This window comes from Eptatretus burgeri, chromosome 3 (genome assembly GCF_056783735.1).
Source record: "Eptatretus burgeri isolate ZD-2024b chromosome 3, Ebu_testis_v1, whole genome shotgun sequence".
Classification (NCBI taxonomy): Eukaryota; Metazoa; Chordata; class Myxini; order Myxiniformes; family Myxinidae; genus Eptatretus; species Eptatretus burgeri.
Genome location: NC_140963.1, coordinates 65,703,718 through 65,847,896, shown reverse-complemented (window position 1 = coordinate 65,847,896; position 144,179 = coordinate 65,703,718). Strand labels below are relative to the sequence as shown.

General features: G+C 44.5%; 2 protein-coding genes and 1 long non-coding RNA gene across 10 annotated transcripts in view; 2 read left to right on the top strand and 1 right to left on the bottom strand.

The window, feature by feature from the left end:
- Positions 1-50,013, top strand: part of LOC147030095 (uncharacterized) — a 62,696-nt gene extending 12,683 nt beyond the window's left edge. For all 4 annotated transcript variants that reach the window (XM_085873802.1, XM_085873804.1, XM_085873801.1 and 1 more), the window contains exons 3-4: positions 26,486-26,601; positions 42,185-50,013. In XM_085873802.1, coding sequence (XP_085729928.1) covers positions 46,948-48,795 — 1,848 coding nt within the window. In that variant the 5' untranslated portion in view covers positions 26,486-26,601; positions 42,185-46,947 and the 3' untranslated portion in view covers positions 48,796-50,013. The remainder of the gene's footprint in view (positions 1-26,485; positions 26,602-42,184) is intronic.
- Positions 50,014-83,063: 33,050 nt separating this feature from the next.
- Positions 83,064-135,167, top strand: LOC147030093 (uncharacterized). The gene is made up of 3 exons (XR_015056224.1): positions 83,064-83,339; positions 120,703-120,824; positions 134,499-135,167. It is a non-coding gene; the product is annotated as an uncharacterized LOC147030093 (long non-coding RNA).
- On the bottom strand, positions 96,891-124,622 carry LOC147030094 (nuclear receptor subfamily 4 group A member 2-like). 5 transcript variants are annotated; one of them, XM_085873797.1, is made up of 9 exons: positions 124,515-124,622; positions 118,453-118,668; positions 116,001-117,022; positions 113,483-113,612; positions 112,526-112,689; positions 106,682-106,884; positions 104,801-104,979; positions 99,524-99,803; positions 96,891-99,431 (listed from the first exon to the last, which is right to left on the bottom strand). In XM_085873797.1, exons 3-8 carry the CDS (start codon positions 117,018-117,020, stop codon positions 99,547-99,549), a joined length of 1,953 nt encoding a protein of 650 aa, XP_085729923.1. In that variant the 5' UTR covers positions 117,021-117,022; positions 118,453-118,668; positions 124,515-124,622; the 3' UTR covers positions 96,891-99,431; positions 99,524-99,546. The 5 variants fall into 5 exon arrangements, with proteins under 5 accessions (XP_085729923.1, XP_085729922.1, XP_085729924.1 ...); XM_085873796.1 differs by having other exon boundaries at positions 96,891-99,803; XM_085873798.1 differs by lacking the exon at positions 124,515-124,622 and adding an exon at positions 122,466-123,168 and having other exon boundaries at positions 96,891-99,803.
- Positions 135,168-144,179: the final 9,012 nt, after the last annotated feature.

Here is a 144,179-nt window from a genome sequence, read left to right as displayed (position 1 = left end):
TATATAAAACATGAGAATGCAAAGACCGTCCACATCTGCTTTTGGAATATGTCAAATTTGGTGGTGTGAGGAGCGAAGAGGGGGAGATTGTTAATGTGATGTTCATCACAGGCTTTTTAGATGCTGAATACTGAATAATATACAACAACACATGAAGGGGAAGATCAAAATAAAAATGCAAAAATCCTTTCAAGGTTGGTAAAATGAGTGCCAGCTTGCTGATCTCCTGTGTCGGAGTGGCGACCCATCCAGGATCGTGTCATATAGCCAAGGAGACTGCTTAGGCAGCACCAATGTTCTGCACAGAGTATGGTCCCCATGGATGGATGGATGGATGGATTGATGGAACTCCCTGCCAGAGACATGCACCAACCAAGCACCGCACCACATTTGACAATGCGTTCTGAACAGTTTTCCACCAGTCAACAGAGCGGTGAGGCGTGTGGCACCCCAGACACGTGAGACTCAGCCGGTTTCTCGTGCGCCACGTCAGACTTTTGTTTCCATCCTGTTTCCCTTGGTCCCGGGACAATCAAACGCTCTCTCGCCAGTCCTTTGCAATGGGCGCGGCCTGGTCCCCCCAATGTGCTATGCACACATGGTGTGAGGGGAGAGTACTCGTCACAGGTCCCGCCATGGCACCTGGACAAATCGCCAAGCTCTCTGTCGAAAACCCAGGTGCTCCTGGCCGCCTCCGAAACTGGTTGCAGCACACCACATGTGGAGGAAGTTCACTGGGTGGTGACCACGTTTAACATGGGGCGAGGCCTGCCCAAACATTGACTGGGATCGTCGAAGTGCTCCCACTCCATGACATTGTCAGGGTATGGGTGATGCGACTGCATCCGTGCATGGGGCGGTTACCGCGGTCAACACCACGGCTGACTCCTCCGGGTGGACTGCAGAGGTTTGTACATAGTGTACAAATTCAACTTTGTGTGGGTTGCAAAGGGGTGGGGGGGGGAGGCAGTCGTGAATTCTCTATGTACATGTGCACTGTGTAGCGCCACCTGGTAATGGTCACATATGATATTGCAATTTCCTTTCTAACCTGGGCTACACTGAGGTTAAAGCAGTCTCTGCACAGACAAATTTGTCTTCCCTTCCTTCCACTTCTTGCCCAAATATTTGATCAAACAGGATGACCAATCGGTCCTTCAGCGAAGCGTCGGGGGTGGGAGGGGGGGGGCAGGAAACCTTTCATTGGGTGATGGGGATCATACTGCTCCAGGCCAAACAGGTTTCCAACCCACAGCACAGACAGACCCATGAGCAACACAGACTAGCTCACAGCCACGTCATCCAGCAGAGAGATGTAAAGCATCCAGTGGGGTGAGGAGAGCATAGGGCAGAGAGCAGAGAGCAGAGAGGCAAGAGCTTGTAGAATGGCCAGAGACTCCAGCCCAGCAAGAGAGAACTCAAAGGGCGATAAGATATATTTGGAAGGGCCACCAGACACAAGGGAGCGAACAGCACATGTACAGGCCCTTTTATTCCCTCCCCTGAATCTATGCCCCAGGCTCCTCAATGTTATTTTCTCACCTCAGTGAGATGGCGTCACCACCTCCGTGGTGATTCCAAACGGAGATCTCACCAGCAGTGCTCAAACCAACGACCCGATGCCTTGCAGTGCACTAATCACAGTGTTCCCTCAGGGGTCCTTGTAATGGCCGGCACCACACTGGACACCTACCCAGAGGGTAGGCTGTGTGGGGGTTTCTTGGCTCAAACACAAATTACCGACATCGCAAAATTCACCTCTCTCCTTACATTGTCTGGGTTCACATGCCTAGCTCACATAGGGGACACTTACGAATAACACCTTCCTGTCTCATACCAATGTTAATGAAACCAACCCTCATGGCAAACATAACAACAGAACAACTTCTTCTTTAAGGCGCTGTCACACCTTGACGTTTTAGCCAGCAATTCAACGTATAAAAATGTTTGTAAAACTTTGGCGTACGCTGAAGTTTTGAGGTTTTTTTTAAAGTTTTGGTCGTATTCATAACGTGTGATCGTATGCATAACGTGTGGGTCATATGCATAACGTATTAGTAACGGGCACAGAACGTTTCGTTGTGTTATAGATAACCTATACCAACAAATGCTTAGCCTGTTGTCGGCATTCACTACCTATGCCCGACGATAGTTTAACTTAGGCATAGCGCGCTGCACGTATCGCCGACGAACTCGTGGCGTAGCCTGTTAAAAGGCTGCCGCACTCCGATTTAAATCATAACCGCCTGAAAATTGGAAGTGTCAACATCGCAGTTACACCTTGACGATTTAGCCAGCGTATGCCGACCTATGAAAAATGTGTCTAAAACGCTGGCACACGTCGAATACGGTATGGGTAAGTTGTGTATACGTTAGGAGCACGCTGAAAAACGATGAAGTATGCTGTCATATTCCGTGGTACATCTAGTACGTCGTGAAATTTCAAGCATGCTGAAAATTTTACGACGTACTCGACATATGGCTCATAAGTTCCGCATACGCTGGCATAAGTTCTCTCCACGCTCCGCGATCGTTGACACACGTCGGACACACGTTACTTGTAAGTTGAAACACGTCGAGGTAATGTTGAGCATACCCAAAACATAATTTTTAACCTATGAGTAACGTGCTTTGAACCTATGAGTAGCGTGCTTTGAACCTATGAGTAGCGTGCTTTGAACCTATGAGTAGCGTGCTTTGAACCTATGAGTAGCGTGCTTTGAACCTATGAGTAGCGTGCGTGTAGCATGCTTTGAACCTATGTGTAACGTATCTCAAATGCACATTGTCGTATGGAGACGAATTTGATTGACGTCTTCCGGATGACCACAGAACTTACTGAACGTGTTTCTAACTTACATCTACCATATAATGGCGTATGGCAGCGTTTAGGGGAATTTGTATATACAAATGGGCTTCACAAGAGGAACCCATCAGTGTTCCAGACTCCATGTTGAGTAGATGATAATGTCAGTAGTAGTAGTAGTAGTAGTAGTAGTAGTAGTAGTAGTAGTAGTAGTAGTAGTAGTAGTAGTATTGGTGGTAGTAGTAATATGTCCATGTCAGTCGTAGTAGGTGAGCGTGATGGGGAGGGTCTGGGTGATGATGGATCCTCGTTGCGTCCACGAATAGGAGACTACTTTGCACCATTGTTCGATGTTCTTTTCGGCTAATTTTTTTTTTCTCATTCCCACGATGAACTATTTTTTTGTTTCAATTTTAAAAGTATTCAAAACGACTTGGACAAATGCATAATGTACTAGTAATGAACACAGAACGCTTCGATAACTTATGAATAAGTTATACCAACGATTGATTAGCATGTTTTAGGCGTCTACAACCTATGCCCAACGATAGTCTAACGTATGCATAGTGTGGCAGCGTATCGTCGACGATTACGTGAGGTTTTCTATTCATAGGTTGCAACTTCACTTTTAATAAATGGCTGTCACTCGCCTCTTGTTTTTGGACGCTGGTGCTCGGCAATTGAAATCGTTTTCATTGAACGAGTAAAATTGCTTCCACTGGACTATTGAAATGATTTAATAATAATGCTTGGTTATCGTTGGACCCATTCTGGTTAGCAGCTCGTCGAACATCGCTGGGGGCATTCGCAGGAAGTTGATGAAGGATGCATGGTCCTCGTTCCGGAGTTCCACCATGAGCTGGTCATATATGCCGTAATGGCGTCGCCTCCCGATCCATGGTCTCACCCAGTTCCTCCTCTGTTCACGTCTTCTTCTCCCGGCTCTATTGGCACGCAACTGGTGCAGTGTCAACTCGATGAGGTCATGTTGATGTTCGAGGACAGGCAGGTATTGTCGTCTCAGCGTTGCCGTATCCTCCATCTCTCGGAATGACATGGACATGTACTCACCACGAAGTCTAAAAAAAAAGACGGGTTCCTCCTGCGAAGCCCCTTTTTATATACCAATTCCCCGAATCGTTGCCAATACGCCATTATACGGTATCTGTAAGTTAGAAACGCGTTCAGTAAGTTCTGTTGTTGTCCTGAAGACGTCAAATATGTCTACCTCTTTTTCAAGTAATGTGTTGCGTAGTGTGAACAACGTGCGTGTAGCATGCTTACAAAACGTTACTCATAGGTTAGAAATAAGTTTCGGGTACGCAAAACATTACCTCAATGTGTTTCGACTTATGAGTAACTTACAAGTAACGTGTGTCGACGTGTGTCAACGATTGCATAACGTGCCAACAACTTATGGCCAGAGTAGCGGAACGTGTGAGTCATACGCCAGCATACGTCGTAAAATTTCAAGCATGCAAACATTTGAGGACAACCCAAAAGTACAACGTTTAAAGCCAGCGTACTACGACTTATGGCAGTGTTTTTCAGCATGGTCTTAACATATACAAAACGTACCCGTAACATATTCGACGTGTGCCAGCGTTTTAGACAAATTTTTCATAATTCGGCATATGCTGGCTAAATCGTCAAGGTGTGACAGCGGCTTTAAGGGGCCCGTGGTTACAAAAAAACAACCTTCTTACCGATGCAAACTCACAGATCACCCTAACTGCCTAACATAACATACTACCTCATTTGTACCACCTCCAATTTATCAGAAAAAAATAAAATACATGCCAACTTGTATTTTTATCACTGGGTTATCCTGTAGCAATGCAAGTTAACACGAATATAGATAGCTGTTCCTCATTACTAAAAATTCAAATCAGCGTGGGAGTGAAATGTTCAGTTTCATGTGTAGTGTGATAAAATGACCAGTCTGTCTTTATCTCATGACCATAGTGCAGGCAAATGTCCCTCTTGTAGGCAACACTTCGACCTGGAATTTGTGTGCCAGAGTTTTATCAAAACATTATGATATGTCAATGACAAGATCTTTCTATGCCATGTGTAATTGTATTATTTCACCTTGACTGCTATTAATCTTTGAAATCTATCATCCCTCTTTATTGCCTGTTTATTATTTACTCATGACATTATATAATAAGCACATAATATCATTAATAGTGAATGTGGAATAATATAATGAATATTATGGAATTTATTAATATTGAATGCTGTTGCACTCATCCTGCATTAACACTGAAGTTTGAGTTCCAATAATTGTTTTTCTTTTTACTGCTTCTTGTTGTCATAAAGGCTTTCTAGATACTCTCTCAAGGCTGTGTATTTGTTCAGTCTTTCACAGCCATTCAATGAGTTTGAGTAGGTACTTAGAGCCCAGCCTGTCTTTTTCAGATTGTTTTGTAGGATTTTAGCATTTGTGCTTGTAATGCAAATAATCTCTTGACTGAAGATATCAATAATTCCAAATACAAGAATAATACAAAGGAAAAGGGAAGAATCCTTGACAATCGTGAATAGTAGTTTTGTTCGTTCATGCATATGCATCACGTGGCTGCGGGTCTGCATTCGTTCTTGTTGGGGTGCGGTGGTGCTGCAAATACAGTGCTTCTGTAGGTCAGAGCAGGAATTTATAGCTTATTCAGGGTGCCGGTGATGCTTCACCTACTCTTCGCGAAGGACACCGTAGAATCTTTAATGTCAACCAACGAATGCCGGTGGACGGGACGCCCAGTTTAACGTCCATTTGAGGGATGGCACACACAAGATGCCTCACCCTGCTTGTGAAAAAACACGATGACAGTTGGTTGTAGGGTTGAAATGTGAACCCATGATAGACAGCTCAGATATGAGTGTGCATACCATGATAGACAGCTTGGCTATCCCACCAGCCTGTGATTAGTTGGTAAAATACACTCTCAGCCGCCAACCTTGAACACCCTCTTCCCACCTGTGAATAATTCCCAGCATTTCCATGACTTATACCATGTATAATAACAACAAAAATAAATAAAAACACTTTCAATATATTGTGATTAACATTTTAAATAAGAAAAAGAGCAATCGGAGATTGCAGACCCTCACGTAGATTTGTTTTGTATGGTGTTTGTGTAGTTTTGTGTGGTGTATTTTATGTGGTGTTTGTACTGGTGTATTACATAATTAATAATAGAAATAACGAGAAATGCCACTTTATAACTGCTGGCAGTGATGACCGGGTACGAAGACATCCTGCTTTGATGCAACCCCACTTTGAATGGACACTTGACCATGACCCATGATGTTTTTTTTATTGTTAAATTGAATTCACAATGGGAATAAAAAATTAAATTCAAATCAAATGGAAAAACCAAACACTGTCAGAACAGTCCTGCATCGGAGTCATCGCAGAAGGAACCCAAACAAGCAAAAAGCAAAGATGAAGTCATCAGGAGGAACCTGGATAGGATTCACATTTCAGCTGCTACTCCTCTACCCTCAAAACTATCCAGGCACAGCCAAGTGAGCCTCATTAAAAAAAAAAATTAGATTAAAAAAATTAGATTAGATTAGATTAGAAAGAACCTAGATCAAAAAAAATTAATAATTCTGGCTGCCAGACCATGCATTTCAAGTTGAAATTAAAAACATATATTCCCAATCACTCCGAGATTATAACTTTGAAGTTTCACATCGATCAGTGAAGCGGTTCAAGAGAAAGAATTTTTTTTAAGATTTTCGCTTAATCCAATATGGCTGCTAGACCAAGTGACATCAATTATTCGTGAATACCCTGGTATCCCCAAGGCTTGGGAAATATTTACGTGAAGTTTTCCATCGATCCGTCAAGCCGTTCTGGAAAAGAATATTTTGAAGGTTTTAAAATAAATACAAAAAAACAGCAATATGGCTGCAGAATCAAGTGACCGATGATGTCGTGAATGTTTTTTTTTTTTCTGTGGACCAATTTATCCCAAGAAGACCATCAAAATTTTTCATACTGATCAAATGTCGTGTTCTACATATGCAATTATGTCATTAACAAAACAAAAAAAAAACCACTTATTCCCCATGAGGAGTACTTGCAATCTGCCAAGTTTCAATTTTTTCCTTTGTGTTGTTTCAGTGGTCCAAAGTTTTTCGGGTTTTCCAACATGGCTGCCACACCACGTGACCTATGATGTCATAATTATAATAAAAACATTCTGCATGAGTAGTCGCTCGAACGGCGAAAATTGCGTCTCAATCCGACAAGCGATTGCAGAGAAAAACACTTAAGTTCTGTGAGGACAAACAAACAGACAAACAAATACACATGCAATACCCTCAGCTCTGGCGAGCCTTATTTCCAAAATGACAAACAAGATCAAGATGAAGCAGCAACGACGAACTTTGTTTCATTATTCTTGTGTGTGATAACTTTTCAATGACAAACAAGAGCAACACTACATTGACACGTCATAAAGGCTGAAATTATTCGCATAAAAATGAATGAAAAGGATAGATCTATTCTTACTCAATCAAACCAGCACTATTTTGTGTCGAGCTTTCGTATAAATCAACACAGGATGGCATGTTAGTCCCTCGTAGCATTCATTCAGCATATCAGCTGTCTCTGATTTATTAAAGCCTTGTCACCATGTTTGCGTGCACATTATTAATAATCCAAACCCGCCTTTTAGTTCATAGTTGGAGGACTTGTAGGAATAACAGTATTAAAATTGCAGTTTGGAAGAGATTCATCTATAAATCGAGCAATTCCTTTTAATGCTGAAAATGCAATTTGATAAAAAGGTAATTGCATGCAATGGTTGCAAATGCTACTAGAATCGTGTTACATCCGTGTCAGTGTGATATCCACATTAGGCTTATGTGATGTTTCGAAGCACAGTGTGAATCGCGTTAGACACGCCATGGATTGTGAATTGTGCTTTCTCCCTTCTTACCTCTGCGATTTTCATCGCAGTGATTCGCAGCGACCTGGTGTGTTCATTTGAAAGCCACAGACATTTTGAGACTGTTTGGTAAAATGTATACCGACGATATTTACTCGTGGTTCTTTAATACCTGCTCACAAGGGGCAATGTATGGGCAATTTTGTGAGATATTAGAAGTGATGGTGTCGGAGGACCTGCAACAAGTGCTGTGATGATACTTCCCTTTCTGAGCAATGTAATTAGACCACACTTCCGGCATATTGAGTATTTCTCCCCCAGTTGAGAAAATCACATCAAGACGTAGAACTGAGAAATAGAGGGGAGAACAATATTCTCAATGCTGCCTTTCTGATCAATTTGTGCAGGAAAGATGAGCCCATGGAAATAGCAGCAGCACATCCCTCTTGGACGTGCCCCATTCGTACGCGAACAGGACTCTCCAAAAAAGAGCCGTTACTCTACTCTGTATATCTTTTTTTATTATTATTATTTCGCACCTCACTTTTGCACTTTGCTTTAGATGGATGTGAAATGGAGGAAAATCTTTATAAATCCTGCACCAATGCCATGCGTTTGCCTACTCTCTGCAATCTGATGCTTTCTCAGTATCTTTTTCTGCACATTCTGAGCTGTGCTTCGAAAGGTGCAAATGGTTAGAGGTGCTGAAGAGGATAAAAAGAAACAAACTTCTGTCTACCACAGCTTAACGGCCAAGTGCTTTCATTTGCAATGCGCCAGCCTTTTAATTAGGCTGTGCAGAAAATCGCTCGTCACTTGCTATGAACAGCAAATTATCTGCTCTTTTTGACGGAAAGGCAATCAAAGTGTCAAAGATTGAAACAATCCTCCATTAGATATATAAATATTTTGTATTTGCTCTAATAGGTTGAAAGGTCCACAGAATCAAAAAATCATGTTTGGTTTAATGAATGGATATGGCTTCACCAAACACTTAATCGTTCTTTTCTTGAATAAATATCTTGAAATGACGATTTTAATGTTTTCCGGTGTCCTTTTATGCTCGATTGGTCCCGACCTCAAAGAAACGGCGATAATATATCACGTGACCTGATATGTCATCTCGACCTCGGGTTCATACATGAACGGTCTGACAGCACCTCCTACATAATAATTTTGACGATGATCGTAATCTGAGGATTCTTGATCAGAAAATTATTCATCAAATTCACTTTCTGACGAGTCGGAAGTGAGTTGTGCGGCCATTATCCGTTGCGTGCTGAGAATTTTGCCCTTGATTACGTTATGGCAGTTTTCTAGAAATTTTTTAGGGGCAGTACCTGCTGGGTTTGCTTTTTAATTGCAACACCTCAAAAAATTATTAAATCATTAGAATTTAAAGGTCCAGCACATTCAGTTCTTTGTTTATTACTTAGTTAAATTAAAAAATAAAATAATTTATTTTTTTCTGATCCTGTGGACCGTTAAGCATGTGTGTGTGCATGCGTGCGCGCATATATATGTGTGCACGCACGCACGCACACCACACACACACACACGCACACCACACACACACACACACACACACACACACACACACACACACACACACACACACTGCCCAAAGAAAGCCTATGCCCCTTTCAAAATTTTCACCTATTGTTGCCTTAGAGCCAGGAATTAAATTGCATTAAATCAGACTTTTTCAACTTTATTTATGTGCCGTAACCCACAACTTCCAAGTGAAAAACCAATTATACAAATTTCAGAAAATTAATCAAAAATACAAAACTATAATTGGATAAGTTGGCGTGGTTGGTTAAATGTCCACCCCCTTATAATAGCAATTTTAATTAGCTCAGGTGTAACCAATCATACACTAAGTTAATTGGCCTCCACCTGTGTTAAATTGTAGTGATTCTGATTATTTCAGAATAAAATCAGCTGTTCCTGTAGGTTTCCTCCACTGGGTAGTGCATTTCACAACAAAGACTCAACCATGAGCACCAAGGAGCTTTCGAAAGACTTTCAGGATAAAGTTGTGGAAAGGCACAGATCAGGGGATGGGTATAAAAATATTTCAAAGGCCTTGAATATCCCTTGGAGTACAGTCAACACACCATCATCATCATCATCATCATCATCATCATCATCATCATCATCATCATCATCATCATCATCATCATCGTTTTGCAGCCATTTCCATGCTTGCATGTGAAAGCCGAGGTTCATCTAATGGCTGCTTTCCAGGCTGCATGATCCCTTGCTAGCCCTCTTGTTAGGCCTTTATCTCAAAATTCATCTCTCAGCAACACATCCCATGTTTTCCTCGGATGGCCTCTAGCTCTCCTTCTATTCACATTCATATTTATTTTACACCTCTTCACACAACTACCTGATCACATCCTTTCCAAATGTCCAAACCATCTCAACCTACCCCTATGCATAACCTAACTCTAACCTATTTCTTAATTCCACATTTGGTTTCCTCTCCTGCAGTGTCACATCACACGTCCACCTCACCATTCTCATTTCATTCACACCTCCGTTCATCCTCCTTTTTGATCACCCACGTTTCGCTGCCACACAACATCACGCTTCGAACACAAGCTGCATAAAATTTTCCCTTTAATCGGAGAGAGGTCCCTTATGATGTCATTAGGGGTAACAACTCCATAAACTTCCTCCAGCCACTTCTAATTCTTGCATTCACTGCTGCCTCCACACTATCACCTGCACTAATCATATCACCAAGGTAACAGAATTTGTTGACACATTCCAGGGATATATCCCCATAAAGTAACCTTTCCACTCAAACTGAAGTCACTTGTTTACCTGCGTAAACAGCACATTTGAAATCAGGGACCACCTGCAGTCTACCCCTGATGCCACTAAGACCTCTTGTGCACCCAGCAGTTGCAGGATTTACACAATATTGAATTGCGACCAACACCTTTTGTGCACAGAGCACAAGGCCACCTCCCTCTTTTTTCCACACTTCCTTCTCCCACACCACTAATCAGTACTTTAGTTTTCCCTGTATTTACTTTCAATCCTCCGGCCTCCATACTCTCCTTCCTGATGGCATATTTACCCATTACCTCTTCCACACTGTCGGTTACCAGCACCAGGTCATCAGCATACAATAGTTCCCAAGGTGAGCCTCCTCTAAATTCCTGTGATGTAGCCTCAAGAACCATGATGAACAGGATTGGGCTCAAGACTGAACCCTGAGAAACAACCCCTTTCATTTCAAATTCCTCACTCTGCACTCCATTTACCCTCACAGAGGTTTTTTAGCCATCATACATTGCCATGATTACCCTAACTAACCAATCCTCCACACATAACTTTCTCATGGACCATTGCACCACTCCCTGAGGTACCCTATTGAACACCTTCTCCAAATCCACAAATAAAAAGTACAGTTGTTTATTCTTCCCCAGATATTTTTCCTGTAATTGCCAAACTCTAAAAATTGCCTCCATCGTGCCCCTTCCTGGCATGAAACCAAATTGTATTTCATGCGTATTAACAATGTCATCAATTTATCCATGACTCTCTCTACTACTTTCATTCCATGGTCCAGCAACTTCAGACCCCTAGAGTTGCTCCAAACTAAGACATCACCCTTCCCTTTATAAATATTCATCATTACACTCTTCAACCAATCATCTGGGACAGAATCTCCCTTATAATTCCATTTATCAATTTAGGAATTAAATTCACTCCAATATCACCAGATGCCTTCAGCATCTCTGTGACAATACCAGTGCTGCTCACCGCTTTGCCATTCTTCATTTCATCGATGGCTTTCTTCACCCATTCAATCTTTATCTCAGGTGGTGGGCCCTGCACCGGCTCTACCGGCTCCAAAATATCCCTATTCCAAGGGAACTCCTCATTTAGCAGGTGCTCATAATAACTCCTCCAAGCATTTCTAATCTCCCTATGGTCAACCAGTACATTTCCAAACATTTCCAATATCATCCTTCATATATTGTTCCCCCTCTACTCCCCTCTACTCTGCAAATATCTCCCCTCTACTCTCTGCATTATTTATCACATCTGAAAGTGAATCGTGTACTCATTTTTTGGCCTTGTAAACTTCCCTTTTTGCCCTACGTTTAGCCACTAAGTATTCCTCCTTATCCCCTCTCTTTTTCCAAATCCTCAACTGTTTTCTTTTTTCTTGAATCACCATATCCACCTCATTATTCCACCACCATGTGGCCTCATGTCGAGCTGGGCTCTTCGACCAGCCACATGTCTTTTCAGTAGCACGCAACAGCCCATCTTTTAAAGAGTTCCAACAACTCTCTATATCCTCTCCTACCATCGGGGTTCCAAGATGCATTTCCAGAAGTTCCCTATAGAAATGTTCCTTTAACTTCTGATCTCTTAGGTTCCATACTCTTCTCCTTGGAACGTAAGGTTTCCTCTTTTTCCTGCTACAACTTAACTTTAAATCACACACTAGCAGCCAATGTTGTAAGGCACATTCTTCTCCACCTATTGTTTTCACATTCTTAACCAACTTCCTCCCTAATCTCCTAACCCAAAATTCGTCTATCTGGCTCTTTCTACCTCCTGACTCATAAGTGATCAGTCTGCTCGGCCTCTTCTTAAACATTGTGTTGCAGACGACCATATCTAAAGCATCCCCAAACTCAAATATTCTTACACCTTCAATATACTGTGTATTCGTCATTTTCATCCCAAAACATAAATATTCTTCATCCCCAAACTCAAATATTCTTAATTCCAGGCTAGAAGTGTATTTTACCCCAAAACCTGACCCACCATGCACACCCTTATATCCTTCTGCCAATGCTCCAACATGTTTATTCAAATCCCCTCTGATCACAACTTCTCTCTCACTAATCCCTGAAACAACATGCACAAGTGCCTCCCAAAACTCATCCTTGTCCTCCTCACTTCATCCTATCTGTGGGGCATATGTTGGTCCTACTGTTAATATACACTTATCAAACAGCAGGTTTAGGACTATAACACTTGCATTTACCCTCATAACCTCCAACACCTTCTCCACCCACTTCTCAGTCACCATAATCTCAACACCACCAGTTCCAGAGTTACAACCTATCCAAAATAATTTATACCTATCATTTCTCCCTGCGACCATTCTCGCAGCACCTCCCATCCACCTTCTTTCTTGCACACAGCATACATACACTCTTCTTCAGCTCAAAGTTTCCACTATCTCACCAGCTTTACCATGCATAGACAGGCAACACGAACACCTATCTTGTCATGCTGAGTGGGTGCTTTATGCATGACAGGTTTGCTCCCATTTGTAATTTCTACAGCCATATATTTCAAAGAAGAAGAAAGTGAGGGAACCTGAGTATAAAAGCCACCTGCCCTAGTTGGGCTGGTGAGTGCAAAAGCATACCCTCACATCTGAGAACCATCCACACTGCACCCCTCAGGTACCAACTTACTCCGAGATCCTCCAGACATTGAGCTAGTGACCTCAGGGGCACTGTTACTGTGGTGTACCACAAGGAGGTAGTCTGGTAGTCTTGGAGAGGGTGGAGGCTATGTACTAGAAGGAAGGACTTACACACTCGGCCTTCTTTTCACTCACAGAGCTATCAGGAAGCCGTAGCGAAAAGCAAGGAATGGTAAACACTACAACACTAGACGTATACATCTGCCCTGTGGAAAACCACCACACCACAAAGATGTATACACCTGCCCTGTGGGAAAACCACATCAAGAGAATCATAAAGAAGTGAAAGGCATATAGTATTTGTACCCACAAGACTGCCAAGATAAGGTTGTCCCTCCAAACTAGATGACCAAGCAAGGAGGAGACTGATCACAGAGGCCACCAAGAGGCCACTGCCAACTTTCCATGTCTTTATTTGTCAGGTCAGGCCAGATTAGATCTGTGACTTGCTTCAGGTATCATGTAAAGCTGTACGAACCTGTTCCATTGTCGGGTTGTCGGTGACTAAACCGTCTCCCCCACCAGGTTTTCTGGTGAGGAGGGTGTTTGGATATGGACACCCAGCAGGATTAAAAACAAAACCTGTCAAAGGGTGGAGGTCATCCATATCTCGTGCCCAACTGTGTCTGCGGACGTCCTCATGCAGTTGTGTTACTTCTTATTAGGAGGTTGGTGGCAGGATTTGTACTCCGGCCACCGTAAAACCTTTCATTCCGCAAAACACAAAAACGCAAAGAAATCTGAAAACCCACTTTGTGGGAGTACCTCCTGTGCAGCTTCCCTTCGCAGGGCAGCTCACCGGATGACGGGATTGGAGCAAAGCTTTTGGGACCCTCGATCTTTGATGATAGGCGGGAAACCACGGGGTAACATTCCCGGGTCAGATTGCGGGAGAGTGTGTCGGAGTGGTGCTGAGGTGTCGTCCACCAGACGGCGGTCTCCTTGGGTTAACCTGAGGCGGTCCCTTCGAGGGGGGTGCCTGGAATGTCCTATCCCTAGGAGAGCATGATAACTTGTCTCTGTTATCATCTGAGTTCAAGCGTTTGGACATCGGGATTGCAGCACTCTCTGAGGTTTGGAGACCGGATTGCGGCGAGATCATGGCAGGTGGTTACACCTACGATTGGTCTGGTTGCTCTATTGGTTAGCATGCCCAAGGAGTTGCAGAAGCTGTATCCAATAAGCTGCCTCCAATGATAATTGAGGTAACACCAATCAACAAGCGAATTATGAGATGAAGGATTCGTCACTCTTTGGGTGTCATTTCCCTGGTCTCTGTTTATGCTCCGACTGAGGCGAGTGATCTCACCGTGAAGGATGCATTCTACGCCACGCTCGAGTCTGTGGTTGATCAGTGCCCCAGACGAGATACACTTCTAGTCTTGGGGAATTTCAATGCATCGACTGGAACTGAGAGGGATGGTTATGAGATGTGTGTTGGCCCCCATGGGTCTGGAACTGTGAACCTGAATAGCACTAAGTTCATTGACTTTGCAAGAAGTCATGGACTTAGGGTGGCCTGTTCATGGTTTCAGCGCCCACAAGCTCATCGCTGGACTTGGTATTCCAACGCTGGCGGTGTGGAAAGGAGATTGACCATGTCCTCGTTGATGGTCACTGGAGGATGATCCAGAACTGCACGGATAACCGGAGTGCTCAGTTCCTCAATACTGATCACCAGCTTATTGCAGCAACTCTTAAGTTGTACCTTAAATCCAGGAGAATGGTACTGTCCCAGCCGAGGCTGGATGTTGGCAAGCTCAAGAACAAGAGGTTAGCTGAGGAGTTTGCAAACAGGCTGAGTGGAGATTTGGGGGGTGTGGGTGCTTTGGAAGATCCCAAAGAGTTGTGGAGTGCCTTCAAGACCAACGTCATTGATGTTGCCGGTGGATGTCTTGGAACTCACCATAGGGTGAAGAAGAATTTTGTCTCTCAAGGGACACTGGATATCATTTACCAGAGTCACAGTGCCAGATTGGATGGCAGAGCTGAGCTGTTCAGGGAGCTGAGGCGTAAAACTCTACGTGTGCTAATGGTGGACAAGGAGGCCTATGTGTGAGGAATCTGTGAGGGGGTAGAGCAGCACCTGTGGTCAAGTGATTCTCGTCCCGCTTACAGGGGAATTCGCGCATTGCGTTCATCCAAGCCCATCCCTCGGTGTACTGCAGTTAGAGCAGAGGGTGGTAGGCTCTTGAGAGAGGAGTCTGAAGTGAAGGCCCGATGGGCTGATTAGTTTTAGTGGTTGTACCAGGCTGATCCACCAGCTGTCGAGTTGGACATCAGGGGTGTTACAATAACTGTTGCTGACCCTCGAATCAACTGTGGTCCACCTTTCTTTGTGAAAACACGGGCTGCGGTGAACCCTTTGAAATGGGGTAAAGCTCCAGGGATCTGTGGCATCCATGCTGAACTTCTCAAGGCTGGTGGAAATGCTGCACTCGTGTCGTTGCATGCAGTTTTGTGCTCTGCCTGGAACACAGGCATCATCCAAACTGATTGGAAGAGAGGCCTTGTTGTCCCTCTCTGGAAAGGGAAGGGTGATCGCCAAGACTGCAACAACTACCGAGGGGTGACGCTGCTCTCAGTGCCGGGGAAGGTCTTTGTTCGGATAATTATTGATGGGGTTCGCCACCATCTGCTTGAGCACCAGCATCCAGAGCAGTCAGGCTTCACACCAAAAAGGTCAACGATTGACCGTATCCTTGCTCTTCGGGTCCTCACCAAACGCAGATGGGAGTTTTGGCAGGGGCTGCTTGCAGCCTATGTTGATCTCTGTAAAGCGTTTGATTTGGTGAATCACGATGCCCTCTGGAGGATTCTTGGTCTTCGTAGAGTGTCATCAAAACTGATCGATCTGATGTCTGAACTGTTCTCTGGTACTGAGAGTGCTGTGAGATGTGGTGGTACCATATCTGACTTATTCCAGTTGTTCCTGGAGTTCGTCAGGGGTGTGTACTGGCCCCCACACTTTTCAGCACTTGTATGGACTGTATTCTAGGGAGGATGTCAGAGAGATCAAGATGCGGTGCATCATTTTTGAATGTCAAGATCTCTGACCTTGATTTCGTGGATGATGCAGTCATCTTTGTGGAGACTTTAGATATCCTTTAGGGGGCCCTCGAAGTGCTGAATGAGGAGTCAGAGCCACTGGGATTACGGGTTTCTTGGGTCAAAACTAAGATCCAGGCTTTCAATGACATCTTGGATGCTGCTGTCCTGTCTGTGCCTGTTTGTGGTGAGGATGTTGAGGTCGTGGAGAGATTCACTTACCTTGGCAGTGATATTCATGTCTCTGCTGGCTGCGAGTCAGAGGTCAATAGACATCTGGGTCAGGCCTGGGGAGTCATGGATTCACTGGATCATGGGGTGTGGCGCTGCCGGTACCTGTGCAGGAGGACGAAAGTCCGAGTCTTCAGGTCATTGGTGCTTCCAGTCTTGCACTATGACTGTGAAACTTAGACTCTGACCAGGGATCTGAGACTTAATTCCTTTGGTACCAGGTCTCTTTGGCGAATCCTTGGCTATCGTTGGTCGGACTTTGTGTCCAACGAGTGGTTGCTGGGATGCTGATAGAGACTCAAATGAGATTTGTAACCTGCATAGTCCATGAGCATCAGCTGGAGCTGTATGGACATGTGGCTCGTTTTCCTGATGCTGATCCTGCTCACCAGATTCTCCCAGCGAGGAAGTCTCGTGCATGGAGGAGGCTAATGGGCCAACCACATGCCTCGTGGTTGCAGCAGGTTGATCAGCATCTCGAGGAGATTGGGATGGGCCAGGAATCTGCCTGGGGGATGGCCAGACGGAGGCCCCTGGAGTACCGGCAGAAAGTGGATGCAGTGACGTGCTGCTCTGAGGCATGGTCCCATACCTGACCTAACGTGTCTTTATGGTTTATCAAAGACTGGTCACTGTGTGCATGTGACAATATCCCAAGCACACCATAAGTCTGGCCTGTATGTTAGGGTGGCAAGAAGGAAGCCATTACTCAAAAGAGCCCACCTTGATTACCATTTGAGGTATGTAAAAAGCCACTTCGGAGATTTTGAAGCCATGTGACAAAACGATTTGCAGTCTGCGAAACTAAGATGGATCTTTTGGCCTAAATGCAAAATGTTGCATTTGTTTCAAACCCAACACAGCACATCACCCAAAGAACACCATCCCTACTGTGAAGCATGGTTGTGGCAGCATCATGTTATGGGGATGTTTCTCATCAGCATAGACTGGTGCACTTGTCAGGATAGAAGAGAAAATGGATGGAGCAAAATACAAAAAAATCCTTGATGAAAACCTGCTGCCCTCTGCAAGAAAGCTGAAATTGGGACAGAAGTTCACCTTTCACCATGACAATGACCTGAAGCACACAGCCAAAGCTACACTGGAGTGGCGAAGGAATAAAAAAGATAAATGTCCTTGCGTAGCCCGGTCAGAGCCCCAAACCAAATCTAATCGAAAATCTGTCGCATAACTTGAACATTGCTGTTCGTCAACGCTCCCCACGCAACATGACTGAGCTTGAACAGTTTTGTGCAGAAGAATGAGCAAATATTGCTCAATCAAGATGTGCAAAGTTGGTAGAGACCAATCCAAACAGTCACAGCTGTAATTGCTGTCAAAGGTTCTTCCACAAAGTATTAACTCAGGTGTGTGGACACTTATCAAAGCAAGATATTCTTTTTTGTATTTTTAATTAATTTTCTGAAATTAAAGCATTTGTTTTTCACTTGGAAGTTGTGGATTACGATGTGTAAATACAGGTAGAAAAAGTCTGATTTAATGCAATTTAATTCCAGGCTATAAGGCAACAAAAGGAGAAAATTTTGAAAGGGGGTGTAGACTTTCTGTTGTTACTGCAGCAATGCCAACCCTCCCGATTTCATCGGGAGGCTTCCGAAAATTCACACAAACTCCCGCCCTTACGATCACTATCCTTATCCTCCCGAAATTTTGATATTTTTGCACTGTTCACTAATCAGAATGTACTAGTATGAGAATTGAATGAAAAGCATCGTCTGCTACGTATAGCATGTGGTAACTCCATAACGTTCGCTGCTACCAAATTGTACGTAAAAAAATGCAAATTCAAATGAGGAGCAGCGAAACATTGGGTCTGGATCTCGCTTAGGCGATCATGCACTGAGATTTAGTGCATGCGGTATGTGTGCAATACAGTGCATGCGGTATGTATGCACAGTGTATATGCATGCGATACGCTCACTGCATGCAGCTGGGCCCCGTACCAGCCCGGCGGTCGCGACCACCGTGCGGTGTTTAACAGCCGCTAGAGTTCTACGAGTCGCGCTGCAGCTGTGGAACATCGACTTCGAAGTTACCGATGCTTCAAGCCCTCGATGTTGATTACGAAATGGCAGAAAAGAAGCTTACGAAGACCAAGAAATGGTCTCAGAAGTACAAGACCGAATACAGTCTCCAATACCCGTGTATTCGAAAGTCTGAAAGAGGAATTCATCATGCGTATTGTACAGTATGCAGCGTTGATATTTCAGTTGAGCACGGAGGTCGCGATGATATTCGGAAGCACTTGGAAGCAAACGGCACACAGACATTGCAAAGGAGAGATCTTCGAGCACGAGTACCGGTACACTTCTGAATTATTTCACCAAACAAGGGACAAGCGAGGAAGAGGATGTTACTCGAGCGGAACTTCTCTTTAGTGGATTTATTGTGGAACATAACTTGCCCATATCAGTCTCAGATCATGCTGGACCTCTATTTCAAAAGATGTTTCCAGATTCAAAAGTTGCTTCAAAGTATGGATGTGCAAGATGTGCAAGATGTGCAAGAACAAAAAAAAAAAAAAAAAAAAAAACAAGAACAAAAAGCAAGAAAAAAAAAGAAAAAAAAAGAACAAAAAAAAAGAACAAGAACAAAGAAGAAAAAAAGAACACTGGTCAACAATTTTTTTACTTTCTGGAATGTTGTCTAGATTTCTACAAGTGAATTAGGGTATTCTGGCACTGCTGAATCAGGAAATGGCATCCGTTTCTCTCCATCAGGTCAGGTTTTGTGCTAAGTTGATTTGAAAAAATCAGATCTTGTGACAAAATCAATTACATTTTTGTGGCATTATCAGCTGATTTTTGTCAACACATATCATCCTAAACATGTTTTTAAGAAAAAAAAATGTTTTGCCAACAACATTTATTGATTACATGATAGAAACATCGATTACTGTCATCTGAATGGTGGGCATTGATAAAGGTAAGTACAAGTAAATTGCATGTTGCGTCACCACTGTTCAAACTTCAGGGCTTGAACTTCCGTTTCTTCGAACTCCTGGAATGTTCAGCGGCAGGGAGGTCTCTCTTCAGATTCCAACAGTAGTCAGCCATCATGACTGCGTCCCAGCGCCCCTGATACCTGGTCTCCATCTCCTTCATGTCCTGATGGAATCTCTCCCCCTGCTCGTCACTCATTGAACCCAGGTTCTCAGGAAACCGGTTCATATGTGAAAATAGGTAGTGCATCTTGATGCTCATGTTGCAGTCCAGGTTTCTGAAAGCAGTCAGCATGTTGTTGACAAGTTCTGCGTAGTTTCTGGCCTTATTGTTGCCAAGAAAGTTCTTCACTACCAAAACAAATGTATTCCACGCTTCCAGTTCCACTTCGTTCATTGAGTTTTTGAACTCTGGATCTCTGATGAGCTGACGGATCTGAGAACCATCAAAGATGCCAGCTTTCAACTTCTCCATGGTCAATCCTGGAAAAGCCTGGCACAAGTAAGTGAAGCAGTCACCATCTTTGTCCAGAGCCTTGGTGAACTGCTTGATTAAGCCGAGCTTGATGTGCAGCGGTGGGAAGAGTATTCTGTCTCTGTCCACCAGAGGGTCGTTGATGACGTTTCTTTCTTTGCATGGCACCAATTCCTCCCGCACAGGCCAGTCCTTCTTCGTGTAATGCTGAGCACGGTCCCTACTATCCCACATGCACAGAAAACATGGGTACTTGGTGAAGCCAGACTGTTGTCCCAACAAAAAGTTCACCATCTTCAGGTCAACACAAATAAACCACTTATGCTGATCATAACCAATTTTCTCCAGCACGTACTTCACCGCTTCATACTTCTCCTTCAGTGTAGTCAGTGAGCAATGGGTACAGAGGCAAACTGGTTGCCGTTGTGTAGCAGAACACATTTCAGTGATCGCTTGCTGCTGTCAATGAACAGTCTCCAATCTTTGGGTTCGTACTGTGGCACTCCAAGCTTGAGCAGAAGCGCATGTCATAAATTGGCGCATGTAGGTATTGTACATTCTTCAGAGTTCGTTATTTCAAGAAATACAACTTTTTTTGTATCACATTATTACAAAATCTGCCCCATTAACTTTAGTTTTGATCCACGAACTTTATGCTTTGCCTCACCAATTTTTGGAAGATTTTGAGGTTTTATGACTTCAAACTGATCCCTTTTCGACATAATCACCTAGAACTATCGTACCTGAATACTTCTTGTCATTAAAATAATTATTTCCAATCAAAACAATTATTTGACATGACATTTTACCCCACCAACTTCTTCTAAAATGCTCCACACATGCGTACATGTGAACAAATATGTAAAAAACGACATGTGGCCATATCTCAAAAACTTGACCTGATTGAACAAAACTAATGTGAGTTTTGGATTCAGCGCATCAGATTCGTCCTAAATCAGCTTAAAAAATGCAGACAACAAATTTGTTGTTGACCAGTGTAATTGGTGAGTTGTCAAATGTTACTGCTTCATCTATTGCCGATATTGCTAGACTAGCTCCATTTAGCCTAGCTACAGACGGTAGCAATGACAGTGGTGAGGCCCAGCTATATCCTGTCCTGATTTCGTACTATGACAACAGTGCTGGGATTGTGAAGCAAGGTTTGCTAAGTTTGCCTGCGTGCAAACAAGATTCCACTGGAGAAAACATTTTCAAACTGCTTGATCATGAGTTCAGTGACAGGGAAAATTCCGTGGGGAAATTGTGTTTCCTTTTGTGCTGATAATGCCTCTGTCATGGTGGGCAAGCACAAAGGAGTCGCTGCTTATATCCACAAACAAAATCCAGAGTGCTACATCATGGGATGCCCTTGCCATATGATGCACAATACGGCCAAGAAGGCGGCTCAGGCCTTCCCCATTGAATTAGATGACTTTCTCATCGATATTTACAACTACTTGGACAAAAGTAGTAAACGCGTCAAAGGAGTGAAAGCACTGCAAGAACTCTGTGATGCCCCGACACACAAGATTCTGAAGCATGTCGCAACAAGGTGGCTGTCCCTTGGTCAGTGCCTAGACAGGCTGATTGAACAGTGGGAGCCACTTCGCCTCTTCTTCAAGAAGAAGTACGAAGAAAAATGCAACCAACTGTAGCCAAGACTCTAACAACGAGCAAGAAGGACGGCACTGTATCTACTGCCAGTACTGGCACTGCAGGATCAAGCACTAGTGGAGCAGCATTCACCACTACCACTGCAGTATCTGCTGCGAAGAAGACAGCAGGGACAGCACCAAAACCAATGCTGAGAGCAGGTAGCATCACCGGCCCTTCATCACGTTCATCTACAAAGCAGATCCCTTCAGAGTCGAGAAAGACTGTGATAGTCCCATCTACAGGCAAAGAAGGACCCAAGTTAAGTTCTGCTTTTGCCAAATCACTTGATAGAAGCTCAGCAAAACCTTCGAATCAGAGGTCTTCTTCCTTGGCTGCACCTACCTCAAGCTCTCTCCTCAAACGTAAAATTGGATCTGGTACTACGAGTCTGACCTCTTCTGCTGGCAGTAAACGCAAGTGTGATCTCCCTGCGGCTAAGTGTACTACGAGTTCTACAACTCCACGCGCATCTTCCTCACACACTGTGCACACATCTAGAGAAAAACGTGTCAACAGGATGTTCTTGTCTCCACAAACAAAACTCTATTGTTTCTTCCTTCGATATGCTAACAAGCTTTTTGAGAAGGGGAATCTTCTGCTCCAAAGAGACGAATCCTGTATTCATCTCCTGATCTTGGTCTTCTGGTCTTCTGAATTGAATGGTCTTCTGAAAGATATCTTCGTACGGTTTTTGAAACCATCGGTGTCATCGGTTGCTCTGGTAAATATACCCTTCTCTGACAGAAATCATCAGAAGAATGATGAGGACCTCATGATTGGGAACGATGCCAAACTGTATATAAGGGAACAAAGGAGTCTCAAGAAATCCACCTTCACTCTGAGTGAGTCAGACATCCAAGGTTTCTTCAGTGCAGTTCGCTCATATTATGTGAAAGCCTGCAATTACATCTTCAAAACCTGGCCGCTAGGTGATGAATTAGCCAAGCATGCTCAGGTGCTGGATGTTAAGCTACACCAAGAAGTGTGGTTTGACTGTGTGGAGTTTTTCATCAAGAAATTCCCCTGTCTGTTCAGTGGCGGTGATAGTGACATAGACAGTCTTGAGAGTGAATTCGCTCACTACCAGGCAGACGCCTCCATAGCTACAATTGCTACTGAGACAGTGAGAGTGGATGAGCAGTGGCATCGGATTTCACAGCTCACAGATCCCTGCACTGGTGCCAAGAAGTATCCTAATTTGAGCAAAGTGATGAAGGGAATCTTGGTCATTCCTCATTCGAACGCATCATGTGAGCGGGCACTCAGTCTTGTACGGAAGAATCATACTGAATTTCGTCCCAATTTGAGTGTCAAAACCCTGGAAGCTCTCTTAATTGAAAAACTAGCTCATAGCACCCCTTGCTACCAGAGAGAATACAGCAAGACATAATCAGAAGGGCTAAAGAGCCACACAGCTGTCACTCAGCAAAGCTGCCATGGAAAAAGCAAGCAGCAGTAGTACCAGCCAGTAAGGTAAGAAAAATATTGCTTCTTTTGTGCTTTTTGTTAATCTTTGATTGTCCCCTAACTTACTAATATTAACATACATGTAACATTAAAAAGTGCACAATTTTCCCCTTTTTTTGTTCAAAAAGTGGGAATTCTTAACATGTTAAATGCTCCAAAATAGGGCTCAGAGGGCACTAGAGAGCGTCTAGAACCCCAGAGCTTCCAGGGCCCTAAGGCGGGCCATGGACCCCGGTGCAAGGGTCGAGCGCTCCGCGCTCGAGATGTGCGCTTGGCGCACATAATTTTGTGTCGGTTGAAAATCCTCCCTAATTCTGATTTCCAAAAGTTGGCATCTCTGTTACTGTATACTCACGGTGGTACTCAGCGTTGCCAAAGGAATTTCTATACATACTTACTCGAGGCTTGAACACGGAGGTGTTATAATAAACCTGTGTAAAGCAATCTTGTTAATAACAGGCGCATGTGTAAACATTATAGTAATTAATTTTGTTGTTGTTGTTGACAACAAATCACGATATACAACTTTCAATATATGACCTCAACAAAACACATTACTCGATTTCACCCAGGGATAAAAACGCAGGCAGTGAATTGGCACAAGACCCGATCGAGGCCTGAAGGCCAAATATATGATTTTAATGTATTTTTTTTTAATATTTCCATTTTTTTTTAATCCAAATAAAGCCCTTGCACTTCCTCTGGATAAAAGAGGAGACCATGCAAAGTTTGGTTGCACTGTTCCCTGCAGGGGCCGAATGCATAAATGAAAACAAACTTTCTTCTTTAGATATTACATACGAGGAAATACAACCCATCGCTTTGCTAATGGGGGAATTAATGGGGGGGGGGATAAAAAGAATGAGAGGAGGGTGGGGATAGAGGAGGGAGGAAGGAGGCATGGAAGGGAGGGAGAAATGACAGTTTATAGCTGGGTCATGATTCAAACCCAAGAGAGACAGCTTACAGTGAGCTTGCATACCTCTTAGCTGCCGTGATCTGTCTGAGCAGTAGTTCAAACTACTATTAAAAGAAAAAACCTTTCATTTGTCCAATTTCTCCAAATGGTACAAAAAGGGGAAATTACACATTTTCAGCAAGCCAGCCATCGCCCGATACACCGCAGAATAACACGGGGCCAACACAGGTGAGTGGCTCCTGAATATTCTTCAAATCGATCGACATCATACAGTATTCATTGACAGTGCAAATATTGTACAGAACTCACTCACCAAGTGGCATAACCACTCCAACGAAACGGTTGATAAGGAACGGCTCTCTTGGCAAGCAATTAACAATCTCCGAACCGTCATATTAAACACACACCTCCTGGAGATTCTTGAAATATCAAATATGTCCGAATTTGACAAATAAACGCTTTTTTTTTAGCAGTCAGAAATGCTGCTAAGTTCAATTCTGGAGCTTAAAATTTGTAATTCAGCTTCGTTTAAGTTTAAGAGATTATACAGGTTATGGCATGTGCAGAAATGAAATAAAGCCACAAATGCTGGTGTCTGGGTGTTTATAAGCATTGCAATGTACCCAGTGATTCATAGCTATGATGAACAGGCATTCGATAATATGAGTGAGGAAAATGAAAAAAAAAACTTTATTGGAAAGAAATTGTTGCAGCCTGTTTCAAGTCAGGGCTTGGTGAGCAGGCCAAAAATCATGGTGGCTTCACACCGCAGCGAGGTTACCCAGGATGCACCTTCAGATCCCATCGAGAGCAAAGTGGCTGAGGATGCGCCTGATAAAGGATATAATTAAATAAGGCCGTTAATTATCTCCAAAGGGGGTGTTTAAATTCACCCAAACACCCAATTTTCACTCATGCACTTCTTTGGAGTAACTTTCGTATACATGCAAAGTTTTTAAGGCTGCTCAGTTTCATGGTTTTGGAGTTTTGGAGGAAACACACACACACACTGGCATTTATTATTATAGATACAGTTTTTATCGAGAGAGATTTATGACAAGAATACAAATTCTAAAGTGAAGCTTTATATCTGATCCTCAGGAATCAGCATTCAGATTCCGCTTCTCAGCCCACAGCGTGACCTGCCGGTTGTTGTATATCTGTTCAATCGACGCTGCTGAGATTGTATTTTGGCAGTAACGCCAATAACACTTGTGCTGTCGCCGAAGATCACTGTCTGCTTCCTCGTGATACCAAACGGTGAAAGAAACAGGCGCTGTCAGTTCCAAAAGGTTCGTGCAGGACGTGAGAAAATTCCGTCTGACATAGCATGTACCGAGAGCTGCACGGGACTGGGGTCTGGGGACTGGGGAGGACGACAGGTGTCCAAGGTGCAGTCAGTATTACAGCCCCATCGAATGAGATAATTAGAGCGAGTTCAAAAATCTGAAGTCTCAATGCCATTGGTGATGGGCAAGACAGAGCGCATGAGGGCACTCCAGAAATGCCTATTGTTTGTACCAAGCTACAACAAACCGAGCTCCGTCTCGCTTGATGTCTTTGGCCATGAAAGTGCGACCGCTTGGTGCGCTCGGAAATTTCTCCACAATGAACACTACATAACAACTTTTTCCAAACATTAAGAACCTCTTCCATTGCGGAACATTTCATTGTTTAATAAACTGGAATAAATGGCTTGATTTACTTGTTCGTTCATTCTTTTATGAGTCCATGAAATCCGATAACAACCGCCAGGGAGGACCCTTTTAGCAAGGTGGTAATTGGCTTCTCACTAGTGAATTTGGACTCTGTTCATGTGTCACAAGTTCAGGTTAAGGTCATTCCTGCACCCCGGCAACGTTGCACCGGGTTATAAGGTGGTTGTTGAACTGGAACGGTGATAAGTTTCACCTGGTGCTGAAGCCACCACGACCTATAATGATGGAGCAGCCGTTACCCTTCCTATCCCCATTGACGTTCCAGGGCTGATGGCCATGGGGTTAACGTGCACGATCACCCCTGAGCCGACACAATAGCGCTCATGCACCGGCAGAGTGCCACTCGTGTCCAGTTAAAAGTCACCGTCTAGCCACGATTTCACAACCAAGCCATGCCATGGCACTTTGGCCTGCGGTAAAGCATATTGTACCTTCCGTGGCAGCACATCCCGAAGCAACCCTTCAGTTTTCGAAATATGGGATTTTACCATGGTAATATGATTGTGTAGAAGGCGAATCCATTGATTCAGTGGATGGTTTTTAGAAAGGCTCCACTTTTGATGACCAACAATGGACAAACACAAAAGGTGGTAAAATGCCGGTAGCCATTGCAAACAGGTGAGTTTCAATTCAAGTAACAACAGCCAGTGAGTGATCGCATCGTATTGTGCAAAGCTTGAATGCAAAAGGACATTTCTTAAGACACACACACACACACACACCTCTGTTATTATATTTTAGAATGAACAATCACCTTTTGTTCTCTCATATGTCCATCCACTGACTCCGTATACTGGTGACATGAATGCTGCTTTATCACGTGCAGGTTATTTGGAGGTTGTGTGCACTTCAGTACCTGTGCCAAGCGTGACAAGACGAGAGGTAGAATCACAATGTGACACAGATCGTTGTGAACGCCATTGTGATCTCTTATGCGTCAAGGTAAGCACCCAGCAATGGCATAGATCATGGAAACGCACAACAAGTTCGTCCATGTTAAATTGTTTAAACAGTATGCGTAGAATTGCATGATGTTTTTTTTCGTGGGTATGGACCTCGATTTAAGGTGGTTAGGTTGTACTAAAATGAGAACATGAATATTTATATAATTAAAATCAGGGGTGACAAGAGGGAGAATGGTTGGTGAGGAGAGAGTATAGTAAGAGGGATGTGTAATTGCGAGGAGATTACAGCAAGAGTACGGGAGTAAAGGGGCAGATATGTGGCGGACGGGGGACGGGACGCAAGGGGAGAGATACGTAATGTTACACAGAAATTAAGTAACAATAAGTTCTTCATCACGTGACCTGTATTCCATCGTGCACGTCCAACTGGAGATTGAGTCTGCGAGTAGCAAACACTTTCCTCTTTCTACTGAGCCCCTCCCTTCCCAATGTGCAGTCTTCAGTTCTAGAATACGAGATAAAGAATGCAATGCACCCTTTTGTTGAGCACCAGGAATCATACGATTTGCACTTGGAAATACAAATACAAAACACTCGTCCATTCATCCCCCGCCCAGATTGGTCTGCTGCCAACCAGCCTCACACATAATTCCCACGCTTGAGATGCACGCTTGCAAAAAAAAAACAATTCGGATTCCTTTTTAAAGCTCCTATACATGTTTAAAAAAAAAAAATAGTTAGATCCATGTGGTGTTCCTAAGGTTTTCGTTTTACCTGTTATACTCCATTTATCCGACAAGGTAGTGCAGAGGGAGCATTTGGAGGCAGGGTGTTGCATCCCAAAGTGCACAGTCCTTCTGGTGGACGATAAGCTGAAATTGGGTCTTGTTAAACATACCTCGGCGTCTTTCGAAGAGCAGCAGGTCAGTTATCTCAGCAACCTGAAGAAATTAAAAAAATTCTTTCAAAATCAACTTTCGGTGAATACCATGCCCGTGCACCGTCGAAGATCCCTTCCATGGGGTGGTAAGCTCTTCATGAAAAGAGTACAAATTCTAAAGCGAAGCCACAAGTGGCTGAACACAGGATGTCTCTTGCTGACGAAAAACCCAGCCAGTTAATGTAGGACTTGGGCCAAAACATCCCACTTGGCCGACCCCACAAGGTTGGAATCATATGGGATTTTTGAAATGACATCATCTGCCCCAGAATGCTTGGTGCGCATGCGCAGAAACCCCAGGAAACTGCCGTGTTTGGGGCAATATAAAGTATACTGTGTGTGTGACACAGGACTCTCACCTGAAATGGCTCACAAAGCCTCGAAAAGAAGCCGAAAATATTTGAAAACATTCCTGTGAGAAAAGGATGCGCCTCTGCACAACAAAAGAGTTGGAGAACTTTCTCATCTTTCACCAACACCTGCAAGTTTGCAGCCCCCCCCCATACTGGAAACTGTCGAGGACGTGGACCGGTGCAAGGTCTGTGGATGGGTTATGGACGGCGCGTTCCACCCGACCTCCCTGAACATCCCCAGCAGTGAGGGAAGGTCATATCTGGGGCTTGTCAATGCACAGGCTAAGTTTAGAATGATGATATTTACCATGAATCATGTTTGGGAGGAAGGGGAGGTGGGTGGGAGTGGGAGGTGTATGGGATGTGAGAGCTGTTAGTAGAGGATAAATGGGGTTTCTGGGGCACCTATTCAAATGAATGGAGAAAAAAGGAAAAACTTTCTGACACAAGCCCCAAAATTCCAAAATAGGAGACTCATTTTCTCCCCACCTACCCCCTTCCCTCCCATACAAGCAAATGTAAAATTGAAACTCATTTCCTCCCCCTCCCAAACAAGCAAATGTAAAATTCAGAGTTACTGATTAAAGCACTTCTTCCCTTTCATATTTTCATTACACTCAAAGAGCGAACCAACAAATATTTGTCCATGTTCTACTTCAGGGAATAACTTAATTTTCCTATTACATTCATTTCCATCGAGTATACTCACAAAGATTACTTTGGAACTTGGTTCTTGGTTTAAGTGTCTTTGTTGAGCAGAGATGAAATGATAAACTTTTCTTAATGCTCTTGTTTGACCACCTCCTGAGCCACATATCATTTTGAGATTGTAGTAAATTGTTTTTCCATTGTTCAATTGACAACCAAAGTTTTCAGTCCATTCAAGGATATTAATTTTTTTCTTTACATCCTCCAACTTATTTGTTATTAAATTTATCTGCTTATTTGTTTTATTTACTTTTACCCCAGTAATTTCCTTAATAAGACTTATTTGGTATTTCTCACATTCTTTATGTTTTCCGACCGGTGTGTACCCCGGTCAGAATAGGTACACCGTATCCCTGCGTGTCGTAAAAGGTGACAAAAAGGGTTGGCGTCAGGAAGGGCATCCGGCCATAAAAACATCGCCTCAAAAGGAAACCATGATGAGTACAACTGATGGGCAGGGTACAGCCCGAAGTACCCCTTGGGGGTCCTCACCCCCTCTCGTTAAAACTCAAGGTGGGGAACCCAATCGAAGCAAGGGAGGAAATTTTTCCATCTATGATGACCAATCGTCTGATGCCCCACGTGGAGATCGGTTTCTGAGGTTTGGTACATGGAATGTAGGGACAATGACAGGGATATCTGGAGAAGTGGTTGAAACATTGGTCAGAAGAAGAGTGGACATATGTTGTGTGCAGGAGACACGGTGGAAGGGAAGTGGTGTGAGAATGGTGAAGGGAAGGCAGGGGCAGAAGTACAAGTTTATGTGGCAAGGGTGCCCGGAAGGCGTGCATGGTGTTGGTGTCATGTTTTCTGAGGAGTTTGTAGACAGTGTAGTGAGTGTGACTAGAGTGAGTGAAAGGTTGATGATGGTGAGAATTGTGATAGGAAATCTCTTGGTGAACGTCATCTCGGGATATTCCCCGCAGGTCGGTCGAAGCGATGAAGAGAAGAACATGTTCTGGTGTGCGATGGAGAAGTTGATGGAAAATGTGAAAGATGAGGAAGTTGTTGTGGTTGGAGGAGACTTGAATGGACATGTGGGAAGGAGTCCAGACGGTTTTGAGGGAGTCCATGGGGGTTATGGATATGGTGTGAGAAATGGAGAAGATGAAAGGATCTTGGAGTTTGCTGATGGAGCTGATTTGTTGCTCTGTAATACTCAATTCCAGAAAGCGAATAATAATCTTATTACATACACGTCAGGTGGGTTGATGACAACCATTGACTACCTGATGGTGCATCAGCGAGATAGGGGAAACCTCCGGGACACAAAGGTGATCCCAGGGGAGGAGACTGTTTCGCAGCACCACCTGGTTGTCTGCGATATAAGGGTGAAAGGTGCGCGGAGAATTCGGCGGGTGAAGTACCAACCGAGGATGAAGGTGTGGAGGTTGAAAGAGGCGACAGTGAAGGAAGCATTAAGAGAGAGGCTGAGTATGGTTGAAGACGATGTGGTTGAGCTTGAAAGTGGTTGGATGTCAATGAAAGATAGTCAATTGGGAGCCGTTGGTGAGGTATGTGGATGGACAAAAGGACCACCGAGGCACTCCGAAACATGGTGGTGGGATGATGAAGTTGGAAAGACGATTGAAGAGAAGAGGAAGAAGTTCAAGGAATGGCAAAAGGCAAAGGATACGGTGGAAGAAGAGGCTGCACATGAAGGTTATAAGGAAGCCAAGAAGGCTGCAAAGAAAGAGGTTGCAAAGGCGCAGGAGGCCCATAGGAAAATGTTTGGAGAACGCTTGGATTCGGAGGAGGGTAAGAGAGCGGTATTCAGGATTGCAAAGCAGATAGCGAGAGAGAGATTTGATGTGACGGGGGTGAGTTGCTTGAAGGATGAAGTGGGACAAATTGTTGTGGATTCAGATGGAATTAAAGGAAGATGGAAGAGATATATGGAAAGGCTGTTGAATGTAGAAAATGAATGGGATAGAAACATCGAGAGTAACCCAGTTTTAGGACCAGCAGAGAAGATAACTGAGAAGGAAGTTGAGGAAGCTATAAGAGCAATGAAGAGTAGAAAAGCAGGAGGGCTGAAGGGAGTTGTGGGAGATATGTTGAAGGCAGCGGGAAGTTGGGGTGTGAAGAGAATGACAGAGATCTGTAATCTGGTGGTGAAAGAAGGCGCATTCCAGTGGATTGGGAACTGAGTACCCTCGTCCCTCTGTACAAGGGGAAAGGTGACCCTCTGGACTGTGGCTCCTATAGAGCAATAAAGTTATTGGAGCATGGAATGAAGGTATTGGAAAGGGTGTTGGAGAAGAGGATAAGGAAGAAGGTAAAGATTGACGAAATGCAGTTTGGATTTATGCCAGGAAGAGGAACGACAGATGCAATTTTTATTGAAAGGCAGTTGCAGGAGAAGTACATGGAGAAGAGGAAGAAGTTGTTTTTTGGGTTTGTTGATCTGGAGAAAGCATTTGATAGGGTCCCACGTGAAGTTATGACATGGGCATTGAGGAAGTTAGCAGTGGAGGAATGGTTGATCAGAGTAGTGATGGCAATGTACGAGAGAGCGCGCACAGCTGTAAGGACGAAGGACGGGAACAGTGGTGAGTTTGAGGTGAGGGTAGGAGTGCACCAGGGGTCGGTACTAAGTCCACTTCTATTTGTAGTTGTGATGGAGGTGCTGGCTCGGAGGGTAAAGGAGGGTTTACCGTGGGAGCTGCTGTATGCAGATGATCTGGTGTTGATTGCAGAGAGTATGGATGGACTGAAGGAGAAGATGAACAAGTGGAAGGAATGTATGGAGGCAAAAGGTTTGAAGGTGAATATCGGAAAGACGAAGGTGATGGCAAGTGGTAAAGCATGTGGTGAGGTGGAAAGGATTGGGAAGTGGCCATGTGCTGTGTGCAGGAAGGGTGTCGGAGTGAACTCCATTCAGTGTACAATGTGTGCTGAATGGGTTCATCGAAAATGTAGTGGGGTGAGAGGGTCATTAACCAGTGTGGCAGCTACATTCAAGTGTAAGGTGTGCATCGAGGGAGCAGCAGATGAAGGAATTGTTGAGTTGGATCTTGGAGATGGTGTGAAGCTGGAAGGGGTGAAAACATTTTGCTATCTCGGAGACATGCTGAATGGAGAAGGTGGATCAGACTCTTCGACGGTTGCTGGAGTGAGATGTGCATGGAAGAAGTTTCGGGAACTGAGTGGCATGCTGACAAAGAGGGGAGTGTCGTTGAAGCTGAAGGGAAAGGTGTATGCTACATGTGTGAGGAGTACGATGATTTATGGGAGTGAGACATGGGTACTGAACATGGAGCAGCAACAAAGGCTGGAAAGGGTGGAAATGCGAATGGTTCAGTGGATGTGTGGAGTATCGTTGAGAGAGAGGAAGACAAATGATGACTTGCGGAAGATGATGGGAATAGAGTCTGTGATGTAGGTTGTGAAGAGAAACAGGTTGAGATGGTTGGGTCATGTGTTGAGGAAGGATGAAAGTGACTGGGTGAGAGGAGTGTTGGAAATGAGTGTAGTCGGAAGTAGAGGACGGGGAAGACCGAGAAAAACTTGGCTAAATGTGGTGGAAGAGGAAATGTGGGCAAGGGGATTAAGAAGGGGAGATGCAGAAAACAGGGTAAAGTGGAGAAGATTGTCATGGGGCCCGCAAGGCTAACCCCCGCTTTAGCGGGGAAAATGGCCTTTAAATGTGTGTGTGTGTGTGTGTGTGTGTGTGTGTGTGTGTGTGTGTGTGTGTGTGTGTGTGTGTGTGTGTGTGTGTGTGTGTGTGTGTGTGTGTGTGTGTGTGTGTGTGTGTTTATGTTTCCCATTTAAACACCAAGGCTGGTTACATCTCCAGTCTGTGGTTTGGTTATTGCTTGGTTATATCATTTATAAATCAATAAAAAGATGACGGTAGCCTGTTAAAATTCCCAACCCAATATCTTAACACTTATACTTACAACCATAAAGGAGACTATTGATTCCATTCTCCAAAATGTATCTTTTATCATCAATAACTCCTCATGCTTTCTTATTTATATCTTCTGTATATAATTGATGTTAAAAACTTCTTATTGTATTCATTTTTCTGTACTCTTCCTTCTTTAAGATTAAATAGTTGTAATAATGTTTAAAGTTTATTGTTTCCTTGATTATATTTTTCTTTTTTCCCTTGAGCTTCTTATCACACCTTTCAATGTTATTATTATCAATATATGTAAAAGCATAAGACTTTGATCTCAATCCTATAAATTCACTCATGACCTTCCCACCCAATTCATCTTTAAACTTACCAATAACCTTTTTATTCTTTGATGAAAACAACACATCACCTGACTTATAATTACTTGCATCATATACATATATAATATAATATATAATAAATATATATATATATATATATATATATATATATATATATATATATATATATATATATATATATATATATGAGCCTGGTGTTGGCGCAGTGGTCAGGGCAGCGGCTTGGGATCCAAAAGGTCCTGAGTTCAAGCCCCATTGAGCCACTGAATTAATACACCAGGGGGTTGACTCAGCCTGTCATCCTTCCGAGGTCGGCGATATGAGTACCAGTGTACTGGGCCGGTGTATACCCCGGTTAAAATAGGTGTACCATATCCCTGTGTCGTAAGGGGCGACCAGGGTTGCGTCAGGAAGGGCATCCGGCGTAAAACATGTGCCAAATTACTATGCGGATCATACGGATGATCCGCTGTGGCGACCCCTAATGGGAGCAGCCGAAAGAAGAAGATATATATATATATATATATATATATATATATATATATATATATATATATATATATATATATATATATATATATATATATATATATATATATATATATTATCAATGATATCCTCATATACATCACTTGTCTTAATTTCTAATATATAACTATCTGTATCCATATATAACAATGACACATTATCCTTATACTTTGATTTTAAATTATTACAATTCTGGAGACGGCGATGGATCACGAGCAACGTACACGGTTCGCCTTTTTTATTTTTTGACCTTCGAGGGACGCCACAGGCAAACTGGTGGGAATCGGGAAAAACGTAAATGATGAAAGTTGTTGTAATCGAAGAGCACTACAAATCGACCACGAATTGCGAGATCCTAAACGTAGTTCGCCTTTTTTATTTTTTTGCGGCGGGAATCGGGAAAAACTTAAATGATGAAAGTTGTAGTACTCAAAGAGCACTACTTGCATACCAACTTTCATTCGAAACAGTTGAAAACCCTCGGAGCTCGATGGCCAATTTATTGATTTTTTTTTGGACATTTTCTAAGTTCGTGACCTTGGGACGAAAATGAAAAAAAATCGAGCTCCATGGGGCTATGCAGGTGCCATTGGGCTAACCAAATACCGAAACCCTGCCAGATTCAACAAACCGCTTTGGAGAAGATGTAACTTGAAACCGGCTACCCCTAAAAACACATGTTTTTTGGGCGTGGCTCCGCCCATAATGGGCACAGCACACCCATTCTCAGGAAAACACCACTAGATCATGATATAAACCTCCCACCCAAATTTTATCAGGATCGGATCAAAACCCACGGAGCTATGCTCGGGACAGATAGACAGACAGACACACACCCATAACAAATATAGTGGTCACTTACTGACTCGTGAACCAATAGTAATAGTAATAGTCATACATTAACGACTTTGACAAGTCAAGAATTGATGTTCCTATATAAATAGGTTTATCCATTTCAATACTCTCTTTTTTTCAAATGAATAGCACAAAAGTTCTCTGAAAACACCTCCGCTCGTTCAAAACTTGGTCTATTAATTAACTTTGAAGCCTGTTTCCAAGATGTAGAAAGTCTTATGTTTTGTCGATTCCTAACATTTTCCATCGTCTTTCCAAATACAGCATTATTCATTAATTTATAAAAGTCCTTCTCAAAATCTGTTTTTGCTTCTGTTCTCCTTTTTGTATTAAAATCAATATACTCCTTTAACCAATTACTTTGTTTAAATTTCAAAATTCGATGAATTTTCCTCACTCTCAACCCAGCAGATAAATATTGTCTCAAGTTCCTTTGATGTAAAACATAACTTTCTTTATCATTTAATGTTGTCAGTAGTTTTTCTGGAGATTTACCTTTTATATTAAATGACTGTTGGTAATCACTTAACCATTCTTTTCTTGGACTTTCTTTATCAGGGGCATAAGGTAGGTCTTTATGTTTGTGATGAAGTTCTTCTGGATATTTTAAATCAACCTCAAAATAATATCCAACTTCAGCTTCATCCAATTCTTTTTGACAGGAGACAATAACGTCTTGCAAAACTTTTTCATAATGTTTTTCTTTAACCCATTTAAGTTTTCCATAAGGTAAAGATTGAGACAGAGCCCACACATACAAATTGTTAGCATCATAATACATCAGGTAAGAGTTGGCCTCATTCTTATTATAATCAGGAAGATATTTGTTATTTGCTTTAGCATATCTCTTGGAACATACTTGGGTTATTCCTCCTCTTTTAGCCTTCTCTATCATTAAAAGCATATCTATATCACTGATTAATTCCAAATTCTGTTTTGTCATTTTCAACATATCATTCCAAGCCAAACCAGGGGCCGTGTAATAGTGAGCGGGGTCTAATCCATAAGAATTTTTTATTTTGACAGACTGTTCTAAAAGTTTCAAACACATCAGTCAATAACAATACGTCAGTTTTAAGATACAAATCATGATATTCTCCAAGATTCTTTATATTAAACTTCTCCCAAACCTTCTTAGCTTGTGTATAATCTCTATTGGAAATATGAGTTTTATTCAACTTGCCATAGGAGCTTTCCCTTGAAGGAAGTTGTATTTCTTTAAACTTCTCAAATGAATCCATATAGTCATATGGATATATTCCCTCTTGTGATAAGAGATCAATCTCTTCTTGATTTGAGAAATGTGATTTAAGATTCGGTAAGTTTTTAATATTTGATGCTAAGTTAATGGACTTGCCATAAAATTGTATGTGTCACGAAATCTGATATGGGTTATGGGGGATGTATGAATTGTTTTTGTGAATGAGATGTATTTTTCATCTGTGTTAGGAATGGCAGAAATATCTCCAGATGTCTTTGAAAGTTCATTTATAAATAGATGTGTGTAATAGTGAGCATTGTGAAGAAAGACAGGAATAAAGTTTGGGGGCTTGTAATTAAGATTACAATGAGAATGAGCTGGACCTCAATATATTCCAGTAAGATGACAATGATCCCTAACTTCGACCTCTCCCTCAATTTTCTCCTCACAAATATGACAGATACTGTTCTTTCAAAATTCCTTTTTCTCTCCCTTTGTTAACAAATCACCTGTCCTCTGAGCTGGAGCTCGTTATTAAAGGCCTCTGCCACCATTTCTTGGGTGTGTGTGTGTGTGTGTGTGCGTACGTGTGTCCGTGGGCCCGTCTAATAAGTAGGAACCACTGTTAAGTGCAAGTGACTGTACATAATAAGTAGACGGTTGTAGTTCTTTTGTCGTGCTTTTGTTGCTTGTATAATGGCATACGTGTTTGCCTTGTTTAATTGCATGTGTACTTTATTATAATAAATGTCCTTGTGTGAATGTAAACCTGTTCGTTGAGTCCATTCCCTCATTGAACTGCCCCATCTTGCACTCGGAATATAGTTGGTTTTTAAATAGCCGGTAAAGTGATCGGGTCCAACGGGACTGCGCGATAATACCCCGCTCAGTTATCCCAAAAAGAAGCGAGCTGCTTTAGCGGCTCGTTTCCAAGTGGTCCAATTGAGGTACAATCTCTCGGTAACCTACTCGCGCAAATAATTAAGTAAATCTAAGATTTGGCGATCGGACCCTGTAGCGCGGGTAGAGTGTGGACCAGGTTGTGGTGTGGTTAAAAACACACCCGTGGCTGGTTTCCGGTGTTGATCCGGAAAGCCACGACTGGATTGTCCGTTCGGTGGGCGAAGCGACTGCTATTGGTTAGACGCGGTTGTTCGCACACCGATGGGCGGGAAATCTACAACACTAGTGTCAGGAGTGGGATTCGTACAAACGCCTCCAGAGGAGACTGCGAGTGGTAAAAATTATTTCCGAGAAGCAAGATGGCGGTTCAAGGCGAACGGGAGCAGGGGGGTAATGGATGTAGAAATAGTAGAATCCATGGCCCAGGATGAGATCCCCGAGCAGGAAATGCTCATTGTGCAGGAGCAATTCCCCCCACAATCGAACCCAGAACCCGAAATGGGCGCAGCGGCAGAGGCCGTGGTGGATGACACCCCCCCTCCCTTCCTCCATCAACCCCCCCCCCGATCCTTGCCGAATCGGCTCAGCAGAGTACATTTGACATGGCCCAGTTATTCGCAATGCTGGCGGAAATGAATAACGGAATAAACAGCAAGATGGATACAAATACGCAACAAATGAGCGAAATGAATAAAAAATGGATAAGAATGCGCAACAAATGGATAAGAATGTGCAAGAAATGGATAAGAATGCACAACAAATGGATGAGAATGTGCAAACACTGCGGGGTGAGATGCAGAGCATGGGTCGATGTCTTTAGGCGGGCAGAATGCCAATTGAGAGGAGCGAAACGCGGGCAGTGGAGCTCAAAATGGCGGCGCCAAGTGCTGGAGTGAGCGAGCGGAGGGGGAGTGTGGACTGTGTCGGCCCCGCGGGTGAGGACAAATTAATTCGGGAGACGCGTTGGGCGAGACTCATGCAGGTGACGGAAAATGTGACGGTGACACAGAGGGAAAAATTAAGTGGGGTGACTGAGACGTGTATGGCAAGACACGTGGAGATGACAGAGATAATAAAGGAAGTGAAAGAAATAACAGAGGTGCAGGAGATGGAAATAGTAGAGGAGAGACTACACGATAAAGACAGGGCGAAAGACGAACAAACACACACACACACACACACACACACACACACACACACACACACACACACACACACACACACACACACACACACACACACACACACACACAGTTAGTGGAGGACGATGAGGGGGAGCTCGGGGAATGTATCATGACCCGGTGCAAGCAGCCGGATAGCCTCCTTATGGAACGAGGGGAGGGAATATTCCCCCTTGAAGCTGATCTCGACCTGGTGGGTCCGGTCGTGCCGAGCGAGTTAGGAGGGGCGAGTGCTGTGGATGGGTGCACGCGAGGCTTGGGGGGTGTGAAGGCCCCAGGAACCCTTGTGGTGGAGCGAATCTCCAGTCTGGTTGTTCCGGTGTGTGTGGTTCCAGTATGTGTGTTCACGAGTGTGGCGGAATGTGTGCTGAGAAGCGTGCATGGCGTGGGTGATGGGCATTGTGTGAAACGGACCGTGTGTGTGAGTAATATGGTGCGCCTGGTACCGAGTGTGCCAAAATGCGGGCCTTCCAGCACGCCGTGTGTAAAGGAAACACCGAGTGTGGAAGGAACAGTGTGTGCGAGGGAAACAGCATGCGAGGGAAACAGCGTGTGTGGTTTCAAAATGTGTGAGTGAAACGGCGTGCTTAAGTGAAAATGTGTGTGTGAGAGAAACACCGAGGGTGGAAGGAACAGCGTGTGTGAGAGAGACCGCGTGTGTGAGAGTGCTGTATGTGAGGGAGATGGCAGTTGGCATGCGGGAACATGCAACCGCATGTCCGAGTGAGAGTGTCATGTCGAGGTGTGTGAGCGTCATGGCACGTGGAAGTTTGTGCGCGAGGGTGCGACGAAGACGGTGCCTGATGGTGGACAAAGGCTGAGTAGCGGCCGTAGCTGGTTTGAGAACTGTGCCGGGTTTGCACGGCAGCGTGCGCGGGGTCCGTGCCGTGCAATGCACAAGGCCGCCACGTGCGCACCTGCGGGAGTGAAGCCGGGTCCGTAAACGCACGCGGTGGATTAGCCGATCCCGCGGACGGACAGAAGGTAGGCTGGATAATGGATTTGGACCGGATGGGTTCTCCAGGCGGGCATATGTGTAAAGCTCCGACGAGCAGAGCACATGTGTTCGCATGGGGAACCCCTTGAAACGCGAGGCTTGTTTTTGATGCGCAGGGTGTCGTCGTGGCTGCAGGGTTGGAATCGGACAGAAGGGAAATCCCTGCCGGATGGTACCATCCAAGGAGGGACGAGATGCGCGAACAGCTTCCATGACGTCACGGGGAAAGGAGCGCAGGTTGCGAGTTGCCGCGCTGGTGCACGCATGAAAAAAAGAAAAAAGCAAGCCTCGCTTCAGGTGAACAGGATTCCATGGGAAAGGGGTGGAAGACCCCCCTGTCTGGGGGCACAGGAACTACGAGTTAGGGGGATGGGTTAGCGATAATTAGACCGGCTTCATGGGGACATGGGTTGGTTGTTCCTCATGGAGCCCGTGGAATGGATTAGTTAGAGGGATTTCAGTTTAGATTTAGGAAATGGGAATTTTTGGAGACATCGACAGACTGGAAATGTGTAGTGGAGACATAGCTTAGCTACGTGGAGTAAATGGAACGTGCATGAGAATAAGGGATGACGAGGGAGCACGAGTTAGTCAGGGGATTTAGTTAGAAGGATGGCAGTGTGGAGTGTTGGTGTGAGTTGCGAAATGGAAAGTGTGTGAAGAATGAGTGTGGGACAGTGTGCCCAAGTGTGCGAGTGGAGCGAATGTGGTATGCATGGTGCGAATGACTGGTTGGGCGGAGGAGTGATTCCCACCCAAGTGTCCCCAGGGTCAGTTTAATGTTAGCTAGTGGGTAGTTAAATTGACTAAAAGGAGGTCGTTTTGTTGTTGGTGTCGAGAGAAGGCACGAAACCCGTTTGGAGGGGTGCAGGAGTTCAGGGACCGGCTGAGAGCATGGCTGTGGAAAGGTGAGTTTTGTTCAGTGGGCACCCCGGGAACCGGACTAGTCGGCCAGAGTAGGCCAAGGGCCTAAGAGGGGCCGGGATGGTGTCGTGGGCACGGGCGACCCGTCGGAAACGGGACCCGTCGTGCCAGAATGCCACGGGGGCAGTGTAGTGGGCACGGGCGACCCTCGGAAAGGGACCCGGGGCATCAACACGTCACGTGGGCATTGGAAGGGGGGCAATGCCAGAGAGGGCAACCCCCCGCGTTGTAGGGAGCAGCTAGGCTCGGAGGCAGCCTGCGGGCCTCGGGTGCCATGGTTAGAGTTCGGCAGAGGGGGAGTTCCTGCCAGTTGAGCCACGCTCGCACAACAGCCAGGAAATTGTGCGAGGGCACAAATGAAAATTTGAGGGCAAGGCCCAAATTTATAATGGACACCAACACAGGCGACGGGAATCATGGTTTTTGGAAGCGATAGTTTTAAAATGTGAGGCATTTTTGGAAAGCCCCAGGGTAGTTTTAGGTAAATGAATGCTAGGATAATTAGGAGATGTACCCCTTCGCACCATACATCCCTTCGGTCATTGTAGGCCGCTGGACCTACTTTGGGGTACATCGCTGAACTCTGAGGATGCCATTTTGAGGCTTCGTTGGTCCTCCAGACAGGACGCGAGTCTCTCCCTATTCCCCTCCAGAGAGGGAACGTAGGGGTTGGGAGTAGGCTAGGTGGACATGATAGGCTAGCCGGACAATGACGATAAAGGGGGTTAGGGAGACAATTATAAAAGGGAAATAAAAATAATAAAAAGAAAGAGGGGCAAAATTTTGTTGTGTTTTGTGGCAAAGGGAGTAGGTATGTACAGAGACAGGCAAAGGCGATAGAGTGGGGGGAGACAGTAGGCTAGGTCCGAGCCCGCCTTCAGAGCGGCCAGCACCACCGCACTCCCTCCAGACCTGATGGAACCGCACCAGAGGCCGGCCAGCTTCATTGCCGGCCTGTTGTGCTGCAGCCGCCTGTTCTGCATGGACTTGCCTTGCCATGCCTCGTTTGCCTGCCTCTGCCATGACCCCATGCCTGCTAGCCCTTGTTTGCGTTTGCCCCTATGTCCATCCATCACCACGTGTGCCAGGACCATCCAGTTTTGCAAGGACTGCCCTGCAGGCAGCCCGTGCATCCATCATGCTCATTTGTGTTTTGCAACCATCTCCATCCATTCCCCTGCATGATTGAACTTTGAAATGACTTTTCCCTTCTCCCCTTTCACATATCACAAGTCCTGGGCCATGGTTAAGTAATGTATAAGTTGAGTGGAAATTGTAAATACGTGGAACCCCACCTGCATGTTTGTTTTAGCTGTTAGGATCGGTGCCTCGTCTCACCAGCACGTGTTGAGAAGCGTGGGACGTGGTTCCTCGTGGAAGCGACGCATCGACGGGAAGGATCGGCACCTCGTCTCACCAGCACGTACGTGTTGGGAAGCGCGGGAGGATTCGCGGGAGCTCAGGAAGGATCACGGCTCGGCGATTGGATCCAGCTCGCTCTCGCTGGAGCCCGGGTTCGAACAACTTGAAGACCACACGAGGTGGAGAGGTTCGAGATAGGCTCTGGGTTTCAGATTACCTGTCCTCCGAGCTGGAGATCATTATTAAAGGCCTCTGCCACTATTTCTTGGGTGTGTGTGTGCGTACGTGTGTCCGTGGGCCCGTCTACTAAGTAGGAACCGCTGTTAAGTGCAAGTGACTGTACATAATAAGTAGATGGTTGTAGTTCTTTTGTCGTGCTTTTGTTGCTTGTATAATTGCATACGTGTTTTGCCTTGTTTAATTGCATACGTGCTTTATTGTAATAAATGTCCTTGTGTGAATGTAAACCTGTTCGTTGCATTAATTCCCTCATTGAACTGCCCCATCTTGCACTCGCAATATAGTTGGTTTTTAAATAGCTGGTAAAGTGATCGGGTCCAATGGGACTGCGCGATAATACCCCGCTCGGTTATCCCAAAAGGAAACGAGCTGCTTAAGCGGCTCGTTTCCAAGCGGTCCCATTGAGGTACAATCTCTCGGTAACCTACCCGTGCGAATAATTAGGTAAATCGAAGATTTGGTGCGCGCGCCAACCCTGTAGCGCGGGTAGAGTGCGGACAAGGCTGTGGTGTGGTTAAAAACACACCCGTGGCTGGTTTCCGGCGTTGATCCCGAAAGCCGAGACTGGATTGTCCGTTCGGTGGGCGAAGCTACCGCTATTGAGAAGACGCGGTTGTTCGCACGCCGACGGGCGGGAAATCTACTACAATATAATAACAGAAACCACAAGGAGTATGTTTTTGATATTTATTTGTGTATGATTTATTTGGATTTGGAGAAACAGTATCTATATTTTCAAGGATACTTTCAAAATCAGCATGTATCACAAACAGATGTTTTATAGATTTGTTAAAATCTTTGAATGATATGTTTGGACCTGCTTTTGGGAAATTGATTACGGTTGGTTTATGATGACTACAATATGTCAAATGTTGATTTAATCGTTCTTTTGTATGAAAGGAGTTGAGACATCTCTTACAAGGAGACGTTTTACATTTTCTCTTGTATAGTTGTGATTTGGTTAATCTTGATAAATTTCTGATGAAGGCATAATGTGATTTTTCCTTTGAAGTAAAGTAGAGGTCAATGTGTGTTTCATCATTTTTATAGTTGTTTGAACTTTTTAATATCTGAACTTTGTTTGTATCCATTAATCCATACACATTGACAGATAGATTATTCATTTTCTCAAATTTAGGAATATCTCTCAATGACATTGGAAACTTTAAATCTTTAACATTTAATGTATTCTCGTATTTCTTATAATGTTCAACCCTTTCAGGATTGTGGAGGATCCATTGTGGAGGATGTAAGTCCTGTGGAGGATGTGGAGTACATGTGGAGGATGGAAGGATCCATTCAGGATCCATTGTGGAGGATGTAAGTGAGCAAGAACAGACCATAGAAAACATTTATTATCTTTGTTTTGAATATTAACAACCGCTTTCTTAAGTTTTATCTCTTTTGGTAAATCAATATCAAAAGAAGCTTGTAGAGGATCTGATTTTAAGATGTGTAAATCTAAAAAGATTCTTTTTGTAATAGCAAATCCACTACCGACTACAGTGTCATCAACATCTTGTTCTTGTCTCTGGAGTTCATCGTAAACATCACATCTTACAAAATCTTGAAATTATGAGATAAAGTGAGGGTTTGTCCTCATATAGGGAGTAGTTTCATCACCTTCTCTTACCATATTCAATTTAACTCCCAGATAAAACTTAAAAGTTTTCATTTCACTTGATGTGTTTTTAATTATCATTTCAAAACTTTGTTTAACCACATCAACAGCCTCAATAATTGAAGATTGTCCAGGGTCTTGAAAGTGAAACAATCTTATTTTTATATGTCCTTTAAATGCCCCATCAGTGTTTTTATTGGAGAATTTAGTGGCACCTTCCCTTTCTTCACTGTTCTTGTGTTTGCGTGATTGAAGGTGTTTATTACAAAAAAAAATTAAGAATATCATTATCACATCTATCACAATGTTTTGTTTCTTGGTCAATTGGAGATATTTGTCTGAAAAGATTGAATGTGTGTTTGTTGGTTTGAAGGTGTTTTTTATAACATTTATATTCATGATTACAAACATCGCGGTACGTTGTATTCACCATTTTTATATCACAAAACTTTGCTTAAAATAAAATTTTCTTGATGAAAATTCTGTTTAATTTATAGGTGCATCTGTGCTTAAAACCATTTTATCCTCCAACTTTTTCACTTAATAAATACAATGTATCAATACACAAAAGACAAGTTTCAATCAACCTCTTCATTTGTAAAAGATACTGAGAAATATGTCGAGGATGTAAAATTGAATAACGATAAATATAACAACTATTGGATAAAAACAATTATGGTGAATAATATGAGTTCTTCAATTTCCTTCAGTGGAAGGGCTTTTAGTATAACAGGAAGAACATCAATTAAAGTAGCTCTAACAAAAGTTTCTCATTCTGGCAATATATTCAAAACTAGAAAAAGCAATGAAACAAGAAAAAGTATCAAAAAAGAAAAACCTTATGGATGAAGCTTGAGAAAGAAAAGATAAGACCATCTGTAATTTGCAAGGAGAAATTTGTATTTTTTTTTTTTCAACAACCCTAAAGATGTAAATCCTGATGAAATAAAGGATGGTAATATATCAGGTGAAATGGCATTTCGTTCAATAGTAGTTAAGGATCATTTTAAAATTACCTTTAATATAAAAAATGGAGTAGTTGAATCTGTTAATGAAAAAAAGTATATAGATATAGATGGTAATGTTTTTCAACTAATTTAATATGAGTCATTATTCAACTGAAGATTTTGAAGATTATGAGAGTGATTATAGTATCTCTGTTGGAACAGAAGACAGTTATGATACCGAGAGTTTGTGTTCAAACGATAGTTATGAAAGTAGTTTTATAGATGATTGTGAAAGCACCAATGAAAGTACCGAATATGAATTTTATTTGAAGTAAATTTTACTTTATAAATATGAATAGTTTACGAGATTTTGAGCCTCTTGAATTTCCTGATTCTCCACATGATAAATTTGAGAATTGTCCTGTGTGTGAAAGATGGGGATTAAACACAGAGTCAAAAGTCTATAAACAATGTATGTTCTGTGATTATCTTCAAATTAATGATAATAAAAAATATAAAAGGAATATAATTCTTTTAGATTTACACCAAAAATGAATTACTTTACAAGATTAATTAGACAAATGAATGTAAAGTATGAGGGTGAGAACACACCTTTCCTTACAATGGAATAAACTGAATGTATTAGAGAAATGTTCAAAGATTGTTGTTATATATTATTCACGATTGCCATTTTCAGGGAAATATCAACACAATATATTGTATAAATAAAAGAATGGATTATCTTGAAATTAAACCCAAACTTAGGATAAAATATAGGGTTTCTAAAAAAGCCAATAATAAATTAAATAACCTGTTTTCCAAATATATAAATTCATGATTTTTTTCCCCATTTGGGAAAATAAGATAAAATTTAACAACCATAAAAATGTACCAAATTCATAAAGATGTCTCATAGTTGGTTCAAGCGGGTGTGGAAAAACCTGCTTACTTTTAAAGATGCTCCTTACTCCCAACTTTTTGGATTATGATAATTTAATAATTTTCACAAAGTCAAGTTTTCAACCTGAGTATCAAGTACTCTCACAAGGTTTTAATGCTGGTCTTCAAAAATAAGATATAACCGGTTTATTTAAACTTCAAAACAAACAAAATTATTACAACATTGAAGATATAATACAACTATTTTGTGATACACAGAGATATAAAAAGAAATCAAAACCGATAACTTGTATTCTTAGTGATGATACGGATGATATATGTTCTCCCCAAGATTTGGATAAATCAAAAAAGAACCTCATTATCTTTGATGATTGTGTTAATGAGAGAAACCAAACGGTAATGGATAGCCACTGCACAAGAGGGAGACATTCTTCTTGTAATTGTATTTATCTTAATCAATCATACTTTCAACTCCCTGGTCGCTCAATAAGAAACAATGCTAATACTTTTGTTTTATTCAAGTTAAATTCAATAGATATAAACAATTTTTGGAGAGAGAATTGTTCTACATTATGTAGTAAAAAGGAATTTGGGGATTATATGAAGCACAGGACTGAAAAATATTGTTGTGGTTACCAGATTCGCAAACCACCATTCAGGTCCCTTAGGTGAGGTATCTCGGTAAGTGCATGTGTAGTTAGGCCCAAACCCGTTGTCTAGTGGGAATACATGTCATTTATACGTGCTGCGACTCTTCAGGATAGCCGTTTTTCTTTTACTATCTTTATTTTGGACCAATCGCCACCATCACAACCACAACAACAACCACCAACCACAACGCCGCTTCACCACAACCGCCATGACCTTTACCGTCACAACTCGCCACCATCGCATCACCGTCATCTCGCGCCACTCATGGGCACCGATGCTGGACTCGTGTAGGGCGCACGTTGAACAGCGTGTACAAAATCACGGATTTTCTGCTTCAAAAACGGATCCAAAACGACACACGCCCACTTTTTGCCGTCCAATCGGTGAGCGAGGGGCGAATTGGCCCCGCCCCCAGGGCGATCGATATATGCAAATTTGTGGATCAAAAAGCCTTCACGCCCACTTTTTCTCGGGCCAATGGGGAGCGAGTTGAAAGGTCAAAGGGAGGGGGTCAAAGGCGAAGTTACGGGGGGATAAAAGGACGGTGTTCGTCAGTCAAAGGAGTAGTAAAAGTCGGAACGAGGAAGGAAGGAGTCGGAACGAGTGGTAAAGGTCGGAACGAGGCGAAGGAGTCGGAACAGAGAGTCAAGACTTCGCGGGCGGTGGAGCTGCTCGTCGTGTGCGTTGAAGTCGGAACGGAGGGGACGAGCTGTGGAGAGGCGGCGAGGGCGGACGAGGGGTGCTCGCGTCGTGCAGGGAGCTGCACCCCTGGGAGGCCGACAGCGCGACCTGGCCGAGGTGGAGACGCTCGTCGCATATAATAAAGATCCTCTATGCCCCGAGCATCAGCAACCCCCCTCCTGTTTCCCCCCGCGCTGAGATAGTGCGACCAAGGGGGCCCCGTTCCCACCCCCTGCCAGGCACTGTCCACGAGGCCCGCGGGTTGCGGGGCCATCGCCGCTCCGCGTCTCATCACCAGACGGGTAGGCCCGACCAGGTCTCGGCCCCAGGCCTACCTCATTCTTGAGGGTATTTCTTTTCCTTGGTTTTGGGTATGTGTTGTCGGCGCCGTCTGTGAAGTAGAATTGTATAAGTGTTGCCGTGTGCTCGGTAGTCGGAATTAGCTCTGCACTGTGTTTTCACTTTTATGTTTGCTTTTTGTGTAAATGGAATTGTGTTTTCTTTTTTGTGTGCATTTGGTGGAATTGTATTTGTGTGCTTTCCGTTCGTCGCGAATAAATGTGCTTTATTGTTGAACTGTCTCCCGCTTCGCTTCGTCTTTTCCCCCATTGAATCCCCATCTTGCTTCACGTAAAGGGTTGGTAGTGGGCTGAATACGCCCGATAATTAATCGAACCGTCGAGGTCGACGATAACACCGCTCGGTTATTCTGATAGTACGGAACGGGTCGCTTAAGTGGCCCGTGTCCGAAGTCGACCTGCGGCGAGGTGCGATCGCCCGGTCTACCCTCCGCGTGGGTACTTAGGTAGTTCGAATTTGGCGAGCAACCCTATCCCACGCGGGGGCTGATTGGCTCGATCGCGGTGAGACCGAAAGGTCCACCCGTGACTGGTTCCCGGCGTTAGTCCGAGAGGGTCACGACTGGATTGTCCGTCCGGTGGGCGACGTGCCGCGATTCGAGTTACGTGGCCGGCCGCACGCCGGCGGGCGCGAAGACCGCAACACTGGTGTCAGGTCGTGCGATACAAATTCATCGCCCTCCTCGCGGCACTGGTATCGGAGAACAGGAAAACGGGCTCTCCTGTCTCCGGCTAAATTTACGGGAATCGGTCCAGGGGTGAGAGAAGCGACCCCCGATTCCCTCCAAATTACGAGCGAGCAAATTAACCCTTCACGAGAAGCAAGATGGCGTCTCAAGGCGAGCGGGAGCCGGGGGTATTAGAAATGTATATGTGTAATAATGTAGAGTCCATGGTCCAGGATGGAATCCCCGAGCAGGAAATGTTGATTGTGCAGGAACACGGACTCGCCCAACTGAACCCAGGGCCCGAGGTGGGTGCGGCAGCGGCCGCGGTGTATGACACCTCCCCCCCCCCTCTCCACCAAGACCCTTCCCCAACCCTTGCCGAAACGGCTCAGCTGAGTGCATCCAACATGGCCCAGCTATGCGCCATGCTGGCGGCAATGAACGAAAAGATGGATGCGAATACACAAAAAATGGATGCAAACACAAATGAAATGAAAAACGAAATGAAAGGCATGAACGAGAAGATGGATACAAATACAAATGAAATGAAAAACGAAATGAACAAGCAAATAAACGGAATGGAAGCAAACATGAAAGAAGAAATGAAAGAGCTACGGGGTGAGACGCAGAACATGGGCCGAAGCCTGCAGGCGGGCATGAAGGCCGTGAGCAGGGAACTTAAAATGGCGACTCCACGTGTCGGAACAAACGAGCTGGAAGGGGGTGCAACGGCTGACAGGCCCGCGGTGGAGGCGGGTGAAAAAATAATTCGTGGAACGTGTTGGGCGAGGGTCGTGACGATGACCGAAAGGGAAAAATTAAATGGGGAGACCAAAACGTGTGAGACGAGACACGAGGTGACGACAACGGAAATAATAGTTGAGACAAGGGAGGTAAAGGGTGAAGAGTTGGCAGAGACACGGGAGACAGAAAAAATAGAGGGAAGACTACACGATGAAGACGGGGTAAGTGACGCGCACGCACACACGGAGGTAGTGGAGGACAATGGGGGTGAGCTCGCGGAGCGTGTTGGGACCCGGTGCGAGCAGCGAGATGGCCTCCTCCAGGAACGAGGGGAGGGAGTATGCCCCCTTAAGGCGAGTCACGACCAGGTGAGTTCGGTCGTGCTTTGCGAGGTTGAGGGGACGAGTGCTGTGGACGGGTGCACGGAGAGCTTGGGGGGTATAGAGGCCCCGGAGACCCTTGTGGGGATACGAATCCCCAGTGTAGTTGTCCCTGTGTGTGTGGTGCAAGGCGTGAGTGCGTCCCCGTGTGTGGAAGCGACCCCGTGTGTGAGTGGTGTGGTGGCGATGGTGCTGGAGTGCGTGCTTCCCAGCACGCCGTGTTTGGATGAGGCACCGTGTGTGGATGAGGAACCGTGTGTGGAAGAGGCCGTGTGTGTGAGTGAAACGGCCAGTATGAGTGAGGAACCGCGGGTGAGTGCCCCCGCGTGTATGAGTGAGGAACCGCGGGTGAGTGCCCCCGCGTGTATGAGTGAGGGACGTTGTGTGGAAGAGACCGCGTGTGTGAGTGCCCCCGCGTCTATGAGTGAGGCACGGTGTGTGGATGAGGCACAGCGGTTGAGTGCCCTCGCGTGTGTGGGTGAGGCACCGCGGGTGAGTGCCCCCGCGCGAGTGAATAGAGCACCACGTGTGAGTAGTATGGTTTGTGTGAGTAGTGAGGCACGCGTGAGTGAACGGCCGTGTGCAAGGTCGCTGTGTGCCAGGGAGACCGTGTGTGTGAGAGAGCGGTATGAGAGGGAGATGTCGGTTGGCATGCGGGAGCACGCAGCCGCGTCTCCCCGTGTGAATGTGATGGTGTGGACTGTGTGCGTCGTGACACGCAGGTATGCGTGTGTGGAATGGCGACGACGAAGGCGACAGAGGAGAGAAAGCCGAGTAGCGGCTGTAGTTGTTTCGAGGACCGTGCCGGGTTCACCCAGCAGTGAGCACGCGGTTCGTGCTGTGCAACGCACGAGACCACCACGTGCTCGCTTGCGAGAGTGAAGTCCCGGTCCGGAAACGCACGCGGTGGATTTGCCGATCCCGCGGACGGACAAAGTTTAGGCAGGTAAATGGATTTGGACCGGACGGGTTCTCCACGCGATCGTGTGTGTTCAGCTCCAACGGGCAAAGCACATGTGTTCGCGTGGGAAACCCCTCGAGACGTGGGGCTTGTGTTTTTTTTTGCGCACGGTGACGTCATGGCTGCACGTGTGGTTGGAATCCGGCAGGAGGGGTATCTCTGCCGGATGGCACCGTCCAAGGAGGGACGAGGAACACGTGCAGCTGCATGACGTCACGGACAGGTGCAAAGTGCGCGAGCTCTGAGTTGCCGCGCAGGTGCTGCGCATGGGAAAAAAAAAAAAAAGAAAGCCAAGCCTCACTTTCGGGTGCAAAGGATTCCTGGGCAAGGGGTGAAAGACCCCCTTACCTGGGCACAGGATGGAAACTAGTTAGGGGGAAGGGTTAGCTTAGTTAGACCGACTTCATGGGGCAGGGGTAAGTCCTCATGGAGTCCGTGGAATGGATTAGTTAGAGGGATTGTAGCCAGATTTAGGTTGGGAAATAAAATGGGACATTTGAGGACAGTGACAGACTTGTGAATGTGTAGAGGGGACGTAGCTTAGCTACGTAGTGTTAAAAGGATCGTGCTGTAGTTTAAGGGACGACGTGGGAGCACGAGTTAGTTAGGGGATGTAGTTAGAAGGATGGCAGAGTTCAGTGGTGTGTGTGTTGAAGAGTTGTTGGTGAGTGAATTGGAAGCATGTGCTTGGTGAATGAGTGAGGCCAGCGGGTCTGTGTGTATGGAGTGAATGGGAATGCATGGTGCGATGAGTGATTGGGGGGAGGAGTGACTCCCGCCCAAGGGACCCCGGGGTCAGTGTAGAGTGAGTTAGCTGGGTTAGTCAAATTGAAAAATGGAGGTCGTTTTGTTGTTGGTGGGAAAGTAGGCTCGAAACCCATTTGGAGGGGTGCAGGAGCCCTGTTGACGGGCTTGGGAGCGTGGCTGCGAAAGGTGAGTATCGCTGAGTGGGTACCCCGGGCACCAGGCTAGTCGGCCGCGGTAGGCCAAGGGCCCATGGGGGGCCGGGATAGAGTAGTGGGCACGGGTGCGCCTGCTTGGTGCGGGGGCCCGGGGCGCCATTAGCCGCGTGGGCAGTGTAGTGGGCACGGGTGACCCTCGGAAAGGGGCCCGGGAGGCCGGCCTGCCACGTGTGCGTTTCAGGGGAGGTGCCATGGGGGCACTCCCGGTGTTAGGGAGCTGGTAGGCTCGGAGGCAGTGTAGTGCCCGGGGGTGCCATAGCGGGAGAATCGGCAGAGGGTCGTGCCTGCCAAAGGGAGCCACGTGTCCCAGCCAGGAGACCGTGTGAGGGCACGGAGAGAAAATTGGGGGGCGAGGCCCGAAATTGTAAGGACACCAACACAGGCGACGGGAATCTGGGTTTATAGAACCAATAGTTTAAGCAAGAGGCGCTTGTTGAAAGCCCCGGGGTAGTTTAACAGTTAAATGGTTAGGGTAGATTAGGAGATGTACCCCTCCGCACCATCCATCCCCTCGCTCTCGTTGTGGGCCGCTGGACCCACTTTGGGTAAGATCGCCGAACTCTGGGGAGGCCATTCTGAGGCTTGAATTGGGCCTCGACACAGGACGTTAGCTCTCCCTTGTTCCCCTCCGGGAAGGGAACGTAGGGGTTGGGAGTAGGCTAGGTGACAGGATAGGTTAGCCGAACAAGGATGATAAAGGGGGTTAGGGGACGATTTATAGTGGGGAAGTAAAAATAAAAACAACAAAAAAAAAATAAGTTGGGGCTAAATTGGGGTTTGACAAATTAAGGGAGTGGGTATGTACAGTGACAGGCAAAGGCGATAGGTTGGGAGGGAGACAGGTAGGTAGGTCCGAGCCCGCCTTCCAAGTGGCCAGCACCACCGCACTCCCTCCACCAACCTCCACTGAACGGCAAAGGCTGGCCAACTTCATCGGCTGGCCGTGTTTTGCTTCAAGGCGGAGGCCGGCCAACTTCATCGGCAGCTGTGTGCTACAAGGCCTGTGCCGGCCAGTTCATCTGCTGGCTGTTTTTCTTCGAGGCCTGTGCCGGCCTGGTTCTGCGGGCTGTGTTTGCCTGCAGCGGCCTTATTCTGCGGGCTGTGTTTGCCTGCCACCTTTGCCATGCCATGCCCACTGCCCACGTTCACCAGCCCCGTTCAATTTTTGCTTTCCCCCCCCCCCCTGTTCATTTCCATGTGCGCCAGGATCCGCAAGGCAACAGTTTGCAAGCTGCGAGAACTGCCCTGTTGGCAGCTACAACACGGGCCTGCAGTGGCGGCCCGTGCACCGTGTTTGTATCCATGCATCCATTCGTTGTGCTCATTGCGTGTGCCACTTGAGCTGGCACGGAGACTGCGTTGTGCAGCCCAAGCACCGTTGTGGTTCACTGAGTTCAGTTCAAAAAGGAAGGCCTTGGACTGCGTGTGAGCAGCCAGCCACGTTCCCTGTCACCTGCATTGTTTGAGTCAGAGACTGCATGTGGGCAGCCTGGCTCCCTGCTAACTGCTTTTCTTTTGCAGAGTTCAATGATCCTGGGCCATGGTTTAGTGTAAAATTTGTAAGTTAAGGTAAGATGTACTGTACATATGAGTGCGCCCCCGGCATGTTTGTCTTAGCGCCGGCAATTTTATTTAAGTCGTCCGTATGAGTGAGTTTGTTTAGATAGTTACGCAGCCCTCAGGTTATTTATTTTGGGGACACGAATACCATGAATGTCGCACTCAGGGATCCGTAGGTAAAATGTACTAGGGGAAAACTACACATGATGGCACACGAAAATTTGATGACTCGGGACGAGTCTGTAAAAAGGGAAGGGGTTAGTGTTGTGGTTACCAGATTCGCAAACCACCATTCAGGTCCCTTAGGTGAGGTATCTCGGTAAGTGCATGTGTAGTTAGGCCCAAACCCGTTGTCTAGTGGGAATACATGTCATTTATACGTGCTGCGACTCTTCAGGATAGCCGTTTTTCTTTTACTATCTTTATTTTGGACCAATCGCCACCATCACAACCACAACAACAACCACCAACCACAACGCCGCTTCACCACAACCGCCATGACCTTTACCGTCACAACTCGCCACCATCGCATCACCGTCATCTCGCGCCACTCATGGGCACCGATGCTGGACTCGTGTAGGGCGCACGTTGAACAGCGTGTACAAAATCACGGATTTTCTGCTTCAAAAACGGATCCAAAACGACACACGCCCACTTTTTGCCGTCCAATCGGTGAGCGAGGGGCGAATTGGCCCCGCCCCCAGGGCGATCGATATATGCAAATTTGTGGATCAAAAAGCCTTCACGCCCACTTTTTCTCGGGCCAATGGGGAGCGAGTTGAAAGGTCAAAGGGAGGGGGTCAAAGGCGAAGTTACGGGGGGATAAAAGGACGGTGTTCGTCAGTCAAAGGAGTAGTAAAAGTCGGAACGAGGAAGGAAGGAGTCGGAACGAGTGGTAAAGGTCGGAACGAGGCGAAGGAGTCGGAACAGAGAGTCAAGACTTCGCGGGCGGTGGAGCTGCTCGTCGTGTGCGTTGAAGTCGGAACGGAGGGGACGAGCTGTGGAGAGGCGGCGAGGGCGGACGAGGGGGTGCTCGCGTCGTGCAGGGAGCTGCACCCCTGGGAGGCCGACAGCGCGACCTGGCCGAGGTGGAGACGCTCGTCGCATATAATAAAGATCCTCTATGCCCCGAGCATCAGCAACCCCCTCCTGTTTCCCCCCGCGCTGAGATAGTGCGACCAAGGGGGCCCCGTTCCCACCCCCTGCCAGGCACTGTCCACGAGGCCCGCGGGTTGCGGGGCCATCGCCGCTCCGCGTCTCATCACCAGACGGGTAGGCCCGACCAGGTCTCGGCCCCAGGCCTACCTCATTCTTGAGGGTATTTCTTTTCCTTGGTTTTGGGTATGTGTTGTCGGCGCCGTCTGTGAAGTAGAATTGTATAAGTGTTGCCGTGTGCTCGGTAGTCGGAATTAGCTCTGCACTGTGTTTTCACTTTTATGTTTGCTTTTTGTGTAAATGGAATTGTGTTTTCTTTTTTGTGTGCATTTGGTGGAATTGTATTTGTGTGCTTTCCGTTCGTCGTGAATAAATGTGCTTTATTGTTGAACTGTCTCCCGCTTCGCTTCGTCTTTTCCCCCATTGAATCCCCATCTTGCTTCACGTAAAGGGTTGGTAGTGGGCTGAGTACGCCCGATAATTAATCGAACCGTCGAGGTCGACGATAACACCGCTCGGTTATTCTGATAGTACGGAACGGGTCGCTTAAGTGGCCCGTGTCCGAAGTCGACCTGCGGCGAGGTGCGATCGCCCGGTCTACCCTCCGCGTGGGTACTTAGGTAGTTCGAATTTGGCGAGCAACCCTATCCCACGCGGGGGCTGATTGGCTCGATCGCGGTGAGACCGAAAGGTCCACCCGTGACTGGTTCCCGGCGTTAGTCCGAGAGGGTCACGACTGGATTGTCCGTCCGGTGGGCGACGTGCCGCGATTCGAGTTACGTGGCCGTCGCACGCCGGCGGGCGCGAAGACCGCAACAATATAAATATATTGTTGTGAAACAAGATGAGATATTAAGGGATATATTTTTTATTTTATAAACAATTACATATATAAATGACAACTATTATTATCAATCTTGTGGGTAAATCTGCTTCTGGAAAAAAACATTCATAAATCAAGGTTCTTGTATAGTTCAAGTGAGAATATTGTAAATTTTCTTAAAAAGCGCCATGTAGTTCATATTGTATCAACAACAACTGGAGCAATAAGACATGGAGAAGTAGATAGTGAAGATTACTATATTTCAGTGGAGGAACATATGTGATTGAGGAATGAAGGTCAAATATTTGAGGAGGTTTCTCTTGGTACAACAAAATATTCACATTGTAAGAGTGAGTTAAAGAAACTAAAATCTGGTGGTCTTGGGATATAAGAAACTAATCCAGAAGGAATGAGACAAATTAGTAAACATCTGAGTGGTAATAGGGTTAAGATTTTGTCTTTCGGTTTTGATGTTGATGAAGAAACTCAACGCAAACATATGAAAAGCAGAGATACAAGTATTAGTGAAGAAGAAATTACAACTCGTATTAATGTTAATAAAGAATTTGATAAAATAGTTAAAGAAAAGGATTTATTTGAACACATCTACTTTAATGATGAAGAAAACGAAAATTTCCCTGTTGACCTTTACAATTCATCAAATGATATTTTCCAATAAATAAATGGATGCGAAAGAAAGAGCAAGAAGATTTAAGGAACATTAAGAGTTGGTTTCAAAAGTTGTAAAACAACAGGAAGATATAAAGAAGAAATGCAGACAGAAACTAACGGGTGAAGAAGCATTTGAAAGAAAACAAGAGAAATTTTTTAAACCACTTTTAAAAACTTTCCAAGAAAAAATTATAGATGCTTCCACAGTTCCCACAAGAGAATATACTCCTAAAAACTTCAAATGTTAAAAGATTTCAGTCAAATGACAGAGGAAGAATTAGAGCATATAGGAGAATTAGAATATGATTATGAAGGATTATTTCAACAACTGGAAGAGATTAATCAACCCCCTGATTATATTGTGAAGGCTCTTCAAAACAATGAATATTTAGCGGATTCAAAAACCAAAGCAGGACTCATTCCAACAGAACAACCAGCAATATTTCATCTTGTTCAAGAAAAGGGATTGATATTTAATGATGAATTAAGGTTCTTGAGTTCTGCTCACCCCCCTGTTAAACCAACTCCGAGATTAATGTTTCTTCCAACAAAAAATGGAAAACAAGGTTCAACTGTGAGGGATGAATGAAAGTATTTTGATAAATAGTCTATCTGGTTTATTATAAGGTTAGTCTATCTGGTAAAAGGAGGAAGAATGAGAAGGAGAAACACATTATTCAGGCTTTAAGTAGGCTTGGTTCAGGTGTTAGTTTTCTTCCAAATGACCCATCACAATTAGTTAACCTCCGCCATCGAAGATGGACGGAGGTTACTGTTTTCACCCTTGTCTGTTTGTTTGCTTGTTTGTGAACAGTATTACGGAAAAACTCCTGGACGGATTTCGACGAAACTTTGTGGGGGGATTAGGTGTGGTCCAAGGATCATGCCATTAGATTTTGGACTTGGTGCAACGTCCAATATGGCCGCTATGACAGCCATTTTGAAAAAATATTTGAATTTTTGTTTTTGCATTTCTACATGTTTTAAGTGATTTCCAACCCAAAAAAAAAAATTGTTAGAGAAAAAAAAAATTAGACATTTTGCAACTTTTTTTTCAAAAAAATTTCGACTTTTTTTTTTTTGGGCATTTCTACATGCGCATCGATCGAGTTTAGTTTACTCAATCGTGGTTCAGTAGAGTCTGATCCGTTTTGACCTACAATTAATAGGATATCAGGTTCACTTAAGTGACCCAGCAGTATTGACGGCAGAGGTTTTGCACTCTACCGACCCTCTAGTTAATAGACTGTTATTGTATTGCTGTTAGGTAGTAAGAAGGCTGGAAATAATTGTTTTAATGAAGTATCAGCCATTTTAGACCAGTTGATGAACATGAAAATAATTAATAAACGTCAATACAAAGAGATTTTATCTCGTATTAAATAAGATGAGAAGCACAATCCTTAGTTTTAATTTCACAACAAACGACCACACATCTTCATTCCCATACCCACTACAACTTGACGCAACAAAAGAATATGAGGCATCTTTATTGTCCATGGAAACTTATAATACCTTATTTCATATAACCGAGAAACATGAGAAGTTTCGTTATAATCCGGGAAGTGGATACAAAACGATAACAGTTTCACCCGGAGCATATGAGATTTCTCAAATATCTTCCGAAATTGCTCGTCTTATGAAAGAACAGGGTGATGAACCAAAAAATATTGTTGTAGATATTCAAAAACACACTTCAAAATCAACGATTAAACTTAAAAATAATCACAAGGTTGATTTCACAATTGATAATTCATTTAGAGAGTTATTGGGTTTCTCCTCAAAAAAGATTGAAACTAATGGGACGTTTTACAGTGATAATGTCATTCAAATATCCTCAGGAATAAATTCAGTATTAATTCACTGTGATTTGATTGATGGTGCTTATAATGATGGAATAAGAACAAATACAATATTTTCATTCAGCGCATACTCAACCCCAATTGGTTATAAATTCAATATGGAACCCAAAAATCTGGTTTATCTACCTGTGTCAGGAAAAACCATATACAGAGTAAATATTAGTATAACCGACCAAGATAATCACATGATTTCTTTTAATGGAGAAATTATATCCATCAGAATTCACCTACGTGAAGTTTTCCAATAAATAAATACGATGGTTATTGTGAGGAAACACGAGTTGGGAAAATATAATATAATTACAGGGGATGGGATGTTCCTTTCCCCATACTACAAGGGTGAAGGTATGTATCTTGGTAGAGGATACTATAAACCTTAGAGACAAAGGGGTGTCGGACATCAATTTAGAAAAAAGGAGATGGGATAATTGATACTCTCTCTAATGGGTATAGGTTCAACTATTCTTAAACATCAAGACCTAATTGGTTCAACTGCTTCTGCTGTGGGAAATGTAGCAGGTGCTACAAAGAACAAGGACACGGTCAATCGTTGACCTCTTTGGTGTAAAGCCTGACTGCTCTGGACGCTGGTGCTCAAGCAGATGGTGGCGAACCCTATCAAGAATTATGCGAACAAAAACTTTGTCCGGCACTGAGAACAGCGTCACCCCTCGGTAGTTGTTGCAGTCCTGGCGATCACCCTTCCCTTTCCAGAGAGGGACAACAAGGCCCTCTTCCAGTCAAGGAAAAAGGAAAGGCCACAAATGAAAGAAAAATAGTGAGGTTCTTCAAGTAAAACCATGTACGAGGCCAACCGCTGGTACAGGGGCACTTGATAAATTATATAAAGAGATATTTACAGCAGTGAAAGAAACACTGAAGAAAAAGTAGAACGAGGTATAATATAATTATATAAACATTAAAATATATTTTAATATGTTCTTCCTTGCAACACATGCCGGCATAAATAACCTTGGACTCTTGCATTACTGTATCTTGTCTGCAGAACTTTGTGAACACCCTTCATACTTATGGTCACAATATGCCAATAACAAAAACAAGATCTCAAAGAGGGACATGATGAAAGCATGAAATATTAACAGCTCGGTAAAGAGCTCACTCAAGTCAACAGTTTTACAAAATAAATAAAGAGGGGTGGAGGGAGGAGCGGATTTCTCGTCTTTGAGCAAAATCATTTGGATGATGTGGAGGGTTTCCCTTTGAACAGCAGGGATGGGCTCCCTTGAATGGGTTGTGATGGAAGTTTAATGGAGAGTTAATTATTAACCTCTTCCATCGAAGATGGACGGAGGTTACTGTTTTCACCCCTGTCTGTTTGTTTGTTTGTTTGTGAACAGTATTACGGAAAAACTCCTGGACGGATTTCGACGAAACTTGGTGGGGGGATTAGGTATGGTCCAAGGATCATGCCATGAGATTTTGGACTTGGTCCAAAGTCCAATATGGCCGCTATGGTGGCCATTTTGAAAAAAATATTTGAATTTTTTTTTTTTTGCATTTCTACAGGTTTTAAGTGATTTCCAACCCCAAAAAAAATTGTTAGAGAAAAAAAAACAAATTTTGCAACTTTTTTTCAAAAAAATTTCGATTTTTTTTTTTTTGGGCATTTCTACATTCGCGTTGATCTAGTTTAGTTTATTCAAATCGTGGTTCAGTAGAGTCTGATCCGTTTTGACCTACAATGAATAGGATATCAGGTTCACTTAAGTGACCCAGCAGTATTGGCGGTGGAGGTTTTGCACTCTACCAAGTGCTCCCCCTCTAGTTGGTTAAAGGTTTCCACTGGGTTTGGGTTTGTGCCCAATTGAAAGGGTTGAGATTACATTTTCGCTAGATAGGGTCTCATCCCAATCGCACAGATACATTTGGCTTTTTGAGAGAATGTACCAAAAAGCCCTTCTAACTGCCATCCAATCACGAGGATTAGCTGAGTGATGGAGCTGTTGAAATTGTGATAATTTACTTTATGCAGGTTCAAACGCATAACATGGACATACACAGAAGAAAGAGAGGAGCCAGAACATTTACATCAACAAAATAATTTATTTCACTGCTGAACTCGTATTTACAATCACAATCCCCGAGTAACATAATTCAAATATCCATCCAACTTTACAACGTGAGCATTTACTTCGATAAACCAGCACAGATTATATGATGACACAAGCATACATGGGTTAGACATCCCTCACTCTCGGTCTCTGCACAAAGGAAGCTGCACATGAATTACACCAAAGATGAGCAACTTTCTCATGTTATTAAGTTTTATCACGAAGACCAGTCGTGGCATTCTGTGTTGCTCTTAGTGAGCATGAGAAGGCTGAAAGAGAAATAATATATGGTTCAGCTGCTTGCTCTGACAACAACGTTCTCCTTCTTCACGAAACTTGATTGCTATCATACTATGCACAGAATAACTGTTTCCAAAGAGTGAAGCTGTATTCAGCTTCATTTTCCAAAGAGTGAATCAGTTTCCACAGAGTGAAAATGATGACCTAGAGTCCTAGACGAAGCTGCAGGTAACGGCTTCGTTTGTCTTGGTCATAATTTCAGCAATCACTCACTCAGAATCTCGGCCCCGGGTGGCTAAACACAGGCTTCTCTGGCCGACTCAAATGCAATGCAGCTCTGACTTTGTCTGTAATGTTCGCTGCAACCACCTCGGTGTCGGTGCACTCCAATAATGGTCTATGCATCCCTTTATGGGCTCACACTCACCTCTAAGCTGTCCAGCCTGGATTTGAATCCTGACCTAGTTATAAACTGGAGTCCTGGTGTTTCACAGGCAGGATGATTCATCATTGTGTGTGCTGAGCATACCATCTGACAGTATTCGTTGATGGACGTTAAAGATCCTTCGCGAAGAGTAGGTGAGGTATCCCAACAGAGGGCATTGCATCAGTGGCACAATTCATCCTCAGCCAATGATGCGACTTCACAGCCTAGTGTTGCATACAAAAGAAGAAGACTTTTTGGGATTTGTAGCAAAATAGCTGACCACAAGTCAGCTCTGGTAGCACCAGTCAGTCAGAAATCTCAGCCTGATCAAAAGGGTGTGGTTCCTTTGTGCTTGGGACCCAGAACCTTCCTGACTTTCGCATGACCCCTGCCCCCACTCCTACCCCTCAAACCCAACTTAACTTGTGGCTCTGATGTCATTGGAAGGAAGTCCACAGTGGTGAAAAGATGCTAGAGCCTGTGCTTTAAATTCGCTCTTACCTTAACTGATAAATTAGTTACAGCTGATTTCTCTCCTAAAAATGTTTACATAGTTGGCAGTAAAATAAAATGAATCGCATTTCTGTTATTTAAACCGCATTACCTTCCAGTAAAAATACATGGTAAAATGCAGACAAAGACAACCAAGACAAAATATATCAAGTATACTATGATATCCAGAAAACACATTAACCTAATTATATAAAGTAAAACCTATACATCTACATGCCATGTACAAAATCAATGAAGCATATCACACTCATAATATCTAGTCCCCGTGCTCTTAAGAATATGCATTAATCAAATTTCAGATATAACAACAAGTGGGAGAGAAAAGGAATTTCTGGGGGCCGGTATATTCTTGCTGCATTATGTAATCGTTTTCTATTGAATTTGAACATGCCTCTGAGCTTCCATACATGGAGTATTGCCCATTGCATAAATTCCACATCTTGGACAAATGCTTACACAAGTACAAGTTGCCTAGTTGACAATAGTAAGAGACAAGTGAGAAATGCCCATGGTTCGTCTGACAGACGGACGAGGCAGTGTCGATATACATGACCACCGTGCCGATAACTTTAGTTACCCCATGCACGCGAAGCAAATGGCTGCGTTAAGCAATTGGTTCACTTCTGTCTGTCTGTCTGTCTGTCCGTCCGTCCGTCCACAAACGTCATTTTATGTTCGAGGAATAACTTAATTTGAATTGAATGTTATATTTTGAATACAAATCAGAACATTAATCGGAAAATGAACCTGTAGTTCAGCAGTACTTTGGTTCTGATTTTGACCCGATAACGCATGTGCAGAGAGGAGTGAGATAGCATTTTTACTCTGTTTGCCTGTCTGGCAGTCAAACAAATTTGAAAATCATTCCAAACAGGAAACTTACTGTTTTGAAGGACTTCATAAAGGACACAAACAACAGGCATGAAGAACAAATGTAATATGTTAAATAAGGGAGTGTAACGGACACGACGTCAATGATGGTAAACTTCCAGAATTTTTTTTTTTAATTCGACCTTTAAAATCATTATTTTATTTCAATTGAATTATAAACTCAAACACTGCATGGGGTAATGTGTTCTATGAACCCTCTAGTTTGATATGCAAGACCTGGGTGACGTGTGTAATTACTTGTAGTCAGTTTGTATGACCATTTTTACAGCCATTTTTCCCTGCTGTGCAGGGGTTGGGCTTTTTCTTGAGGCAATGTTTTATGGCCGGATGCCCTTCCTGACGCCAACCCTGGTCGCCTCTTACGACACACAGGGATATGGTATACCTATTCTAACCGGGGCATACACCAGGACCAGTACACTGGCACTCATTTCGCCAACCTCGGAAGGATGACAGGCTGAGTCAACCCCTGGTGTTAATTCAGCAGCCAACGGGGCTTGAACTCAGGACCCTGGGATCCCAAGCCACCACCCTAACCACTAAGCCAACACCAGGCTTAAGTCAGTTTGTATGTGCTACCTTATCTATGACCATGTAATATGTAGTTCTGCTCTATAAACTGTCGTTACCTCTGTTAATGTAACCATTTCAGGTGAGTCTACACGATAATTATCCATCCATCCATTAGGACCATACTCTGTGCAGAGCGTTGGTGCCGCCGAAGCAGTCTCCTTGGCTATTGGGAACAATCCTGGACGGGTCGCCACTCCGACACAGTATACCAGCATGCTGGCACTCATTTTGCCGACCTCGGAAGGATGACAGGCAGAGTCAACCCCACCTGGTGTTAATTCAACAGCTGAGCGGGATTTAAACTCAGGACCCTAGGATCCCAAGCCCACTACCTTAACCATTAAGCCAACACCAGGCTTAAGTCAGTTTGTATGTGCTACCTTATCTATGACCATGTAATATGTAGTTCTGCTCTATAAACTGTCGTTACCTCTGTTAATGTAACCATTTCAGGTGAGTCTACACGATAATTATGCACAACTATATATAACTATGTATCCTCCCAACTCAAGTTGGGAATTAAAGCCACTGTGATTGGTTGTTAGCTTGTTTGTCAAAGCAATGCGAAACCAATAAGAATAATTATATTTACTCAAACAATATGAGCTGGTACATGAACCATGATATGTGTTGAGACATTGTGTGAGTAAAGTATCGTAAGCATATGACGCCACAAGCCGATCACAAACCGAAATAATAATCGTGGAGTTAAGAATGCACACTGATCTGTTTAAAAATAAATAAATGAATGAATATAGCATCAACAACTAATTGGTGTGTGGCATCTTTTGAGACATCATGCTTTCAATTTGCCTTGGGGAAAAACAAAAACTCTGATTTGACATTCAGAGGTCATAACATGTATAGGATTGAATACAGTTGGTTGGTCCGTGGATGTGTAGGAGACATCTCAATGTACTTAAGTCGGGAAACTGTGAACTAAGTGTTACATGTCACCACATTGGGGGAGGGGGAGTGGAGTGGTGTCAATTAGATAAGGATTAAGGATAACTTCCCCAAGTATGTAATTGCCCCCTGTGACTTTTCCCTCTGTTTTTGTATTCCGAACCAGCAATGATAAAATTACGTTTTTATAACCACAGCCACCATGACAACCGAGCTGCATCACCAAGTATGAAGAAGCCCCGCCTCCAAGGGTGAGGGCGGGTGAAGTTACGCCCTCGAGGATGATGATTGATGGCCATGATGTGAGTGAGAGGAAGAAGAAGAGGGCGTAGGAGGCATGCGATCAGAGAGAATGGGGAAGCAGCTCATGGAAAGGAGGAATGTACGAGTGCAGAGTGAGGGATGCATGCAGTCAAGAGAGAACGTAGCGAGGAGATGACCTGAAAGAACAGGGTTTTATGGCTTGCTTTCCTTTGACGCATGAAGAAGACGGCACAATTCTCGTATTCGTGCTGAGGCAAATTGGCCCGCATACTGAGCAAGCCGGTAGCCCTTGACTGTTTGGCTGAGCTTTGTAATGTGAACGTTTCTGAGGAGGGAAGGAAAGTGTACCTTGTGGCCTGATCACGGGGCCTCGAAAATCGTCTCATCATGCGAGCAATCGTTGTGATCAGACTGGGTGCAAGAGATGAACGGTCGGCATATTTGCTCATGAAAAAAAAAGCTGTACAGGGTCTTGAGCCTTGGTGTTGAATACCGCTCAGGAATTGCCTGACGAATGTTCCCGCTGCGAGAGAGCAGCTCGGCACCATTTTGTGTGTGTCTGCACAAGTGGGATGAAGCACCTCGATTATTATATATATATATATATATATATATATATATATATATATATATATATATATATATATATATATATATATATATATATATATATATATATATATATATATATATATATATATATATATATATATATATATATATATATATATATATATATAGTTGCGGGCTCGGGTGAGAAGACCACAAGGTGGGGGAAGCTACGTCGATTCCCACCAGACTCCCCGGAATTGTAGGCCGTCGCTCATGGATAATTCCGTGACGCGGTGGGTCGCTTAACCAGCCGTGGACGCCAATAACTCAACCCCGTGACCTCGGGTCCTCCCGCCAATGGAATCGGGTTACCAAATTAACCACATGGTTTAACCACCGGGGAACCACGACCTCGGTACGCCTTGTCCGAACCGGATCACTCGACTGGATCGGATCATCTTTCCGGACGGATGCAGCCGAGCGACACTGCCAAGGACGGACCGGCTCGAAGGAACGGACCGTTGGGAATAAAGACCCGGCAAAACCTGGATTCGAACCATGCTGGACCAATGAGGGAAAAGACAAAGGTGAGCTGGGAACATTTCTACAGCAATTATTTATTTACAATAAGTGAGGAAAATCATGTGGCACAACAAAGGTTTATTGGGTGTGTAACGCAGGGAAAGATGAGTGAGATGTGGGGTGCGGCAATTATACAAGCAACTTACAAAGCAGACAGTGCAGACTTGACGCAAGATTATTTACAGTAACAACAATAAAAGATCTTCTCCAGGCTTACTTATCAGACAGGCACCAGGACACCCAGACACACACACAGAGAAAGAAACCCCAATGAAAAAGAGGACTTTTGCAGCCACGGAGGGAGGGGGTTGAGGTTATAGTTCTCGGTACCTGGGTGTTTTGGGGGAGGGATGCTCCATGATGTGTGGCACCCGACAATAGCCACATCGCTCTGGCCACAGCCGCACGTGTGGAGATCATGTTCCGAACAGGAGGAGTTTGAATGGAGAAGGGAGGAGTCCAGAGGGCGAGGGTGGAGCAACAGGCGGATCCAGGCAGGAGGCGATTCGTCGAGATCGTGTGCGCGGAGACGAGATACAGGAACACTAACTTCTTCTACAATTCTCAACACACTTCACTCCTCCTTCAATTACTCAATTCCCTTATTCCTCAATTCCTCCATTCCCTCATTCCCTTTCACACGGAGGATTTCTCAGTGCTTTATAGAGCCCGAGGTTCGGGGAGGGGCCATGCTGAATCCGACGTCATCGTCCGAGTCGGGCATTCCGACTGGCTCTGACCCCTCACGTGATCCGCCTTCCTGGGCCGGGCTTCGGCCAGACGCCGGTACACTCCACCCACCTGGGTGCTAAGTGTACGTGACTCACCACCCACGTCTGGTTTGGAGTATACGGTGGAAGCTAGAAAAGTGTTTGTACAGCCCAAAGTGTACGTCGGGATTTTGGCTCAGGAGTGATCGTTGAAGAGGGTACCGTGGGTTGTCATGCTATGGTAAGTGAGAGGAGGGGAGCAAGCGAGGCAGAAGGCACCGTGGATCGTCACGCTGTGGTAGCCGAGACGAGGGGAAAGCAGGCAGATTTACCTCAAGAGTGGGAAGTGGAATGGAGGAGAAAATTATTTAATAAACCTAACTAATAGCCCATCGCAACGCACTCCCTGCTGTCCCGCTAGACAAAAGGTAGGGGACTAACTACACGCACACTAATGGGATAACTATCTTGGGACACCTATCTGTTTTATGCTTGCAGTTCCGAGAACCGCAACAAAATATATATATATATATATATATATATATATATATATATATATATATATATATATATATATATATATATATATATATATATATATATCTTCTTCTTTCGGCTGCTCCCGTTAGGGGTCGCCACAGCGGATCACCCGTATGATCCGCATAGTGATTTGGCACATGTTTTACGCCGGATGCCCTTCCTGACGCAACCCTCGTCGCCTCTTACGACACAGGGATATGGTACACCTATTTTAACTGGGGTATACACCGGCCCAGTACACTGGTACTCATTTCGCCGACCTCGGAAGGATGACAGGCTGAGTCAACCCCCTGGTGTATTAATTCAGTGGCCCAACGGGGTTTGAACTCAGGACCTTTTGGATCCCAAGCCGCTGCCCTTACCACTGCACCAACACCAGGCTATACATATATATATATACATATATATATATATATATATATATATATGTACATATATATATATATGTATATATATTATATATATATATATACTATATATATATATATATATATATATATATATATATATATATATATATATATATATATATATGTTGTTCTTCTTTTGGCTGCTCCCGTTAGGGGTCACCACAGCGGATAATCCATTATGATCCGCCTACCAATTTGGCACAGGTTTTATGCCGGTTGCCCTTCCTGACGCAACCCTGGTCGCCTCTTATGACACAGGGATAAGGATTGGGTTTCACCATGATTCCAGGCTGCTCTACACCCTCTCATAGCACGGCCCAGCGCAGAGCTCCCGTCCTCAAGCGATCCGCCAACTCAAACCTCCGAGTAGCCGGATTACAGGCACATGCCACTACGCCCGGTATATATATATATATATATATATATATATATATATATATATATATATATATATATATATATATATATATATATATATATATATATATATATATATATATATATATAAATAAATATAAATGTGTATTTTTTTATTTCTATATACATGTATACGCTTACATTTGCATTTGTAATTATAGAGCGAAATGGAGACGGTTGATCCGCTGTAGCGACCCCTTATGGGAGCTCGCCGAAAGAAGAAGAAATTTGCATATATATATATATATATATATATATATATATATATATATATATATATATATTGTGCCCAATCACCAAGGAGACTGCTTTGGCAGCACCAACGCTCTGCACAGCATATGGTCCCAATGGATGTATGTATATATATATATATATATATATATATATATATATATATATATATATATATATATATATATATATATATATATATATATATATATATATATATATATATATATATATATATATATATATATATATATATATATATATATACGTGCACACACAGACACACGCACACCCAGCGGAGTGCACTCTGGGTTTGGCTTCGTTTGAGAAGCACACACAATGGTTTTGGGAAGAATTAAGAAGGGATATCCTTGAACTTTGCATGTTTCCCTCTGAAAGGAGAAGAAATAACTATTACAGAATTTTTCAACAAGCTATATATCATTCACGAAACAAATCTGCAACAGCAATGGCTCTTAAGCGATCTCGAGGTGACTTTGGAGATATGAGTGATGATATGGCAGCAGGGTCGATCAAAAATGCATTGAAAAGTTTATAAATAAACCCATCTTGTATCATTTATTCATAAAGTTGAACGATTTCATTCCTCTGTTTCATCAATGAGCAAACGACGCGACCCATGCAAGGAAAAATGAAACTTGTGATGGGGTTATTAGCAATAAGCTATAGCGATTTGAGGTCATCAAATTGGGTCGTTGTTTTCGGCCTTGTAAATTATTCAGGAATAACATTCATCATGTAGTTCGAGTGCACAAGAGAGAAATATGTGCATTTGAAATATTGAACAAATTCCAAGATCATACGTAGGCAATGCTGAAATGCGCAAAAGTGCGCACTTTCTCATACTGCGCCGTATCCTCGATTATCGAGGGGATGCATGTACAGGTCCACAGGTGAATGATAACTCGAATGCATGTAATTATCCCGTCTCATTACGTGTAATCGGACGTTAACATGATGCTAATTATTCAAAATTGGCTTCCCAGCCACCATGGAGGAAACCATTCGGCTTCGTTCTAGACGCGGGGCGCCTAATTGCTGTGTCCATTGTACACAATGTAGTTTGTTATCTGTGTTCTCTTGGCAGAACGCTTGCTGCTGCCCGTGCGCTTGCTTATAGCGACGAGCATTTCCCGTTGAACGCATTGGGGAATGCGCTCAAGGAAGCATTGAGAAACAGAAAGCCGGGCTCGACGACGACGAACGATCTGCTTGTCCCAGGCAGGTGAACAAAACGTTCAGTCTGACGTCATAAAACATGCACACGTAACTCGGCTCGTTTCACCACGGTCAACGCTTGGGATCTTCATACGCGCAATAAGTAAAAACGATAATAAATAATTACTCTGATTGCGGGTTTTGTACATCACGATATAAAATTTATTTGTTATATTTGTACTTGCGATCATAGTTATGTTATATGCACATGGTTTTAAATTTGCGATGTCACTCGAAGATTTTGATTCTTCTATTTTATGGATATAACATTGCATGTACGTCGTTTATAAGCCGGGTGTCCGGTCGGCTAGAATTAGAGTTCGTGGGTGTTGAAGATCTATCTCATCTCTATCTCTATCTCTATCTCTATCTCTATCTCTATCTCTATCTCTATCTCTATCTCTATCTCTATCTCTATCTCTATCTCTATCTCTATCTCTATCTCTCTCTCTCTCTCTCTCTCTCTCTCTCTCTCTCTCTCTCTCTCTCTCTCTCTCTCTCTCTCTCTCTCTCTCTCTCTCCTTCGACGAAGACTGGGTGATGAATTACCGGCACACTGAACAAATCCATGACCGAAACCGCACTTAGCAAGTGGTCCAGTGTTATCAGGTATTTCTTGCCACCACTTTACACTGCTTGCTATCTCAGAGTGTGGTTCCTCTGCAGCGAGCAGCTTCTTGCACTCTAAATAAATTCATCGCTTTCAGGCGGTCGCATGTCACCTAAATGGGCATCTTCGGCCCCGAAGGGCAACGATGACATATATATGTGTGTATATATATGTATATATATATATATATATATATATATATATATATATATATATATATATATATATATGTGTGTATGTGTGTGTTGCCCGTTTGCTCGTCTATTGAAAAAAGAAAAGTTGCTTAAAACGGCCGCACGCCGCATTAATATCATGACGAGATAAGTGCTCTAAATGTTCACAGGTGCACTTCAACCAGGCATGCTGACATCTCTAGGACACCCAACCGCGCCTTCAATAATAGGCGCGCGTGGTGTGCCTGCAACAAAGCGAGCGCGGCTGCGAGAATTCCCCGGCGGACGGCAATCGTTGGGACGGTCGGGACCCGGCGCTCAATAGCTCACCACCCTCCGAGCAGTGGGCCCAGAAGGCACAATGCGTGGGCGGGGTGGGCTGTGAGAGGTGGGGTTGGAGAGGCTGCGAGTTAATAACTCGTGCCAGGAGGCACATACAAGGCGCGCGCACACCCACTGCGCGGGAAACAAAGGCGCGCGGGCGGGGGGAGTCCCAGTTCTACCTGGTTTCCATCCAGCGCACAGAGTTACTCCTGACGGTGCGACCCCCGATGCCTCAGCATCCTCACGCCCTCTTCTTTCTTATTTACCTTCCACTGCTCCACACCCACAACCTGTGCATTTGTCGAACCCTCTTGACTTCAGGCTTTCACCCTCGCATCTCTCCCACCACCCCAAGGCCCTCACATAGCCATACTTCCTAACCTACAGAAAGCGAATTAGTGACATATATCGCCTTGATTATATGTATTATATATATTTATATATATATATATATATATATATATATATATATATATATATATATATATATATATATATATATATATATATATATATATCTGCTTGATGACGCCAAAAAAGGAAATATATAATGGATGGTAATAAGGAAATAAACAATTAGCATGAGGAAACAATTGCACAAACCATTTCATTGCAAAGTATTAAAGGATCTACCCCTACTTCGACTACTACTACTACTTCTACTACTACTTCTAGTAGCACCACTTCTATATTTTTCTGGCATTGTGCTCTGGTTTTTGGACATTTAGCTGATAGCACTTTTGAGTATTACATGAGCAATACTTTTGTAAAGAAACGTACTATTTATTGATTGTGGTTAAAATAACTAAACATGCTCATAATCATGCGTCTTAATACTCAAGCCATCAAATGCAACTCAAGTGGCATTTTATTTTTGGGCGAACTGTGACTGTACCTGAGACTTCGACAATGATGCCATGCATGTATCGAGTCAGCAGCAGTGTCTCAAAATGACAAATTCAAACTGGAACAGCACTCGGTGGAGCATATACCTCCGGCAGACTGAACATTTTACATTTTGTATCCCACAGAAGGGTCGGATCCGGATTTTTACTGAAATCGAATGAATTCGTCATTGTTTCATCCACAATCTGTCCACCAAATTTCGTCCGAATCCATCGACAACGTTTTGAAATAACATTACACACACACACATATATATATATATATATATATATATATATATATATATATATATATATATATATATATATATATATATATATATATATATATATATATATATATATATTTTTTTTTCGAGTGGGTGAGGTGTGGGTCCCACCAGACTCCCCGGAATTGTAGGCCGTCACACATGGATAATTCCGTGACGTGGCGGGTCGCTAACCAACCACAGATGCCAATAACTCAACCGCGTAGCCTAAGGCCCTCCCGTCTATGGGTTAACCGGGTTACCTAATTAATCACATGATTTAATTACCAGGGAATACACCCTTGGTACGCCTTGTCTGAACCGGATCACTTTACTGGATCGGATGCAGCTGAGCTACACTGCCAAGGACGTACCGGCGAAAAGGAACGGATCGTTGGGAATAAAGTCCCGGCTAAGCTGGGATTCAGACCTTGCTAGATCAATGAAAGAAAAGACGAAAACGAGCAGAGAACATTTTAAATGATTTATTTACAATGGGGCAATGAAAGTTATGTGGTCCAGTGAATAGGTTTATTGGGGTGTGTAATGCAGGGATAGAAAGAATGGTGAGAGGTGCGGCAATATTACAAGCAACTTACGAAAGCAGACAGAGAGCAGACTTAACGCGAAATAATAATCTTCTGCAATCTTAACCTACGGGGACAGGCACCAGGACAACGCGCGCGTGCGCGCGCGCGCACACACACGCACACACACACACACACACACACACACACACACACACACACACACACACACACACCGATGAAGAGAAGTTATTGAAGCAAGAAGGGAGAGGAGTTGAGGCTACGTTCTCTCGGTACCTTGTATAATTGATTGCCCGAACGCACCACCAATACGTTTTGGGGGTTGCTCCGTGGTGCGATACCTCCCTCGCAGCTGGTGCATCATCTCTCACTTAGTAGGGCTTCATGCAGCTGGCGTTGAGACGCGACCATCGGTGATGCGACCATCGCGACCATCCCACAATTATCGTGGGAGTTAAGTTCCTGAAAAGTGCTGCGAAAGATAAAACCGTGATTGTGGAAACCAAGGGTCAATGGGAAAAGTGAGGGTTTAGTTCTTGGGATTCGAAGAAATACAGAGGAAGATCGACAACAGTCAGAAATAAAGACATCACAATTGAAATATCCATGTAAAATGTGGATAAAGCATGTTAACATTGAAATAAACATGTAACTAAAATAAAAACAGTGCAAACTAGAGGGGGAGCACTCGGGAGAGTGCAATACCTCCGCCGCCAATACTGCTGTGTCACTCAAGTGAACCTTATATCTTATTCATTAAATATGACGTCAACAGTGCTGACAGAGTTATAGTTCTTATCTCCAACATTTTTTTTTGGGGGGGGGGGGTTGGAAATCACTTAAAACATGTAGAAATGCAAAAAAATAAAAATCGAAATTTTGTTGAAAAAAAGTTGCAAAAATTTGTTTTTTTCTCTAACTTTTTTTTTTGGGGGGGGGGAGTTGGAAATCACTTAAAACATGTAGAAATGCAAAAAAAAAAATTCAAATATTTTTTTCAAAATGGCCGCTATAGCGGCGCCTCCAGGCGCGTCGGAGTAGAATCGATATATGCAAATTCGAGGATCAGGGGAGGTTCACGCCCACTTTTCCTCCATCCAATGGGCGAGCGTGGCTCCGCCCCTGAGCTCATCCTGATCCGGAAATTTGCATATGGATTCTCCTGCCGTACTATAAAGCGCCGAGCGCGGGGCGAATTCAGTCAGTTTTGGTTTTGGGTCGGAAGCAGTTGGTGGCAGTCGGAGTTTTGGGCTTGGGCGAGTTGGAGAGGTGTGGCGGGGGCGGAGTGTGGTAGCAGCAGTCAAGACGGGTCTGGAGGAGAGTCGGAGTCTGTCGGGGTTCGGAGCCTGTCGGGGAGCTGCAGAGAGGGGAAGCCGGGAACGCGGTCAAGGTCGCAGTGGAGTCGCTCGTCGCGGGACCCAAGCAAGCCAGCTATCCTCTTTCCCCAGAGCATCAACAATTCCCCCCTCTTCCCCCCCCCCGCACTGAGATAGTGCGGAAAGGGGGCCACGTTCCCACCCCATTCCAATCAGTGCCAACGAAACCCGCGGAGGAGCGTGGAGTCGGGGCACCGCCGCGACATTTGCGGCTCATCACAAGACGGGTAGGCTCCGCCCGGTCTCGCGCCCACAGACCACGTCTGCCCCCTTGTCGACGAGGGTGGCCCTTTTCTTTTGCTTTTGAGTATATGTGTTGTCGGCGCCGTCTGTAAAGTAAAACTGTGTAAGTGTTGCCGTGTGCTCGCGTAGTCGGTAGTAGATCTGCATTGTTGTGTTCCTTTTGTTACATTTGCTTTTGGTGCATAATTGTTGTAATTGTATATGTGTGCTTTCCGTTTGCCGCGGAATAAATGTGCCTCATGTTGAACTGTTTTTCCCGTTTCGCTTCGTCTTTTCTTCAATTGAATCTCCATCTTACTTCACGTAAAGGGTTGGTAGTGGGCTAAATACGCCCGATAATTAATCGGAACCGTCGAGGTTGACGATAACACCGCTCGGTTATCCCGATAGTACGGAACGGGTCGCTTAAAGTGGCCCGTGTCCGAAGTCGACCTGCGGCAAGGTGCGATCGCCCGGTCTACCCTCCGTGAGGGTACTTAGGTAGGTCGAATTTGGCGAACAACCCTATCCCATGCGGGGGGCCGATTGGCACGATCGTGGTGAGGCCGAAAGGCCCACCCGTGACTAGTTCCCGGCGTTAGTCCGAGAGCGTCACGACGGAATTGTCCGTCCGGTGGGTGACGTGCCGCGATTCGAGTTACGTGGCCGCTCGCACGCCGGCGGGCGTGAATTCGCAACAATATATATATTTACATATATATATATATATATATATATATATATATATATATATATATATATATACATTTACATATATATATTTATACATATATATATATTTATACATATATATATATTTTTTTTTATATTAAGCCTGGTGTTGGCGCAGTGGTTAGGGCAGCAGCTTGGGATCCAAAAGGTCCTGAGTTCAAGCCCCGTTGAGCCACTGAATTAATACACCATGGGGTTGACTCAGCCTGTCATCCTTCCGAGGTCGGCGAAATGAGTACCAGTATACTGGACGGTGTATACCCCGGTTAAAATAGGTGTACCATATCCCTGTGTCGTAAGAGGCGACCAGGGTTGCGTCAGGAAGGGCATCCGGCGTAAAACATGTGCCAAATCACTATGCGGATCATACGGATGATCCCCTGTGGCGACCCCGAACGGGAGCAGCCAAAAGAAGAAGAAGAAGAAGAAGATATATATATATATATATATATATATATATATATATATATATATATATATATATATATATATATATATATATATATATATTACCGGGCGTAGTGCCGTGGGCCTGTAATCCAGCTACTCGGAGGCTTGGGTTGGAGGATCGCTTGAGGACGGGAGCTCTGCGCTGGGCCGCGCTATGAGACGGTGTAGGGCAGCCCGGAATCATGGCGAAACCCAATCCTTATCCCTGTGTTCTAAGAGGCGACCAGGGTTGCGTCAGGAAGGGCATCCGGCGTAACACCTGTGCCAAATCAGTATGCGGATCATAATGGATGATCTGCTGTGGAGACTCCTAACGGGAGCAACCGAAAGAAGAACAACAACATATACATATATATATATATATATATATATATATATATATATATATATATTGTTACAGATTGCAGAATCCGATCCGACGAATGCATACAAACAGCCAGGTCCTCAGAGAGTTATTTCCCTAAATGCATGTACAGGATAGACCCATCCCTATGTCTGGTGAGATTCTAAATGTGACGCGTCTATCTCATTGGTGCACAACTGATGGGGGTGGGTCCACGACACAACCCACAGAAAATCCCGATGTCACTGACTGAGCCTTCAACGCAGAGCCTTTGCCCCTCACGTGCAAAAGATGAGAAGAGCGCCCTCAGCCCGTTCCTGCGTGCACAAACGTCCTTCGTACTGTACATGCTGTTTGCATGCGAAAAAGCACTGTACTTTATTGCATTTGGGAAAAGCATTGTACTTTATTATGAATGCAACAAGCATTGTGCTTTTGTGGAGGGAACAATGGGGGGGGGGAGGAAGAATGTGGGAAAGTAATTCAGTGCCGGCCTGGAAGATTAATTGTTTACGCTGAGCAAGTGGATTTGAGTAGTGAGGACGACAGACGTACCGAAGGATGAGAATAAACCCGCGAGCGCTTGGAAGGAAGGCTGATGGGATGAAGTAGGGAATATTGAATTGAGATTTGGTGAAGGGGATTATCAGTGGATTTAGAAAGGCAGGGGGGGGATTGTTGGAACAGACCGATGGTGGATTGAAAGTAGCAGAAGGTCGATTGAAAGTAGCAGATGGTGGAATGGACTGATGGGGTATTGAAAGGATTGAAAGTGTGGGAGAAAATAATTATATTCATGTACTCTCAATTATAATTGTTGCTGGTGTTTTATAAATTTAATTTTTATGCTATAATGTTTTATGCTATGCTTCCTTTTAGCCAAGAGTATTTTGACCTAAATGTTGATAAAAGGAATGTCTTGCTATGGAACAAAGTGACCTGGATGATAACACTGCAACTTTTTCCATGATTCTTTCACCTCGTAGACACGTATTGCAGTTGGAGTTATTTTGCCTAAGGCTTATCAGCCCCCTCCACTCTCCCAAAAGCATATAAATGCCAGGAAATGGAATCTTGGTTTAGTGAAAATCATTGTGGATGTTTACCATCTCGTAAACTACATCGGCTTGTGCTCCATAGTGCTATGTTCATAAAATTATCTGATGTAATGTACTTTCCGTTGTGGACAGTGAATTAATTGTGGCTTTCATTTGAGTAACAGGATTTACATTGAGTCGGTTAAAACGTTAACTACAAAATTCGATAACAAAAGTAATGGGGGGGGGACAATGTGGTATTGAAAGAAGGACTGAAAGTGGCAAAGGGATATTGGGGGAGGGGGTAGGAAGGACATCATACCAGGGATACACAAACTAACCTCAACACATGCCTCGACAAACCCATAGACAAGGGGTAAAGGTCTACCTATACATAGATTAATGAAATAACTCATCCTCGGGTCTCCTATATGTTTAAGTATGTTCTCCCCCGGGGTACATTTCTAAAACTGTCACATTATCCTCTCCCCATACTCGACTCGTCCTGAGTCTGACAACTCTTGGGCACATATTATGTGAAGTTCCCTCTAATGCGGTTTACCTCACCTATTCCCTGATTGTGACAATGCATACATGTACCACCTTTGAAAATAATGAATACTAATGCATTGATGATATCTTTGATGATAGGAGGGAAACCACGGGGTAACATCCTGGGTCAGATTGTGGGAGAGTGTGTCCGAGTGGTGCTGAGATGTCGTCCACCAGACGGCGGTCTCCTTGGGTTAACCTGTGGCGGTCCCTTCGGGTAGGTGCCTGGAATGTCCTATCCCTAAGAGAGGATGATCACCTGTCTCTGTTATCATCTGAGCTCAAGCGTTTGGACATCGGGATTGCAGCACTCACTGAGGTTCGGAGACCGGATTGCGGCGAGATAATGGTGGGTGGTTACACCTACTATTGGTCTGGTCGCTCTGATGGTTACCATACCCAAGGAATTGCTGTAGCTGTGTCCAATAAGCTGACCCCAATGATAATTGAGGTAACACCGGTCAACGAGAGTATTATGAGATTAAGGATTCGTTACTCCTTAGGTGTCATTTCCCTGGTCTCTGTTTATGCTCCGACTGAGGCGAGTGATCTCACCGTGAAGGATGCATTCTACGCCACGCTCGAGTCTGTGGTTGATCAGTGCCCCAGACGAGATACACTTCTAGTCTTGGGGGATTTCAATGCATCGAATGGAACTGATAGGGATGGTTATGAGGTGTGTGTTGGTCCCCATGGGTCAGGAACTATGAACCAGAATAGCACTAAGTTCTTTGACTTTGCAAGAAGTCATGGACTTTGGGTGGCTGGTTCATGGTTTCAGCACCCACAAGCTCATCGCTGGACTTAGTATTCCAACGCTGGCGGTGTGCCAAAGGAGATTGACCATGTCCTCATTGACGGTCGTTGGAGGATGATCCAGAACTGCAGGGTCTACCGGAGTGCTCAGTTCCTCAATACTGACCACAGGCTTGTTGTAACAACTCTAGAGCTGTACCTTAAATCCTGGAGAATGGTACCATCCCAGCCTAGGCTGGATGTTGGCAAGCTCAGGGATGAGAGAGTAGCTGAGGAGTTTGCGAACAGGCTGAGTGGACACTTGGGGGGTCCTGAAGAGTTGTGGAGTGCCTTCAAGACCACCGTCTTTGATGTTGCCGGTGGAAGTCTTGGAGCTCACCGCAGGGCAAAGAAGAATTTTGTCTCTCAAGGGACACTGGATACCATTGACCAGAGTCGCAGGGCCAGGCTGAATGGCAGAGCTGAGCTGTTCAGGGAGCTGAGGCATAAAACTGTACGTGTACTGAGGGTGGACAAGGAGGCCTATGTGCGAGGAATCTGTGAGGGGGTAGAGCATCACCTGTGGACAGGTGATTCTCGTCCCGCTTACAGGGGAATTCGCGCATTACGTTCATCCAAGCCCATCCCTCGGAGCACTACAGTTCGAGCAGAGAGTGGTAGGCTCTTGACAGAGGAGTCTGAAGTGAAGGCCCGCTGGGCCGGTTACTTTGAGCGGTTGTACCAGGCTGAGCCCCCAGCTGTCAAGGTGGACGTCAAGGGTGTTACAATCCCTGTTGCTGACCCTCGAATCAACTGTGGTCCACCTTCGCTTGTGGAAACACGGGCTGCGGTGAACCAGTTGAAATGGGGCAAAGCTCCAGGGATCTGTGGCATCCATGCTGAACTTCTCAAGGCTGGTGGAAATGCTGCATTCGTGTCGTTGCATGCAGTTTTGTGCTCTGCCTGGAACACAGGCATCATCCCAACTGACTGGAAGAGGGGCCTTGTTGTCCCTCTCTGGAAAGGGAAGGGTGATCGCCAAGACTGGAACAACTACCGAGGGGTGATGCTGCTCTCAGTGCCGGGCAAGGTCTTTGATCGGATAATTCTTGATAGGGTTCGCCACCATCTGCTTGAGCACCAGCGTCCAGAGCAGTCAGGCTTTACACCAAAGAGGTCAACGATTGACCGTGTCCTTGCCTTTCGTGTCCTCACCGAACGCAGACGAGAGTTTCGGCAGGGGCTGCTTGCAGCCTATGTTGATCTCTGTAAAGTGTTCGATTCAGTGAATCGGGATGTCCTCTGGAGGATTCTTGGTCTTCGTGGGGTGCCACCAAAACTGATCGATCTGATGTCTGAACTCTACTCTGGTACTGAGAGTGCTGTGAAGTGTGGTGGTACCATCTCTGACTTATTTCCAGTTACTGGAGTTCGTCAGGGGTGTGTACTGGCCCCCACACTTTTCAGCACTTGTATGGACTGGATTTTAGGGAGGATGTCGGAGAGATCAAGCTGCGGTGCATCGTTTGGGGAATGTCAAGATATCGGACTTTGATTTTGCAGATGATGCCGTCATCTTTGCGGAGACTTTAGACATCCTTTTGGGGGCCCTCGACGTGCTGAACGAGGAGTCGGAGCCGCTTAGATTACGGGTTTCTTTGGTCAAAACTAAGATCCAGGCTTTTGGTGACATCTTGGATGCTGCTGTCCTGTCTGTGTCTGTTTGTGGTGAGGATGTTGAGGTCGTGGAGAGATTCACTTACCTTGGCAGTGATATTCATGTCTCTGCTGGCTGCGAGTCAGAGGTCAATAGACGTCTGGGTCGGGCCTGGGGAGTCATGGATTCACTGGATCATGGGGTGTGGCGCTGCCGGTACCTGTGCAGGAGGACGAAAGTCTGAGTCTTCAGGTCCTTGGTACTTCCAGTCTTGCTCTATGGATGCGAGACTTGGACTCTGATCAAGGATCTGAGACGGAGACTTAATTCCTTTGGTACCCGGTCTCTTCGGAGAATCCTTGGCTATCACTGGTCACATTTTGTGTCCAACGAGCGGTTGCTGAGAGAGACTCGGATGAGATTTGTTACCTGCAGAGTCCGTGAGCGTCAGTTCTGGCTGTATGGACATGTGGCTCGTTTTCCTGACGCTGATCCTGCTCACCAGATTCTCTCAGCGAGGGAGTCTCATGAGTGGAGGAGGCCAGTGGGCCGACCACATGCCTCGTGGTTGCAGCAGGTTGACCATCATCTCAAGGAGATGGGGATGGGCCTGGCATCTGCCTGGGGGATGGCCAGACGGAGGCCCCTGGAGTACCGGCGGAAAGTGGACGCAGCGACGCGCTGTTCTGGCACATGCTCCCACACCTGACCTGAATGCATTGGGTTAATATGCTCCAACACATTCACACAAGATAGTTCTCAATGCAATTCTGTACCTAAACACATACCAGGTGGGCTGAAACATATTTTTTTTTGCAATTATTTGCACACTATGCACTGGTTTGGTCTCTGATACGCAAATTGAAACAAGAAAAAGAGCAATCAGAGATTGCAGACCCTCGCCAGGATTTCTTTGGAGTGATGTATTTTTCTCGGTTTTAGGGTAATATGGCTGCCAACCACTTGACCTATGAAATCATATGTGTGAGCCTTTTGTTCCTCATGGACAGGCGTTCATACGTGTAAAGTTTCATCTCAATTTGTTCAGCCACTTCAGAGAAAAAGATTTTTGAAGGTTTTGTTTTTTATTTTTCAACAATATGGCTGCTGAATCACGTGACTGATGACATAATGAAGTATTTTTTTCTGTGGAACCCGAGATGACCCTCAAAAATTTTCATACTGATCGGATGTGGTGTTTTACATATGCAATTATGACGTCATAACAAGGGCACTTTTGACCTCATAAAAAGCAAACTCATTCCCCATGACGTGTACTTGCTATGTGCGAAGTTTCAATTTTTTCCTTGTTGCGGTTTCAGAGATACGGAGGTCTAAAGTTTATTCCGTTTTTCCAATATGGCTGCCACACCACGTAACCTATGATGTCACAATTATCATTAAAACATTCCACATAAGTCGTCGCACCAATGGTGAAAAATTGGTCTCAATTCGATAAGCGGTTGCGGAGATAAACACGAAAGATCTGTGTGAACAGACAAACAAACGGACCCAAATGCAATACCCTCTCCTTTGGCAATGGTGATAAAGAAACCATGCTCTTCAGCCCTCTTCTTGGCAACAGGTGGTCATCAAATGGTCCTTTATTTTTGAAGACAGTTCTTAGGGGGAGGTTATGGGAAAATAAAACACAGGTGGGGACCACATGACTGTTTGTCAGTGGCGGTCTTCATACCAATGTAGCCCATGTTGAACAAATATCTTCTTGGGTCCTCAATGGCCTTCAACAATGAACCTTTGCCCTGGAGGGCATCATCGTGGGGCCATCATTTTGGTAGACTACCCTGCAGCCCCTGGGGATTATTCTGCCCTGCATGCCACATTACTGATGATGTAAGGCCAAAATAGTATGTGGTCCTTGGCACAAACGTTGAAGAATGGGGCCACACAAAAGTTGACCTTGGAAATAAACGTGGAGCCATGGCACAGTGGACTTTGCAGACAAACTGGGCGAGGAGTGACAATGGGCAATATGACAGGCAAAGGCATGGCAAAGGCATAAGCAAGAAAACATAGCAAACCAGGCTCAGAAGGCATTGCTATCCAGCCTCTCGGTGCACACGCACCTGAGGGAGGTGATGGCGGTGCTGGCCAATCTGAGAACGGGCTCGGTCCTAACCTAATTATACCACCTCTTTATCTCATTGGCCTGTCCTCATCACAGTCCATGCCCCCCAGTCCCTATCTCTGCCTGCTCTACCCAAGCCCCACTCTTTAAATTGTCCCTAGTTCTCCAAACTAGAATGTCTGTCTCTTGGGTTCCCCTCAGTCTGTGCCAAATTCCTAATTAAACTCCTCCAAGGATCCCTCAGAAAGAAAAGGTAGATCTGTGGAAACCTCAGCGCAAGTTGGAGATACGTCTGCAGGTCCCATGGCTTCTCCAGGTGGATGAATCCAGTGGCTGGTGGTTACGTGAGTGGTGGATGGTGCGAAGGGGCAAACACAACACTTAAATTCTCTATCCATGATCACATCAACAGTTAAACTTTCCTGAGACTTACCAATGTATCTTCTTTTTTTGTATACCATGTCGAGGCTCGTGTAAGAGCTAACACACAGAACATATAACAAGGCACGATAGAAGAGGGATGGGAAAGGGAAGCACAAAATAGTGGGGAACAGAGAAAATAAGAGATCTGTGGAAGGGGGTGGGATGAAGCGGGGTACATTGGGTAAACATGATGGACACGACAGGAACTTTCAGGAAGGAAAACTGGGAATTTGAATGAAGGGGGTTTGGAGTGGATTAACGGGGGTAGAAAAGATCAAGATTTTGGATGGGGAAAAAATATGAGATGATGGTGAATAACTCTTTTGAAGACCGGGAGTGAGTAGTGGGATTGAAGAGCGCATGGGAGTTTGTTCCAGAGGTGGGACAAAAGAAAGAGTGAAGGTGAACAGTATTTCTTGATTTTGACAGTTTCACCAAAAAGGAGGGTTTTGGCAGACTTTGAGCACTCTGTGGAAATATACGGGGGGACAAAGCACAGACAGAGTGGGGGGGAGGGGAGGGGGCAGGGCAGGGCCGGAGAGGAGACGGTAGAAGACAGAAAGACGACCAAACTGCCTGCAGTGAGAGAGTGAAAGACCCAAAGACTCAGCCATCGCGGGAGATATGAATGATCCTAAAAGCCTTGCTTTGCACAGCATGGAGTCGAGCTAGGTGTGAGGCAGGAACACCACCCCAGAGGGGGGGAGCAGTACTCCATAATACTGTGGATGAAAGCTTTGTAGTGGCTAGAAGCTCAGGTGTGCCAACGAAGGACTTTTCACGACAAAGGATGCCCAGTCGGCAACTGGCTTTGGAGGCCAGTTTGGAGATGTGGCTTTTCCAAGAAAGATCATGGCAGACAGTGAGGCCCAAAAGCTTGAATGAAAGGACTTCTTCAAGGGGATTGTTGAGAAAGTCGATTGGGGGAGGAGGGGGGAGGTGTTCCAGATGGTCCTTTCAGAGAGACATTGTGAGGGTATGAGATTTGTCAGGATTGAAAGACACATTCCAAGTGTTTTAAAAGCACAGGGCCAAGAACACTGCATTGAGGAACTCCAGCCTGAACAGGAACAGGAGATGAGATAATTAAGAGCTCTTAATGGTAAGAGCCATGTGTTGACTGCGATAGGAGAGGATGTCCATGCACCATGAGTGGAGATTTCCTTGGATACCATAAGAAGAGTTTGATGAGCTGTGTGGGATACCAGACCATATCGAAAGCTCATGATATGTCTGGGGAGATGGCTCTGATCTCATGCTTGGCATTTAGAACCTCCATCCATTGTTGGGAAAGCAGAAGCAGCATGTCCAGGGTAGCATGACCTGGTATAAAACCAAATTGATGGTCGGAAATTAATTCATTGGAGAAGAGGAAGGATTTAATGTCTGAAGCGATGATGGATTCAATGACCTTGCTGATGATTGGGAGCAGGCTGATTGGTCTGTAGTTGCAGAGATCAGTTTTTTAACCTTGTTATGCAGAGCGGAAATGCCTGCTGATTTCCAAGCAAATGGCAGAAGACCTTGAGTAAATGAGAGGGTGAATAGAACAAAGAGAGGGTGAGCAAGAGCAGAAGAGCAGGTTTTTGGAACACGAGGCTGATGCCGTCTGGACTGGTTGCAGAATCTGAGATGAGGTTTGATTTTGGTCATGGCATTCGAAAAAGCAGGGTCTAAGAGGTTCTATGGGGTTTGGGGGGGGGGCGGTGGTGTTGGACCCCAAAATAGGTATTTGTTTTCTTCTCAGAAACTACACGAACAATTTTGATGAAACTTGACCACAACCTTCATGTGTGGGTTTCACAATATGGAATGGAGGCCTCCCAGGGCAGGCTCAAAGTATCCACCTTCATTTCGGTAAGGGATCACGATACATGGACCAACCTGTGAAGTTTTCTGTTGTCAAAGTTTTGTGCTGAGGGCTCTCTTCAGGATCGCAACTGAACCCCTGACAGCTTTGAACTGTAGTAGTTTGTAATTATATTCCCAGGGATGGTTTTTAATTTCTCTGTGAGGTTCTTTATCATCATTTCCACAGCTTCAGTTGTCACTGGTACAACTTTGGCATTCATCAGCTTCCAGGATCTTCTCACTTCATTCTTGAGGTTTTGGTCGTTGGTTATTTTCTTGATTTCTGCATTGTTTAATCCAAAATCACTGGTATTAACACCTCATTTAGCAATGCCTTCTTCTCTTTTTAGCATCTAAGTATAGAATGACATCTGGTCGCAATGCGTTGTTTTAGATGTTCACGCTCTATTGGATCATGAGGTCATACGTGAGTGGCACTTTCATGGTTTCAGTGATTGCTTTTGGTTAATGTTCCCACAAATTCTCTGGAACTGGGATATCAAAGTTTTTGCAGATGTGCCTGTGGTTAACATTGCAAACTCTGTTGTGTCGTGTGTGCAGCTGTTTTGACGTGTGTGTTTGTGTGTGTGTGTGTGTGTGTGTGTGTGTGTGTGTGTGTGTGTGTGTGTGTGTGTGTGTGTGTGTGTGTGTGTGTGTGTGTGTGTGTGTGTGTGTGTTTTGCTTGTGTTCAGTATTCAAGCAGAACATATCATTCTCTTTGCTAATGCCACCTCCAACCCTCGCCTTCCTCGCTTCCCCCCCCAACCCCCCCTCCCCACTTTACCCTCTCACTGTCACTGTCTATGTGTCTCTCTCTCTCTCTCTCTCTCTCTCTCTCTCTCTGTCTCTCTCTCTCTCTCTCTCTCTCTCTCTCTCTCTCTCTCTCTCTCTCTCTCTCTCTCTCTCTCTCTCTCTCTGTCTCTCTCTCTCTCTCTCTCTCTCTCTCTCTCTCTCTCTCTCTCTCTCTCCCCCCTCCTCTCTCTCTCGCTCCCTCTCTCTCCCTCCCTCTCTCTCCCTCCCTCTCTCTCCTTCCCTCTCTCTCAAGCCCTCCTCATACTCCTCCCTTCCTCAGTGTACAGCAACGTTTGGCAAGGCGTTGCTCTCCCCACCTCCATGCCCTTCCTCACTCTTCTCCTTTTCCGAGCTTCCGCTCCCTCCAACCTCTCCTCAACCTGCAGTCCCTCCTCACCTCTCCCTCTAGCCTCTCTTCTCCCATCCCTTCCCTCCATCATTGCCTCTCTTCTCCCTTCCCTCCATCCTCTCCCCCTCCCTGCTTCCTCCCTCTCTCCCCTCTCTCTCTCTCTCTCTCTCTCTCTCTCTCTCTCTCTCTCTCTCTCTCTCTCTCTCTCTCTCTCTCTCTCTCTCTCTCTCTCTCTCTCTCTCTCTCTCTCTCTCTCTCTCTCTCTCTCTCTCTCTCTCTCTCTCTCTCCCCCCCCATCTCCTCTCTCTCTTCCCTCCCTTCCTCCTCTCCTACCCTCCCTCTCTCTCCTCTCTTCCTTTCCTCCCTCCTCCCCTCACTCCTCCTCCTCTCCTACCCTCCCTTTCCTCCCTCCTCCCCCACCCCTCCTCCTCTCCTTCCCTTCCTCTTCCTCTCCTCCCCCATCCCCTCCCACCCCTCCCTCTCCTCCATCTCCTCCCTCTCCCTCTCCCCCTTTCTCTCTCTCCCTCTCCTCAACCCATCTCCTTCCCTCTTCCTCCCCCTCCCTCCCTCTTCCTCCTCCTTCCTCCCTTTTCCTCCTCCTCCCTTCCTCTTCCTCCCCTCCCTCCCCTCCCTCCCTCTTCCTCCCCCTTCCCTTCCTCTTCCTCCCCCTTCCCTTCCTCTTCCTCCCTCTTCCTTCCCCTCCCTCCCTCTTCCTACCCTCCCTCCCTCTTCCTCCCCCTCCCTCCCCTCTCCCTCCCCCTCCCTCCCCCTCTCCCTCCCCCTCTCCCTCCCCTCCCTCCTCCCCTCCCCTCCCTCCCTCCCCCTCTCCCTCCCCCTCCCTCCCCCTCTCCCTCCCCTCTCCCTCCCCCTCCCTCTCCCTCCCCCTCCCTCCCCCTCTCCCTCTTCCACCCCTCCCTCCCTCTTCCTCCCCCTCCCTCCCTCTCCCTCCCTCTCCCTCCCTCCCTCCCTCTCCTCCTCCTCCCCTCCCTCCCTCTCCTCCTCCTCCCCCTCTCCTCCTCCTCCCCTCCCTCCCTCTCCTCCTCCTCCCTCTCCTCCTCCCCCTCCCTCCCCACAACCACACACACACCACACGCTCGCTTGGGAAGCCCTGGGAAGGACGAATGGGCCTTATTCTGATGACGTCACCGGTCACGTGACTGTGGCAGCTCCGCCATATTGAGTGGCAATAAAGTATACCGTGTCCATAACAACCGATAGTCTCCACTTCAACTACACCGTTATTTCCAAGCAAGCGATTTTTTTTTCTGCAAATGGGTAAGAGTTGTTGTGCCCCGGGATGTACTCAGCGATATACTAAAGGCTCCAGAGTGCAGTTTTACCGCTTTCCCGCCGAAGTAGCCGACGAAATCTTTGGATATCGGTTCTGAGAAGAGAAAAATGGCGACCTGGCGAACATGACTGGTTGTGTGGCCTTCATTTTGTCTCCGGTATGTAACTAATTTCTGATACGTTATTTCAGTAGTTGGTATTAAATAGCTGGTGGTTCCAAAATATTGTCCGATTTGTATCATTAAAATGCATTACATCCCTTGTTTTATTGACAGAATGAGATAGGCGAGATCGCCTTTCCAACAGCTGTCGAACACGCACAGTTCTGAGTTGTTTCACCACAGAAAGTCACATCGATATGTTTTATACATAAAAAAAACTCGCACTTGGAAATATCCACAGCAGTGTGGCATTATACCGGATGTTTGTCATGGAAAAATATAATGTATCTGCGAGCAAACTGACGAACGAAGATTTTCTACAAACTCAGCATTTAGACAAGAGGTTCACTTGAAATTAACTTGTGGCAGCAGTCAGGTTAAAAAAGTGATGCTGGTTGCTGAACAAAACAAGCAACAACGAATACAATAATCGTGAAATGAAAGAAAACAGGCTTACCTTTGCCTCACGATAATACAGTTATTGTCGGCTTTCGTCGAGATTATGTCACTAACAAACCCGGCGACATAATATGAGTAAGCGTCCATACTCTTGAAGGCTTTCAGGCTGGCTTGAGTGTGAGGACTCGGCGTTTCAACAACGTAAACATAGATGCCAGGGAAAACGATTTGAGGCCAAAATTTCCTTTCTGTTGTCCATTTATCCTTTGAAATAATATAAGGATCTTCAGTTTTTCGCAGTACCTCTTCTTAGAAATATCATCTAATCCATGGAAATAGCCCAGAAGTTCACGTGACATGTGCGTGGTTGCCATGATTTTTTGCCACTCAATATGGCGGAGCCTTTCCTTCCGCTGTGACGTCACTCGCTTAGTGCATAGAGACGATTGTCTCGTCGGCGCTGGTCAGACACCAGCTTCTTTCTCGCTTCTCTCGCCCTTTTCTTTTTCCTCTCTTCTTTTGCTTTTTCTTTTTCGCTTTTCTCTTCACGCTTTTCTCTCCTCACGCTTTTCTCTCATGCTTTTTTTCTCCTCACACTTTTCACTCCTCACGCTTTTCTCTCAGAACATACCTCTCGCTCGTTTTTATATCCCCGGGCCGTCTTCACCAGTCAGTCCGCCCCAAGCTCACCCCCCCCCCCCCGCTGGCACACGGTTACCATGACTACCCGTGCGCTCTCAAAAAAGGCGGGCATCGGAGCTCGCAAAAGAATGTTGCTGAGAGAAAATGAGGGCGGGCTTCAGAGCTCGTGAAAGAAATGTCTGTGAACGTGTCTGTCGTAAAGAAAAAAAGCTTCCCATAAGAGAGGGGATCTATCCTTTACCCTTCTCAACGCATCACATTTAAGAACCCATTAGACATGGGGATGCGGCTAATCTGAACATGCATTTAAGGAAATAACTGTGAGAGGACCTGGATGTGTGGATGCTTTCATCAGACCAGATTCTAAAATCCGTAAAAAAAAAAAAAAAAATATATATATATATATATATATATATATATATGTATATATATATATATATATATATATATATATATGTATATATATATATGTATGTATATATATGTATATATATATGTATGTATATATATGTATGTATATATGTATATATATATGTATATATATGTATATATATATATATATATATATATATATATATATATATATATATATATATATATATATATATATATATAGAAAGAAAAATGGGAAAACAAGAACAGCACACACACAATTTCGCATATCTCTACCAGGCGGAACAGTTTACATTTTGTATCCCTCTGCTAGGCTGGATCCAGATCCAGATCTTCACCAAAATCTAATCAGCTTGTTCTTGTCAGCTACCCAACTCATTCACCAACTTTCTTCATAATCTGTCCACAACTTTTTGAAATATCCTGCTCACAGACAGACAGGGGTGAAAACATAACCTCTATCCACCCTCGGTGGTTGATGGTGATTAGCCAATTTGACTTGGACTCCACATGGACTTATAGGTCAAAAGATACGGTATATTCTTCCTTGACGGTCCACAGAAGGACACACCAGCAGTACCAGGGACCTTGCTCATAAGTGCGGTTGTTGGCTGGGAGAGATTATGATCTTGTAGTTTAATTATAGAAGCCATGGAAGTATGGAGGCAAACCTGCACAGTTTCGTGACTTTCCCAAGGATTCTCCAGAGAAGCCAGAGAAATAGTATTTGGAGGCAATGGGTTCTTCACCTCCTTGAGTATCCGAAAAGGAACTCTGATCGTCTTTAGGCATATTTTTTACTGCAAGTTCCTCAGGTGAGAGACTGCCATTCGTCCCATCCCTCAGGAGATCTACCACTGTGAAGATACCATTAAACAAGAGTTTTCCCCTTATTGTAATGGAAGCAAGCTAACATTGGGGCCTGTAGAAGTGTGTTGAGGAAAAGCAGCTCTTCTAGCTGGTCTTTACTTGGGTGAGGACCATTTTCTCTTCGAACGTCAAATGCCTGTCACTGCCAGGCCTTCAGTATATCTACACTGATGAGCCAAAACATGATGACCACCTGCCTAATATGCTGTTGGTCCTCCGTGTGCTGCCAAAACAGCACCGACCCGCCGAGGCGGGTGTGAAAGATCCCGAGAGAAAAGACCCCGAAAGGTGTGCTGTGGTATCTGGCACCAAAACATGAGCAGAAGATACTTAAAGTCCTGTAAGTTGCGAGGTGGAGCCACTCTGGATCGTACTTGTCGGTCCAGCACATCTGACAGATGCTCAATTGGATTGAGATCTGGAGAATTTGGAGGCCAGGGCAACACCGTGAACACTTCATCATGTTCCTCAAACCATTCCCGAACAATGTGTGCAGTGTGGCAGGGTGCATTATCCTGCTGAAAGAGGCCACTGCCATCAGGGAATACCATTGGCATGAAGGGGTGTACCTCATCTGCAACGATGTTTAGGTTGGTGACACGTGTCAAGTTGATGTCCACATGAATGGCCAGACCAAGGGTTTCCCGGCAGAACATTTCCCAGAGCACCACACTCCCTCCACTGGTGTGTCGTCTTCCCACAGTGAATCCTGGTGCCATCACTTCCCCAGATAAACGGTGCCATGTACACGGCCATCCACGTGATCTCAAAGAAAATGGGACTTATCGGACCAGGCAACCTTCTGCCTCTGCTTTAGGTCCAGTTCCGACGCTCCCTCTCCCATTGAAGGCGCTTTCGACGGTGGACAGTTGTCATCATGGGCACTCTGACTGGTCTGCGGCTACGCAGCCCCATACGCAGCAGGGTGCGATGCACTGTGGATTGTGAGACATTCCTCCCGTGACCACCATCAAAATTTTCTGTGACTTGTGCCACAGTAGACCTTCTGTCGGTTCAGACCAGATGGGATAGCCATCGCTGCCCTCGTGCATCGATGAGCCGTGGGCGCCCAACACCCTGTCGCTGGTTTGTCGTTTGCCCCTCCTCGGACCACTGTCTGTAGGTACTCACCACTGCTGACTGGGAGCACCCCACAAGCCTTGCCATTTCAGAGATGCTCTGACCCAGTCGTCTGGCTATAACAATTTGGCCCTTGTCAAAGTTGCTCAGGTCTTCACTCCTGCCCATTTCTCCTGCATCCAACACATCAACTTCAAGAACTGACTTCACTCGCTGCCTAATATGCCCCACCCTTTGACAGGTGCCATTGTAACAAGATAATCAATGTTATTCACTTCACCTGTCAGTGGTCATAATGTTTTGATTTCATGATTTCATTTAACCATGACTACGCAGAGTCCAGAGAAGTAAAGTTTTGGAATTTCCTGCTGTTTGGCTTTCGATATAATGTCCACAACTCCTTTTCCTACTTATTTAACCGAATCAATGAATCCTACCTTCTTGCAGCATCAGCCGGGAATGTTGCTCTTTTCCTACAAAATTGAGGTGCATGGAATAGCCAAGCACCAGAGGGGAAAAAGGAAAGGCATCTGCGGTGGGGCAGTGGGGTAAGAAGCATGGAAATGAAGTCCAAATAGTTGAAAGATAAAGGGGTGGAAACCCAGCAACAGACCAGAAAGAAGCCCACAAGCGCATGGACACAAGCCAAGAACACACAAACCCAGCACAGAAGACAACACAGCTTTTTTACAATGACCACAGATAGTAATAGTAGTGGTAGTCGTAAAATTATCCCATTACATAATAGGGAAACCGAATTTCTGGATCCCTTTTCATTGTTAAACATCACCTCATCCAAACTCATGATCTCTTTTTTTTGTATACAGTCGAGGCAAGGGGAAGAGTTCGTAATACACTGAATGGAGCAGGACACAACAGGAGAGAGAGAGAGAACGAGAGAGAGAGAGAGAGAGAGAGAGAGAGAGAGAGAGAGAGAGAGAGAGAGAGAGAGAGAGAGAGAGAGAGAGAGAGAGAGAGAGAGAGAGAGAGAGAGAGAGAGAGAGAGAGAGAAAGAAACAGAGAGAAACAGCTGAGCCAAAAGCCAAGACAGGGGGAGGCAGACAAGCAATGACTGTGGGGAGGAATGTGGACAGGAGAGGATGCATCAGGTGGACAAAATGGATAACAGAAGTAAACTCTCATGAGGTTTGGAATTTGGTCGGAGGGGGGATTGGGGTTGGGAAGGGGGAGGGGGTTAACGAGAGTAGAAAAGAACATGGTTTTGGATTGGGGACGAACTAAGATGGTGTTGAGCAGGTCTTTTGAAGACCTGGAGGGAAGCATGAGATTGAAGAGGATGTGGAGGTTGGTTCCACAGGTGGGAAAAAAGAAGAATAAATGAGTTTAGGTGAGCAGTGATCCTTGATTTAGGTAGTTTCATAAGAAGGGGTTGATGATTGACTGTGTGCCCTGAAGAAACCTGGAGAGGGGAGACAAAGCATAGAAAGAATAGAGGGTTCAAGAGCAGAAAGGAGGTGGTGGAAAACAGAGAGACCACCGACCAGTCTGTGATGGCAAAGTGATAGGCCCATAGACTTAGCTTCATCGTGGGGGATTCCAATAATCTTACAGGCCATGGTTTCCACGGCATCAGGATGAGCAAGATATGAGGCAGGGGAGCCAGCCCAGAGAGGAGAGCAGTATTCCATCAAGCTGTGGATGAAGGCCGTGAAGGTGGATAGGAGTTCAGATGTGCCAAGGAAGGACTTTGTACAATGTACAACGGAGGATGTCCAGTTGGCAGCTGGCTTTGAAAGCCAACTTTGAAATGTGGTTTTCTCAAGAAAGATCATGGCTGATAGTGAGACCCAGGCGTTTGAATGACTGAATTTACTCAAGAGAATTGTTAAGAAAGTAGATGGAAGTGTTTGCCAGATGGTCCTTTCAGAGAGAGATAGTGAACGTGTGAGATTTGTCAAGATTGAAAGACATATTTCAAGTGTTTCACAAGCTTATGATGTTTGTTAAGGTCTGACGAGAGGGAAGAGGCTGTGGCCCACCTGTCTGAAGGATAACGGACATCACGGCAGAGGGTGGAGTCATCAGCAAACAGATAAGAAGAATTTTCGAGAAAGCCAAAGAGATCATTGATGAAGATCAGAAATAAGACTGGAACCCAGAACATTGCCTTTGGGTACTCCAGCCTTGATAGAGAGAGGTGATGAAAAGATTCCATTGAGTACCAAACGTTGGCAACGAGAGTAGAGGAAGTCAGTAACCCATGTGTGGAGTTGGCCTTGGATGCCAAGAGTTTGGAAAGTAAGGCAGGATGCAAGGTCAGGTCAGGTCAGGTGTGGGAGCATATGCCGGGGCAGCGTAATGCTGCGTTCGCTTTCCGCTTGTATGCCAGGGGCCTCCGTCTGGTCATCCCCAAGGCAGATGCCTGGCCCATCCCCATCTCCTTGAAATGCCGATCAACCTGTGGCAAACACGAGGCATGTGATTGGCCCGTTGGCTCCCTCCACTCACGTAGCTCCCTCACTGAGAGAATCTGGTGAGCAGAATCAGTGTTAAGAAAATAAGTCACATGTCCATACAGCCGCACCCGATGCTCACAGACTATAAAGGTAACAAATTTCATCTGAGTCTCTCGCAGCATTGCTCAATGGATGTAAAGTCTGACCAGTGATTTTTATTTTTATTTTATATATTTTTACATTTATTGTCGAGGCTCGTATGAGAGGTAACACACAAAACACACAACAAGGGGGGGGGGGCAGGAGACAAGAGGGGCGGGAGTGGGAAGCGCAAAACAGTGGGGAACAGAGACATTAGGAGATCTGTGGAAGGGAGATGGATGGGGTAGGGTCCACAGGGTAAAAAAAATGGACACTACAGGGACTTTCAGGACCTTACATGACAGGGAACTTTCAGGATGGAAAGCAGGGAATTTGAAGGAGGTGGGTTTGTGGTGGATTAAGGGGGGTAGATAAGATCGTAGTTTTGGATGGGTCAAGGATTCTCTTAAAAGACCTGGTACCGAAGGAGTGAAGTCTCCATCTCAGATCCTTGGTCAGATTCCAAGTCTCACATCTGCAGAGCAAGACTGGGAACACCACAGACTCTAAGACTCAGACTTTCATCCTCCTGCATTGATAACGACAGCGCCACACCCCATGATCCAGTGAATCCATGACTCCCCAGGCCCACCTCAGATGTTTATTGACCTCTGGCTCACAACATGCGGAGACATGAATATCACTGCCAAGGTAAGTGAATCTCTCTCTCTGACCTCAACATCCTCACCACAAAGAGGAACAGACAAGATATATAGCAGCATCCAATATGTCATGAAAGCCAGGATCTTAGTTTTGTCACAGGAAACCTGTCATCCCAGTGGCTCCGACTCCTTATTCAGCACCTCAATGGTCCCCACAAGGATATCCAGTGTCTCCGCAAAGGCGACTGCATCATCTGCGAAATCAAGGTCAGAGATCTTGATATTCCCAAACGATGCACTGAACCTTGATCTCTGAGACATCATCCCAAGAATCCAGTCCATAGAAGTGCTATCACTGTCCAAAAATGTGGGGGCAAAAAAAAAAAAACACCCCTGACAAACTCCAGTAACAGCTGGAAAAAAGTCCGAGATGGAACCACTACACCTCACAGCACTCTCAGTACCAGAGTATAGTTCAGAAATCAGAATGAGAATCCTCCAGAAGGCATCACGATTCACTGAATCGAATGCTTTGCAGAGATAAATATAAGTTGTGAGCAGTCTCTGCCGAAACTCTCATCTGCGTTCGGTGAGGACCCGAATAGCAAGGATATGGTCAATCGTTGACCTCTTTGGTGTGAAGCCCGACTGCTCTGGGCGTTGGTGCTCCAGCAAATGGTGGTGAACACTATCAATAATTATCCAAGCAAAGACCTTGCCCGGCACTGAGAGCAGTGTCACCCCTCTGTAGCCGTTGCAGTCCTGGCAATCACCCTTCCCTTTCCAGAGAGGGGCAAGACCCCTCATCCAGTCAGTTGGGTGATGTCTATGCTTTAAACAGAGCAAAGACTGCATGCAATGACACAAATACAGCATTTTCACCAGCCTTGAGAATTTCAGCATGGATGCCACAGATTCCAGGAGCTTTACCCCCTCTCAAACTGGTTCACCACAGCCTGTGTTTCCACAAACGAAGGAGGTACACAGATGATTGGAGGGTCAGCAATAGGGATAGATACACCCCTGACCACCAACTCAACAGCTGGTGGGTCAGCCTGGTACAGCCGCTCAAAGTAACAAACCCAGTGAGCCTTCACTTTTGACTCCTCTGACAAGAGCCAACCACCCTTTGCTGTAACTGCAGCACACCAAGGGATGGGCTTGGGGGAACACAATGCACACATATCTTCAGAAGGAGGCTGAGAATCACTTGACCACAGGTGATTCTTTACCCCTTCAAAGATTACTCACACAAAGGCTTCCTTATCCACCTCAGTGCACATACTGATTTATGCCTCAACTCTCGGCCAGCTCAGCTCTTCCATTAAGCTTGGCTTTGTATCTCTGGTCAATGGTTCCCAGTGTCACTTGGGAGACAAAGTTCTTCTTCGCCTGATGGTGGGTTCCAAGACATCCACTGGCAACATCAAGGATGGTAGTCTTGAAGACACACAACTCTTCAGGATTCCTCAAAACACCCTGACCCCCCAAATCCCCACTCAGCCTGTTCGCAAACTCCTATGCTGCCTTCTCATCATGGAGCATGCCAACATCCCACCTAAGTTGTGATGGTACTATTCTCCTAGATTTAAGCTGCAACTTCAGCATTGTTAAAACAAGCCTATGGTTGATATTGAGGAACTGAGCACTCCAGTCGACCCTGCAGTTCTGGAGCATCCTCCAGTGACCATCATTCTCCTTTGCTACACCACCAGCGTTGGAATACCAAGTCCGGCGATAAGCCTTTGGGTGCTGAAACCACGAACCAGCCACCCTAAGTCCATGACTTCTTGCAAGGTCAATAAATTTAGTGCTATTCTGGTTCGCAGCTCCAGGTTCCAGACCCATGGGAACCAACATGTCTCATAATCATCCCTATCAGTTCTGGTCGATGTATTGAAATCCCCCAAAGACTGGAAGAGTATCTCGCCTGGGGCACCAGTCAACCACAGATTTGAGCATGGCATAGAATGACTCCTTCACACTGAGATCACTCTCCTCAGTCGGAGCAGCTACAGAAACCAGGAAATGACACCCAAGGAGTGACGAATCCTCAGTCTCATAATACGCTCATTGACTGGTGTTACGTCAATTTTATCATGGGAGTCAGCTTATTGGACACAGCAATAGCAACTCCTTGGGTATGGTAACCATCAGAGCGACCAGACCAGTAGTAGGTTTAACCACCTCCCATGATCTCACCACTATCCCGTCTCCGAACCTCAGAGTGCTGTAATACCAATGTTCAAACATTGGAGCTCAGGTAATAGCAAAGACAGGTGATCATTCTCTCTCAGTGTTGGGACATTCCAGGCACCCACCTGAAGGGACCACCTCAGGTTAATCCGAGGAGACCGCCGTCTGGTAAACAACACCTCAGCACCACCCAGACCCACACCACCGCAATCTGACCCAGGAAGGTTACTCCATGCTTTTCATCCCATCATCAAAGAATAGGGGTCCCAAAGGCTTTGCCCCATTCCCATCATCTTGTGAGCTGCCCTTGCGAAGGGCAGATGCAAGGGAGGTTCTCCCATTGGTTGTTATCTACATTTGTGGGTTTCAAGAGGTGGGACGGAGTTCTCCCTTATCTCAACATCTCCACCTCCTATTTTTTTGTTAAAGGATCATGATTCATGAACCAAACTGTGAAATTTCATTCTCATAGCCTTGTTTCTCGGATTCTTTTCAGAATATTCACTGAACCAGCTGACAGCCTCCACTTGTCATTTGCAGTGATAGTCCCTGGAATGATTGTTAAGTACTCAGTAAGAGTTTTCTTTTTCATTCCTGTAGCTCCAACTATTGCCGGTACAATTTCAGCTCTCTTCAATTTCCACATCCTCTTGACCTCATTTTTCAGATCCTGGTATTTGGTCACATTCCTGATTTTTGTCAAAAGTCATTGGGAACTGAAACCTCAATCAACAATGTTGACTTTTCCTTTTTTTTGTGTTTGAGCATGATGTCCAGACACAATGCTTTGTTTGCAGTGTTCCCACTTGATGGGATCATCTTGTCTCACGTGAGCATTTATTGTTCATTTTCAAGGATCGGACTTGGTTTGTGTTTCCATGATTGTTCTCGGACGAGGATGGTGAAATGTTTACAGATACGCTAGTGAATTACTCTGCAGATGCTGTCATGTCTTTATGTGCACAGCTGTTCTGACATGAGTTTTTTACATTCCAAGAGGGGGTGACTGGTACTTTCTGTTTCTTCCCCACAGAACCTGAATTTGGTTGATTGACTCAATCCCACCATTTTCTTTAAGGCATTGGTGTGGTGTGGTGTCCTTGATCTTGGGCATTGATGATGACTAGTTCTCCATCCCAATTAATTTGACCTCGTCTTAGCCATTCCAAAGAGCCTTCCTTGTCGATCCCTGCCCTGTCAAGCTCTTCTTTTTTTTTTAATCTTCCTGCTCTTTTGTTGTTCTCCCATTTAACAGAGTATATATGCTGATATTTCTACCAGGTGTAGTGGCGTGCGCCTGTAATCCGGCTACTCGGAGGCTTGGGTTGGAGGATTGCTTGATGATGGGAGCTCTGCACTGGGCCGCGCTATGAGAGGGTGTAGGGCAGCCTGGAATCATGGCGAAACCCAATCCTTATCCCTGTGTCATAAGAGGCGACCAGGGTTGTGTCAGGAAGGGCATCCGGCGTAAAACCTATGCCAAATCAGTATGCGGATCATAACGGATGATCCGCTGTGGTGACCCCTAACGGGAGCAGCTGAAAGATGAACAACAACATATACTGATATTTCACCCACAGAGTGGGTTTAAAGTTTTTTTTTGTGTTTTGACAGACTATCAAAAGCATGAGATATGTACATAGTGACAGCACTGACCTCATGTCTGACACTGAGTTCCTCCATCCATGAATGGATGAGGCATAGCAGCATGTCCAAGATGGAGTGTCTGGTCTGAAACCAAATTCCTGATCTGAGATGAGGTTGTTGGAGAAAAGGACAGTTTCATTTCAACTGCGATGATGGATTCCATGACTGCTGATTGGAAGTAAGCTAATTGGTCTGAAGTTCTGTTTTAGCACCTTCTTATGTAATGCTGTGATGGTGCTGGGTTTCGAATCCCACTTCCTAAATTCGTGGTGGCCAGATGGTTAACACTGACCAACCTCCTGGGATGGTCGAGTGGTCTTTATTCCGAGGAGGCGGACATGCTCATTGATATGGATTTCAGTGCGTGCTCGAAGGGTATGGCGAAGGGCAATGCCACTGTATGGGGGGGGGGGAGACAACAGAGCCCAGTGAGGGCAATGGCGGACGGAGAAGGAGTACTCGAAATGGAATGGAAGAGGGATTACAGAGAATGGACAGCACGAGGGGGTTTGATCCACGAACCCCACTACAAATACACGAAATGCGGTTTCTTTAAAAGGGAATACACTTAATGAAACACAAATATTTATAAGAACAATAATGAAGATGAATTGAAATTAATATAAAAAATAACTTCTATGATCAAAGCCGAGCACACATCGACACAAACACAGACAAAGGATGAAAAATTAAAATAAAACCTCCTTTTTAAATACACTGGTACTCAGACTGGCCAAGGGCTGGCCCTCAACGATCTCGTAATAGGGAGCTTCATCAGGCGCGTGCACTTGCAAGCAAAATGGCGCCATCTCTTGGCGCGCCCGGGAGGAAGGCTCCTCCACCATCCACGTGCACACGCAGGCAGAATTGTGCTTTACTTGTAGCAGCTTTCCACACGCAGGCTCACGGACATGCCAGCCTTCCTCTTCCTGAGCGGGTGTCACTGCCTCGTGCGGTCCTCATACCGAACTCGTGTGCGTGTCCCGCCAAACCAGACGTGAGCCCTCCACACTCTACACACGCAAATCTGGCTGGCCCCTCCTCGATCGGCTCTGCTCAATCTGCTCTGCTTGATCACTCCAGATGTGCAATCTGCCCTGCTTAATCTGCTGTCTTCGAAGCCCCCTCGCTAAGCACACTGTGCCTTTGATCCTCCTCTTTTGATCACCCTCTCTCTCCCTCGCCCCCGGGGCATGGCCTCCTCGCCTCCAAACCCGGGAAGATGGGGCTTCTCCTGTTGGTGTTGTTTCAGGGACTCGGTCCCCAGCTTACGGCCTGGCTTGGAATATAAAAATAATCAGGAAAATCACAGAGGGTAATCACGTACAGGGGAACTTATTTTTACTCCCCAAGCTAAATAACACAGCACCACCCCTCATGTGGTGAAACGTAACACTTAAGCTGACAGATTCCCCGACTTATTTGCATCGAGGTGCTTCTACCCGTCATGGACCATGCTATACTCTACAATCCCATCTGAACCATTAAATCAGTTCATCTACCCCCATAATCATAACAATAATATGCACACATGCATGCACGGTGTTGGCTTAATGGTTAGAGGGGTGGGCTTGGGATGTTAGGGTCCTGAGTTCAAATTCCACTTAGCTGTTGAATTAATACCAGGTGGGGTTAACTTGGCCTGTCATCCTTCTGAGGTTGGCAAAATGAGTTCCAGCATGCTGGTATCCTGTTTCAGAGTGGAAACCCATCCAGGATTGTGCCAAATAACCAAGGAGACTGTTTCAGCATGACCAATGCTTTGCATAGAGTATGGTCCCAATGGATGGATGGATATATATATATATATATATATATATATATATATATATATATATATATATATATATATATATATATATATAATCTGCTTTTTTGTTCTATTTGTAAATGTCTTTACAGCTGTGGAGGAACTCTGTGAAGGGTTTGAAACGGCAAAGGGCTTTCCTTGCACAGCCTTTCATGGTTGCTTTATGTAGCTTGTTCTGCTGGAAGAGCATGGGAGGAGTCGATTTATTTATATAATCCTAGCCACCTTGGTTTATTTGATTATGTGAGAGCTGATTGGTTATTCCCTCCATTCACAGGTGAGAGATGTGGGTGCGTTTTCCTTTTTTCATATATAATCAGGGAGTACGGTAGTACTCCATATACGTTGATGAAATGTGGCTTTGAGCGACTGCCTGTTCCTCCAGCTATGTGAAACTGGTGTCAAAAGGTGGATTTGATGAACGTCATGTCACAATGGAGAATTTCCAATTGAAAATTCTCACTCTCGAGACTACTATGCAGATGCAACATTTAAAGCTTTAAGAAAGCACGTTTTGCTTACACATTTGCAGGTGTTTTTAAAGTGTACATTTGTAGGATACAACTATTATGCTTCATGCATGCTTCTAAGACTTGTCAAGAGAGAGGTTTTTCTTTCAGTGAGACGTTCATTACACAAAACGGTCTCTGCTGTGTTCAGTGGTCATACTCTCTGCTGGGTAGGAAAATGCCTTTATCTCTTTCTTCAAAACCTTAAACCGACTGACCTTTGAGCTTTCTGAGGCCCCCTAGTGGACTTTCAATTTTAGATGGGAGCAGAGGGGGTAGGGTGGGTAGCACTTTACCTACATTATTTAATACGAGTTCACTAAAGTCTCACAGCACTATTGTAGGATTGGACACAGAGTCTACATGATTGCAAATGGATGGATGATCTATATCCATCCGATGATAGAAGACGTCGTCAAGACAAAATTGATTGATTGGGAGGATTACGGCCGGCATGATAGCATCGAGGTACGTACACTCGCCTGAGTTGTCTAGCCCTGGTTGGAATCTCGACCGAGCTATAAACTGTCATCATAGTGTTTTGCATGCTGGGCAAGGCATCAATGTGTGTGTCATCCATGAGATGGACGTTGAGCTCGAGAGCCCTACTCGAGAACTCCAGCACTGGTATTTGGTGAATATTAAAGATCCCACGATATCTTTCGGAAAGTAGACGAGTTATCCCCAGCACATTGATCAAATTACAAATTCCTGAATGTCAGGCCTGACCAGCCAGATCGTGAAGATTTGTCCAAAACTTCACCTCCACCAGACATCCCTTCAAGAAGAAGAGGACGACAAATGGCAGGTTTTCAGTTTGTGGCACACGATTGCAGCAGGAATTCAAAGAAAAACTTTCTTTTATTCGGCTTCAGTAATGAAAGACCACCAGGACAAAGGGGTTGACATCTAAGGCAGTCCGCTATGGTCTTTCGGCTATAGGGTGAGAAAAATCAAATGAATGTTTTCAATCTTTATACGAGCAGCCTGCGCTTTAATTCCAATCTTATAGTTTCACCACACCCCCACTTTCTCTATAACACATAGCACACTACTCAACCTAGGATAACACAGCAAAATAAATAAATTAAATTAAACTCAAAATATTTACTCTCAAATTGTATAAACTCATTTTAATTGCCATAAATAAATACTGTATGTATAGACATAGATACATATATACAAAGCGGGTACACACATAGTACATGTATACGAGCCATCAAATTGAAGGCATTTACATCCCAGAGGGCCCTTTACAGGCTCGTGTGATCAACTGTTGACACGCGTTCTTCCATCGATTAATCTAGCCAGAGTTAAAGGCAAGTGTTAGGCATTCATATTCACCAAAGAACTTCTACCAACAGCTTTTCAAATACAGCCTTTTTTTCCCCTCCTATCGAATGAGATCAAAAATTTTATTTATTTCTTTGCATCCATATCGGATTTTTATTATCATCGTAATTATAATGGTTTAAAGGAACCCAATTTGTTTCATGTATTAGAAGTGAAAATATCATGGTCGGTTTTGGTGCACAAGTAAAGTAGTTGACAAAATGGTTTAAGTTATAGTTCCCTTGAAGGCTTTGAAATTAGATTATGGAAAGCATGTACACATACTTTGTTATCCTTTCAAAGATGATGATCGATATCATGTAATAAACATGATGATACTTCACAGAAAAGTAGCCTCGACTGATGTCTGAAATGGTCAAAGCCATTCTCATATCTACTATACCGTAACCGTATAATAGCTCTTATTCCTAAAAAATATACTTTGTTTCATTTTCAACTGCTTTTACAATTCTGATTAACTATTAGCTATACACGTTGAGCCAATGAAAGGCAAATTTCAAAATTTACAAATTACCTTGATGAAACGGCTTTTACTATATACAACATATTATATAGCCAAGGACTTCAGAAACTAACAAGTCTGAATATCCACGCCATCCCTACCTCCAGTAAATATCACTCCTCAAGTTGTCGACATTGAACATAGATATTTTGGTTTAAATTGGCTTAGCATATTTTAAAAAGTAAGTCTGCATCTGCAGATCCTTACGTGCACATTTGCAGTGTCTTCTGGACAGAACTATCGACAAAAAAAATGAAGTTTTACAATGAAAGTATGTATAGTGATGGAAGAATGATGCACGTTTTGTTTACAACTAATATATAACAGCATTTAAGTACGAAGAAAACATTTCCTTTTCAGTTCTGAAACCTTGCAAATATGTCATCATCTACATTGCATGCGCTTCTCAAGAATCGTAAAGTTTGTAATCTTGCCTTTGTCATCATACACAAATACAAGGGTGGGAGATGGTGGGCCATTGCATGGGTGGGTCATAAACTATAAATATTACATTTTCTATTTTACGATGATAGTTTATTACATCTTGCCATGGCGAGCATTCGTATATTATAAAGATTTTACAAAGGTATACAAAACACGGAAAGGTGGGCGTTTATCTACTTATTCTGCACAGAAGCTGCACAAACAATCAAAACACAATCTAACCGTATACGCGCATAAAAGGGGTAAACAAATGTTCAGCAGTTCTTGAGTGACAACCATGGCCCGCTCCAAGACCCAAAGTCACGTGGGTATAGCTCCAGAACAGACAGCAAATTCATGAGTCACGCACACAGAATGGGGACACCACCAGTGTTAGGGTGGGGATGGGGTTAAATGTGACACCATGATGTATTGTGCCAATGTAATGTACATGTCTTATAATGTGTACAGAATTAATTACGCCCGTGCACTCGTCACACAGGGAGTATGTGTCCAGACTTGAAAAGTTTAATGTACATGGCATAATATCATCACTATACCTCTCAGTTATAACTGAATATAGCAGGAGCTAAAACGCATTATTTTGTATAATAACGATACAGCAGAGCCTCAGAAATTGCACTTCGCCGTTAAACAATTATATACTAACTCTAACAAGAGGCCCGTGTGCATCATATGCAATATCTCGTTTGATTAAAAAAAATACTTTTATGGAACATTAGAAACATTAACATCGCGAGTGATAAAATCAAGTACAATTGATGTGTAAATGTATGAAGACAGATTGAGTGGGATGGAAGTCAATATATTGTATTTACTTTGCAAAGAATGAAATGCCATTGAAACATAAAATAAAAAGCATAAAATAGTGGCAGCTCTTCATCAAACTTAAGTCAGGAAAAACTTAAACTCTTGGAATTTTTAGCAAGTTTTTTTGTCAAATATAGTCTCTTCTGTCACAACCTCTGAGTATCAAGAGGTTGTCCCGTTGGTTCATCGTTGACTGATGGACACTATACAAGTGCTGCCCATTATACGTGATGAGGAGGGACAGCTGAAGCTTCGCTCGACTTTAGCAGGGGACCTGCTGAGGGGATGAAGCGGGGTCAGGTGACTTGGAAAACAACAACAAAATAAATAAATAAAACAAATGCAAGGATAAAGAGAAGATATAACCGTTTAGGGAACTGTGCGATGCTTCAGAAAGGTAGTGTGTCCAAAAAGAGTTTGTCGAGCATAGGAGGTGGAGGAACGAGGTCCTCGAGCTTCAGGTAGAAGATGCGTTGCAAGCCCTGTGTGCAAAGTGAGCGCAGTTCAGGCAGTTTTCCCAGAAGCCTTGAGAGCTGGGCAGATCGAGCTGGTGTAGGAGTACTGAGAGCTACGTGCTCCTTCAGTGATGTCACAAGGCGCGCCTGCAACTCCTCTACACGCTTGGGCTCTTTGAGGCCGTGTCTCTCTGTGAGTCAGTGGGAAGAATAAGGAGAGAATTGTGATGTGAACACACACACACACACACACACACACACACACACACACACACACACACACACACACACACACACACACACACACACACACACACACACACACACACACACACACGGTGGCCTTGATGGATGCACACTTGCTTCTCATCCGTCAAGCCTGGGTTTGAATCCCAACCCAGCTATAAACTGTCATCCTGTTTTTTTCATAGGCAGGGTGATTCAACATGTGATGTCCCTCAGATGAACGTTAAATGGGAATCCTATCAACCCGAATTAGTTGGTGGATGTTATAGATACCATGGTGTCCTTTGCAAAAAGTAGGCAAGCTATCACCAGTACCATGACCAAATTCCAAATTCCTGCCCTAAAGACTGCTGAGAGAGGGGTGGCAAACCACCCAGCAAGATCCGACGCCAAGAAACTGCTTTGACAGAACCAATGCTCTGTCACACAGAGAATGGTATATCGGATCGGGTTGACACACACATATATATATATATATATATATATATATATATATATATATATATATATATATATATATATATATATATATATATATATATATATATATATATATATATATATATATATATATCTCAAAACGAGTAACGCTGACCCTAAATGCGACATGACGCTGATGTCATGCACATAAATTATGTCAACACATTACACCCAAACTAAGATGGTGTTTGTGTGGTGCTTCAGAAAGGTAATGTATTGCTCCTTTTGTTTAATTTACCCTTCCTGATTGCAAACTCCCATCCAAACTGTTGATCATCAGGGCCGGAACGATGCGTTCGTGTGGCAGACGACACTTGCAGCTAATAGGTCATGCAGCATTTGGTGTCATGGCACATGCATGTATAATATAATATAATATAATATATTATATTATATTATTTATATATATATATATATATATATATATATATATATATATATATATATATATATATATATATATATATATATATATATATATATATATATATATATATATATATATATATAGTAGCCTGGTGTTGGCGCAGTGGTTAGGGCAGCGGCTTGGGATCCAAAAGGTCCTGAGTTCAAGCCCCATTGGGCCACTGAATTAATACACCAGGGGGTTGACTCAGCCTGTCATCCTTCCGAGGTCGGCGAAATGAGTACCAGTATACTGGGCCGGTGTATACCCTGGTTAAAATCGGTGTACCATATCCCTGTGTCATAAGAGGCGACCAGGGTTTCGTCAGGAAGGGCATCCGGCGTAAAACATGTGCCAAATCACTATGCGGATCATACGGATGATCCGCAGTGGCGACCCTTAACGGGAGCAGCCAAAAGAAGAAGAAGAAGATATATATATATATATGAGGCCCTGCGAGGAGGAGTGATGTAAGCGACATTTTTTAATGATCTGATGATGATAGGCTCGGATGATAGGGTAAGGGTTAAAATAGTGCTATATGGCATTAACTCCAAAATGGCTGATGTGTCCCTTACATCAATTCTCATATATACATGTATATATAGATATAATTATATATATATACATATAATTAAATATATACATATATATACATATAATTAAATATATACATATAATTAAATATATACATATATATATATATATACACATATAATTAAATATATATACATATAATTAAATATATATATACATATAATTAAATATATATATACATATAATTAAATATATATATATATATATATATATATATATATATATATATATATAATTCCAGCAATCTCTGTGTGTGTGTCTGTGACCACTGTTTCTTGACAACCACTGGTCCAATCGAATTGAAACTTGTCAGGTATATTGCTGGGGCCCTGAGTATGTGCCTTTTCAAGGTTTGATATTCATCGGACAAGTGATTCCCAAGTTATGGCCATTTATTTACCAAACCAATGACAGGACACGGTGCTTTGATGTCACAAGTCCTGTTTTTTTTGTTTTTTTTCCACGTACGGCCACGCAAGTACAGGCCCGCACTAGTGTGTATATATATATATATATATATATATATATATATATATATATATATATATATATATATATATATATATATATATATATATATATATATATATATAATGTGTTGGCATAATTTATGTGCATGACATCAGCATCATGTCGCATTTCGGGTCAGCGTTACTCGTTTTGAAAGATATATATATATATATATATATATATATATATATATATATATATATATATATATATATATATATATATATATATATATATATATATATATATATATATATATATATATATATATATATATATATATATATATATATATATATATATATATATATATACACATATATACATATAAAAATAACCATGGTTGTGCAACTATTGCAGATTCAGCAGTAACTTAGTAGTCAGGTGGGGACTGATCACAGTCTGAAATTGACCATAAATGTTGACAAAATATAATCAGTAAAAGTTGATAATCAGTAAAAAAAATCAGTAAAAAAGTATCGGCCATGAGTACAATAAATCCATGTGTTTTGTCGGGCATGGGAGGATGTACATTATTGGGGTTTAGATGAAGAAGTGAGTTTACGTGGACACGCATCTACAAAAAGCAACCCCATATTAAAGTAGGTTTTTCCCAACACCTTAACAAAGGAAGTCTGATCAATTTTTGGGGCTGGTCAATGGCTTGGGGCAGCAGCACCACCCTCAGTAATCAAGCAATGTCTGCTGCAATTCTGTTCAGACGCAATTCAAAAAGCTACAAGTCACCGTGTGACGTACATAGCTGTCTCCCCAATCAGCCTCCACCCCCCTTTGTGTGCATCCTATAAAATTGCCAGCAACCCGTTGCAAGTGGCAGCAAACGTGCCACGACGCGACAGAGCCCGTGACGTTGTGAGACAGCAACAGGCGCCATTAATATTCATACCGTCCGCTGGATTTTTAATGAGAAAACTGGATACCGCACAGCACATGCGTCTCACGGGTAAATTGCAACTCGGTGAAGCGAACAAAATCATTGTGTGCATAAATTGGCCATGCGCCGAAATAAAATTATATGCTACTCCCCATGTTAAGATATTAGCAATGCTTCTAAAACTACATCTCACTGTACCCTATTATTACCGCATATACGAGCGCATTGGCATGGTAATGAGGCGAAATTAACTTTATATTCAAAATAATTCAAACGTTTAAGCAAAACGGCAAAATGGCATGTTGGTGATGGAATCGGAATCGCGAAGCAACAGCACAGAGACTCCCTGGCGAGCTCTTGGCAATGCCCGCTCACCGGTATAGCTTTACGCATCATTCACGCATCGATAGCCGGCAAATAATCGGTTGAGGATTGCAACAAAGACGAATCGCTTCGCACTCTTGTTTCAAAGCCCACGCGGGCAGAACCAAAGGTTAACGGTAATGGTCCACGGGCGACTTCAAAACTCATAACTGATGGTAATTCTGATCGGTCAAGTGCTTTTAATGATCATTCATTTGACCGAGGTCGCTTTGTCACCAAGTACCACGGCCATATGAATATACCAAGACTGATGCACGTTGGCAGGTGATGCATGGATGGGGAGACCCGGGAAGCGGTGATTACGTACACTTGCACCAGGCAAAACCTCCCAGGGCCGTTGATTACAGGCTGAACGCATTAATGTGCCAGGGGTGCATTAACCTCGCTCCCAGGCAGCTTCAATGTGCTGCTTAAGGAGACTCAGAATAACACGGAGCTAACTCTATACAGCGTTACACTTGCATGGCTGAGGTTATATATTCACAATATCATGCGCGATTCGTGTTTCCTCCGCAAAATCTGCCTCACTGCAAGAAGCACTCAATTAAATAGATTACAAGCAAAATGTTCTTTTCTCTGATTAATGATCAATAAATATGTGATGTATAAGCAAACCTGTTTGAAATAACCAAATTATGATGGCTTGGCAGGTGCAAAAGTAATTGAATATAATGTACTGACCTACATAACTACAAGTTCCTTTGCAAGGAACTTCAAATCAGGAGGAGGCCATTAGGCCCATCAAAGCCTGTGCTATTATTGGCAACTTAAATGGTTGTTTGTCCGTGCTTTACCCTTTAAATGTTGAGCGTCAATCAAGGAGGCAGCAACTACCATTTTTAAAGTCTTTGGTAGGACTCAGCCAGGATTCGAACTGTCGACCTCCTAGACTCAGAGAAGATTATCTAACCATTAGGCCACCGAGGCTGGACTAAGCAATGCAAGCAGATACTATTTTGTTAAGGCACTGACAGACTATATAGCTCAAAGACAGCATACTCAAATTTGAATAGCGTTGTCTGGATTGAATTCCTGACAAGTCTGGGTTGGATTCATATAAAAACTGTCACCCTCGTGTTTCACAGGCAAGGGGAATTGCATCAATGAGTATACTACAATCCATAAGATGGGTTGACCTGTTTAGTGTTCTTACCTGACCACCGGCAGATGATGCTGGGAACCCTGATTGAAATCACATACAGGAGATGTATTATTGTATTTGTCCTTTGTCTACCAATGTCCTTGCAATTCACATTAGAGTACACTGATGCCTGTTAATGTATATGTCCTACAAGTGATTATATGTTCAGAAGTTCTTTGAGTTTATGTCCATGCATGAAAGAAAGGCTGGCATCACATCTGGCAGAATTTGCTGATGGACTTCAAATATTGTCAGATGACTTTCACATTCGTAGGTGCCAATGAGTGCTGGCACCCTGGGCAATTCCCAAATTTATGCTCTTAGTGGATGTGGGGCGAAATTGCCAGTGAACTAGCGATGGCCCCCAAAGCACTCTCAGTGCGCTAAAGACTGGTGCCCTACCCAGATATGACGATGCTGTCATCCTTAATTTAATGAAGTTAACAAATATGGCTGGTTTGGAAGTGACAAACACACCCGTTGCATTTTGATGAGAGGCTCACAAAGGGCAATATCCAGAAAAAGTTACCTGTGACCATGACTAGTGCAGCGATGCAGGAAAATGCAGATAGGTCCATGTTCAACTCCTGGAGACTGGATGAGAATTCGAGAATGGCATCCAGCCAGTCTCCGAAACCACGCAAGCACTGCAGCCGATGGAGCACTACACCACTGCAGAAAATGAGTTTTCCTTCTGCTGCGTTCGACCTAAACATCAAAGAATGTCAGAATAAGCAGAGAGAAACCGGACATTCAGTGCGTTGTGAAGTCGCCATTGGTGGCACGCCCTCCAGCGCGTGCTGCGCAACAGAGCGCGCGAAAATGATCAATGTCTTTAACACTTTACACGTTTGCATGATAGAATTTGTGTCACGGCATTAAGCACGTTAAACGAATCAGCCTATGTGTTGGAGGATTTAACATTACTGATTAATAACCAATATTTATCTTGGACAAACCAACATCAGAAATGGCGACGATAGCAGGTCGAAATGGAGTGCTCACTTTCCATGAACCATATCAGGTACTGGGTGACTTTAACCTTCATTTCCTTCACATCACACACCATGCCCTGGCATCACAGAGGTAAACACGTGTATTTAATTGTAATGGAACCGAGCTTTGCTGTACTCCAGCCTGCGTTCATTTTCACAATTCATGATGCATGTCCACATTGCTTTGTAAATACAGTCAGCAATAGCATTTACACAAAGCTGTTGCTCCAGCTAACTTATCGAGAATATAAAATGCAAAAGCCATAACCATCAATGACGTTTTGTTGTGTTACTTGATCTGGATAGATTGTGCAGGAAACGTAATGGGGGCGAAGTGCCTGACATATAACACTGTCTGTGGTTTGTGATATTATCCAATGTGCAGTCGAAAAGTGGGGCTGGCAGGAGAGACGAAAAGGTATGTATATTGGCCTCTGCAAGTTGTCTACCCTGGGTTCGAATCGGGACCCAGCTGTAAACCGTCACCTTGTTGTTCCATTGATGCTTCACCCATGCAGGGTGAGGAATCAACGTGTGTGCTATCTATCGGGTACGTGGTCAGCAGGAGGAACCGTCTACCAGCACTAGTCTCTGATGGACGCTAAATACCCCATGATCTCTTTCACGAAGAGTAGGCGAGTTATTGCCAACACCTTGACCAAATTTAAAATTCCAGTCCTGGCTACCTGGTTCGCAAAACACTTGGGGCAAAAATCGTTCTGTGGCTGACCCCACGAGCAGGTGGGAATAACTGTACCCATTAAATTAGTAGTAGTAGTTATAGAATAGTCAAAAAAATAGGAGAAAATTTAATTGCATCCATCATGCAAGAACAAATGAGTACGGCGGTCCGGAATCGACAAACGCACCCATTGTATTTTGATAAGGAGAGACTCCAAAAGGGCACAAGTGAGCTTGATGAAATTCATTAAATTGCTGCAAAACACTTACAATGAACTGTGACATGTAATCATTTACAATGAGGTAATCCACATATTACATGTGAAAAAAAATTTTTTTTTTCACCTTTCCTCCTCCAACTTGCATGCTGCATAAATGCTGTTTTGCTCTAAATACCTTTTCCTGTACTCTCCCTTTCCGTACAAACATCCTTCCTCTCACAAGTCTCTCCCCTCCCTTTTGCCCGATATTACTTTTTATTCCAATAACCCTACTCCTTTGTGCTATAGTAATATAAACACAGCACCAACCATATGGATGTAATACTCGACTGGCTTTTCAGCACAAATCCATAGTCCCACATGTGTGCAGAGTGATCACCATGAAAATATCACTGAACAACATGAACCATCTTGATTTTTAACCTAGTTTACAAAATGAATGCAAAATATACTGCAAGTTACAAGGCTGAATGTCCATACGAGTTGGAAGAGCAAGAGTATCGTGATCCAGACCTGTAAGCAAGGCGCAATACAAGTAGCTCCAGAAAGGCAGCATCAAAAAGCAAATCCTGGTCATCTCGCAGTAGCTCTCCAAAGCCAGGTACTTTGTCCACCCAAGAGCGAATCACATCCATGGAGCCAGTAAGCAGGTCGTAGAACTGTTGAACACTCTCAGCGTCTGTACCACTCGCTTGAAACTCACTTGCTGGTTGAAACTGCAAAGAAAAAAAATAGGGCATGTAATTAATGAATATAATTTGCTGTACACTCCAACCATATCCCCTTAAATTTTCAGAACAAACCAGCTTTAAACTGTCCCACAAGTGTGCAGCGGAGTAAACTGCCATCACCAAGCAGGTCATTGCAAAATCGTTATGCAGTCGACTCCACATTGGGTAGTACAGTACCTCATCCCTCTGCTCGGCAGACATTAGCTGCATCTCTATCTCTCTATCTCTCTCTATCTCTCTCTATCTCTCTCTATCTCTCTCTATCTCTCTCTATCTATCTCTCTCTATCTCTCTCTATCTCTCTCTATCTCTCTCTATCTCTCTATCTCTCTCTCTCTCTCTCTCTCTCTCTCTCTCTCTCTCTCTCTCTCTCTATCTATATATAAATGATGAAACACTGGTCTGATAGATGGAACATGTCCTTCAATCCTGGAAAATCTCAGTCTCACCCTATCGCTCCAGAAAAATCTCCAAACTAACCCACATGTCTCTTTTCTTGGCCATCCACTGGAAGAGGTTCAGTCTGTTAAACTTCGATGTTTCACCATCAGCCATGTTCTTTCCTGGGCCAACCACATAGCAAAAGGTGACCCCCAAAGCCAGCCGCATACTGGAGATCCTCCGCCAATCCAAATATTTCCATGGAAAATCAGCTACCCAGAGTCTGCAATGCCTTTACCCATAGCTCGATGGAACATTGCATTCTGCTCTGAACTGGTGCCACAGAATCATTCTATGGTGCCCTGGATTCTGTGGAATCAAAAGACTTGAAAATGATTGGAATCTCCCTTGATGAGGCTGAAGCACAAGGTCTGTTACTCTCACATCGCAGGCAGGTCGGTCATCACCGTTTGCAACTGTATAATTTCTGATAGTCGTAATACCCGCTCCCTTTGGGAACATGGTACATATGCAAAACGTGGTGGAAATTGGCCATCCAGGCGAAAATTGTAAGTCAGGTCCCTACCCTTGCCGGTGGAAGGTGAGGAGTTGGGGGGGGGGGTAGTTGTGCCCATTAGCTGACTCTACCTCCAGCATATATGCAAAATTTGGTGGAGATTGGCCTAGAGGTGCCTTTTAAAAATTATTATTGTGCATGCACACTTTATATTTCATTGTACAGTATCGGCTATTCATAAAATATAATATAATAAGGATTGCTGTAAATTAGATTAATTGCACATCATTTATTTAACTTTATTTTTAAACTGTAAACCTCCAAGCATGGTTCCCATACCTAAAGTGAGAACCTTAACCTATAAGCAATTGACTAGTTTCCCAACCATCGAGATCAACAGCTGGGCACCGTTCTTCCTCGAGGTTTCGATCCTTTCATCTCAGAACCTCTCCAAATGGCGAATCCACAACCTTGGTCATGGAACCACATCAGTGGATCTACAACCTCAGTTGTGTCCAGGCAGTCAGTCCAACCATCAAAGCAACATCACCAATCAAACTTTACTCGCTGGAGGATTCAATGGATTATCACATATTTATAACTCTCATCACACATCTCATTACATAATAATACATGAAAAAAAACACACACACACACACACACACACACACACACACACACACACACACACACACACACACACACACACACACACACACACACACACACACACACACACACACACACTTCTCCATTCTATGGAATGACCTTCCAGAGGCTGTTTTTGTCACACTTCCCTTCAGAGCTTCAATTAAGCAATGCTTCAAGTTGAGATCATAGGTCAGAATTGGAGTTGTCAAGAGATGCGGCAGATCCCTTGTCATCCCCAATTTGGTCCTGCGATCTTTATTACCCCCATTAACCTTTCAAACCCAACCATCTTCCTTGCTAGTTTCAGTGCTTCCTCCCACCAGCATCCTTCTCCTTTTTTCTTGTCCATTAACTATCTTGATGTTTGTCCCACTCTCAATTCCACCTTGCTCTTCCATGAGCCTCGCTCCTATAAAGCAAAATAAATAAAGAAAAAACATGTTGTCTCACCTTCCATAGCTAATCAGTTTGGGGGAAGGAACAGTGGTCTCCAATAATTCATGTAAGCAGCTCCTATATTTGAAAAGCACAGAATGTTATCTAATCCCTCAGGGGGGGGGAACCAATGCCCCCCCACCCATTTAGAGAGAACATCCTCCTCCACTACCCCCCCCCCTAAATGCCCAGAACGAACTGACGCCATCACCCCTGCCTGTGGGAAGGGAGACTGACATCCACACCCTCAGGAGCAAACCCATGCTCCCCCACACCATGCCCATCGGAAGAGAACGGACACCTCCCTCCCCCCACCTCAAGCCCATTGGGAGCGAACTGACATCCCAGCCACACCCCGCATGTGGGGAGCAAACAGACACAACCGCCCCACCCCCCACCCACTACCCATTGGGAGTCAAGCAATGCCCCCTACCCCCTGCAGGGAACGAACTGACACCCCAAACCCATGCCCATTGGGAGCGAGCGAGCCGATATTCCCCTCACCCTGCTTTTCGGAAGTGAGTCAATGCTCCCCACCCCTGCCTGTTGGGAGTGAACCGACACCCTCCAATCCCCGCAAACGAACCCCACCCCCCCACCCCCTGCAAGGAGTGAACCGGTGCTCCCACCACTTCCCGCCTATATGGAATGAACTGACACACCTACCCATCCACTACCCAATGGGAGCGAACGACACCGCCACCCCCTGCAGGAAGCGAACCAACGTCCCCCCCTCCCTCCCGCAATGCCCAGGAGCGAGGCAATATCCAACCCCCCCCACCCAATGGGAACAAATTTATGATGCCCCCCTCCTCCAGAACAAGCGAACCGATGCTCCCCCTACCCCCATGCACATTGGGAATAAAGCAACGCCCACACTAACCCCTGCCCATTGTGAGCAAACCGATTCCCCCGTGCAAGACAGGAGAGAACTGACGCCCAGCCCCCCCCACCCACCCACCCCTCAGGAGCGATCGGACGTGCTCCCCCGCCTGTTCAGAAAAAGTCCATGCCCCCTCCCCCTCCCCCCAATACTCCCCTGGGCAATGGCAGTGACGGGAGAGAGCCAATGTCCACCCCCCCAATGTGCGTCGGAAGAGAGCTGATGCTCCGCCCTCCCCCTTGGGTGTAGGGGGAGAGCCCACACTCCCCCCGGTAGGGAGAGCCAACGCCCCCCCCCCCAGTGTAGGGAGAGAGCCGACGCTCTCCCCCCTCCCCTCGGTGTAGGGAGAGAGCCGACGCTCCACTTCTCCCATGGTGTAGGGGGAGAGCCGACGTTCTCCTGGGTATCGGGAGAGAGCCGATACCTCCCTGGGCGATGGGAGTGCTGTTGGGAAAAAAAACTGATCCCCCCCCCACCGTACGGCTGTGTAAAGCTGACACTTCCCCTGGGCATCAGGAGAAAGCCTCCCCTCAGGTGTCGGAGCAAGCTGGCACTCCCCCGGGCCTCAGGAGTATGCTGGTTCTCTCCCAAGCATTGGGAGGAAGCTGGTGCTCCCCTGGCTGTCTGGAGCAAAATGAACACTTCAGCCTTTGGCTTAAACTGCACCGATATATCAGTGGAAGATTCCTCCTTTATATTTTAGGATCTGGATCCTCCTACAATGTTAGGATCTCGACCTCTTTGGATCTGTCCTCGCTAATCCTGCTCTCTCACTTTGATTCTCTCCAAGCCACCCTCAGGTCACATGAATTCCTCAAGAAACTCTCACCTCTTCCATCCATTGGGACCAAACTCTGTACGGAGTGTCGGTGCTCCCAAAGCAGTCTCCTGGGCTATTGGGTACAATCCTGGATGGGTCTCCACTCTGACGTAGGATACTCGAAAGGCTCAATCATCCCAGAAGCTGGTACTCATTTTGCCGACCTCTGAAGAATTACACCGAGTCAACCCCACCTGGTATTAATTCAATGGCTGAGCAGGATTTGAACTCAGGACCCGAGGATCCTAAGCCCACTACCCTAACCATTAAGCCAACACCAGGCATGCTCTCCCAAAGACTCTCACCTCATCACTCTCCCAAAGTCTAAACTGGTTGCATACTTGCATTTATTTGTCCTCTTTTTCTCACAATTGTGGAATCGTCTCCCTGTGTCCATTATTTCAATATCTTCATATCAGTCATTCGATCGTGATGGCCATCTCTCTCATGCATTCATGATCTCTTCTGCACATGTATTTCTTGTTTCCTTTTTGTTTTTGAACTACCTAACATAAACTAACTGTTTATGTTTATGAACTTTCCCTCTACCTTTTGGTAGTTTGTAAACTTGCTGCCGTTTGTTGTTCAGCTCCTCCATCAACCTCGATACCTTTGTATTAAAAGGTCAAAACTACATCCCCCTTTGCCCTCAGGTCCTTTGTTCCTGTTGTGAAAACTATAATCTTTTGCCTCTCAGGTGCAAACTACCCCAGCTTGCCTCTCAGGTGCAAACTACCCCAGCTTGCCTCTCATGTGCAAATTGCTCTCTTGCCCCTCAATGAAAAACTCATACCTTAAGTCTCACAAGCAAACTGCTCCTTTGACCCTCAGCTTCCTTGTTCCTCTGGTACAAACTGCTCTTTTGCCTCTCAAGTGCTAAACATCAAATTAGGTTCTTAAAATGATTTCTGGAGCCTCCCTATTCCTTTTGAGTATCTCTGTCTTGGCTGGCTAATTAGATCAGCAACGTTGGCCACTTTATTCCCATGCTTGAGGACATAACAGTGCTGTGAACTCATGCTGTGTCCAAAGCCTTGATTCCTGTTGTGATTTCTCCCACATTTTCCTTATTCTAAAAGCTGCATCTCTCTCTCTCTCTCTCTCTCTCTCTCTCTATATATATATATATATATATATATATATATATATATATATATATATATATATATATATATATATATATATATATATATATATATATATATATATATATATATATACACACACATGTTTCAGTTCTTATTATGCCTCCCCTGCAGATGATGCAACCAATATGACTCTGTAGCTGAAATAAGTGGTTCAGATCGTCGCTTGATGGAATGCCTCATTTAATTTACTATGAAATGGTAATTCCGACACTCAAATGCAGTGTTTGCATATCATGTAAAGAGGTCATTCAGATATAAAACTGATGAGAAACATCTACATGGAAGAAAAGCATTTTTCAGAACAAAATCCAGAGTATACAAATCAAAACAATTTGATCATGTGACAGAGATTGTAATGCTGGAAAAAGACAGGATGAATAATCTACAATCACAAGCAATGTATTTTAAAAAAAACAAAAAAAAAAACATCCATCTTGCACTGAAATAGCCATGCTTTTTGGCTCAGCGATAAAAGTAGCCAAGTAGGGCTAAATTTGTTTAGGGCTAAATTTGTGCGTTCTGCTGGATATTATCGCTCTGCATAAGATGAATGCAGTGAAAAGGCAAAACAAAAATTGCTTGCGGTACCAACTGTGAATCATGAGCCAAATTTGCATGCAGGTGTGCATGACATTCTTTATGCACAAGCTCAGGTTCAGATATACATATCTCTCTCACACACACACACACACACACACACACACACACACACACACACACACACACACACACACACACACACACACACACACACACACACACACACACACACACACACACACACGTCTCACCCTCGAGTAATCGAGAGAGCTCGCATCTGGATTAGAGTCCACATGTGCTCTGACAAGCGCACTCAGAAGGCTTGCAGGTGGCGAGGGCGGCGACACATCGTGCGAGTTCTTTGGCTTGGACGGGAGGCGACCGCGCCGGCCCTTCAGGTTGTCCGTGCGCACCACTGCAGGAAAGATAACAGCAAGAGAGCTCAGCGGGCACACCGAACGCGTTCTTCCATTTGCACTTCAACCCACCCATGGCTGCCGCGGTTATACAAGACTAGCTTGTTATCGCACCTGGGTCTCTGACTGCACTGTTTGCTCCTGGCATCGTATGTAAACGCCTCCATGCCACCTTTTGGTCATGGATGTTTAAAGCACGTTTTAACTTCAACTGTGCACGATGCTCGGCGCGCAAAAAAAAAAAAGCAGAAAAAAGTGTAAAACAGGGCTTCGTGCAGGGCAGTAGGAACCTTTGCAGCTCATCCTGCCCTCTGTGCTTGGCCAGTATCACATAAGGGCCTGAAAATATTTTAACACATCTAGCAATCTGTTACCATGTTCTCGAAAGAGCGATTGCTGACTACTTCAACCTTTTCTGCCTTAATTTTTCACAAAAACCCTAGTTTAGCTGTGAATGTGGTGGTGTGAAAATGCAAGGGGTCATTTGCAATCAAATTAAATAAACCGCAAAGGAAAGTGGGGTGGGAGAGGGGGCGAGGGGTTTGGTAATACAAACTTTAAAGGCATTTTTTACAAAACCCCCCAAATGCAAGATAATAATAATAATAATAGTGTGGGTTTGTTTTATTTGGTGACAGGCACTAATGCCTGCAATTTATTTAAGCAATTCATCTTTCCTTATACAAGACAAATGTTTATATCCTTCATAAGTGAGCGTGTAATTGAGCCAAACGAGCACAATTATTTACTCTCGAACGCGTGCGCGTTGTCTCTTGCCTGCTGAGTCCGTACCTTCCTTTACCATACCCACGACCAGACACTTTTGAAAGCGACAGTACTGGCAGCGGTTGCGTCGCCTCTTGTCGATGGGGCAGCCTTTGTTGGCCAAGCAGACGTACTTGGCATTCTTCTGCACGGTCCTCTGTGGGACAGACAACGCTCGCTCGAAATCAGACACCTTGCATGACCGGGTTCAATTCCGCTTCCACAGCAACAGCGATGGACCCGACCGATGTGCTTCAAACTCATCTCATTGATGAAAACATCATATGAAAGCTAAAATGCATCGCTGCACAGGTAGATCAGCTATTTGGCCATCTTGGTTACTCTGCTTGCTTTTCATATTTTTCTCTTCTTCAAATAGCCAATGACCAAAAGCTATGCGGTCAAATACTTTGAAGATAATCATTTTCTCCCTCATGATTACAACGAGCATAGGTATTGCTATTCAATAATGCCAACACCTTGACCAGTACATCGTACGTACGAGGAGAGATGAATTGATCCCGAGTGTAAACGGCATCTTTTTGAAGCCCTTAAAAGTATAACCTCTTCTCAACAGTTTAAACAGCAGCAAAATGAAGTGAAAGAGCTGCGTTCAGATATGTATATATATATATATATATATATATATATATATATATATATATATATATATATATATATATATATATATATATATATATATATATATATATATATATATATATATATATAGTCTACCTGATAGTGAAACATATCAGAACAAAAACATAACTACAGTACATCTGTCATTTATTTTGGCTTGATATTTGGTTAGAATCCGCTCCTTTTGGAGAAATGTGGAAAATCAATCATACGAGGGGTGATCCGTAAGTCTGCAGCCTGACATGCAAAATCCGGTGCTTTTTCAAACAATTTGAACCTTTCGATGAAACAATTGCCCCCATTCCATTTACCAAATGATCGACCTCATGTTTTAATAAGACAATAATCTTCAAGCGAGATTATTAAAAGTTATGTTTCCGCATTACATACATCAACTCAGCCCAATCAAATTAAAGCTTGAAGATGGAAGGAAATGTCATAGAATACCATTCACCCCCCACTCACAATACTGTAATTATACTTTCAGCATCGTCTGCCATCTCGGTTTACAATCATTCACGTGTGACTGTATTTTAACTGCCATTCGCTTGCGCATCACTTCACGGGCACACTTGCCACAAACAAATGAGGAGTAAAAAGGTGATTTAAATGTTCTCTGAGGATTGTGATTCGATGACGTGCGACGGTAATTGACATCGTGCTTTTCAAAAGAACACAGGCTGCACGATCAGCGCTCATTCGATTGGCTTTTATCGTGCGTCAAAAGCACTTTTAAAGCAGAGAACAGCAGGATGGGATGCCTTCACCATCGGTGTGCCGTGACATCATGATCAGATGTCATGGGCAAAAACAATTGGGATTCATGAATGACAAGCTAGCACACACGCGTGCACGCGCGCACACACACACACACACACACACACACACACACACACACACACACACACACACACACACACACACACACACACACACACACACACACACACACACACACACACACACTGTAACATGTGAACACATTCAAAGTCATGGACCAGTATCGACGCCATTGAACGCAGGAGCAATATAAACCTTGATTAGGAAAAAATATCGATTGTTACATCATAGACTGATACGACATATCAGAACGCATGTGACCTCAAAATATTGACAAATATGTAATAATAACATGCATAAGATTGTGATAAAGTTTAGCACGCATGCCCGTTTAGCCACACCATGCTAAAGCATTGACTTGTTTGGCTCACAGCTGGAGCTTCTCATCTGGACAGTTGGCTCAACGTGATGCTCGGAACACAGGTTCAAATCCCATAAGCTGCGTTTATTTGTCCATCGGCTACTCATGTCATTGCAATTCATTTAAGAGCACACAAATGTCTCCCGATATTGCCATCCTGCATGTGGAATACGTACAAGCTCCTCCATGAGAGACTCAGCCACTTTGGTTAAAAAAGGGGACTTTGAGCACATGCTTCAAATACATATTGTACATTACACATGCAGATAAATGAACTGTGGTCCAAAGTGTGGCATGTCTCGCTGGTGAGTTTGATGACAGAGCTCACGTAAAACAGACAAGTGGATAAACTGGTAGAAATAGAGATGGGTGGCAGGTGAAGGATTAATCAATAGCCCTACAGTTAAGCACTAGACAAAGTTGGCGGGACGTGTCTAATTGTTCTGCCTCTTTGTGGGTGTGAAATATATACGGCCCAATAAAGGAAATTAGCATTGGTCGAGAAGAAAGAGTATAGGCAATGTAAATCCGATCCCCTCTACGTTAAAGGTGATAAATCTTTCGTTATTTAGACGTCAATCATGCATCCCGAAGAGGTGCAGAACAGAACAGAACTTCCCGATAATGTTCTATAGGTTTGGCCATGTGATGGCTTGTTTGAAGAGGAGGTTTGTAGCATGGGTGGTTGGTCATGAACCCCACCTTAAAGAATCCTTTGCAGCCCTCACAGGTTCGCACACCATAGTGCTGACATGCCGCGTTGTCCCCACACACAGCACACAGACCTTCTCCCGATGGTGAACTCCGGGGGCCCTGTGTTACTGAGCTCATAGGAGCTTCCATGAGCTGCTGCCCGGGCCCCATTGGGAGCAGCGGGTAGCTTACGGGTGGCCGTTTGCGTACAGGACTTGGGAGAGCAAAAGGGTGTGGTGGTGGGGGTTCCATGATGTGTGGATGATGCGGGTGGTGGTGGTGATGGTGGAGGGGATGGTGGTGATGTGGTGGTGGAAATCCGCCTTCTGTGGCCATTCCCAGTGGCCGGGCAGACACTTCAAATGCTACTTGACAGCTTGAAGCAGTTGGTGTCCCGGGAGGAGACTGTTTAAATGCGAACAGTGGAAAGCGGTGGGTGTCCTTGCGTGGGGGAAGACTGTCCACAATGGAAGAACTGCTGCCCATATAGGCCGGTGGCATGGGCTGCAGACGGCCTGGTCCAGAATCATCCCACAATCCAGCAGGCTGTTGGCAGCGGTAACCAGAGCTGGTTGGGGTAGATGGAGGAGAGTTCTTGAAATACATGGAGCCAGAGGCTTGCAACATTTCATCCGCTTGTGAATGGATGGAAGAGGGGTGTGGAGGGTGGTGGCGGTGGTGATGGTGATGGTGGTGATGATGGTAACCATGCATTGTCATATCCTCCATTTTCACAGACACGTGTGGATTGGGGACCTCCATCTGGTACAAACATGGTGGTTTGATATCATAGCCCGTGCCCGGCGGCCCACCGCTGTAGTTGTCCATGAATGTGCTGAAGCTGGGCAGCGAAGTCGTAGCAGAAATGTCCGGCGGACTGCTCAAGTCCATGGCAAACTTAACGCACTCTGCGTCGCCGTAGCCGCCGCCCAAGGGCGTGTTGTAGTCGCCACTATGGTACGAGTAGTTTTGGCTGGCCGGACTTGCACCTTGAGGCGAGGATCCGTACTGGGCTTGCACGCAGGGCATCGCTGTGGGAGGAAAGCAAGGTAGTGAGCTGGACCACAAGAGAGCCGTGAGCCAGGCTGAATCATGGCCGAAATCACTTTGTTAAACCATAAAGTTCCGAATGTGAAAGCGCTCATTTTACAATGCAATTTACGCCACAAAAGATTGATGTCTGAACAATTAAGTATGTGCATCATACAAATATATTCTCATGGACCGATGCTGATATAACTTCTGAATTAAATTTTTTCTCTTGTGGAATGTATAATTTCTCAGGCCATGATGGATGCATGCTGAGTAATTTAGAATACTTCAAAATTATCCACAGCGCACAGTGCACTGACGCAATAATCAGCGACCTTCCGCGCCCTGGTGACACCAAGGACACGATCTGAGCCATAATCAGGCACAGCGAGCCGTCCTTTTTAAAACACGTCTATGCGAAAGTAAGTGCCGAAAGGACGCAGCGTTGGCAAGGAATTTCCGGCCAACATTTAATCTGCTTTTCTCTCTCGCCATTCTTGCCACAGCCTTGTGGGACCAGAATGCCCACAAGCTGCGCAAGCAGGTCATTGCTCGACCGGGAGCCGTTATATAGCAAACACTTAATATCCTGTTCCACGAATGAACTGGCCATACTTAACAAAATAAAAATTAAAAATCCGTCAACATATAATTCAAAATTGCTTAAGCGATGCGTTTTAAAAGCACGCGTGAAAGAACTTATTGGCAACATGACCTCCGATCGGTCGCACCTGTATGTCACATCTGGCACTGCGCGCGATGATCAAATAAAATTATATGACCTGGAAAAGAAGCATGTTGTTGTCGATCGAAACGAGCAGAATAAAATTATAATATGTTTGAATGAGAACATTTTCGCCAATTTTCAAATAGAGCGGTGATGGCTGCTTTGGCTGTACGAGTAACAACACCTGTATAAACGAGCAGGGCAATTAGGGTAGAGCAACACGTACATATAGAGCCGCATTAAGAAAATTGGAAATTGCACTTTCGTGCACGGAACGAGGGAGGAAATTCGTCAGATCTTGTGGACAAACGACCCAACTTGCGCTTTCAACGCATGTCAGAGGATGCATCGCTCAGGAAATTAATTAGGATGAAACAAGACGGTAAGGTGTGATAAAAAGCGAGATTATAAAAACAATCTTTAACATCGGGTAAAATTATATCTTCAAGCGAAAACACTCAACAATTTACATGAAATTGTATTTTGTGCACAATGATATGTCCAGAATATTAGACGAACGTTTGTTGACGTGCCACCAAAAAGCATCGGATGATGAACAGAGGTGATGTCGATTGAGGGCTCTTATGCAGCTCATTGTCAGAAAAAAAACCCCCTCAGATTTCAATGTCTGCTTGAAGCGACATTTGCTTTCACTCAGCTCTCCCAAGCATCGGAATGAGTGGATCCCCGCAGGTCACACACCTGAGGCGTGTTGCGTGGATAGCGGCTCCACCCGGGAAGCGATGGGGCGAGAGGGAGTGAGAGGGTCAAGCAGGCGTGTAGGAGGGGGATGTCCAGCTCTGACTGCACGGAGCTCTTTGCGCACAGCTGTGGGATTGTCACTCCTTTCTTTGGGCCCTTCTTCGCTCCGTTCTTCACTCTGCTGCTTGGTCAGGGGCAGCTCCGGTCGGACCAAACCTGCAGACACAGGCATGGTTGGCGTGTATCGCGGTTTTTTCCATGTGTAGAGTGTGCTGGGCAAATGCGGGAGGTTTACCTGGCGCAGGGCGGACTGCTCAATCTAATCTAAGAAACCCAAAGTCGGAAAAATAAACGAGAATAGGATAAAGCACGTACGTCTTGAGAGATACTGTGTGTGACAATGACAATCTGTTGTTGAAAGCAAAAGCAAATAATTTCGAAAAAACGTTTGCATCAAATGAGTTCTACCTTCGACTCACCGATTAGTGATAATGAAACAATCACCACAGTGAGGGTCATAAGGAGAGAGGTAGGTGGGGGCGAGGGAGAGGAGGAGAGGGTGGGGGAGGATTGGTTGGACTCGGGAGCCTCAGCCGTGTCTGACACCTAATTGTCCGTAATTATCCCGTGGTAGAATGTGATCACCATGTAACGTGCGTGTGTTCATTATAATTATATATTACACACACACACACACATATACATATATATACATATATATATATATATATATATATATATATATATATATATATATATATATATATATATCTTAGGTACATACATACATAGATACAAAGTCACCATCAGATAGTTGTACACATTTCAAGAATTCATCTTTAACAGTTATGATTGCAGTGGCTCGAATTTATATTCGCTCCAGATCTGCAAGGAAAGGTTTGAATCCAGTTTGAAACTTTAAATTGTCTGACGTCACAATCAAAAAAAAAAAAAAATTCATCAATAGATATACCTCTTAGTTTAAAGTATGTAACATATTTACTTCACTCGTGATTTGAATCAACAGATAGCAAAGTGGAAATATTTTGATGATGCGAGTCCGTGCTTTGTCCGTACAAACCGAGGATTGAAGAAATAAAGAAAGAAAGAAAAAAAACCCGGATAAACGTCGCGTGACTCTTTGCTTGAGGACTTGATCGATTTTTTTTTCTTCTGTTGTACTCAAAATAAGACATTTATGCTTGAACACTTTCAGATTTGAAAGGTACGCTGTGTCCAGGTGCGTGCAATGGTGTGTGCAGGGGGAGGAGGGGCATGGGGGTTGGGGAGGTTGACCTGCCACGAACATGACGTGCTGTGCCTTGTACAAGGTGCGCCACAATTCCGAGCCTCCAGCTCAATTAAAACCGGCTCCATTTCATGGCGCTCCAGCGGCAGTCACAATCGACCGCCGCTTGTCAAAGCTCGGATGCGCGAAGCGTTAATTTGCCTTCGTGGTCTTTGCGGGCGTGCTCACCGTGAACTCGGGTCTAATGGTGCGGGCGGGCCTTCATCATGCCACCAGCATTTGCGCTTTGTGTCTATCGCTCTTAGATTTGACCTGTGGCACAGGTCAAGCACCTTTAGTTGTAACAAAAAAAAAAACTCACAGAGAAGTGAAAATAAAGGATGTCTGAGGATCGTGAGATATTACAAAGTCCAAAACAGCTTAAATACAGAAGTGATGTACATTGAGGGACAAACTTGTATGGACAGACATGAGGTCGCGATGTCGCGATGCCGCGCTGGCCATAAAAAAAAAAAAAAAAAAAAATCAGGTTTCAGTGCTTGCTCATCATGGGAAGTGAAACTTTGGTCACGATTGGTGTGCCGGTTCAGACAGGTTGTGGGATGCACCAGGTCACTGTGATGGCGGACCCACAAGTTTGATTGCAATTTCTGCTCGTCGATCTCGGGTGGTTTCTTCATGTTGGATGGATTCTCCCTGGCTAGTTAAGACTTGCAAATCAGACATTGACACACAAACAAATACAACAATACCACAAATACATTGGCGAACGGCAAAGACCAAAGCAGTTGGAATGTGCAAGCGCGATTATTGTATACGAGTAAACATTAAATGTTGTAGACGCTTATATTAGCAACAACAATTACGCATCCTGTTTATATTTATGGACGTAGCATGAATAATTACGCACAAGTCGATGAAAGAAATGAGTACTGACTTGTGTGCAATTATAAGTGCACGCTGTAAGACTGCAGGGTAAAAGTTATTCTTATTACAAGCAGGTCCCAAGGCACGACGACCCGATACAGTCTCGTCGGGAGGCGCAGCTTCTGGTGCTGAACTTGCTTGACCGGGCACTATAAGAAGTCACAATTTCCGGCAAAGTCACGGCTTCACAGGAAAGGTACGATCGGGTGGTGCGCAAGGTTATATGAACATCACAACCACAACCACAACCATAACCAGTGAGCGAGCGTGAGGACGATCCCGGTGTCGCGTTCTATTTTTTCTGATGCAAAGCATATGCCCGTGCGGTTTGTGGGCGTAATTCTTGTTATTCTCAAAGTGTATCCGAACCAAATCCACTCGCTGCCTCACGTTTATGAACATCCCAATCCACATGTGCAGCCTCAAACATGGTTGTTTGAAAACTTGGCGCAGTGATTGTATTTTGTGCACAATTCTCTAGTTTTTATGTATCTGTGTAATATATATATATATATATATATATATATATATATATATATATATATATATATATATATATATATATATATTTCCTCGATACATGATGCAAGTATTTTCGATGTATAATAGGAAAAAAATGTGTACTTAATGTAGTAGTTGTCATGTACATAGTCGTAAACCCTTAAGCACACGCACAATTCTAGAGAGGCATCTGCACTCGCTGCCAAACTGTGTTGCATGGCTTAGAATCTCGACTCGGCTCGAAACCGTTACCCTTCTGTTTCGTAAGCAGGGCAATGCAGCAACGTGTGTGCCGTCCATTGGTTGTTGCTGAACGTTAAAGATCCCACTGCGTCTTTAGTAAAGAGTAGGTGTGTTACCACTAACACCCTGAACAAATTACAAGTTCCTGCCCAAACCACCACCTTGTGATTGTCGTGCCTAATCAGCCAGCTGATGAAAGACTTGGTCTAAAAACATTCCGCAGTCGACCCCGCAAGAATCTGAGATTAATTGGTGTATTGTTAAAGAACTGATATATATATATATATATATATATATATATATATATATATATATATATATATATATATATATATATATATATATATATATATATATATATATATATATATACATACCTGCTTTTACTCTACACCACTTTTATTGAATTAGCAACTGTATAAGTGTTTTAGCATGTTTGCTGTACCTTCGCAGGGTGAACGTGCTGCAGGCAGTTTCAGTGAAACCCGATTTGAAAACACTTTATAAGAATCACCGTACGTTACTGTGTGCATTATAAAACAAACTATGGGTGAGCTATCATCAAGTCGAACACACACAATGCTTTACCTATTGTGTGTTCGGGCGATTGGACATGGTATTCAAGCCAACAGGTGCAGGCGATACGTCTACTTCCTTAGCACAAGCACGCAACAAGCTTGCCAGTTAATGAAAAGCAAAAGTGCGTCTTATCCGTTACAGAACACAAGTCCAAGTTGACCGTGTCATCGTTGCGTCGCGGGTTCTCCGTTTCGTATTTTTTATGACGATGTCGGCGGGTAACTCAGGCATCTGAGTAGTTGTCGGGTGCAGACGCGTGATGGTTGAAGTTACGGTAACATCACCTTTGTAACGATAATGTATGAAGCGCAAGGGAGCCTCGAGTGTGATGTAAACGCCGAGTCGATTGGCTCTGGACCGATGAACGTTTAAACGTTTGACCACCACGAGTCGAGTCGTGCGTCTCACGCTCCAGCAGGCACGAGTGTTGCAGGAAACGCGCGCAACTTCGCAGGTATCCAGCAGGTGCACGGCGCGTGTCGTTTAAAAAAAAAGTGCGCGAGCGGCTCCCTACCTGCACGGTTATTGGCTTCCGTGTTGACTGTGCATCCGGTTGAAGGTAGTCCGTGCACAGCGGATCGGAGTTCCTCAGCTCAGGAGCTCGGAGACTTAGCACGTGCAGTCACCCTGAAGTAGCGCTCAATGACCGAGGCGAGGGACGTGGGCAGACGAGCTGTATGTTGATGGCAAGTGGGAGGGGAAATATTGTGCAGGGAGCAGTAATAATGGTAGGAAGGGGGGGAGAGATGGAGGGATGCTTGTCGGTCCCGAAAGCGCACACGCACAGCGTGCCCGCGAAACCGACCGAGCGCGGCGTGCGCAGGGGGGTTCGCGCGGCAATCGTGAAATAACACGATTCGCAGTGACGTAACATCTTTCGTCACTCTACTTTCTACCCAATGGCGACGCGGTGAGGTGCTGGCGAGCGCGGACGCGCACGTGACTTGGATGTGCCCAATGGAAGATGGGGTGGGGAGAGGGTTGCGCGCGAGTGTGGCTCGGACGGGGCGACCCCGCGTGACGCACGAGGTGACGCGCACGTGCCTCGCTCTTGAAATAGCCTCCCGCCCCTTTCCTTCCCTCGTCCTCATTCGAGTTCCTTCCCAACTTCGCGCGCTTTTCCTTTGCTGCTCTTTTACATCCGTTCTTTTTCTCTTTTAAAGCTCCCCCCGCACACACTCAACAATTTGCTGTCCATCGGGCCAGATCCATGCCAACCTTGGAATTGGCGTTTTGGGCTGACATAATATGTCCCCCGGCCGAATATAGGCATAGCACATGTATTTATAGTGCCACCGCATGATTATATTCTTAGCCTCTTTTTTTTTTTTCTTCCACTTTTTCCTACTCCTTCACTTACTCGTGATGGTGGTGAGTATTGCCTGTCTGTGCCAGGAGGGATGGTCATGGGCACCAAGGCAGGAGATATATTTGGAAAAGCCTGGATTACGTGGAAAGCACATGTAGAAAGGTATTTTTGGGGGGGAATTGCGATGACGATGTCATAATCTATTTGGGATGATATTGAAAAGAGGAACTTGCAACTGAAGTATAGTTCTTTTCAGTTACATTTTTCACTGACTTGAAAGTATAATATATATATATATATATATATATATATATATATATATATATATATATATATATATATATATATATATATATATATATATATATATATATATATATATATATATATATATATATATATATATATATATATGTATATGTTACACAACAAGATCCGGTCACATCTCAAATGCCATAACTGGAGGAAATAATCAATAGGAATTCTATAAATTGAACCCCATGCTCTTCCAGCCAAAGAAAGCTGCATAAAGCAACCAAGAAAAGCTACACAAGGTATAAGCCCCTTGTTGTTTCAAACACTACCCTGGTTCCTCGACATCTGCAGACATTCACAAGTAGCACATACATGAGAATCCAAATGCTAAAACCGATCCGGTGGCGGAGAAGAGATTCTCATGTACATTGGGATTCTCATGTATGTGCGACTTGTGAATGTCTGCAGCTGTAGAGGAACCCATATTGGGTTTGAAACAGCAAAGGGCTTTTTTTCATTGCATTTGTGCAGCTTTCTCTGGCTGCAAGAGCATGGGGGTTTCTATATATATATATATATATATATATATATATATATATATATATATATATATATATATATATATATATATATATATATATATATATATATATATATAAAAACAGATCATACATATATGATCAATTGTGCTCTACTGTGACCCCCAAAGGAGCGTCTTGCATCGTGAATCAAAGCTTTATGGACAATAGTTCAAAATGCCACAAACAGAGAAAATAACATAATTGCAGAGATGTTTTGTTCTGATGGCAAGATACATGCCCACCACCATTCAAGATGTATGTACCTGCACATTTTTTTTTTCTGATGTACTGTTACAGAACATTGGTACTGCAGAAGCAGGTTTTTGGCCAATATTATACTGGTTGGTTTGCCCTTGTCTTCCCAGCAGTCGTTAAGGTAGGTATTTGGAATTTGTCCATGGTGCCAGCAATAGCTCACCTTCTCTTCACGAAAGACACCATGCGTCCACCAAGCAATGCCAGCAGACAGGACGCCCAGTTGAATGTCCATCCGATCGACGACACACACATTGATGAATCACCCTGCCTGTGAAACAGCAGGATGACAGTTTATAGCTTGTGCAAGATTCAAACTTAGGCAAGACAGCTTAGAGGTAAGTGTGCATACTTCTAGGCCATCCTGCCAGTCATATATTTTGAATGCTGCCTATACACATACTACATACCATAGTTTCAAATTGCTTCCTTGTATATTCTCACTGTGAGATAGAGGAGAGAGATAAGAGGAATACAAAGGCATTTATTTGGAGTACAAGTCAAGATACTCATGATAGAGGAGAATAGACGATACATAGACACACGTCTGTACTGTTTTCAGTTCGTTAAGCATGGGTGGTGAAACACGATGCTAAGTTTAAGTTCATAAGATGCGACAAGGTTATAATGCACATCATCCGGTGCACGAATTCCATACATTGCACCAAACAACTGTACTTCGCTTCACAGCCCGAGAAATGATTTCCCGTTCTTAAATAATATATAACTGCTCCAGAGCTGATGAGGTCACCATGCCGAGACCTCTACATTGGTCCACATGTACCAGACGTGTTGGAGTGCTGCACAGCCCCCAAAGAGGTAGAATGTGCCTGACAAGCCAATGTATTATCCATCATGAACTGCAGACCTGTTCTTCTCTTTCTTCATTCCTGTGGCCCAAAAGATGACGAACAATGGTCAGACACTGTATATAGAAGCACAGAATGGCTGGTGATCCAAAGCACAGAACTTTCGGAGTGGCTTCGTGTCTGTCCAAAATTTTGTCGATTGACAACACATATTTAGGTTAGTGTTTAGATTACGTGAGTTATCAGATTTAGTCCAATATCCATAATTGCACAAAATAATCCTTCTTAAATTCGCTCATTTTATTTGTCACGACGTTGTGGAGTGCACCAAAATGAAATAATACGTATTTGAAAACTCGAAGGTTATATTATGTTGATAGTTGGAATTGGGTATTTAATAAAATACACTGAAATGAATTTTCTGCATCCAAGTGACTGGACGATCCAAATTGCTTGTGTTATTGTTGCCACAGAGGGCGCTACACACGAGTCGCACTTTCATTTCAGCGCCATGGAGCGACTAACATTGATTCATGAGACAGGTGCTCACGCTGCTGTGACCCCAGGTTCAAATCCATGCATAGACTGTGTTGATTTGTTTGTTGTCTCATAAAGTACGTCGATGTTTCATAATGGCATTGTCCCATTTTTAATGTCTCAACAAACTCCTCCAGGAGCGTGAGATGGCTTCTGTTTTCACTGCCACGTTAACCCCCAAAAGGGTGATCAAAGTTCAGCTTCTGGCATAATTGAGTCCATGAACCCATAAACCATACTGGAACACGTCGTTTTATTCTGTGAGCAAGTGGCCAAATTTGGGCCTGGAAACTTGCAGTCTTCGCGTGTGATCATTCACGGGATGAGCAGTTAAGTGGTGCGTGCTTGCCGACAATGCCACAGCCCTGTTAACTGGTCAGTACAAAGAAACGGTGTTAGACATGGTCAGCACAATAAATGGTTGAATATATGACGAGGTATGTACAGGGTGTCCCAAAAAAATATACAACTTTTCATCTGCAAAGAGGATGGTCATAACATTTTTTTTTAAAGATATATGGCTGGATAGAAAGCTGAAAGGTTGAAGTTTATTGTACCAATGTCAAAATTGCCACTAAAATTTAAATTTTGGTATAGAATCGTCGTTTTCTTTTCGACCACATGTTCGACGGAGGCTCCACGTTGTCCGATCACTGCCTGCAAACGTGTTGTCATGAACTCCATCACTTTGGGAAACGTTTCCTGAGGAATGTTCATGATTTCTCGGTGGATGTTTTCCTTCAACTCATCAAGAGTCTGGGGCCTAGGGTTTCCATAGATCCTGTCCTTGAGATACCCCCATAAGAAGAAGTCTGGTGGAGTAAGGTCAGGGGAATACGGTGGCCACTCAACGTCTTCGTAGAGGGAGATAAAGCGGCCCTCAAAATGTTGGTTGAGAAAACGCCTTGTTTCCCTGGCTGTATGGGGTGATGCCCCATCCTGCTGGAACCACTGGGTTCTCGTCTGGATCAGGTTGTTTCTCCTACGGGCCTGAGTACGTAGCTCAGGCAGATAGAATTCCTGAATCATTTCGCGATAGTTCCTCTGGTTTACCATGCAAGTGCATCCCTGGTGATCTTCAAAGAAGTATGGACCAATTATCCCATACCAACCAACCGCCACCCACATGGTGACTTTGAGAACAGATCGAGGCACCAGCTCAGTTGATGCATTACCAGGATTTTCAGTTCCCCAGTACTGAAAGTTTTGCTTGTTTTCCTCCCCGGACAAGTGAGCATGGCATTCGTCCGTCATGTGAAGTTTTTTGAGGAAGTCTGCATCTTCCTCCAACTTTCCTGAGAACCAATTTGCAAAGTCTAGTCGTTTGCATTTCTGTTGATCAGTAAGCACCGTTTCCGTTTGAATTTTGTATGGAAAGGCATGAATGTCTTGGCGAAGGATCCTCTGAACGGTGCTCTTATGAATGTTTGTCTCGACAGAAAGTCGTCGAATCGATTTTTTGGACTGAACGACCGCCTGTCTCACCATTTCCACATTTTCTTCACTCGGACCTGTCCTCTTCTGACCACTGTGACCCTTGTGAAGGTCGCAGATGGTTCCCACATTGGTAAACTTTGCGATGGTGCACTTTATTGTCCGAAAGTTTGGTGCATGGCACAAGTGGATACCAAAATGTCTCGAGTAAAGACGTTGCACCTGTATGACACTTTTCTTCTGGTGCCAAAGTTCAACAATTTTTGTCCGTTGTTGTACGGTCAGTCTTTGAATTTTTCTGGTGCTTGGTTGGTATCAAAATAAACTTCAGGGTCTCTGCAATAAGAAATGAAGCATTAATGACAAAATTACTGCTTTTTTAGGATCAAACGAAGCATTTTAAAAGTTGTATTTTTTTGGGGGCACGCTATATACACATACACACATACTGTAGGACGAAGGCTTCCTTCATTTTATGTGAAAAACGCGGTAGGAGCATGATCACCATGCTCACTGACTTCTCTTCAAGAAATACACTGAGATCTTTAACGTTCACCAACGACAGTGCCAGCAGATGGGTCCTCTGACTTCACATCCATCTGAGTAATGGTATGCACGTTGATGCCTCACCTTGCTTCTCACTTGGATGATCGTTTATGGCTGAGCTGATTCAAACGCAGGTTAGACAGCTGATTGGTGTGTCCGCACACCTCTAGTCGGCCACACTGGAAATCCTGAATTGGTCATATTAAGGTACTGTGATGTTTGTGGGGTAGATAGAGAAACTTCATTGTAAAGGTATGATTGTATAGTTTAGCATGGTCCATGGACGAGGTGGAGACATCTCAATGGAAATGAAGTAGGGATAACTGTCAGCTTAAGTTGTTACCTGTCACCACACGGGGGGGGGGGGGAGGGAGCGATGCTGTGTTACTTCGGTAGGGATTAAGGCTAATTTATATATGAGATCCCCCCCCCCCCCCCGCTTGTGACCTTTTCCTCCGTTTTTGCATTGGCAAAGCCGGCTATAAAACGGAACGACGCTTTAACAACAACCGGAAAGTCACACCCCCAAGGCGTGTGATTGTTCGGTGGGATGTAAGAAAAGAGGGCATGATTAGAGAGGAGGGAGTTGGTGGGAGGTAAGTAGTGGAGACGAAAGAGTCTCACTCGCTGGCTTCTCCTCGACATGCCGAGGAAGGCTGCACGATTCTCATGTTTGTGCTGTGTCAAATTGCCCGCATGCTGGAGTAAGATGCTAGCCATTACTATTCAGCTGAGTCGCGAAATTGTATGTTTATGAGAGAGAGAAGAAGAGGAGCGCATATCTCAGCAATAACTTGGCGTTATCCCTTTGTGTGTTTGAAGAGGAAGGCAGGCCATTGTGGCGAGCAGACCTGGTATTAAGAGAGGAGCGGGGTCGGCATATTCGTTCGTGAGAAGAAGCTGCATGGCGGTTGGTGAGCCCTGGTGTTGAATACGCCACACAAATTACCTCATTTGCATTTCCCACGCAGAGAGCGGCTTGGTGCCATTTTGGGTGCTGCAGTTTCCCGTGCAGGCCAATGTGGTTCGATCGCCAAGCTCATTAAAGATCATCTCTGGACACCCAGCTAAGTGCCAGAATAAAAGAAGGGATTTTCTTTTATTTTATCTTTCCCCTTGTCTGTTTCTGTATCTGTGTGAAGGCGCCTTGAAATTAGCTCTAGGTTACCTCACGTTACATTACCTCATGCTTTGATTTATTTTCATTATAAATATTTGTTTTATGTTCATTAAACTCTTATTTATTAAAGTTGCTCGTGTCTGTCTATTCGTTGTGGGTTTGAGTATAAACCCTTGTGCTTCCGTCTGGTTCCTGCTTTTCCGCCCTCCATCCCGCACGCACTATAATCTCTAAGGATCACGTGTTCACCTCCAAGGCTGAATCATTCGGCTATCCGTCCAGGTCGGTCTTAACTGCCCGTCGAGGACATCTGGTGTCAGAGTGGGATATTTTTCGACCCCACCCCCCCCCACCCTCCACCATGACATCTGTTGTGAGGAGTGTGGGATTTGAACCCTGATAAAGAACTGATCATGAGCGGGATATTTACGAACCAGTTGGTGAGGGCAACTGGTGTCAGAGCGGGATTTTTCAAGCCCCCCCCCCCCACCACGACAATTGGCATCAAGGTGGGATTTTTTAGTCGTTCAGGACCACGACATTTGGTGTCGGAGTGAGCTAAGCTTCAAAAAAAAAGAAGAAAAGATTTGGGAATCTACATTTTTCATAGATTTCCTCTCTTCCATTGAGGGGGATGGGGTTGCAGTGACTGAAGTGCAAATTGTTTAGTTAATTGGTGTCAGGAGAAAAGAACGCTTGGAAATGTAAGGGAAACATTTTTTTTTTCTGAGGAGATTGAACTCACGCAGAAAATAGCAGACGTGCACGAGATAGCATTGCTCGTGTTAGATAGTGAGCATGACGGAAGCGAGTCGGGAGTGGACTTGAGTGATGACGATAGCGTAGAAGCCTCCCCGTCCCGAGCGTCAGTCTCCCTCCTCCACAATAGCAGAAGAAGAGATGCGGGGAGTGGGTGTGATGACTCTCCAGGCCATGATGAGAGAAATTATGAGAAAAATGGATGAACAAAGGAATGGAATAGAAAACAAAATTGCTGAACAAATGAATAAACAAAGGGAAGACATGAAAGAACATCTATCTATAATTCCAGCAATCTGTGTGTGTGTGTCTGTGTCTGTGACTGCTGTTTCTCGACAACTGCTGGTCCGATCTAATTGAAACTTGCCAACTACATTGCTGGGGACCTGTGGATGTGCCTTTTCAAGGTTTGATATTAATCGGACAAGTGGTTCCCAAGTTATGGCCATTTATTTACCAAACCAATGACAGGACACGGTGCTATGACATCACGATTGACGTCACAATTCTTTTTTTTTGTTGTTTTTTTTGCACGTACGACCACGCACGTACGGGCACTTGAGAGCGAAGGAACGGCCTGTGTGGTTGTTGTTTCTGACAACAAATTGGTTGTTGTTTCTGGGAAGGGAATCGCGGTTTGAAATTTTTTTTTTTTTTGCACGCACGGCCACGCACTAGTCTATCTATAATTCCAGCAATGTGTGTGTGTGTGTGTGTGTGTGTGTGTGTGTGTGTGTGTGTGTGTGTGTGTGTGTGTGTGTGTGTGTGTGTGTGTGTGTGTGTGTGTGTGTGTGTGTCTGTGACCGCTGTTTCCCGACAACTACTGGTCCGATCTAATTGAAACTTGCCAGGTATATTGCTGGGGACCTGAGGATGTGCCTTTTCAAAGTTTGATATTAATCGGACAAGTGGTTCCCAAGTTATGGCCATTTATTTACCAAACCAATGACAGGACACGGTGCTTTGACGTCATGATTGACCTCACAATTCTGTTTTTTTTTTTTGCACGTACGGCAATGCACGTGGGGGCACGCACATACAGCAATGCACGTACGGGCACGTACTAGTATGAATAAAAGGCAGGAAATGCTTATACGATCGGAAAACACAATTAATGAACAAAAGAATAACATAAAGGGAATGATTGAAAGGAATAAAAGAACAAGTGAATTGAAGGGACAGGTTGATGGAATGGAAGACAGAATTGTTGAACAAAGGAATGAAATGGGGAAGGGGGGGAGTGAGTTGGTTGGATCAACAAATAAAAGAATTTACAAAGTAAATGAAGACCTGGAAGGCGATCACGCTTGTGTGGATGCCAGAATGCAAGAGCAGGTAGAGAAATTGGGATTTTGTCAGCGCCAGGGTGGCAGTTTAGTGAAAGAGTTGAAAACTCACGTAACAGAACAAGAGCAGGTGTTAGTTGGTAAAGACTTGTGGGGGCCACAATTGATTGGAGAAAGGATGGATGAGATTTTACTGGAGCGGCTGAATGCTTGGGACAATACCATCGAAGGAGAGGTGGTAGAACCACACGTTTCTGTTGTTCTCAAGGGTGACATTGATGGTTCTGTTGAGACTACGCTTGGGCTGACTGACTCATACAGAGCCAGCAGTGAAGTCAAACTGGACTTGCTACACTTTGGCATTGGGGATCTTACTGAAAAGGGTCGAGCAGATTTGGCAGAACCAATGTTTGAATCATTTGCAGAACATGTAGTGGAGGAGAGCGACAGGTAGGTTGACATGCTAAGTACCAAACAGGTGGCTGATCTTGAAACAATCGAAAGTGAGCTTGCTGATGTAAACTCTGGAGAGAGAATCGCCCTATTTGAAAAAATGCAAGGTGATTTAACAATCACAAATGGACTTCAAGAGGAAGAGCAGGATGCTTGTCAACTGAACAAGTGGGGAAGTGATGATTTTGAGGGGAATTTGCAGAACCAATCCCAGAGTTCAGATCCTGATAATTGTTGTGAAGGCCAATTACTCACTGTTTGTGAACCTTGTGGAAGTGATGCCAAGGCAGAAGGATTTGACGAGTCTGGTGCTTCTCGCTGTTGTAAGGCAGATGGAAGAGGTGTTGTTGAGAGTGGATCAACAGAAATGTTTTTTGATGATTGTACAGTAGGGAGTGACACATTGGATACTGTAAAGAGAAATGACATTGAAGTTGCGAAGGTGCTGGATGAGGAAAGTGATCTTCCTGAAACATTGCTTTCTGAACTTGGCACTCACAGAGAGGCAAATCTTGAAGTTTACTTTGTTGAGCCAATATTGGAACAATCCTAAGAGAGATGTGTTGAGGAAGAGAGTTGAGCAAGAGGCTCATCTTGATTCAAACCAAAATGAGTCGGTTGCAGGCTTTGAAGAGAAAATGCCCCCACTTGGTGTGAATGTAGAGGATTCTCGTGATGAAGATGATGCTCAGCATTTTTTATTGGATGAACTTGCATCTGCTGATGTACCCTAAGAATCCTTTCCAGATGTCAGTCCGATAGATTCATCAGCGAGGGATAATGAGGAGAAACAGCTGGATGAATTGCATGATGAAGGTGAATTGCCAAATACTGGACTTTTTGGCAATGAGAACCATGCTGAACTTTATGAGGGACTTTGTCAGTCTTCTTTCGATCCAGTGGTTGAAAAGGATACTCCAGAAATTGTACCACTTGAGAAGGAGTTTGAAGTTGAGGAATGTATAATGGGGAGTGAACTATTGGATGATGATTGTTGGATTGGAGGCAATAATGAGATGGATGAGATGAGCTTTCTAAGGAGTCTGTCTGAGGTGAGCGTTTGCGAAGAGGCAAATTGGGAGACAGATTTGGCAGAACCCCTGTTTCTTTGGCTGGCTGATGAATATGCCCATAATGGAATGGTACACCACCATGACTGCCAACCTTTGGGGGCTGGCCCCATCCTACCAACTGGACTACCAGTGGAGATGGTTAGCAGCCATGAACCACCGTACCTCAAAACACACGTGGCTCTGATGGTGACAGTGTGTTTGGTCCTGCTCAGTTTTGGATTCCTTGTGGCCGGATTTTACCGATTCGCCTGGCCCACTCAACAGCAATGCTCCAAAAAAGTCTGGTTAAAGATCCAAAGGACATCTATGGTGATGGCGTTCATGTTAACCATAGTAGCTGTTTGTCTGGCCTTTGTCTATCATGGATGGTGGAGTACGGTTGCCAGTGTCCATGCATACCTGGGAATTATTGTTCTCATACTGGTTGTAAGTCAGCCAATCATGGCCTTACTCCACCGTCAACCGAGCGCACCCAAGAGATACATTTTTAACTCGGTCCACTGGGCTGTGAGAATGTCTGCCTGGATTATAGCTGTGGCCACAGTTGTTTCTGGAGAAGGATGCAGGCATCGATCAGGAGTGGATGTGAAAACTTTCGATCGACCACATCCTGGAGGAGGATGCAAGCTTCTGAGAATAGAGGAAAGAACTTTGGATCTACCAGATCTTGGAGGAGGATATAGGATTCTGGGAGTGGATGAAGTCAAGAACCGAATAGTTGAAAAGGGAGGGGGGGGGCAAAGAAGTCATAAGTCAAGTGACTTGTTTTTGGACTGTGGGCACCACAACTGGAAGTGCCCCCACCATCTTGGTTTTACGGTACCTCCTCGCTGCCTAGTTGAGGATCACACATGTGTGTAATAACATTTAAGCCATGGTCTTGCAGGGTTGAAATGAAAGATTGATTATTGGGTTTATGTGTGATTGCATGGGTGATGGTTCACATTGATCCATGTCACTAACCTGTACAGAAAGACAGGGCCCATGGAAATTTGGGTGAGGTAAATCGGGATGGCTCTGCAGGAAACGTTGGGTATTGTGGCATCCACCGGGGAACGCAGTCTTTGGAAGGGAGTTGTACAAATGTTAATTAATTTTTTTTGGTTGAGGTTTTGTCTCTTGCGGTAGATTTTTGCATGTGCTTTCTGACTTTTTCTACTTGGCCCAGGAGTTAGGAGCGAGGAACGAAAAGTTTGCAGATATTTGAATTGTTGTGTTGGGTGTAGAACGTTAAGAAGACTAGGTAAGTTAACTGCAGCTCGTTTCCCACAGCTCCTAATTTATTTCATCGGCTAATTAGGTGTGTCAGTAAGCGGTAAGAATTGTAACGCCTACATTGAACCTTGCAAGAGATATGGTTCTGGGAGGGGGGGGGGTGCTGTGTTATGTTTGTGGGGTAGATGGAGGAACTTCATAGTAAAGGTAGGATTGTATAGTGTAGCATGGTCCATAGATGAGAAGGAAACATCTCAATGTAAATTAAGTCGGGAAAACTGTCAGCTTAAGATTGTTATGCATCACTACATAACTGGGGGTGGTGATGTGTTAATTGGGTATGGATTAAGGCTAATTTCTCCGAGTATGTGATTTCCCCTGCGATCTTTTCCTACATTTTTGCATTTACAAAGCCGGCTGTAAAAAGGAACACCGCTTTTACAACAGCAACCGGCAAGTCACGACCCCGAGTCTTTTGATTGGTCGATGGGACGTAAGATAAGAGGGCATGATCAGAGAGGAGGGAGTTGGTGGGAGGTACGCAGTGGAGACGGAAGAGTCTCACTTGCTGGCTTCTCCTTGATTCTCAAAGAAGGTTGCGTGATTCTCAGGTTCGTGCTGTGTGAATTTGCTCGTATGCCGGAGCAAGACGCCAGCCATTACTGTTCGGCTGAGTCATGAAGTAGTACGTTTGTGAGGCAGAGAGAAGAAGAGGAGAATGTCTCCAAGCAATAACTCGGCATTTTCCCCGTTTTGTGTTCGAGGAGTAAGGTGAGCCATTGTGGCTTGCGGACCTGGTGTTACAAGCAGAGCGGGGTCAGCATATTCATTCGTGAGAAGAAGCTGCACGGCGGTTGGTGAGCCCTTGTGTTGAATACCACCGTACTAATTACCTTATTTATGTTTCTTACACAGAGAGAGAGGTTTGGTACCATTTTGGGTGCGGTTTCCCACGCGGGACGACACGGTTCCATCGCTGAGCTCATAAAAGATCATCTCTGGACACCCAGCTAAGTGCCAGAATAAAAGAAGGGATTTTATTTTATTTTATCTTCCCCCCTTGTCTGTTTCTGTATCTGCGTGGAGGTGCCTTGAAATTAGCTCTCGGTTACCTCAAGTTACATTACCTCATGCTTTGAATTATTTTCATTATAAATATTTGATTTATGTTCATTAAACCCCTATTTATGAAAGTCGCTCGTGTCTGTCCATTCATTGTGGGTTTGAGTATAAACCCTTGTGCTTCCGTCTGGTTCGTGCTTTGCCGCCCTCCATCCCACGCACGCTATAATCTCCAAGGATCAAGTGTTCTCCAACAAGGTAGAATCATTCGGCCACCTGTCCAGGTCGGTGTTAACCGCCCGTCCATGACAACTGGGTCAAGGGTGGGAATTGACTTAATCCCCTGGACACAGCAGCATGTATAAATCTTGTATACCACTTGGACTTGTATTAAGCTGAGTCTTCGAGTATGGTAAGATTTTGTTTGTGACATCTACTTGCTATTTTGAGATTAGTAAGAAACAGTCAGATAATTACAAATAAATAAATATGAAGTATAAACCTCATAGCTCCATTTGAAGATTGCAATTGTGACTTGTTCTGAGAAGTTAAACTTCACCTCTTATCTCATGGAAAACATTTCAATTTGATTCCATTGTCTGCAAGAAAGTAGTCAATACAAGAAACGTGTTTGCAATTAAAATTGAAATACTCTTGCACATAATCCTGCAGATGCGATTTTTCTTTGCACACTCCACTCATTGTCTGACCTTGCCACAAATTTATAGGACATCACACATTTGTTGGAAGATGTCTGTGCTTCCTTCTGATGAAATTTGTACCTCTGTGAGGAAATTCCCGTGACATAACATTTTAATCAATTGATTGAATCGAATGTCACCCTGGCATTGGAATTTTTCACTGGACCAGTTACCTACACCACCGAAAGTGTACGGAGGTTATGTTTTCACCCCTGTCTGTCTGTTTGTCTGTGAACAGGATACTTCAAAGAAGTTGTGGATGGATTCAGACGAAATTTGGTGGAGAGGTTGGGTGTGTGACAAGGGAGAAATTATTAGATTATGGTGAAGATCCTGATCTGGACACGAGAATTTTTAAAGCGATTCTTCATCATTGAATGATCAGGCCAAAAACGATATTGTTACGGAACCGGGATTTGAGTTTCACCACGAGGGGAAGCACTGGAGTTCCTCCCGAACACCTGGTCTTGACGTCACCGGGCATGGATAACTCTGTGCACTGGCGGGTTGTGATGCAACCATGAGCGTCAATTGGTCCTGCCAATCGGGCAGAGTTACACGACTTCGTGTGATACCTTTTGTCTAAATGGCTGCACCAAGGGGGGTCTCATGGCCTCGATACGTACACTCTAACTCACCGGATCAGGTGCAGCCGAGCAGAGCTGTGAGTATGCACTGGCTAATCAGAGCAAATTAAGTGGAGCAGAACTTCCCAGCTGTACTGCGTGTGGACTTTGCTGGACCAATTGGGAAAATAATCTAGGAACTGGGTACATTTATAACACAAACAATTAATTACAATATATGAAGCAAAAGGACATGCAAGTATTTACAAAGAACAAAGAAGGACACGGTGCAGAACTACACCGATATAAATAACTTCTACAATCTTATCTTTACCAAGATGGGCGCCATTAGAAATATACCCCAAGGAAGGTTAGAGAGCAAAGAAAGATGAGCAGTCGAGGTGTTTGCGACCTCTATTTTACCTGGTGTGGCCGACGGACCAATGCTTCCCAGTCACTTTTGAGGGGGAGGAGGAAATGTCTTGGTGCATGGTCAGAGGAGGTGCAAAATGAGGGGTGCAATGAGGTGCAAAGAAGAAAAATGGAAAGAGGAGTGTGTCTGTGGGGTCGCTCTTAAAAGAACGTTTGTCGGGACTTGCTCTCGCCGATTGCTCATTTGTGTCAACAGCAGACAAGACGGAAAACAAATAAGAACGCGTGAGAAGATAGCCTAATAATGAAGTGTCAGGAAGTCTGCAAGTGTAACTGCTAATGGTTTGATAACTGTGATTGGTCTGGTGTTTGGTTCGTTCACCTACCCAGCGCTCCGCTCCGCCTGCTCCGTTCCCTAGCTCCATCTGCCTGTTCAGCTCCACCTTTCACCCCGTACCACTGACCAAGCCCAAAGCATCTCTTGCCTGTCTCTTTCCTCCCCATTGCAGGGCATTTTATAGTTGTTTAGTGAGTGTGGAGCCTAAAGGCAGATCAGGATGGGTGGTAGGCATTCCCACATGTCTTCATTGGTGCACGGACGCTTCCCCAAGTGTTGGCCTCACCCACGCAAGGACTTGGCGGAAGAAATGGTCTCATTCGCTTCTGAACTCGGTCACGTGATGGAGCTCCGAGGCTTTGACTTTAACATGGGGCAAGGATATCTGATGGCACCCTCCAACCACAAACATGCGCTGGACACCAAATGAGGGCCGTTATCAAGTGGAGTATGAGGGCTATCCATACAACGTCAAGCGGATGCTCGTGCACACTTGTGCTTCACACTACACACCAGAACGTTCCAAGCACAAGCATCTGTAGTGGTATGTGGCATCCATTGTTCCCTGGCAGTGGTGGGTGTCTGTGGTGGTGACTGTGGTTGTGGCATTTGTAGGGGCGAGTTTTGAAGTGGTGGTTGAGTCATCGTCACAGTGAGTTTTGATGGAGGTGGTTGTCATCCTGGCGGTTGTGGCTGTGAATGGTGAAGGTAAGCGAGCTTGGATTGATGTAGGGATTTTTATAAAGGCGTTGTAGTGGTTGTACGGATGTTGTAGTGTTGTGGTCGGAGTCTGAAGAAGGTCTGTGGTGAGCGGTTGTTTGGTAATGGTGTGAGGTTTGAACACGGAATGGTGCACATCGGCACATGAGCTACCTGTTGCTGTGGCTTGTGGCGTGCATGCATGCATGACGGACAGGCCATGTGCTTGATGTCATGGACAAATAATACAGAATGGGATTAAAGGCCTACCTAAAAGCCCATGGAATGCATTTTGTCCCATGAACCCACTAAACATAAGAGAAGGGCCATCTATAATGGATACTAATGAAATAACTGTCTTATGACTGCTATGTGTTGTGTGCTGTTGCCTTGGGGAGTGACGGTTTCGCAGAACCACAACAATGTATCGCACGATATCTCAAAAAGTTGTGGACAGGTTGGGTGTGTGACAAGGAAGAATTGATTTAATTTTGGTGAAGATCGGATAATTACCCTGCGCTCACAAAGCAAAAGGCAGGGTTAAGCGATCAGTAGCGTATGTACGGCGTACGATTGTGTCTGCATTTTGTTAAAAGCGTACAACAAAAACCTTCAGTGGAGGAAATTGAAACTTTACCACATGTTACCTGACCATGTGATTTAGTGGTCACTCTTTTGAGGTGAACATCAGCCAATTTTCTAAAATTGTCCATTTTCATTTGAATGGCTAGAAATTTGAAGAGGATCTGCATATCAAGTCACTGAATTCAATCGCAAACTATTTATGAAGTCAACATCGGCCAAATTTCTGAAATCCTCAATTTTCATCCGATTGACGAGAAATTTGAACAGGATTTTAATAAAAATGACCATCACGTGTCACGTGGTCTGGCAGCCATATTGGATCTCAGGGAAAATCTTTGAAAATATTTGAAGGAGAAATTGCTTAACCTATCAATGCAAAATTAAACGAAATGATCAACTACCCATGGGGAATATGGTTTGATAAAGATGATGTCATTGGCTTTGTGATCTGACAACCATGTTGGGTCAAAGGAAAAAAAACACCCAAAAACCTTAAAAAAACAAGAGTTTCCTCGCACAAAGTCCTTCTTAAGACTGTGTGAGGTATGCATTCCATGAATACCATCTAGTTTTGCAACGATTCTTTACCATTGAGTGATAGAGCTAAAACCAATACAATATATCTAGAATATTGTGTGCAGTTTTGGTCACCACAATTCAGGAAGACAATAGATGCCAAAGAGAGGGTTCACCGCAGGGCTACTAGATTGATTCTGGGCCAAGCTCGACTCAGCTATGAGGAGTAAGCTGAAGGAGATAGGGCTTTGTACAATATAAAGGAGGCGGTTACGAGGATATATGATAGAGATGTTTAAGATAATGAAAGGTAGAGATAAAATAAGTGCAGATGAATTATTCAACAGAGTAGACAGTGATAGGACCAGGGGGCCATAGCCTGAGAGTAAAGAAGAGGAGAGTTACGATGGTAGTAAGGGAGGGGACTTTTACCCAAAGAGGAGTTAATGCATGGAATGGTCTCCCTGGAAAGGTAGTGACAGCAGAAACAGTGGATAAGTTTAAATTGGAATTAGATAGGTACCCGGAAGTTATGGAGAGAGAGGGGTCTGGGGATGTTGATCGGACTTTTAGGTAGTATCAGCATTGATGGGTAATTGTGTGCATGTGTACAGAGTACTGTTGGTGGGGGTCTCATCAAGGGGTGTTGTGTGGTTGATGTGTGTTTTTAACCAAGCCCATGCCTGCCGCCTCCCCTGAGAGGAGGAGGAGGGGGGGAATACAAAAACTACAAAAACTTAAAAGAAGTAAATAAAAAAATATATTTGCATTTTTTTTTCTTTGGATCTAGTGTTGATAAATTAGTATGGTGTTCATGCAGGCATGATAGCCTGAATGGTCTCCACCTGTGTCTGTTTTCCTTGTATAACACAATGTCTCAAAAAGTTGTGGACGAGTTATGACAAAACTTGGTGGATGAGTTGGCTGTTGACAAGAACAAGCCAATTCGATTTTGGTTCAGGTACGGATCCAGAACCGGCCCATCAGTAGGATACAAAATGTAAACTGTGCAGCCTGATGGAGGGATGCATTCTACTGAGTACCGTTGTAGTTCCTTCTGCTCTCAACCCTTCTACACTCCCCAGCTCTTCCAGAATGCGTGTTCTTCCAGCAAAGCCCCCCGCTGCTCCCCCCTCCACCCTCTTAAAACTCCAAAATGTAGGCTTACCGCACACCTCCACTCTTGTTTTTCTTTTTAGAAGGCTGTTCAATCCCATCCTCCCAGCCACCGCTTCACGCAGGTGGTGCAATAACACCCCCACCCAATCGCTACCCGCAATATTTTCTACCATTAACGACCCAACCCAACTCCACTCTGTTATACTTGCAGGTCACCGTCCCTCCACTTCTGTTAGCTCAAGCCTTTGCTTGTTGTTTCAACTGCGGCACTACTGCCACTACGCTCACATTTTACCATGTCACATTGTTACCGTGACTCTCAATTGTGAATGCAAAGAAATAAGCGTTGAATGCTAGCCTCATGACATCACAATGCAAATTCTTAAGCATGACACATCCACAAGAACCACAGATGCAAGGACATCCATTCATTTGATGACGCAAAGTCACAACAGATGATGTGCGTGCAGAATGATATAGACAGAGGGGGTTGTGGTTTTGCTCTGAGTAAGACGAACATAGCTCACGGAACATATGAATGTTCAAAAGTATTGCAAAGCACAAGTTGAGGGTAAAAACTTTTCAACATCACTGTTCTCTTCTCGTAACGTGCAGTGCCAAAAGTTACACTTTTGTAGGCAAGGTAACTTCTCTAAGCTGCAGCTGATAACATGTTACCCCTGCCACCAAAGGTGGTTTTTCACCCCTGTCTGTCTGTTTGTTACTTACAATTTTGAAGATTTGCAAGTATATTGCTTGGTCTTGTCTGTGATTCTGTCTGATTGTCTGGATGTACGTCAATCGCTTACATGTCACATTTTTACTCCGACCTTCACAAAACTTCACCACCTGGTTGAGGTAGTGACAATCTTGAAGCCCGTTGTTGAGGTCAATAGGTCAAGGTCACAAATGGTCAATTTTCAACTAATTCACATGGTAATCCATGTAAATACTGTATAAAAAACTGAAAAACATAGGTGGATGGTGAACCCTCGTTGCGGTGAAGTCTTGCTCGAACCCTGTATGTCGATTAATTACGTACTGTTTGAACAAGAGTTGAGTTGTGAGTACGTCTATTAATTACTTTTTATTGGACCTTGACTGCATTCATTAATTACCTCTATAAATTACAGACTACTGGAGCATACACTACATGGCCAAAAGTATGAGGACACCTGCTTGTCCAACATCTCATTCCAAAATCATGGGCATTAATATTGAGTTGGTCCCCCCTTTTCTGTGATAACAGCCTCCACTCTTCTGGAAAGGCTTTCCACTCGATATTGGAACATTGCTGTGGGGATTTGCTTCCATTCAGCCACAAGAGCATGAGTAAGGTCGGGCACTGATGTTGGGCGATGAGGTAGGGCTCACAGACAGCATTCCAATTCATCCCAAAGGTGTTCGATGGAGTTGAGGTCAGAGCTCTGTGCAGGCCAGTCAAGTTCTTCCACACCGATCTTGACAAACCATTTCTGCATGGACCTTGCTTTGTGCACGGGTGCAATGTCATGCTGAAACTGGAAAGGGCCTTCCCCAAAGTGTTACCACAAAGTTGGAAGCACAGAATCATATAGAATGTCAGTGTATGCTGTAGTGTTAAAATTTCCCTTCACTGGAACAAAGGGGCCTTGCTCGAACCATGAAAAACAGACCCAGACCATTATTCCTCCTCCACCAAACTTTACAGTTGGCACTATATATTTGGGCAGGTGGCATTATTCCTGGCATCTGCCAAACCCAGATTCTTCCGTCAGACTGCCAGATGGTGAAGCGTGATTCATCACTCCAGAGAATGCGTTTCCACTCACATCCAATGACAGTGAGCTTTACACCACTCCAGCCGACGCTTGGCATTGCGCGTGGTGATCTTCGGCTTATGTGCGGCTACTCGGCCAGGGAAATCCATTTCATGAAGCTCTCTATGAACAGTGCTTGTGCTGATGTTGCTTCCAGAGCCAGTTTGGATCTCAGTCGTGAGTGTTGCAACCGACGACACACGATTTTTCCACGCAACGCACTTCAGCACTCTGCAGTCCCGTTCTGTGAGCTTGTGTGACCTACCACTTCGCGGCTGAGCTATTGTTGCTCCAAGACGTTTCCACTTAACAATAACAGCACTTACAGTTGACTCACAGGGCAGAAATTTGATGAACTGACTTGTTGGAAAGGTGGCATCCTATGACGGTGCCATGTTGAAAGTCACTGAGCTATTCAGTATGGCCCATTCCACTGCCAATGTTTGTCTATGGAGATTGCATGGCTGTGTGCTTGATTTTATACACCTGTCAGCAAAGGGTGTGGCTGAAATAGCCAAATCCACTATTTAGAAGGGGTGTCTGCATATTTTTGGCCATGTCGTATACCTTTTAGATATGGAGACTTTTAGAGCCCTTACACCTCCCTGGCGGGATATGCAGCAAAGGAGCTCTTTGGCTGTCAGGAACCAAATGGTTGAAAGGGGGCGGGGGGAGGGGGTGGGTGAAGAAGTCATAAGTCGGGTGACTTGTTTTTGGACTGCGGGCACCACAGCCAGAAGCGCCCCCACCATCTTGGTTGTACGGTACCTCCCCGTTGCCTAATTGAGGATCACACATGTGTTTAATAACATTTAAGCCATGGTCTTGCAGCGTTGGAATGAATGATTGATTATTGGGTTTATGTGTGAGTGTGTGCGGGGAAGGACTACCCGATCCATATCACCAACCTCGACCAGGAAGGCAGGGCCCGCAGCAATTTGGATTAGATAAATTGGGATGGCTCCGCAGGTAACGTTGGGTATTGTGGCATCCACCGGGGAACACAGTCTTTAGATGGGGGTTATACAAACGTGAATGAGTTTTTGCTCCAGGTTTTCTCTGTTTCGGTATATTTTTGTGTTGTCTGACATTTTCTACCCACCCCAAGAGTTAGGAGTGAGGAACCAAGAGTTGTAAATATTTGAATTGTTATGGTTCCCTTTGTGTACAGCCTTTTTTGGCTGCTGGGTGCATCATCGGTTAGGGGCGCAGCTATGCCGCTGATGCAGTGCCCCTATTACCAGTACACTGGTGCTCATTTCTCCGATCTCGGAAGGATGACAGGCTCAGTCAACCTCCTGGTGATAATTCAGCAGTTAACGGGGCTTAAACTCAGGACCCTATGATCCCAAGGCACCACCCTTACCGCTAAGCCAATACCAGGCTCATTGTTATGGTTAAGTTGTGTTGTACAATAAGGAGAACAGTTAAGTTAACGATGGCTCACTTCTCACAACTTCTACTAATTTATTTCGTAGCCTAATTCGGTGTGAGTCGGTGAGTGGAAAGGCTGGAATAGTAATAGGGGGAGGGGGGGCTGTGTTATGTTTGTGGGGTAGATGGAGGAATTTCATAATACAGGAAGGATTGCATTGTGCAGCATAGTCCATGGATGAGGAGTAGGAGACATCTTGATGTAAAATAAGTCGGGAAAACTGTGAGCTTAAGTTGTTATGTGACACCACATGGGGCAATTAATGCCCCCAAACCATTAAAACCTCAAGACCCTTGAAAGACACTTTAGACCACTTTTACCTTGAAGACACATCAGGCACCTTTAGATTGTTTCACCATTTAGACCTTTTATACCCTTTAGACCAGGGGTCAGGAACGTGTGGCTCGCGAGCCAGGTGTGGCTCTTTTGATGATTGCATCTGGCTCGCAGATAAAATTGGAGTTTGAAACTTGGAAAGCCCAATATTTCTCGCAGAAGCTTTACCTATAGTTTGAATGGTGTCGTGCTTCATTCACGTGCAGGGCTGAACTTGGCAGAAGGAGAGAAGAAAAAACACCTCCGAATTGTCTGAAGCGGTTTTTGTTTCGTCCAGTCATGCGGCCGACGCGAGTAGTGATTTCGGTTCCTCCAATGACGTGCCGCCGCCGAGACGCGTCACGGAATTCATCTCGACCAATCACGCGCCACCGCTGAGGCGACTCGTGATTTCGGTTCCTCCAATGACGTGCCGCCGCCGAGACGTGTCACGGAATTCATCTCGACCAATCACGCGCCACCGCTGAGGCGACTCGTGATTTCGGTTCCTCCAATGATGTGCCGCCGCCGAGACGCGTCACGGAATTCATCTCGACCAATCACGCGCCACCGCTGAGGGGACAGCATCCCAGAGTCGGCCGGCCGCGCCGCACCTCTCGAGTATGTCAGCCCGTGCACAGGCCAGCCAGACTCACTTGGGTCAACATCTCCCTCTCTCTCATTTGCTCAAAGCTAACCCTTCGACGAAGAAGATGGCGAAAAGAAAAAAAGATGAGGAGTATCGTACATTTCAGGATGAATGGGCCGAAGAATTCACCTTTGTGGAGAGAGCAGGTTCTGTGGTGTGTCTAATTTGCAATGACAAAATTGCATCGATGAAACGGTCGAATATAAAGTGGCACTTCGACACGCGCCATGCTACCTTTGCATCAAAATACCCTGCGGGAGACAGCAGAAAGAAAGCGTGCCAAGAGCTACTGAGCAGGGTGCAAGCCAGCCAGCAGCAACTCCGCGTATGGACCCGGCAAGGTGACTATAATTCCGCCAGCTTTGCTGGATCTTTCGCAATAGTGAGGAACGGAAAACCATTCACAGATGGCGAGTATGCAAAAACGTTCATGCTGGATGT

Coding starts and splice junctions, on each gene's coding strand:
- LOC147030094 (XM_085873796.1), bottom strand. CDS start 117,020: ATGCCCTGCGTGCAAGCCCAGTACGGATCCTCGCCTCAAGGTGCAAGT. Junction 113,613..116,000: donor GCTGCAAAGGATTCTTTAAG/GTGGGGTTCATG, acceptor TCTGTCCCACAG/AGGACCGTGCAGAAGAATGC. Junction 106,885..112,525: donor GCTCTCTCGATTACTCGAGG/GTGAGACGTGTG, acceptor TTTTCTTTGCAG/TTTCAACCAGCAAGTGAGTT.